Raw genomic sequence first — 144,179 nt, forward strand, 5'->3', positions numbered from 1 at the left:
CACAAAGCAGACATGTTAATGCAGGAAGTTCATGAAGGCTCTTTCGGTACTCATGCCGGCGGACATGCAATGGCTAAGAAATTGTTGAGAGCAGGTTATTACTGGATGACCATGGAATCGGATTGTTTTAAATATGCTCGGAAGTGCCATAAATGCTAGATTTATGCTGATAAGGTGCATGTGCCGCCAAATCCTCTGAATGTGATGTCTTCTCCGTGGCCATTTGCTATGTGGGGCATTGATATGATTGGAAATATTGAGCCGACTGCTTCCAATGGGCATCGCTTCATCCTTGTTGCCATCAATTATTTCACCAAGTGGGTCGAAGCAGCGTCGTTTGCGAATGTCACCAGACATGTGGTTGCCCGATTCATTAAGAAAGAAATCATTTGTCGTTATGGGATTCCCGAAAGAATCCTTATTGATAATGGTTCTAATCTCAATAACAAAATGATGAAGGAGTTGTGCCAGAACTTCAACATTCAGCATCATAATTCTTCCCCCTATTGTCCTAAGATGAACGGTGCTGTTGAGGCAGCAAATAAAAACATAAAGAAGATCGTGCAGAAGATGGTCGTTACATACAGAGATTGGCATGAGATGCTACCCTTTGCCTTGCATGGATACCGTACTTCAATACGTACGTCGACCGGGGAAACCCCTTACTCCCTTGTGTATGGTATGGAAGCAGTCCTACCTGTTGAAGTGGAGATTCCTTCTCTAAGAGTCCTGTTGGATGTCAAGTTAGATGAAGCTGAATGGATTCGAACAAGGTTCAATGAGTTGAGTCTTATCAAAGAGAAGCGATTGGCAGCCATTTGTCATGGGCAGTTGTATCAGAGTCAGATGAAGAGAGCCTTTGATCAGAAAGTGCGTCCTCGGTGCTTCCAAGTCGGAGATTTGGTGTTGAAAAGGATCCTTCCTCCTCAGACAGATCACAGGGGCAAGTGGACTCCTAACTATGAGGGACTGTATATTGTCACCAAGATTTTTGATGGTGGGGCCTTAATGCTTGCAACTATGGATGGTGAAGACTTCACTTCCCCTGTGAACTCAGACGCAGTTAAAAATTACTTCGCATAAAATAGACCCGCTGGACAATAAAAAGAATAGTCCAGGCAAAAATGGGCATCCCGACGAACCAAGAAAAGAAAAAAGGTTCGGGCAAAAATTAGGGATTAAAATTGAAAAGATTGTACACCTGCATCCTCTTGATGAATTGTTTATGGATTCATGTTGTATGATAGAAGATCTTTACAATGATGTGCTTGATTTGCAATTCTGGACATGTTGAAATTTTCTGGAAATTCGAGGATGAAGATCTTCAAGATCTTCATCATGTTCATAGTCACCTGCACATTACCTGCGAATTTTGCTAGGACCTTCATACGTTTGTTGCGAATTTACCTGCGTGTTCATCGTGTTTCCTGCGGATTATGCATGCATGTGATGTTAGGGTTTAAATGAAACGACCGCGTTTCACATACGCGCGCTTCAGTTCGAAAATCGCCTGGCTTCGATTCCGACTTGTGACATTATTTCAAAAATGCTTCATGATTATTTGTTTTCCCTCCATTCATTTCCATATGCATGCTTCATCATTTTTTTATTTTTTCTCCATCTTCCAAAATTCATAAATAATTGAAAATTGATCCAAAAAATATGAGGATTTTTGCATCATGTCACATTTTCTGCCTAAACTTTTATGAACATTTTTCCATAAATTGTGCATGGGTGGAAAATAAATTTGTGCTAGGGTTTGTGAACATGTATGCATTTTGTACATTGCCTTGCCATATCTTTTGTGAAATGCTGAGTTTTTATCCAATGAATCTGAAAATTTGCATGATAAAACTAGACAAGTTGCTTGACATTTTGGTGTTGATTTGGTATTTTTACCATTTGCAATTTTTGTTTTATAATCATGTGAATGTAGGTGTGACAATTTGTGTCACACCTTTGTTTGTTCATTTTATGTGATGTGATTACCGTATCAAATGATCTCCAATTGTCCTGATTTTTTGTGTGATACATATTATGAATGTTGTGAATGAACATGAATTTTCTTGGAATTATTTGATTGATTTCTGATTTAATTGAGATTTTTCATTCTGGTTGGTCACATTTGAGCTTTAAAATAGTCTTGAACTTCAATTGATCATGAAATGGATTTGGTATATGATATTGATGTGAGACCTTTTGGATTGTTTTAAGATATTGATCATGTTTGAGCTTTGATTTTAGGTTGAACATCCAAGTTATATGGTTCATGATGCTCCATCATTTGAGCATTTAATGTTTGCCTTTGGATACTAACATTGTGTGTTTTGTAGGGTTGTTAACTCATTTGAGCTTGACTTGTGGCTTATGCCTTTGCTTATTGGGTTTGACTGTTGATGTTAACTGTTGGTTGTTTGTCTGTATAGTTGTACTGATTTGTTTGATGTTTCCACAGGTACATAAGTTGCTTAAGTTCATTTTGAACTTGCTTTTGCTTGGTTGCTTAACCACTTAGGTATAACCTCTAATCTTCATGTAGTCTGGAAGACCTGTCCTGTTATGTGGGCAGGCACCTGTCTGAAGTCCTCCTTAAGAGGCAATGCTTGTGATTGTTTACTCTTTGTGCCAAGCAAGAAAAGTCCTCTTATGAGGCAATTGGTAGATAAAAGAGATGTGTAGTCCATCTCCTACTATTCAGTGTGTCATCCCTTTGCTCACATAACATGTTGATGCATTGTGGATACTAACCCAAAATCTTATACAGTCATATCATTTATGGAGAAGAGTTCCAACTTTCTGAACTCCCACACATTCTATTATTCAAAGCTCTCCCTGACCAGGGATAAGATCTATGAGGCACACCCCTCATCTCCATTTCATATGCTTCACCCTAACTCACAATGTTAGGGTTAAGAGCACAACATACCCCATTCCAGTTGACTTTAAAGTCTAACCTTGCTTGAGCCTAATTGCTTGTATATAGTGTGTGCTAATTGACTTGTTTGTCTGCTTACTTGACTCATCTGTGCATATCTGCTTGAGTGTGCCTTAGTGCATTTATCATCATCGCTTGTATATCATTTCATAAACTTTGCTTTGTAGCATTTTTGCTTTGTCCATGGAGGAGACAAGCATAAGTCCATTACTTGGCAGTTGTTCCTATGATATGGTGGGAGATTAGTATAAGTCCATTGATTGGCATATGGTATCTTTGTTTTCTTTTAGGAGATTGGTGTAAATCCATTGATTGGTATCCAGTATCCATGTTTGTTTGTGAGATTGGTGTAAGTCCATTGATCGGCATCCAGTATCCAGTTGCTTTGTTGTTTATTTGTTATTGCTCATTGCCTATTCCAAAGGAATCCCTTGGATCATCTACATATGATCTCAAGAGGTGAACATCTAAGAAGTTTTACACTCCCTCACCCTCCCACCTTTTGTTTCTTTAAACCTCCATTTGCATGCTAATCCAAAACCTGAAAAATATTGTGCAAACATCGTCATTTCTTTTCAAATTAGAAACCTAGGCTTTAAGCCTTTGACTTTTTTTTCAAACTCCATTTCATAATACTTCTTTTGAATTGAATTCTAATCATACTTTGACCATCTTTTGTGAATAAATCCTAATTGGTTAATCCAACTCATTCAATTGTTTTGTGGCTTTGTCCATTCTTGATAAGTTTTCATACATTAGCCATAGGTTTGATTTATCCTAGTTGGTTGATGTTAATCTCACCTTTTGTCCTTAGTGATTGAATTGTAAGACTTCCTTGCTTATTATAGGGTTAACCCCTCACTAGCAAGTTGAAGCTTTTCTCACATGGTGGACTTGTTGTTTGTATAAGGTTGAGTTTTCTCCCGTGGATAACGAAAGACCTTAGGGCTTTTGTTTTAAAATGAACCCACTCATATTTTGGAAATCTTTTAGCCGAACTACGGCATTTGATCCTTACCTTTCATGGAAGGTACGTAGGCAACGTGTTCATCCGTTCAAACACAAAAATAATAACTTATACATTCTTTTCCCATCCCTTCCATCCATGTTTGCACAATAAATATTTCATAAACAAATAACATTTCATTCAACAAGTGTGAAAAGGGCTCCCTAGGAGTACCTAGGACGTTTTGGGTGCCTAACACCTTCCCATTGCGTAATTTACCCCTTACCCCGATCTCTGATCTTTTCATTAGTTTTCTATGTGTAAAACTTCTTAGGCTTTTGTTCGCTTTTTAGCCATTCCTTTGGATAAATAAAAGTGCGGTGGCGACTCGATTCTTTGTATACTTTGCTTTTGATTTAATCAATAAATCATAAAGCGACGAATACACCGCTACAGAAAAGTGGCGACTCCACTAGGGAATGATATCCTTGGTGGTATTGCCTACTTTTCACCCTTGTTGTGTGATATTGTTATTTGTTATATGACATATTTTTGTACAATTTGGGATGACTGTATTGATTGTAATGTTTGAATTGCTTGATATACAATTGCTGTTTGCTTTGGTGATCTCTGTGAGATGAGTTCTATACCCGAACTCGAGTGCACCTTAGGATAGGAGAATGGCATAGTCTTGTCGGCTTGTGTGGAGTATTCCTTAACAAGTTGACTTGCGAGTCCATTCACTTGGTGGAGGTCATGTTGGATTAATAATGTCACACAAGTTATTTGTGGTTAGGCATTATTCTTTCAATCATGTGCCTTAGAAGCCAAGGACCTTAGTTTACCAAGCCCATCTTGGCCTATTTTTAGGACGTAGTGCGGAGGTCGTTCAGATGTAAGATCTGATGCGATTGTTACGCGATACTACACTCATAAGAGTCTCTCTTGAGAATATTTTTGGAATACGAGTATTCGTTCCTCCGATAATATTCGAAAGATGGGATGATGACTATGGGAACCTCTGGTAGAACATGTTCGGCAAGTTTAAACCCTAGTACACTCCCTTTGGGTGGTTCTTAACCGAGACTCCATGCTCGTGACTCTCAACAAACTCGTGATTCATGGTTGAGTTGTTCAGACATCCCTAATATCAATGGAACTTGGGTGTTGATAAGGTGTAAACCATAATCCACCAAAATGGATGGTTGATATTAAGGATGATTAAGCCGGTTCATGTATCGTTAATATCAATGGAGCTTGGGTGTTAATAAGGTGAAAACCATAATCCACCAAAATGGATGATTGATATTAAGGATACTATGAGCTTTCCCATGACCTTTGTCTGGTGTGCTTTGCTTGATCCTTGAGTGTGATTGTTGCATTCATGCATTCATGCATTCATCTGCATTCATGTCATCAGAAAAATCAGAAAATTTTCAAGGAACTTAAAGGGTTTATTTGCAAAATTTTCAGACATGGAAAGACCAAAAAGGAATACAAAGAAGTACAGCTTTAGACAGCCCGATGTGAAAGAGTTAAGGAATCTGACATCCTATGTATTAGATCCCTTGGGTTTCAAAGCTCGTTGTGGGAAACTTCTGCCTCTGTTGACTACTCAGGTTGACGAAGGGTTGATGAGTACTTTGGCTCAGTTCTATGATCCTCTGTATCACTGCTTCTCTTTCCCGGACTTTCAGTTGTTGCCTACGCTTGAGGAGTATGCTCATCTTATTGGGATCCCGATTCTGGATCAGGTGTCGTTCAGTGGCTTAGAGAGTATTCCGACTTCTCGAGAGATCACAGACTTGTTGCACATAGATGAATCTTTGATTAAAGCTAATATGACTACCAAAGGTGGAATTCAGGGTCTTCCTTCTTATTTCCTCATCGCTCAAGCTACTGTTTATGGGAAGGCCATGAGTGAGGATGCCTTTGAGGCTTTATTTGTGCTGCTCATCTATGGGTTGGTTTTGTTCCCCAACATCGACAAATTTGTGATGCCTATGTCTCTTTGCATCTGAGGAATGCAAAGGGTGGAGGAGTTATTGTGTGGTGTTTGCCTCTGTTGTATAAGTGGTTTATTTCTCACTTACCGCAGACGGTCGCTTTCAAGGAGAACAAGGGATGTCTACGGTGGTCTCAGAGACTCATGTCTCTCACTAATGATGATATCTCTTGGTATGATCGCGTGTATGATACTGTTCAGATCATTGATTATTGTGGTGAATTCCCTAATGTGCCTCTTCTTGGTACATGTGGTGGGATCAGCTACAATCCTATCTTAGCACGTCGTCAGCTTGGGTTCCCCCTAAAGGATAAACCTCATAACATTTTGTTAGAAGGTGTATTCTTTCAGGAGGGTAAAGATCCCCAAGGCCTGAAAGCTAGGATGGTTCGCGCTTGGCGCAAGGTTCACAAGAAGGTTAGAAATGAGTTGGGTCCGAAGAATTGCATTGCTTTGGAGCCTTATACTTCTTGGGTCAGACAGAAAGCTTCTGAGTACCTCATGCCATACGATTATCCGAGACCTACACCGTTGGATGTGGTTGGGCCTTCAACCCTCCCTAACCAAGGCGTAGAGGAGTTGAGAGACGAAGACATTTCACGTGCCTGGATCCGTGAAAGAGAAGAGTTGCTTCAGCAAATCAAGGAGAAAGACGCTCTGATTGAGGTTCTCGAGCATCAGGTGATCGATGATCCGAATGATACCTGGACTTCTCTGCTACCTCAGTCTTCCAAGTTCTGGAAGAGGAAGTATGATCGACTTGCGAAGGAGAAAGCGGATATGGAAGCAGCCTATGAGAGAGAGATCAAGAAGCTTTGTGCATCTCGTCTTCCAGCATCTCGAGCTTCTAGGGATCCATAGGATGTTTATTTTCTTTTTCCCTTGTAATAATAAAAAATGTTGTACTTCTTTGTCTCGAATATATATTTGATGAGATATTTTCCATATGCTATTAATTGCTTAAATTTCAAAATTTGCAAATAGAACCCTAAAAGTTCCTTGAAATAAAAACAAAACATATGCACGAGCATTGCATGCATCATTTTGCATGAGCAGGTGTCGTTCTTGGTCTTCTTGTCTGTGGCCTAACTTTGTGCTCTTCATTTATTTTGAAGACAAGCTGACTCACCGGTACTATACCAGAGCCAATTATGCTAGAGTGATGGATCAACTTGAACAAGAGAACAGAGAACTGAAGGAAGAGGTTGCCAGATTGGGTGCTCTGATGGAGCAATTGTTGGCTGCTCAACATCAACCTTATCCACCTCCTGCAACTCATCTCCAGAGGACCGTTATATCAGAGGTTGCTTCTTCAACCGTGCCAGCTGCTAGTGCCCATTTTGTGCCGAATGCCATGCCAACCGGGTTTCCGTGGGGTATGCCTACGGGTTTCATGCCTGATATTCCAGCTCCAACTTTTGCTTCCATGCCGGCATCTAGCCCGGTCCTTGCTGCTCCTCCTGTCGTGCATACCATTCCTAGGGTAGACGACACCATTTATCATTCTGAGCCGTCTGAGGGCCCAGATGTCAATGAAAAGATGGATGCGATGAATGACCAATTCCTTGAGCTGCATAAGGAATTGAAGACCCTCCGAGGGAAAGATCTGTTTGGCAAGTCTGCTGCTGAACTTTGCCTGATTCCCGGTGTGAAGATTCCGGTCAAGTTCAAAGTCCCTGACTTTGAAAAATATAAGGGGAACACCTGCCCTCTCGCTCACCTGGTCATGTATGCCAGGAAAATGTCTACGCAAACTGATAATGATCAACTTCTAATTCATTACTTCCAGGATAGTTTTTCCGGTGCGGCTCTTCGTTGGTATATGAGCCTTGATAGTGCAAACATACGATCCTTCAACGATCTTGGCGAAGCCTTCGTCAAGCAGTACAAATATAATGTTGATATGGCGCCTGACCGTGATCAACTCAGGGCCATGTCTCAGAAGGATAAAGAGACATTTAAGGAATACGCCCAGAGGTGGCGAGAGTTAGCAGCTCAGATTACTCCTCCGCTGGAAGAGAAAGAAATGACTAAGATCTTTTTAAATACTCTTGGTTCATTTTATTATGAGCGGATGGTTGCGAGTGCTCCCTCTGATTTCACCGAGATGGTGAACATGGGGATGCGTCTGGAGGAAGGTGTCCGTGAAGGACGATTGGCTAAAGATGAGAGCTCTTCTAAACGGTATGGGGCGTTTAAGAAGAAAGATGGGGAAGCACATGTTGTGCAATCCCATGCTAAACCAAGAAGACCCTCTGTTAAGAGGAAGCCTGTGTGTCACGCCAGCAACCAGCACCAGGTGGCTCATATAGCACCTGTTTTCAGAGATAATTCTCAGCAGTATCAGCAACATCATCAGCATCAGCAACAACCTCAGTACGAACAGCAGCATCGTCCACAGCAACAGGCTTACCAGCCTCGTGGTAGCACCAGTAATCAGGCCAATCTGAATTATGATAGGAAGAAGATCAGTTTCGATCCTATTCCTATGTCATATGCTGAGTTATATCCTTCCTTGTTGGAGAGGAAACTGGTTACACCCAGAGAGCCTCCGACTGTGCCTGCTAACCCGCAGTGGTGGTACAAGCCCGATCAACACTGTGTTTATCATTCCGGTGCTCCGGGTCACAACATTGAGAACTGCTATCCGTTGAAAACTAAGGTGCAAGACCTTATGCGATGCGGCATCCTGAGCTTTGAGGACTCAGGCCCGAATGTTACGAAGAACCCATTGCCCGAGCATGGGAAATCAGTGAACATGGTCCAGGGGTGCCCTGGGAAGTATAAAGTCAAATATGTGAGTCATATTCGACAGTCATTGGTCGAGTTGCATCATTTGCTGTGTTAGTACAATCATATGGAGCACGACCATGACAGGTGCCGCATCTGTTCTGTTAATAGATTGGGTTGTCGCCAAGTGCGAAGAGAGCTTCAGGAGCTGTTGGATGAGGGTACCATTGAGATTCTACAGAATCGAAATGTTGATGAAGATGAACCAGAGGTGAATGTGATTTCTCCTGTGTTCAAACTTCCTGAGCCTGTTGTCATCCGTTATGATGGTAGCAAGCCGAAGGTTTCTCCTTCTCTAATTATCAAGCCTGCAGGCCTTGTGCCTTATGCTTCGGATAGAGCTATTCCCTTCCGGTATAATCCCGTTGCTATGGAAGATGGGAAAGAAGTGTCGTTGCCTTCAACTTCCGTTGTTAATATTGCTGACGTGAGCGGGTTGACCCGTAGTGGTCGTGTGTTTTCTGCACCCCCGAAGCCTCATGTTGTTTCTGATTTTGCTGAGCGTCCGGTTGGGACTGCTGTGAATGTTCAGAACCCGACACTTGCTGTTGCCAAACCCTCCTCTGTACAAAAGACTCATGTTTCTTCTGTTGGCCCGAGTGGCATTGTGAATGGGGAATGTGATGAGATGCTGAGGCTCATCAAAAAGAGTGAGTACAATGTTGTGGACCAGCTTCTACAAACGCCGTCCATGATCTCCGTACTATCTTTGCTTCTGAATTCAGAACCCCATAGGGAGGCTCTGCAGAAAGTTTTGGACCTGGCTTATGTTGATCATGATGTCACAATTGAACAGTTTGACAGTATAGTTGCAAACATTACTGCTTGCAACACTTTGAGTTTCTGTGACGCTGATCTCCCGGAGGAGGGAAGAGACCATAACATGGCTTTACATATTTCTATGAACTGCAAGACTGATGCCATGTCCAACGTGTTGGTGGACACTGGGTCATCTTTGAATGTATTGCCAAAGACTACTCTTTCGAGACTGTCATATCAGGGGCCTCCCATGAGGCAGAGTGGTGTTGTTGTGAAGGCTTTTGATGGGTCACGTAAGACTGTGATTGGGGAAGTTGATCTCCCAATCAAGATTGGACCGAGTGATTTCCAAGTTACCTTCCAGGTTATGGATATCCACCCATCTTATAGTTGTCTCCTTGGTAGACCATGGATTCACGAAGCTGGTGCCGTGACATCCACCCTACACCAGAAGCTGAAATTTGTCAAGAACAAGAAACTGGTTGTGGTAGGGGGAGAAAAGGCTCTCCTGGTTAGCCACTTGTCTTCTTTCTCATATATTGATGCTGAGGATGAAGTTGGAACGCCTTTCCAAGCTTTGTCTATTGCTGAGCCGATTGAGAGGAGGTCTCCTTCATTTGCTTCCTACCGTGATGCGAAACTGGCCATTGAATGTGGTGCAGTTGCTGGTTTAGGGAAGATGATTGAGCTTGAAGACAATAAATCCCGGGCTGGCATTGGCTATTATTCTGGGGCATTCAACGAGCAAGGTTTGTTCAAGAGTGGAGGTTTCATCCATGCTGATCAAGCTGAAGAAGTTGCCGCTATCTTGGAAGAGGATGAAGGGGATTTGAGTAACTTCATCATACCTGGTGGTGTCTGCCATAATTGGGTCGCTGTAGATGTTCCTACAATCATTCATAGATCAGAGTAATGGTTCACTTTGTTCAAAACCCTTCTCCCATGCCAAAAGGAGAAGTGATGACATTGTTGGCAGAATTTATACAATGATATTTCATTCAATTAATGCATTGTTAAACATTTGTTTTTCCATTTGTTTTCACTTTTTTGCTTTTGCATGAAATCAGTGATCACAAAAAACCATAAAAACAAGAATAAAAGCAATCCTTTTCATCTGCATAATGGTTTGCTTGTTTAAATTCTGAAGCTTTTATTAACCAAAATCATTATGCAGGTTGTTTCTAAAACCCATTGAACATAATGATCCAATGCCATCTCCCAATTTTGAATTCCCTGTATTCGGGGCAGAGGAAGATGATGTTGAAGGTATTCCTGATGAGATTACCCGTCTCCTTGAGCACGAGAAGAAGATCATTCAGCCGCATCTCGAAGATCTGGAAACATCCAACTTGGGGTCTGAAGATTGTGTTCGTATGGTGAAGATTGGGGCACTTCTTGAGGAGTCTGTCAAGAAGGGGTTGATCAGTTTGCTACGAGAATATTCCGATATCTTTGCTTGGTCGTATGAAGACATGCCGGGTCTAGATACAGATATTGTGCAACATTTCCTGCCTTTGAAGCCTGAGTGCGTGCCTGTGAAGCAGAAGCTCAGAAGAACTCATCCAGATATGGCAGTGAAGATCAAGGAGGAAGTTCAGAAGCAAATTGATGCGGGGTTTCTGGTGACTTCTACATATCCTCAATGGGTGGCCAATATTGTGCCTGTGCCTAAGAAAGATGGAAAAGTCCGTATGTGTGTTGATTACAGAGATTTGAATAAGGCTAGTCCTAAAGATGATTTCCCTCTACCACACATTGATATGTTGGTAGACAATACAGCTAAATTCAAAGTCTTTTTCTTTATGGACGGATTTTCCGGTTATAATCAAATCAAGATGGCACCCGAAGATATGGAGAAGACAACATTCATCACACCTTGGGGGAAATTCTGTTATCGAGTGATGCCCTTCGGTTTGAAGAACGCCGGAGCCACGTATCAACGTGCTATGACTACCTTGTTTCATGATATGATACACAAGGAGATAGAGGTCTATGTTGATGATATGATTGCTAAGTCCCGAACGGAAGTTGAACATGTTGAGCATTTGTTGAAGCTTTTTCAGCGTCTGAGGAAGTTTAGACTTCGCCTGAATCCGAACAAATGTACATTTGGAGTCCGTTCTGGCAAGTTGTTGGGTTTTGTTGTCAGCGAGAGAGGTATTGAGGTTGATCCCGCAAAGGTCAAAGCAATACAAGAGATGCCTGCACCCAAAACTGAGAAGCAAGTCCGAGGTTTTCTTGGCCGCTTGAACTATATTTCCAGATTTATATCCCACATGACTGCCACATGTGCGCCGATATTCAAGCTCCTCCGGAAAGATCAATCTCATGATTGGACCGAGGATTGCCAGAAAGCTTTCGACAGTATCAAAGAATATCTGTCTGAACCTCCTATCTTGTCTCCACCTGTAGAAGGAAGACCTCTGATTATGTATTTGACTGTTCTTGAAGACTCGATGGGTTGTGTACTCGGTCAACAAGATGAATCAGGGAAGAAAGAATCTGCTATCTACTACCTCAGTAAGAAGTTTACTGATTGTGAGTCTCGATACTCCATGCTTGAGAAGACATGCTGTGCTTTGGCTTGGGCTGCTAAGCGTTTGCGCCAGTACATGATAAATCATACAACTTGGTTGATATCTAGAATGGATCCAATCAAATATATCTTCGAGAAGCCTGTTTTAACCGGGAGGATCGCCCGTTGGCAGATGTTGTTATCTGAGTATGATATCGAGTATCGAGCTCAGAAAGCTATCAAAGATAGTATTTTGGCTGACCATTTGGCACATCAGCCGATTGAAGATCATCAGTCTGTTCAGTACGACTTCCCAGATGAGGAGATTCTGTCTTTGAAAATGAAAGATTGTGATGAGCCTACACTTGATGAAGGTCCGGAACCTGGTTCCAGATGGACGATGGTGTTTGATGGCGCTGTAAATCAGTACGGAAATGGAATTAGGGCAGTAATCATCACTCCTCATGGCACGTATATTCCGTTTACAGCAAGGCTAACTTTCAAATGCACGAATAATATGGCTGAGTATGAGGCCTGTATTATGGGATTGGAAGAATGTATTGATTTGAGAATCAAACATCTTGATGTGTATGGTGATTCTGCCCTAGTTGTCAATCAGATCAAGGGTGAATGGGAGACGAATCAGCCAGGTCTCATTCCATATAGAGATTATGCGAGGAGGATTTCAACGTTCTTTACAGAAGTTGACTTTCATCATATTCCTCGAGAGGATAATCGGATGGCAGATGCTCTTGCTACGCTTGCTTCAATGATTGTGGTCAAGTATTGGAATGACGTTCCCAATATTGCTGTGATGCGCTTGGATAGACCAGCTCACGTATTTGCAGTTGAAGAAGTGAATGATGACAAGCCTTGGTATTTTGATATTAAGAATTTCCTCCAGAACCAGGTCTACCCGCCTGGGGCATCTGTGAAAGATAGGAAAACCTTGAGAAGGTTGTCAGGCAGTTTCTACCTCAGTGGTGAAGTGTTGTATAAAAGAAATTTTGACATGGTTTTGCTCAGATGCGTGGATAGACACGAAGCAAACCTGTTGATGACTGAGGTCCATGAGGGTTCATTTGGTACTCATTCCAATGGACATGCCATGGCAAGAAAGATGTTGAGAGCAGGCTACTATTGGCTGACAATGGAGTCTGACTGCTGCAAATATGTGAAGAAATGCCACAAGTGTCAGATTTACGCGGATAAGATTCATATTCCTCCGACACTTCTGAATGTGATTTCATCACCATGGCCTTTCTCTATGTGGGGAATTGACATGATTGAACCGAAAGCGTCCAATGGGCACAGGTTTATTCTCGTAGCAATTGACTACTTCATCAAGTGGGTTGAAGCCGCCTCGTATGCAAATGTGACTAGGCAGGTGGTTGTGAAGTTTATCAAGAATCAGCTAATTTGCCGTTATGGTGTGCCAGATAAGATCATTACTGATAATGGATCTAATCTGAATAATAAGATGATGAATGAGTTGTGCACTGAATTCAAGATTGCACACCATAATTCCTCTCCTTACAGACCCAAGATGAATGGGGTTGTTGAAGCTGCTAATAAGAATATCAAGAAGATTATCCAGAAGATGACAGTTACGTACAAGGATTGGCACGAGATGCTGCCATTCGCTTTGCATGGTTATCGTACATCTGTCCGCACCTCAACAGGGGCAACCCCTTTTTCTCTTGTTTACGGTATGGAGGTTGTTCTCCCAGTAGAGGTGGAAATCCCATCAATGAGAGTCTTGATGGAAGCCAAGTTGACTGATGCTGAATGGATTCAGAGTCGTTATGACCAGCTGAATTTGATTGAAGAGAAGCGTTTGACTGCCATGTGTCATGGTCAGTTATATCAGCAGAGAATGAAGAAAGCATTCGATAAGAAGGTCAAGCCGCGTGTGTTCCGAGAAGGTGACCTCGTGCTCAAGAAAGTTTTGTCTTTCGCGCCCGATTCCAGGGGCAAGTGGACTCCAAACTACGAGGGTCCATATGTTGTTAAGAGAGCCTTTTCAGGCGGAGCTTTGATGCTTACAACAATGGATGGGGAGGATTTCACTCGTCCTGTGAATTCAGATGCAGTCAAGAAATACTTTGCCTAAAAAAAAAGTATGCAAAAGAAAAACAGAATTGCTCGCTAAGTTGAAAACCCGAAAGGGCGGCTTAGGCAAAAATGAGCGTCTCGGTGGAGAACCCGAAAGGGTGATCCAGACAAAAGTTAGAGACATGAAAAAAAAAAGAATATTTGTATCCCGCTAGATTGAGTACCTCACCCTGGGGAAATCTAGGCAAAAATTAGGGATTTGGCAAGTAACTGCATCCTGACAAGACTTTCTGTTCTACAGCTGTCTTTTTGTTAGAGACTCTCGATTCGTCGTCAACTGAAGCTTCGGATACATCGAGATTCAAATTGGTAGAGAAAGGGTCATTATGTTCAATGTAGCCCTCTTCCAATATATATCACTGATTTCAAATTTGTACAGATCTATGGAGTCTTGCCATTTGTAGGCTACCATTCCATCAAATAAATTTGAGCTTTTTATCCAATTATTTGCACTCTTATTTGTTTCAACTCAACAAATGTTTTGCATGTTTTAATTGATAAAATGTCATTGTTTTAAACAAATAAATTTTTTCAAACTATTGTTTTAAACAAAGTGAACATTCACAATGATGAAAGGATACTTAAGAATTTCTCAGTGCTCTCTCAAGGGTGGCATGATTTCCAACAGGGTAAGACATTTGTTCATATTCCTGGCATGGTTGTATCCTCTTTCTCCAGATTGTTATTGGGGTTGTTCCCCAAGAAGAGCCTCTGTTGAGATCTTGTTCCCCAAGCAGGATGCTTGGTGAAGACTTCGTTTTCTTCTCCAACAGTTTTCTCCCCAGCATGGTTGCTTTTCTTTGGAAGATTCGGTAGTAGGTGGTTTGTGACCCCGGTACCCCATCACTCTTCCCAGTGCAGTTGCCAGCGGAGTTGTTGCTTCTCTCCTCAGCACTGTCACTAGGGTTGTTGATATGATATACTGCATTTGATGCTATGTCTCCAGCAGGGTGCTTGTTGAGGTTTTACTTCTTATCCCTTCAGCAGAGCAGTGTTTATTGTCCTCCTCGGCAGTTGTGGGTTTATTCTTGGAAGGTTCAGCATTTGGTGGTTGATCCCCAGCTCTCTTCCTCATCCTCAGTGGATTTCCCAGTTAAGCCGCCGGTAGATTTTTGATACGGTGGATTTTATCTGAGAAGTTTCCTGCAGAAGTTTGGGCTTTCCCTGCAGAATCCCTCAACAGAGTTGGTATCCCTAACAGAGCCAGAGTCCCTGCCAGAGTTGGTATTCTCAACAGAGTTGCTTTTGTGGCAGTTTCTGCTTGTTGAAATCTTTGTTTCCCTAGTAGGGTTGGTTGGCGATCTATCATCCTCAGATGTGGTTGATTTCCTGATGCTTTTGATCCCTAGTAGAGTGGCTTGTTGCAGAAACTATTTGTGTGATCTATTTTTCCCTCGGTGGGTGTATTCCCCAATGGAATGGCTGACAGTATTTCCCAGTAGAGTTGTTCTTGCAATCAGATTCTACATGGATGATCTGTTCTCCCTTTGTGGGTTGTTCCCCAGCGGAGTTATTTGGGAGTCGCTTTCGGGGCAGTTCTCGCCTGTGCAGTGAACTCTTGTTTTCCAGTTGATACTGAGAATCTCCCTGCAGATATCTCGGGATTTCTCCTTTTTCCCAACAGATTTGTCTTTGTGGCTGTTTATGCCTGTTGTGACTTTCTGTTCCCCAGTTGGGTTGATTGATGATCCATCACTCAGAGATTTTGTGATTTCCTTTGTTATCTCTGACCTCTTTTTCCTCCCCGCAGATCTTTGCTTTTCAGCATGTAGATCTCCAGCAGATTGGCTTTCCAGTTGTTTTTCTTCTGGAGGTGTAGTACCGGGTGTTTGATTCTTGGGCCTGTTTGTGTTAGATATGTCTGTTTTGTCAGCATTCATCAAACATAAATCACGCATATTCATGCATAATCATAAACATTCAGATATTCATGTTGCATTTTTTGCCATATATCTCTTGTTTGTTGTCTCCTGCTATGGGTGATATAGATCTCCACAATAGATCTCCCCCAAGCAGATGTCGGGTGTTTAAATCTCTCCATATAGAGTCAGCCCCATAAGCAGAAAGTGTCTGTCGTTCCTTCTGCAGTTCCCCACTGAGATATATCCTCGTGGATGACGGTTTCTTCCGCTTCCTCCCAACACATATATTGGGATGGATCTTCCTATTTGAGTTATATCCTCATTAGGACGAGTCTTGATTCAGTCTATCTTTTCGGTTCGACCCCGAATTGGCTAATTTGTCAACTGTTTCTCGTGCTTCCCTGGGGAATAAATGAATGAATTGCCCAGTAACCGGCAATAATTCTTTTTCTCCCCAGCGGAGTTTGGGCCTCTACCCTCATACTGGTAGTTGTAAGTCCTATGTTCCCTCTTCTTGGCGGAATTTGTGGTTATATACCTTTTATTCCTCAGCAAGAGTCGTTGGTTTTCTACCCAGTATTCGGTAGTTGTAAATCCTATGTTGTTGTGGTTTTATTCCCAATGGAGTCTGTGCTTTTTGTGGATAGTTGCCGGATGCTAGCAACCCTATCCCCAGCCAGAGTTTTGGTCTTCTACCCCGTGTTCGGTAGTTGTAAACCCTAATTTCTCCCCTTTCCAGAGTTAACCTTGTTGTTCATCCTAACCGATGATGGTTACTCTTTGTGGTTATCTTCATCCAGTATTCGATGTTGATATTCCTCCCTTGCTTCTGGATAATTGCCTTTTGCTAGCAATTGTATCCCCAGCAAATCTTCTTCTGGATAATTGTCGTTTGCCTGCAATTTTATCCCCGTTGAAGTCGCCAGCAAGTCCTTGTGGATAATTGTTGTTTATGCAATTCATCCCCGGTGAGTCTTCTTTCATTTACCCGTTTGCTTGCTAATGATTGTTGCTCTCTTTGATTGGTCATCATTATATACCTAGTTTTGGGTATCCCGATGCCTTTCTTTTCGGTCGATTTATCCTTTATTAACCCAGTAACCGGTTGTAGATAATCTTCCATGCGAGTATGTTATCCACGTTCTGACGGTAATGGGTATTATATCTCATGCGCTCTTTGGGTTTGTGTCCCCATTTGAGTAAGATTCGTTTTCCTGTTGCGGATTCGAATGTCCATCCTGTAAGTCGATATGCTTTTTCAAGCCCTCCTTTCGGATGATGAGTGTTTTGGCATATATACCAATTCACGCTTTGGTCGGTCACCTATTATATACCCAGTAACCGGTATCCCTGGTGTTCCTTCCTTTCTGCTCCCTATTATGACTTTGATCCCCTGTGGAGTCAGATTTTCCTGAGTTGATGTACCTTTTCAGGTCTTTCTCAGATGTTTGGTTGATTGATATCTCTCACCCTTATACCGGTCTTAGATATTCATTCTTCCTAAGCCTGTTACCCTTATATCGGTAACACCTCATTCTTTTTCTTTTTTCCCCAGGAGAGTCTCTTTGTTAGACCTTCTCCAGTGGGTCCTTGTGATGATTTTTACCCTTTTGTTGTATTGGCGTTTTCCCCAATATATGCAGTTTTTCCCCGGCAAGGAGATTCTTTGTGAGTCTTTTCCCCAATCCGAGTCCGGATTTTTATCCGAAGTATCCTTGTGGATAGTTTGAGTCAGCTTGTGTCTTTCCAATGGATGTGTCTTCCTTTGGAATTCTCTGTTTGTCCCCGGTGTGAGTCCTTCACTCCCCGGTGAGGTCTCCAGTCCAGTCGTGTTTTGTTCACGCCGTGTCTAGTTCTTGTTTCCCATAATCCAGAGTCGTGTCCTGCTCACGCTTTCTTTTTCCTTTTTCTATCCCCATGAGAGTCATGTTAGAGTCTCTGGTCCTGGTGAGTATATTACTCCGATGGATTATCTTTTCTTCTTTGTGGATCATTATTCCCCATAGAGTTTGTTTGTTTTGCATGCATACATCTGCATCATGAGGTCTTTTAGGGACCAAAATTTGTCTCATTACTGTTATTTAAGCCCATTCTACCGCGTCGAGATGAAGATTTCTAAACTTCACTTCTCCGGCTAGAATGACCTTAAATAGGGGCATCTGTAAGACCCCAATTTTGTCCCTAAGATCCCTCATGGCATCATATCATACCATATCATTGCCTCAAGGATCATTGTGCACCTTGCTTCCTTTCCTGTGGGTTGGTTATCTTTTGAGAGTGATTCTTGATCACCAAGCATGTTTTGCATTTGTATATCATTGTTTTTCATTTGTTTACTAACCAAAAAGTACAAAAAAATATGTCATCTAACCTTTGCCTTGCATATGAAATAACATTAGGTCAAAACAGTCAAAGGCAATCATTGAGCAATAGGTGGTGGCCATTCTTGAGAATTTGGACCCCATAATCATTCACAAGAGCTTACATGAGCTATGATATCATTTTGAATCAAAATCCCAAGTGGTAGAGGCTTGAATTTCTTCTGAACATAGCCAGATCATCTGAAGACCTAGAAAAGTCAACTGCCAAGTCAATAGTGGATTTGGAGGTGGGAAGTGATTAGAAATACTTCATTCATGTTCAAACAAGTCTCATTTGACATTTCAAACATCAACATTGAAGAAAATAAAGTCAGGTCAAAACTTTCCAAAATTAGAAAGTGACCTATAATTCAAACTTGCCAAAAAAGGAAAGGTTTTAACCTAACTTCAACTTCAAATTACATCATCAAGAAAGCTTCAAATGAAATTTTGTTGAACATGAAAGTTGTAGATCATTCTCTCCCATTTTTAAAAAGTCCAAGATCATCCAATTCTCATGTGTGGTTAAGGAGATATGATCAAATCATGGCAAAGTGTACTTGAAGATTCAAATGTGCATAACTTCTCAACCAAAGCTCCAATTCAAGTGGCTCTTTTTTGTACATTCTTCTCTTGACTTCTACTTTCCAAATCATGCATTGCATTACATCAATTATCATCACAAAATCATGTGCAAATTCACTTAATTTTTGGAGGGAAAATTAAAGTTTAAAATTGGCTAATTATTTGAACATTCTATCATTGCCAATAGCTCCAAAACAGGATTTTAAGTGAATTTGGATTGGATTTTCGTGCACTATTCACCATGCATTTCATGCATGAGGTGAATTTGCTAATTTGCACTTACACCATCATTTTGCTAATCCACTTTGCCAATTGCTTAAACATGATTAAGGGATGATTAATACAACATATATATAATAAATCCTAACTGCTTTTGCAAAAAAACATCACAATTTTCAGATCTAGATCTAGAATACCAAAAATTTTCTCTCAAAATTTTCTTCCGATTTCTTCATTGCCAATCCATTCTTCTTGCTTAATCCTTGTGTTTGAGTTATTCTTGAGCAGGATTACACATAGAACCAAAGGAAATCATGCAGCATTGAAGCATATTGAAGCTTGGAAGCAACAATGGCAAATCAAAAATTCTGTTGAATCGTGTGTAACTGAGCTGCAATTCCTCTTCCAATCATCCATACAAGAGTTCTAGAGGAGATTTTGAGCACTGCAAGGCTTGAACAACACCAAATCCAGTTCTGCTTCTACAAGAGGTTACAAATCGCATCTCATAATTTTGATTTTCATTGCCATATTATGATAGATCTTGTGATGCTGAGTAGTTTAGGCTTTGAATCGTGTGATTCCATGCTGTTTTGAGTGAGATATGGATGTTTGAAGTTTTGATGATGAAACTTATTCTCTTCGATTCATGCACGTGTGATGTTCTCTTGATGAATTGTTTATGGATTCATGTTGTATGATAGAAGATCTTTACAATGATGTGCTTGATTTGCAATTCTGGACATGTTAAAATTTTCTGGAAATTCGAGGATGAAGAGCTTCAAGATCTTCATCATGTTCATAGTCACCTGCACATTACCTGCGAATTTTGCTAGGACCTTCATACGTTTGCTGCGAATTTACCTTCGTGTTCATCGTGTTTCCTGCGGATTATGCATGCATGTGATGTTAGGGTTTAAATGAAACGACCGCGTTTTATATGCGCGCGCTTCAGTTTGAAAATCGCCTGGCTTCGATTCCGGCTTGTGACATTATTTCAAAAATGCTTCATGATTATTTGTTTTCCCTCCATTCATTTCCATATGCATGCTTCATCATTTTTTTTATTTTTTCTCCATCTTCCAAAATTCATAAATAATTGAAAATTGATCCAAAAAATATGGGGATTTTTGCATCATGTCACATTTTCTGTCTAGAATTTTATGAACATTTTTCCATAAATTGTGCATGGCTGGAAAATAAATTTGTGCTAGGGTTTGTGAACATGTATGCATTTTGTACATTGCCTTGCCATATCTTTTGTGAAATGCTGAGTTTTTATCCAATGGATCTGAAAATTTGCATGATAAAACTAGATATGTTGCTTGACATTTTGGTGTTGATTTGGTATTTTTACCATTTGCAGTTTCTGTTTTATGATCATGTGAATGTAGGTGTGACAATTTGTGTCACACCTTTGTTTGTTCATCTTATGTGATGTGATTACCCTATCAAATTATCTCCAATTGTCCTGATTTTTTATGTGATACATATTATGAATGTTGTGAATGAACATGAATTTTCTTGGAATTATCTGACAGATTTCTGATTTAATTGAGATTTTTCATTCTGGTTGGTCACATTTGAGCTTTAAAATAGTCTTGAACTTCAATTGATCATGAAATGGATTTGGTATATGATATTGATGTGAGACCTTTTGGATTGATTTAAGATGTGTTTGATGTTGATTCATGTTAATTTTCAGCTTCTGTTTTAAATTTTTTCTCCATCTTTGACCTAGTGGTTTGCCTCTCATGTTTGAGCTTTGATTTTAGGTTGAACATCCAAGTTATATGGTTCATGATGCTCCATCATTTGAGCATTTAATGTTTTCCTTTGGATACTAACATTGTATGTTTTGTAGGGTTGTTAACTCATTTGAGCTTGACTTGTGGCTTATGCCTTTGCTTATTGGGTTTGACTGTTGATGTTAACTGTTGGTTGTTTGTCTGTATAGTTGTACTGATTTGTTTGATGTTTCCACAGGTACATAAGTTGCTTAAGTTCATTTTGAACTTGCTTTTGCTTGGTTGCTTAACCACTTAGGTATAACCTCTAATCTTCATGTAGTCTGGAAGACCTGTCCTGTTATGTGGGCAGGCACCTGTCTGAAGTCCTCCTTAAGAGGCAATGCTTGTGATTGTTTACTCTTTGTGCCAAGCAGGAAAAGTCCTCTTATGAGGCAATTGGTAGATAAAAGAGATGTGTAGTCCATCTCCTACTATTCAGTGTGTCATCCCTTTGCTCACATAACATGTTGATGCATTGTGGATACTAACCCAAAATCTTATAGAGTCATATCATTTGTGGAGAAGAGTTCCAACTTTCTGAACTCCCACACATTCTATTATTCAAAGCTCTCCCTGACCAGGGATAAGAGCTATGAGGCACACCCCTCATCTCCATTTCATATGCTTCACCCTAACTCTCAATGTTAGGGTTAAGAGTACAACATACCCCATTCCAGTTGACTTTAAAGTCTAACCTTGCTTGAGCCTAATTGCTTGTATATAGTGTGTGCTAATTGACTTGTTTGTCTGCTTACTTGACTCATCTGTGCATATCTGCTTGAGTGTGCCTTAGTGCATTTATCATCATCACTTGTATATCATTTCATAAACTTTGCTTTGTAGCATTTTTACTTTGTCCATGGAGGAGACAAGCATAAGTCCATTACTTGGCAGTTGTTCCTATGATATGGTGGGAGATTAGTATAAGTCCATTGATTGGCATCTGGTATCTTTGTTTTGTTTTAGGAGATTGGTGTAAATCCATTGATTGGTATCCAGTATCCATGTTTGTTTGTGAGATTGGTGTAAGTCCATTGATCGGCATCCGGTATCCAGTTGCTTTGTTGTTTATTTGTTATTGCTCATTGCCTATTCCAAAGGAATCACTTGGATCATCTACATATGATCTCAAGAGGTGAACATCTAAGAAGTTTTACACTCCCTCACCCTCCCACCTTTTGTTTCTTTAAACCTCCATTTGCATGCTATTCCAAAACCTGAAAAATATTGTGCAAACATTGTCATTTCTTTTCAAATTAGAAACCTAGGCTTTAAGCCTTTGACTTTTTTTTCAAACTCCATTTCATAATACTTCTTTTGAATTGAATTCTAATCATACTTTGACCATCTTTTGTGAATAAATCCTAATTGTTTAATCCAACTCATTCAATTGTTTTGTGGCTTTGTCCATTCTTGATAAGTTTTCATACATTACCCATAGGTTTGATTTATCCTAGTTGGTTGATGTTAATCTCACCTTTTGTCCTTAGTGATTGAATTGTAAGACTTCCTTGCTTATTATAGGGTTAACCCCTCACTAGCAAGTTGAAGCTTTTCTCACATGGTGGACTTGTTGTTTGTATAAGGTTGAGTTTTCTCCCGTGGATAACGAAAGACCTTAGGGCTTTTGTTTTAAAATGAACCCACTCATATTTTGGAAATCTTTTAGCCGAACTACGGCGCTTTGATCCTTACCTTTCATGGAAGGTACGTAGGCAACGGGTTCATCCGTTCAAACACAAAAATAATAACTTGTACATTCTTTTCCCATCCCTTCCATCCATGTTTGCACAATAAATATTTCATAAACAAATAACATTTCATTCAACAAGTGTGAAAAGGGCTCCCTAGGAGTACCTAGGACGTTTTGGGTGCCTAACACCTTCCCATTGCGTAATTTACCCCTTACCCCGATCTCTGATCTTTTCATTAGTTTTCTATGTGTAAAACGTCTTAGGCTTTTGTTCGCTTTTTAGCCATTCCTTTGGATAAATAAAAGTGCGGTGGCGACTCGATTCTTTGTATAATTTGCTTTTGATTTAATCAATAAATCATAAAGCGACGAATACACTGCTACAGCAACTTAGGCAAAAATGGGTATCCCGATAGATTGAAAACCCGAAAGGGCGATCCAGGCGAAAGTTAGGGATTAAGCGAATGACTGCGTTCTGAGTAGTTCTGAATCGCATCTCATGTCGATAACTGGAAACTTTCGAAAGATAGGAAACATTCCAATCACCCTTTTCAGAAAGTCGATCATCTGGAGGATCTTGAAGACGAGCGAGTCATAGCAGAATTGGAACCCGATAAAAGTCCATTTCACATTGCCATTAGATTAATTTCTGTTTTTTATCTTTTGTGCGATTACCTCTTTCCAGGGATTGCTTCCTGATGTAAATGCTTATTCAGAGGCCATTCAATCAATGAAATCATGTTATTCAGAGTATCTCTGTGTTCATTTTCATATTACTGTTTTGTTTGCAAAATGACGTCCGAATTTTTGATAAAACATTGCAACATGAAACATAAGAGCTTTACAGGTACATGCTCAATAAACATTTAAAATTGATGTAAATTCAGAACAGCAGATGATCACGGATGTTTCTCTTCAACAGGTGGTATTTGGTACCTTATCCCTGCAGAGCTGGTCCAAGCATGGATTCTTCCATCCCCAGCAGGTCCTCACTACTGTACTTCCCCAAGTTTTTGTTTCAGATTATACACTCCCCAGTAGAGTCTACAGTATCCAGACTGTGTATCCCCAGCGGAGTTGACAGTGCCAGACTGTATCTTCCCAGCAGAAGCAGCTGCTCCTCAGAATTCGATGCCAGATCGATGGTCTCGATGCTAGATTCATGGTCTTTTTCCTTGAAGCAGAATCTCGGTACCGTATCGGTGTTTGCCTCCCCTGCTGAGTCGTCTCTCTCGCAGGTTATGGTTGCCAGAACCACTGTCGCTTTCCTCAGCAGCAGGCTTTCAATGCCATTCTCTCCCCAGTCAGAGTCTAGGTATCTTGTTATTGCTAGAACACCGCGTGGCCGGTCATTTCCCCACAGAGTTCATTGTGCTGTGTATCTCCAACAACATTGCATGGGTCTGGAATATTGTAATCGTTCCCCAACATATTCCTTGCCTCGGCATGGCATTATCCTTAGCATTTTACATCCCTGCATGTAGAATCATATCGCATTGCATCCTCCCAAATCGCGTAGCATTTCCATTTTCATGGAGCATTATGCCATCGAAAAATTCAAACATACGCATGTGAATCATAAAACATACTTGGTGTCCCACGTGACAAGCCAGAAGGTTGTTTCCAGTACTCAGACTGAAGGTTGTTCATGACTTGTTATCCTTAGCATAGGTCGTTGGCCCACGTGCCGCCTCAATTATCATTTTCCCTATTTCTGCTGATACTGACAGGCATGAAAGTTCCCGGTATTCAGACTGAAGTGACATTCAGGCCAATTTCCGGTATTCAGACCGAAGTGGCATTCAGGCCAATTTTCCGATGTTCAGATCGAAGAAGTTTCCGACGTTCAGGTCGATGCAACTTGTGGCATTCATGCCAGTTTTCCGGTATTCAGACCGAAGTGGCATTCAGGCCAATTTTCCCGGTATTCAGACCGAAGTGGCATTCAGGCCAGTTTACCGATGTTCAGATCGAAGAAGTTTCCGACGTTTAGGTCGATGCAACTTGTGGCATTCAGGCCAGTTTCCGGTATTCAGACCGAAGTGGCATTCAGGCCAATTTCCCGGTGGTCATACCGATGTTAATAATCTCATATCTTTTGATGCTCAGATCGAAGTCATTTCCAGTATTCAGACTGATGAGCGGCGTTCAGGCCATGGTCATTCCTATGTTACGATTTATTTTGGTATTCAGACTAACATTCTTTTTCGGTGTTCAAACCAACTCTCACCGTACCAGACGAATTCTTTGTTGACGCTCAGATCAAGATTCATGTGTTACCATTTATTTTGGTATTCAGGCTAACATTCATTCTTTTCGGTGTTCAAACCGACTCTCACCGTACCAGACAGATTCTTTTCCAAGACTACTTCTTTGCCGATTCTGACAGGCATTGTTACTTCATGTTGCACATCAGTGTAAATTTCCGGGTTTTTTATTGTGTTCAATCTCTTGATACCTCGAAAGTGCGAAAGCCGCTGCTATCTTCCTTTCGGGTCTCCAGTTGATTGAATAGGGACATCTGTAATACCCCAAAATTTACCCTTCATTTTTCATGGAAGCATGGGATTGTGTCTTACATTTCATTAACATCATACTAGGTCATAGTCATTGCATACTGCATCAGTGACTTGGGAAATCAGGGTTTTGATTGATCACTCCTTACTAGAAGGAGCCCACACAAAGCAAGTTTGAGAATTGGACTTCATTTTCCAAATATGCAAGCCTCAAGGGTCTCAAGGTGGTCCAGGTATCTCATGGTGGTCTGTAGTTCATCAGTGGAAGAGTTAGAGCTCTCAGAGTGTGCATATGCATTTAATCAAAAATCAGGGTTTCATGGCTATCTGCAACAGGAAATGTTTGATGGGAAGAAAAGGGGGATCATTCATGTCATGATTAGAGAGGCATCTTTGCCTAAGAAGATCCACAATTATCACAGAAAGATCCATTGGCAATCAGTGCAATCAGTTCCTAGTCATTTTTGCCCTAAAACTAGGGTTTGGTATAAAACCGATTTATTTCTGATTCTTTGAGTGAAACTCATTTCCATGGCCCTCCACATGTCCACAAGGATCTACATGCAAAAAATCAGCTCTTTATTTGAGCTAGAGGTGCCTCAATTGATCAATGGAATCGGGAATCAGACAGTTTGGGAAAAGTCAACTGTGGGGTCAGAAAAGTCAACTCCTGACATTTTGAAGGTGGAATCTCAAAATTCATGCCTAAGGGAGCCTACATGTGAAATTTGATCAAGGTTGGATCATGGATTCATCATTTAATCAGGAGTTGGAAAAGTTACCAAATTTGGAAATAGTTGACTTTCCATTTAAGGCAAGTTTTCAAGGTTTTTGCACCCACTTTAAGCTTATATTCCATCAAGATGCAAGCTCCAGTGGAAACTTTCTCCAACATGAAAGTTGTTCCTCTTGTTCCAAGCTTTCTAAAGATATGAAGTGTGTTTCATTTGGATTAAAATTGAGAAAGTTATGCTTGGTTAAAGTGAGACATTATTTTAGGACACTTAGAAAATTTTCTAAGTCCCAAATTTGCAAAATTTGTCAAGACTTATGGGCCAGATTTCTTGCACTTAAAGGCATATTTTGAAACCACTTTCTTCATGAAAGTTGTACCTTGATATGTCCTCTTTCACACCTTTTTGGAACCACCCCATTTGGATCTTTGGTTTGGAAGATACACTCATCTAAAGTTGGTATCATAGGCTGAATTTTTTGACAGCATTTAGGCCAAACTGGCCCAACCATTTTGCAGCCATGAGACCTGAACTTTATGACCATTTTTCACCTCTTTCCACTCATCATTTCAAGTTATGTTCAACATGAAAAATGTTAAGTTCCATATCCTCTTTCTAATGTTTACATTGCCTTGCCATTTGGACATGTATTCATCAAGATATAAAGTCTTAAAGTCACCCTGTTGTGCCAGTTTTTATGCTGCACTAAAAATCAAGTCTAACCAAAAACGACCCACACACCACTCTTTACCTCATTTGGCCATTTTCTTTTGTTTAACTCACTTAAGTTTTGCTACAATTAGAGTTTACTCATACACCTCACTTTTACACATTTTTTGTTCATTATGCACATAATCAAAAACAAATCTTCCAAGCCCATTAGCCATCATTAAATCCAACATATATAAACATCATAAAACCCTAATCTGAGATGGAGGCTACCACTATTTTCAAGCAAGAAAGGCAAGAGGAAAAGACCAAGCTTCATTCCATTCCATTTCACAAGCATTGAAGCACCATTGAAGAGCATCTCATTTCCTTCCATTACTCCACTATCAAGAAGCAGTGGACTGTCTTCCACTAGGTAAGTTTGCTACTCTCTTCCATGGCCTTGCTTATTTCATGAATATTATACTTGTCACACTTATTCATGTCATTACCATGCTTACTTATCCATTATGCCATGCTTCTTTTTCTTCAAGCTTTTTTATGTTAATGTTATGCACTACTTGTCCATAAAACCCTCACCATGAGTCTTGGTTTTGAATTGGAATTCATGCTATTATTTTTTTTTCATTCATATCCATGTTCATATGCTTGCCTTGTTGTTCATTTTTCTTCATGCTAGATTCATTATTTTGCATAAAATAAAATACCATGATGTTCCTCTCATTTTATACTTGAGTTTTGTTTTTTACACCATGCCATTTGATGCACTAAGTTGAGAGCAATGTTGTTTGGAAGATGGAAGGTTTGGCTTGTGTTTTTGTGAATTTAACATGCTGCATATGTTGTTGGTACATTGCATGAAGCAAAGCCATGCGCGACCTGCCATAGCCGTCTGATCGTGTGCATGTGAAGTGATCCTGAGCGTCCGTCCATTAGTTTGTCTTCTAGTGACTAAAGACTCAGCTTGCCCAATTGATGTACATGTCACATGCATTTTTTTAAATGAATATTTACTCTTTTTTTTTGGGCTGTCACGCGTTACTGTTCCTATGGACCGTGGGCCTATGCACTGGCTATTCGCCCCCCCCCCCACACACACACAAAGCCCATCATTATTTCATTTCCATATCTTTCATTCATTTTTTTTATTATTATTCTGTTTTGTTTTAATTATTTAAAAATATTTCATTTGTTCATAAAAATACCAAAAATATTTTTTACTTTCCTTATTGTCTTATTTAATTTATTTTAATTTTTGTTTTCGTTTTTATTTAATGCTAATATTTTATTTCAACTATTTGTTTCAAATAGGCCATTTTAACACACTTTTTTTCATTTATTTTATTTTCATAACTTAAAATTATTTTTAGATTCTGATTTTTGGGATGAGGGTTGACCAATGTCTCATGGTCAACCTGACCTTTTATTGGAATTTTATTTCCCATTTTCATTTTATTTTGGATTTATTTTTGACCTAGTTTGCTTGGTTGACTTTTCATTTGACTTCTGTTTTATTTCAATTAATTTATACACCAATTTTCATTATTTTTGAAATCTTTTTGGGGGATGATGATGTCCTGACCCCACCTAACTTAATTTAATTTTTCATAATTTTTGTGATTAATTTACTATTTATTTGACATTTTTTAGGTTGACTTGACTTTTCGGTTGACTTTTGTATGATTGATGTTTGACATAGAGATCTTTTGATCCTCCCTTGTTAATATCATAGGCCATGTATTAGAGGCCATTCATCTTGATTTTATTTGATCCTTGCATCATTTCCCGATTAAATTATTCATTGATCCTTTGTGTGCATAGTTGTACTTGTCTGATTCATCTGATATTTTTTATACTTGTTTCTTCCATACATGCTTCCATTGTTTGATTGTTTAACATGTTTATACTTGTCATACATTGTCTAATGCTCATTATTTCATTCTTTGATTATTTGATTTGATCATATGCTTGTTTATATATCTTATCTGTCTAATTAATAACTGCTGCATACTTGTATGGTGTATGAGGCATTTATTCTTATTTATTTGATTTCCATGAACAATCCCCATTCATAACAAATGTATCCCCCTCCCATGAAGTGTATAATGTTTATTCTTTCATTATTTATTCATCTTTTAATACAAAGAATTAAAATGAGCATCCGATAACCATTTCAAAATAAGATCAAAACCTCGATCCAACGTCGAGTAATCATTTTTCAAAACTTAACAGAATCAGCACGTATTCATCCACCCTTTTGTAAGTCGATTGCTTTATGCATCGCCATCAACCTTGTAAGTCAATTACTTTATGCATCGCATCAACCTTGTAAGTCGATTGCTTCATGCATCGCCACCTACCCTTATCCCTAGCACCTCTCCTTGCTCCATTCGTCGATTCTTGTTCCATTAAGGAAGCACCCATTAGGTAGAACCCTTTGTACGATAACATAGGTAGGATTCCCATACCCTTTTGTATGATAACATAGGTAGGATTCCCATATTCTTTTGTATGATAACATAGGTAGAAGTCCCTTATTCTTTGCATGCTAACATTAGGTAGATGTTCCCATTTGTAAATCCTAATACATAGGTCCACATTGCATGAAAACTTTAGGGCAGAGCTTCCCTATCTTTAGACCTTTCCGAGCGTCTCCGATCTTGTGACATGTAGTCCGTTCTATTTCAAAGAGGTAATTGCCTAAGACTCGATTCAGCGAGCTGCGACACCTGCTGCTAGGATGTGAACACATTGCCCGCTCTCCTTTGACATAACTAGTGTCCTCATTTGTAAGTCCATGTTCAGATGGCAATCCCTATGTAGCCGAACTATGACAACTCTGATTCTCATGTTCAGATGAGATACGTAGACACGAGATGCGACGTCTTGCCGAGTTTGACTAATGACTAACAACTAATCCTTGTTTTCTTTCGCCCTTGTTGCGATCCTTTCTCTCGCCCTCGTTGCGATCGAGACTTTCCTTTTCTCTTACCCTAGTTGCAATCGAGACCCTTGTTCCCGTAGTTAGCTGAACTACATTTTTCTTTGATTCTCATTCCATATGAGATATGTAGGCATAAGACACGATGTCTTAGCGAGCACGCTTACCCTTTCACCCATAGGTAGCCGAGCTACGAAGACTTTGATTCTCATTCCAGATGAGATACGTATGCAGTGGATGCGACATCCGTGCGAGTCATTTTCTTTTGACCCTTTTCTTTTAGTAAATAATACATTAGATATTACATACACCCTTTAGACAAGAACAACAAGAGTGGATCCCGTAGAGTACTACGGACGCGTAGGGGTGCTAATACCTTCCCTTCGCATAATCGACTCCCGAACCCGAGATTTGGTTGCGAGACCTTGTCTTTCCCTTTCTCCAGGTTTACTTCGAGTGTTTCCTTTCCCTCCTTTAGGATAAATAACGCACGATGGCGACTCTTCTGTCATTTCTTTTTCGCCGGTTGTTTTTTCGCATACTATATATTTTTTAGGCTGCGACACCATTTTCAGAAGAAAGCAAAAAGTAAAAAAAAACAAAACATCATAGATGTGGATGAATATAATTATATTTTATTTATGATCAAATTAAAAATGCCTAAATAATGTTCTCTTCTCCCTTAGGCATAGGAGAAGGATTTTCTAAAACAAATAAAAAAAGCAATTACTTAGATTGATGCATAATAACAAGAATGTCATCAACAGTCCAATTGTTACAAGCTTTTCCCTGCGTCACAAAATTGGTGTAGTCTTCCTCTTCGTCATCCTCTAGCACAATAGCTAAGTGGTGTTCATTGCCTTGAATGAACCCTCCGCTATGGAAGCTGAGTTGCACATCATCATATCTGACAGCTGAAAAACCTTGCTGGAAGCCCAAACCGGTTCTGTTCTTGCTATCGGAGACCTCTACCACCTGTCCCCACTGCTAAACATTTCCATCTTCAACAATCTTCCTTGCATCTTTAAATGAGGACATCGGTGCCCCTAACTCTCTTTTCAACAACAATAGATAAGGCTTGGAACAAAGTTCCAACCTCATACTCAGCTTCAATATAAGAGAAAGATGGCAGGTGGCTGAGTAACAATGCCTTCTCCCCGCCAACAATGACTAACTTCCCATTCTTGACAAACATGAGCTTCTGATGCAACATGGAGGTAACAACTCTAGCCTCGTGGATCCATGGCCTTCCAAACAGACAGTTGTAGACCGGGTGGATATCCATTACTTGAAAAGTAATCTGGAAGTCACTCAGACCTATCTTCACCGGAAGGTCCACTTCACCAATCACTGTTTTGCGCGAACCGTCGAAAGCTTTGACAATCAAGCCACTATATCTCATAGGCGCTCCTTGATATGACAGTTTTGACAATGTTGACTTTGGCAACACATTCAACGAATATCCGGTGTCAACTAGCACATTTGACAAAGCGTCATCTATGCAGTTCATGGAGATATGCAAACCCAAGTTATGATTCCTACCCTCTTCAGGGAGTTCTTCATCATAGAAACTGAGATTATTGCAGGAAGTGATGTTAGCCACAATAAATCGAACTGATCGACCATAACATCATGTTCCAAAAAAGCTTGCTCTAGAACTCTTTGCAGTGCTTCTCTGTGCGCTTTTGAGTTCATCAACAAAGATAGTACTGAAATCTTTGAGGGGGTTTGGAGCAGTTGCTCCACCATATTGATCTCACTCTTCTTTATCAGGCTGAGTACCTCATCATCGTCATTAGGCTTCAAGCCGCTGGATTCACCAGACTAACACCTTGGAGCACTAATTGATTCTACAACAGGTATATCCACCTTCTTACTGACAGTCAAATCTTCTACATTCTTTGGGAACACCAGCCCAAACACACGACCACTGCGGGTCACCTTAGTAAATATCAACAATGCTTACAACAGAACTGGTCATAGGTAATGGAACCTCTTGACATTCTTTCACCATAGTCGCATTATTATGATAAGGAACAACTTTATCAGATGCATACGGGACTGGACCCGCCAACCGTATAACCAACGGCGATACCGATCTCTTGCTAACACTATTACTGCTGCTACTATCATACTAAATAACCACTCTCTCAAGAGTTTTTGAAACTGGTACTATTACATTGACATCGTCATCTATGTGACGGGATTGAATAATCTGGATCAAGCCTTCATCCATCAACCTTTGGATGTCTCTCTTCATAACCATACAACCTCTAGGATTGACACTGCAGATAGCACAACCATCATGGTCATGCCCACAATCACTAACCAAGCAAATGACCTTGTGCATCATCACCAAGGATCTTCTTATGAAGCGTACATCGAATACTTTGAACTCCCCTGGACAATCGTCCACCATATTAACGGATGAGTTTCCATGGGCAGGCAGTGAGTTAACTTTAACATTCGGCGCTCCATCCTCAAAGGACACCATTCCACTCTTAACCAGCTTCTGAACTTCATACTTGAGATGGTAGCAATTCTCTATGTCATGTCCGGTGCTCCTTGATGGAAAGCACAACGGAATTCCGGTTTATACCACCATGAAAGTGGTTTGGGAATTTACGGAGGATTTCTTGGTTGTAATAGGTTCTTGAGAACCAAAGAGGGATATAATTTTGCATATGTCATCGGAATTGGGTCAAAAGAGACCTTCTTCCTCTCAAAATTTTGTTGTTGATGATTGTTGGTATTATTGTTGTTGTAGGTGTTTGTTCGTTGATGTGGTTGTTGTTGTTGACGTTTTTGTTGCTGAACTGGTGCTGATTGATTTGCAGAAAACACAGTAATAGCTGAAGATACTTGATGACGATGTTGACGGGGTGGCTGATTTCTTCTTATCTGAGGCCTCCTTTGCCTTCCACTAGATACCGCATTAGCTTCACTGTCCTTCTTCTTGCTAAAACTGTTGCTATACCTCTTGCTAGATGACACCTCCTCTCTAGATAACCGTCCCTCTCAGACACCTTCTTTGAGCCCCATCCCCATGTCTACCATTTCGATAAAGTCACTAGGGGCACTGAAAATCATCCTCTCATAATAAAATGAGCTTAGGGTCTTGAGGAAGACCTTGGTCATCTTCTTTTCCTCTAAAGGAGGGGTAATATAGGTAACAAGTTCTCTCCACCTCTGCGCATACTCCTTGAGTATCTCTTTGTCTTTTTTAGACAATGATCTCAACTGATCTCTATTGGGAGCCATATCAACATTGTATTTATACTACTTTACAAATGCTTCGCCCAAATCGTTGAACGTGCGGATGCTCGTACTATCCAACCCCATGTACCACCTCAGAGCGACACCGATCAGACTGTCTTGAAAATAATGGATCAATAGTTGATCATTATTTGTTTGAGTAGACATATTTCTAGCATACATCACCATATGACTGAGTGGACATGTATTCCCTTGTATTTTTCAAAGTCAGGCACTTTGAATTTCATTGGAATCTTCACATTTGGAACCAAACACAATTCCGCAGCACTATTCCCGAATAGGTCCTTACCCCTCAAAGTTTTCAACTCCTTACGCAACTCAAGAAATTGATCCTTCATCTCATCCATCTTTTCATACACATCAAGGCCCTCAGACGACTCAGAATGATAGGTGATGTCTTCTACACGAGGTAAGGTATGCACAACAGGCGGCGACACAGACATGGTCAAGCTAGATGCCGACATAAAAGCAAATGTAGGTGCAAAACCTTCGGGCACAAAGTTTGGCGGCATTCCTCACGGGAATCCGACATGCATGTTGGGTGCAAAGTGAGCAGCAGTTGCAGGAATGGTAGAGGTAGCCACCTCGGAAATAACAGTCCTCTGAGGAAGAGGATTTGAAGGCGTTGGAGAAGATTGGCTCTGAGAAGCTAATACTGACTCCATCATGGAAGTCAGGCGGGATCTCCTCTTTCAAGGCTCTATTCTCTTGCTCAAGATGTTCCATGATTATGGAGTGATTGGCGCGATTATTGTATCGATGAGTCAGCTTGGCTGAAGCACATAAGAAGTACCAATGAGACATCTGGCGAAAGAGAAACCTGCTTATGCAAATGATGCATTAAATGCAATGCTTGATTGTTTTTATTTTTAAGGAGCTTACTATATTATTTGCAAATAATATATATATATATTATATATATATATTATATATATATATATATATATATATATATATATATATATATATATATATACACACACACAATAATAATTTCAACAATTTGATATGACCATAAAAATATCTTTTATTTATATAATGGAAGGATTACACTGAGTACATCTTTAGAAACCAAATGAAAAATACAAGAGAAAAGGAGACTAGTCATCCTAAGGATCCCTAACAACAACGTCAAAAGATATGACTGAAGGCGCGTACTTCTTTCGAATGCGTCAGATCTTGGTCTCAAAAGAAGCCTTCATCTGAGTCTTCTCGAGGACAAGTTGATCAACAATCTTCTTCCAAGCAACTGAAGGCTGAGGCATACTAGAGGAAGATGAAACCTCTGGTTCTCCCTGTTTCTTTGTCACTCGATCTTCAAGTAGCTCAATGAGTGCATATTTGTCCTTAGACTCAAGCTGCAACTCCTCATGCTTTTGGCTCAAAGCATGGAAACACTCTTCCTATATATCCTTCTCTTGTTTCATCTTGGCGAGTGCGTCTTCCAACTTCTCTACATCTTGGTTAGGGAGAGTTAATGGCTCAGCCACAACCATAGACATAGGTCTCTCACAAGCATAAGACATCTTCAACTCCAAAGCTCTCTTCTTCACCCAAAGAGTGTCAGCTTCCAAAGCTACATAATTGCAGGGACCAAGCTCGAATCTTCCTTTCCTATGCACATTATGTCAGGCATGCACAATCTTCTTCTTCAAATGTTGGGGATCTTTACCCTCTTGATAGAAAATACCTTCTAACAGTGTTATTAGGTTTGTCTCTCTAGGGGAACCCAAGTTGACGACGAGCCAAAGCAGGGTTATAGTTAATTCCTCCTTGTGTACCAATGAGAGGCACATTAGAGAATTCACCACAATAGTCAATAATCTCCAAACTGCTAAAGGAAGGATCATACCAAACTATATCATCATTAGTGAGAGACATAAGTTTCTGAGACCACCGTAGACATTGTTTGTTCTCCATAAAAGTATGTGTCTGAGGCAAGTGCGAAATAAACCACTTGTACAGAAGAGGAATGCAACAGACAATCGTTCCACCACCTTTAGAATTCCTTAGATGCAAAGAGAAGTACATATCCCCTAATTGAGTAGGCATAGGATTCCCAATCAAAAAAATTCTAATGGCGTTAACATCAACAAAACCGTCAATGTTAGGGAACAAAGCTAATCCATAGATGAGCAACACAAATATAGCTTCAAAAGCATCCACACTACCGGCTTGAGCAAAGGCAGTAGCTTCCTTGATGAGGAAATCAGATGGAAACCATAACAATCCTCCTTTCTTCACCCAATGAGCCTCTATCTCAGACTTATTTAAGTGAAGAGCTTCAGCAATAAGATGAGATATGGGAATCTCTTCGATTCCACTAAACGACACTTTGCTAGAAACAGGTATTCCCAAAATATGGCCATACTCCTCCAACATAGGCACAAGCTGATAATCCGGAAAAGTGAAGCAATGGTATAAAAGGTCATAGAACTGCACCTATACACTCAAGAGTCCTTCAACCACATCAACAGACAAGATAGACAGAAGCTTCCCATGATGTTGTTTGAAGTCCAAGGGATATAATACAAAAGATGCTAACTTCCTTAACTCTTTCAAATCGGGAAATCTTAAACTGTACTTCTTAGTGTTCCTTCGTCCGCAATCCAGGGTCTGAAAATATTTGCAAATAACACCTCAGTTCCTTGAAAATTCATTTCTGGTGTGATGAATGGTTATGATGCACATAAATGCATGAATGCAACAATCACAAATAAGGGATCACACACAAAACAAACAAACAAAGGTCAAGGGATGAATCAAGTCATTGTCAAGATCAATCAACATTTTGGTGGATTATGATTTACACCTTATCAACGCCCTAGTTCTATTCATATTGACAAGACTTGATTAGATCAACCAAGAATCAAGGGTTGGTTGTGAGTCACGTGCCTGGAGTCTTGGTAAGAACCATCCCAAAGGAGTGAACTAAGGATAAAAACCTATAGATCATGTTCTAAAAAGTTCCCAGAGTCTTAATTCCATCTATCGGATATTACAGAATAGGATGACTGACTCATTAACCCATAATATTCTCAAGAGAAACTCGTCTAAGTGTAGTATCGTGTAACAACTGTTATCAAGTTTACACCTGAACAGTCTCCGCACTACGTCCTAAATACGCCAAGAGGGGTTAAATGTTCTACGGTTCTCAGCTTCTCGGACCCCAAATTAGAGATAGTAATGCCTAACCACAAATACTTGTGTGACATTCCCAAATCCAAAAGGGTCTCTACTGAGTAGATGGGTCTCAAGCCAACTTGTTAAGGACTACTCCACACAAGTCTAACATGACTATACCATCCTCCTATCTTAATTGCACTCAAGTTCGGGTTAGAACTTGTCTCACCACTCAAAGATCACCAAGCACAACAAGCAGATTATATCATACAAACAAATACACATACATCAAATATACAGTTATATACACACAAAAAAGTAGGCTAAAACCACTGGAGACTACTCCCCAACAGAGTCGCCACTTAATTTATGTAGCGGTAAATTCATTATCATCAAGCTATGGATAAGCTAGACATCAAATAAACAAGAGTCGCCACCGCTCTTTTATTGTTTCCAAGGGAAAAGAGAAAAGTACGAACAAAACCCAAAAATAAGAAGTTTTCAAATCAAAACTAATAAAATGCCATAGATTACAACTAAGGGGGTTGGTTACACAGAGGGAAGGTGTTAGCACCCAAAGTGTCCTAGGGAGCCCTTTCTTGTGTGCATATTTGTTTTTGTATAAAATGATGTTTGCAAACAAATAGAATGGGGGGATGGGAAAAGAATTCATTAATTATATTTTTGTTTTTGACAAGACCTTCGGACTTGTGCCTACGTACCAGCATAAAAATGAGGGATCAAAACCTTGTAGTTCGTGGTATAAATTTCAAAGTGGATGCATTGTTTTTAACAAAAATTTAAGTTTGAAAGGCACAAAAGCCTAAAAAAATTGTTTGAACCAGTTAATTCTTTTTGGCTTTTGAAATTTTAAGTCAAGTATAGTTAAGTTTATTTACAAGTTTGATTAAGAAAATGAGTTTGAAAATGCAATGGCATAAGGCCAAAGTTCTTAGTTTGCAATAGTGGTCAAAGTTTAAAAATCAACAAACACAAGCAAAGAAGATTTTTGAATGGAGGGAGAGATTTTGAAATTAAAGAAGTGGGGAGGAGATGAAGAGACTAATCCTAAGCACAAAATTAAAAGTGAAGAGTTGAAAAGATCTGACCAATGGACTGCAATCCAATAGACAAGAATGTCATATAGAAACCCAAATTCCCTTGGACTTTTAGAAACAAGCAACAAATAATGCATAAAATATCAAATTGAAGAGCAAGGCATCAAATAAAGATAGCCACATCCAAGCTTAGTAACTCCATGATCTTTCTCAAATTTGCCCATGTAGTAGATGAATTCCATAATGCATAAACCACAAGTTCAAAATAACAGCTTCACAATGATCATGTTGCAGATGAACTCAAATGGATCTTCAATGATGTATCAAATGAAGTTTCAAATTGCAAGCACTTGGTTTCATGAAAGTTGGCATTGGCCAAGTCTTTTGCAAAGGGATATTGCCTAAATTCTAAGTCCAATTGTCTCAGATCAAACCAACAGTCCACACAAGATACTTTTTTAGGGTTTTTGTTCTTATTATGTACATTAATGGTCAAAGACCACACAAACAAATACAAATACACAAACAAAATATATCATAAAAATATGGTCCAAATGGACAAATTGAAAATGACATTAACATAAACAATTAGAATGGTATGAATAATGGCAAGTGAATAAAGTTAAAATAAATAAATTACATTGAAAGTAAATTACTTGAAATTAAATGTTAGTTGTTAATGAGTTAGAAGTTAGTATTGCTTTTGCTTTTGCTCTTTTGTTTAAGTCATTCTTTGGAGAACAATCGACCCACTTATCACAACCATGGATCTTTGAACCAAGACATCTTCCAAAGGAAGGAAAAAGGCCAAGTTTCCACACAATACCATGAAAGAGGGGAGACTTACAATCTCACTAACTAGAATGTTATGCCTTTTTATGTCAATATTTAGCGCTATGTTAAGCAATCATAATTAGACTTATGTAGAAGTCACAACTATTTGAGGTCGGGCAATAGAATTTTGGTGTTAATGCATGTTGGAGACATAGTATGATGAACTATGCTCATGAAACATACCACACACAAGAAGAATATGCAAATTGGAGTGGACCTAATCTCATCCATACTTATGTTGATTTTTCAATCAACTAGCCTTAGGATATAGAGATATTATAGGTCCATGACATGAATGCATAAAGAAGGGGAATGAGATGAAGAGGGAGGGGGAATGGATCAAACTCAAATTGGACAAAGGAAAACTTTTACCAAGTTAAGATCTTAACCTAACAAAGTTAAATCAACCTTGACCAAGGCCCAACAACACAAGTTAAACTCACAAAGTCAATTAAAAGGACTCTACACAATTAATTTTGCATTTAAATAATTAAAAATAATACATTAAATTAAATATGGTTGGTCAATTTCCTAAAACCTCATCAAAACACCAAAGAAATAGCCATGAGATTTATCATAGGTCAAACAAGGTCAAAGGACCTTGGAGAAAATTTTTCAGAATTTTTGGAAACTTAAAAATATTTTTAAACAATTAAAAATAATAAAAAAATCAATTAAATCATGAAAAATATTAATAATGATCCAAAAAATAATTTTAATTCAGAAAATGAAAGAGGGTTTTATTTAATTTTTTTTGGTGAAACTCTCATATTTTTTGGATCAATATTAAAATTAATATGAATTAATGAAAATCAAAGGAATAAAAATAAAAATCAGATAATCAAAAAAACGTGGACCACTTGATCTCCCTCATTAATTGAGGTGGCATATTAAGTGGTGAGGAGCACGCGTTCCATGATGCGCTTGAGTCAGCTTATCACACGCTGGGTAATCACAATCTACGCTCCTGATTAAAACATTTTGAACTCATCTAATGGCTCTAAACACTTCTAGCGCATCGCCGGAGCCGAAGGCCAGTCATCTTCTCCGATGACCCTGGTCGGACTGGTTCAATCATCACCACATCATAAATGAAAAAAGAGGACATGATCTTAAAGAAAAAATGGCGTAGATCACGAATATCACCTCAATTTTAACTAACTCCAAATATATAAAGAGATACGTGGAGTTGAATTTTGAGGTGTGTCAATTGAGTTGCTTCGATTTGACCTTAAAGCAACTCAATCTTCTTTCCTACATTGGTAGGACTTCATACAACCAAGGGTCCAAGAGAATTGATGAGAATTGAGAGAGAATCGAAGAGAAGAAAAATCTGGAAAAATACCTTCAATGCTGCGTAGAACTGGATCTCTCTTGCATCGATCCGTGCTTGATCTTGCTTGTGGAAGTGGCTTAAGAGTAATGCAAAGCTTTGGATCCTCGAGTTTTTGAATCTCCAAATAGTGAGATTCAAACTCAAATTTCAGTTGAAATTTCTCAGGTTTTCCTTTGAATCGAGAGGGTTTGGAAGGTTGGGGGCAAAGATGGCGCGCAAGGACCTTTGAACTGAGGCATTGAACATCTATTTATAGCAATGAGAAGTGTTATTTGCACACTTGAAAAATTCTCCAAAATTGGCAATGCAATGCACATGCTTGCATGGGCGTGTGCAGGCCCATGAAGCAATCCAATTAGGTCCACAATCAACTGAAATGAGGTCTGCATGAAGCTTGGATGGCAAGGAAAATTTGTTTGAACATTTGAATTATGAATCTTACCAACTGATACAAGCCTGTTTAAGCTATGCGCAGACCCATCAAACTTTGTCCAAAATGAATGAATTAGGACTCTTTAGAAAGCTTAGATCAAGAGGAACAACTCTTATGTTGAAAAGTTTTCCATTTTGAACTTCTGTCATGGTGAATTTTGAGGTGGAAGTTTGGAAATTTCAACATGTCAAAATATTTTCTAAGTGTCAAGCCACATGTTCAATTATTCCACCTTGCATAACTTTTTATGTGCGCTCCAAATGAGAAACTGTAACACCTCAAAATTTGCCCTCCTCTTCTTGGGACTAGTTTAGAATTTTGCATTTCATTTTTAGGACATTAGTCATTGCATATTGCATATCATGCGAAAACATGCAAGTCATCCTCCTAAGTCTTTCTCAGAAGATAGAGAGGTCAAGAGATTCAAGCCTGAGGGTCTCATGGATTGATCACTAGCCATCTGAGGGTTTGTGCTTCAACTAGGGTTTCTTGGTTCCTCAAGGAGGTTGAGTATTATCTTGATTGCAAGGGTACATCATCATCATAATGGTTATGTCCTTATCAAAGGTTTCAGAATCCATGCTCAGATTCCTTGGGATTGGGGTTTTGACCTCTGGTCAACCCTAATCAGTTGCATTCTACCAGTCAGGGTTTCTCAAGGAGATGGGGTTTATTTCTTGGATGGAGATCATATGGTCATTATCTTGGGCTTACAAGAGCTAGGGTTTCATTTTGGAGCCATTTCATCAAGTGGTTGAGGCTCAAGCTGATCAGAGCATGTTCAAATCATCTGTCAACCAGGAAAGTCAACTGAGGGCTAGGAGGTGGAGAAATGAGTTTCAACATCTCATAAATCAAAAGTTTCCAAAAATGGAAAGTGACCTGTAATTTCAAGTTTCCAAAAATGGCAAGTTTTTGGACCAACTTCAACTCAACTTTCCAACATCAAAGAAGCTTCAAATGAATTTTTGTCCAACATGAAAGTTGAAGATCTTTCTCTCCCATTTCCAAAAAGTCCAAGATCATGAATTTCTAATGAATGGTTAAGGAGTTATGATCAAATCATGGCAAAGTGTACATGGAACTTCAAATGGCCATATCTTTTGAACCAAGACTCCAAAGTTGGTGGTTCTTTTTGCATTGTTCTTCTCATGTCATGAAGTTTCCAAAACATCCATCACATTGCATGAAATGTTATCACATGAGCGTTTGCATATCCAATTCAATTTTGGAGGGAAAATTGGAAATTTAAAAATGGTGCATTGTATGGACTTTCAACCATTGCCATTGTGTTTAAAATGTAATTTTGAGTGAATTTGGGCCTTGGTATGCACTGTTCACGTGTGCATCTCATGCATGAGGTGAAAGTGCAAATTTGTGCATGCACCTTGTAATCTCTTAATCCCAATTAGTTTTGGCTTAAGTGTGATTTCAGATTCATTAACAAGGCATATAAAAGGTTAATCACAACTGAATTGGAGGGAACACACATTTTCAAATCTAGATCTTGAATATTGATCAAAATTTTCTCTCACAAAGATTTTCAAAATTCCTCACATAAACCTCATTTCTCTTTGTCAATTCATGATCATGGAGTGGTTTTGAGTGAGATTGAACGTGCATTCTGAAGAATTCGTGCCAGATTGAACCATACTTGAAGCTTGAAGGTGTTAATGGAGTTTTCAAATTAAGCTAGATCCATACGTGTTTGAGCTTCAATTTCTTCATCAATCATCTCCACAAGCATCCTGGAATTGATTTGGACCATTTGGAGCCTTGAAACGTGCAAAACAAGAACCTGCTCTTCAAGAAGGTGAAAATTCGATCTCAATTATTCTCCAATTCATGTACATATTTGTGTAGATCTGTGTTTGCTGAGCATTCTGAGCTAAAATTCGTGAAATATGGTGCACTATAACATGAGATATGCTCACTTGAAGTTTGGTTCATCAATTTTATTTTGCACGATTTGAACTTGTTATGATGTTTTAGAATGAATTGTTGCTGGATCTATGTTCACCATGGAAAGACCTTCATAATGATGTTCTTGTTTTTGAGTTCTGGACAATTTCTGGAAAAACGTATGAATGTTCTTCACTGTTCATCTTCTTCACCATGAAGAAGATGAAGATTCATAGTTAACGTCGGTTTTTTGGACAATAGCGTCGGTTTGAACCGTCCAAATCTGGGCGAGCTTAGGGTTTGTGTGAAACGGTGTCGTTTGGAACCTGGCGCACACTCAATTCAAATATTTACTTGGTCCGATTCCCAGCCATTGCAAAATATTCAAATTGTTCATTCTTTTTGGCCTTTCCCTCCATTTCCATGTATGCTTCACATGTTTGAATTTCATTTGGTATGCCAACTTAGAAAAATCATACCTAATTGGAAAATGATCCAAATCACTCCCAATTTTTTGAAAAATGATCCTTGGAATGTCTAGTTTTTTATGATCATGAATTTGGAAGTTGTGAATGGCTGGAATTTAATTTGCTCTAGGTTGATTGCTCATAGGTGCATTTGTGACATTGCCTTACTCTTTCTATCATGAAATGCTTGATTTTAATCCAATGGACTTGAAATTTTACATGCTGATTCTAGACACATTGATGGATGTTTTAGGCTTGGTTTGGTATTTTTTTCATGTACCAATTCTGTTTTATGCTTGTGTTTGCATGGTGTGACAATTTGTGTCACACCTTTGGATGATCAACTTATGCAATTTGATTTCCATTCCAAATGACTTCTAATGCTTCTGATTTTTTGTGTGATGATCATGTTAGATGTGTTGAATGTTCATGATTTTTTCCAAAATTATTTGAATCATTTCTGTTTTGATTGGGATTTTTCATTCATAATGATCAAATGTGTGCCTTGAATTGGTCATTGACTTCTCTTGCCTATTACATGAAATTGCTTATTGATTTTGGTTTGGTCCTTTTTAGGACTTGTTCTTGATTGATTAAATATGACTCATGTTGAGTGTGAGCTTCTGTTTTGGATTTTTTATCCACTTTTGACCCTAGGCTTTGACCTAGTGGTTTGTTACTTACATTTGAGTTGTGAATTTCAGGTTCAAGTATACATCTCCATGGTTGATGTTGCTCCTTCATTTGAGCTTGGTCATTTGTTATTGTTGGCTAACATTTGCTTGTTTTGTAGGCCTTGATGATGGTTCACTTGTGTTTATGGCTCATGTGTTGCATATTGGGTTGTCTGTTTGATATTGACTGTTATTGACTATTGTCTGAATTCTGTACTGATTGGTTTAGATGTTTCCACAGGTACCTAAGTTGCTTTAAGTTCATTTGAACTTTGCTTTGCTTGCTTGTGGTTGGCATACCACTGGGGTATAATTCCTTGATCTTCATGTAGTCTGGAAGACCTGTCATGTTATGTTGGCAGGCACCTGTCTGAAGCCCTCCTTAAGAGGCAATGTTTGTGGTTGTTTAATTTTGTGCCAAGCAGGTTAAGTCCTCTTAAGAGGCAATTGGCAGATAAAAGGGATGTGCAATCCATCCCCTGCTATTCAGTTGTGTCATTCATCCTGCTCACACCATATGTTGATGCACTTTGAATAAAACCCCAAAATCTTGTCCATAAAGTCAGTCATTTGTGTAGAAGAGTTCCTGCATTATGAACTCCCACACTTTCTATTTGATTCAAGCTCTCCCAGGCCAGGGATAAGAGCTATGAGGCATAACCCTCATCTCCATTTCATCTGCTTCACCCTAACTCTCAATGTTAGGGTTAAGAGCTAAAAAACACCCCATTCCAGTTGGCTTGTTTCTACAGCCTAGCCTTGTATAAGCCATTTGTTTGCATATAGTGTGTGTGCTTGCTCTTTTGTGAATGCTTGTTTGCTGTTTATTTGCTGTTTCAACTTGCTGCCTGTGCGAGTTAGGATCTGTTAGATACCTCAACCTAGGACCATTGTGGATTGCATGATAACTATTAGGCTCGAGTCAGTCTCCCTTTTAGTTTGTCATTTCCCAGTCTCTGGTTAGGAGAAAGTTTCTCCCCTGTTAAGGGGAACTACGTCGCCCTGATCCTCATACCAGATGAGATACGTAGGCAGGAGATCATGCGAGATCTCTCCAGGCACTTTTTTCTCTTTTTTTGTGTGTGTTTGCTTGACAGCTTTCAGGTCCGAGTTCCCGACTCCCTTTTAGCTTGTTTCTTTTCAACCTTCTTTCTTTTTGTGTGTGTTTGCTTGACAGCTAGCAGGCTCGAGTACCAGACTCCCTGTTAGCTTGTTTGTCCAACCTTTTTTGTTGCTTTTGACGACTCAGCGTCCGGTTAACCTCTTGTTTGCTTGGAGTCTGACGTAAGTCCAGCGATTGGCAGTTGGTTTCCTGTGTTTGTTGTGTGCTTGGAGTCTGACGTAAGTCCAGCGATTGGCAGTTGGTTTCCCTGTGTTTGTTGTGTGCTTGGAGTCTGACGTAAGTCCAGCGATTGGCAGTCGGTTTCCTGTGTTTGTTTGTGTGGAGTCTGATGTAAGTCCAGCGATTGGCGGTCGGTTTCCTGTTTGGGTTTGTTGCTTGGAGTCGGACGTAAGACCAACCATTGGCAGTCTGTTTCCATTTGCGCATTTGCTTTGACGTTTCAGCGTCTGTGCGTGTGTTTTGTTTCGGCGTGCGTTAGCCGAACTACGGTAGCTCTGATTCTCATTCCAGATGAGATACGTAGGCATAGGATGCGATATCCTAGCGAGCCCGTTCCCCATTTCCACGAACTACGTTGACTCTGATGTTTGTTTTTGACAAACTACGTAGGCCCAGGATGCGACATCCTGCCGAGTCCGCTTCCGTCTTCTTCCATCTGTGTTCTATTCCAGTGTGTGTGCATTCTTTGAGCAGTTATTTAGCAACCTTATTCTATTATTTTGAGCGTGGATCCCGTTGAGTACGACGGACGTGAGGGGTGCTAATACCTTCCCCTTGCGTAACCGACTCCCGATCCTTGTAATCTCCGGTCGTAAGACCATTTCCTTTCCAGGTTTACTTCGAGCGTTTCCTTTCCCTCCTTTGGGATAAATAACGCACGGTGGCGGCTCTGTTTGTTTGCTTTTTCCCGCCGGTTGTTTTTCGCGGATGCGACAGCTGGCGACTCTGCTGGGGATCTAGAAGTTGACCTCTTGGTGGTCCATCTTCCCTAAGCGAGTCTCTCCTAGCGCTCTCTAGGATAGTTTAGGTTGCTTGTGCTGCTTTATTTATTGCATTTATGATTATTGTATTGTGTATATATTTGCATATATGTTTGCATGCATCATATTATCATTGTGCTGACTCTGTATAGGTTGATTCCTCTGTTTTGGGGTGGGTGTTCTGAGTGGGGCTAAAACCCAGGCCCGAGTATACACCTAGGATGAGTGTGGTCTCACGTTTCCTCACATGTTGGATCAACATGTTATTGCGACGTGACATACCACAAGCCGGACGAGGTTCTTCTGAGTGAGCTCTTCCTTTGTGGGGTATTTCACTTTGGTTGGGTTATCTCTTTAGGGCTGTTGACTTCGGTGACCGATCTTTCCTGGATCTTTGGTTTAGACGATCTTATGAGAGTTGCAGCGGCACACCCGAAAGGGCAAACCCGTTGAGTATCTTGTCCGATTGTCGAGACCATTATCCGCCTTAGGATGACCTGATTAGAATTCATCTGTGAGGGGAGGGTTTGATTCTTACAGATGCAGGTTCTGATGGTGACTACTGGTTCAGTTGTTGATCTGGGTCCTATTTATGAGTGGGATTTATGGATATTTATTTCTGAGACGCCGGAGTTCTGTCCATGGTATATATCAGTGGGGATCCGTTTATTTCAGGATTCCCTGGGCTGGTTCAGAGGATCTGGTGGTTATCTGTTCAGAGGACTTTCTGGTGATGATGGGGATATATCCTCAGGTTCCGTTTATTTCGGAACCCCGGGTTGGCTTTACGGTTATTCGTTTCCTCAGATGGTTATGATCAATTCAGAAACCGAGACTCAGTATAGTTGATGATCAGATGACTTGGAGGATGGCACAGTGCATTGCATTCATACATCAACATCATTCCCATTTTGCATTCATCTGCATCTAACCCATGTCTATCCATACTCAGGGTACATTCTCGATTGAGATTCTGGTTGAGAGACATCCTGATGTCAGAATGTTATGGTCGAAATTTTTATCCGTCTCGATGAAGCCAGAATCGAAAGACCGAATGTTCCTAGTACGGATAAACATTGCATGGGTGAGTCATATTAACCTTTTTTCTGTTTTGTAGGTGTCAGTATCTAACCAAGTGCACATAGCTCTCCCGCTCAGATATCCTGCCAGACTTAACAAACCCAGACTGATGGATCCACCCAACGCCGACATTCTCGAATTGAAAGAGATGATGAGGGAGTTGTTCAATGTTGTGCGAGGGCTCGCCTTGGGGCAGAAAGCAGTTGCTGAGAGGTTGGAGAGAATTGAAAACTGGATGATAAAGGAGAAAATACAGGGAAATGCTCCGTCATCTGGAGTAAAGAAGCCCTTTGGAAATGGTCAGCGCCAGAACGAGGGTGACACAAGTGTTGTGTATGCCCAAAAGGGACACGGTAAGGGTCATTACTACCAGCATACTGCTGCGGTAATGATTCCTATTGGTAATCAATCGGTACAACAGAAACGTCAGCCACCTCAACAGAGAGCACGGAGAGCTGGGTGCCAAGTGAGAGGAAAGGGGATTGATCGTCAATTTGATAGGCCACCCATGACGTATGCTCTTCTGTTGAAGAAGTTGAAGGATCTCGGGATGGTACAGTTGAGGACGTTAGCTCCGTTGAGACCAGATCAGAGGCCTCCTAACTTTGATAAGAACGCCAAGTGTGAATTCCATTCTGGTGCATCCGGGCATAACATTGAGGGTTGCAGAGCTTTTAAGCATGTCGTTCAAGACTTGGTGGATTCCAAAGCCATCAATTTTACACTATCACTGAATGTTAATGCCAATCCCATGCCGGAGCATGGTTAGGTGATGGTGGGTGTAATCGCTGAAGATTCAAATCGCGTCTGTGCGGTGGGTGAAGAGAATGACAGTGACTGTGAACTTGACTCGTAGATAAAACTGTGCGTACCAGGGATGGAAGTCCAGAACTGGAAGGCCTAAAAGATCATCACTGTCACTTTACGTGAAGAGTAATATTTCCTGTTTTTCAATTCTGTTTGCATGAAAGCCATACGTTTTGCCCGAAACGTAATGGTCCATTGTAAGGGCCACCTCATATGTTTCATTTTGCAACATTTTGCATCATTAATAAATGGATGTTTTTGTATTAAAAGCGGTGTTCCCTGTTTTTCATTTATTTTTGCACTTTAAAAACAAAAATAAAAATGGCAATGTTTGTTTTCATTTGTCTTCCTTTTGATTTGTCTCGTTCCGACTTCAAAAAATAATCCTCCGGATCTAATTGATAACAATTCGGTTACACCTCTGTATGACTTCGACAATCCGATCTATCATGCCGAAGAAGAAGGCGAAGAAGATTGTGATCTGCTGGAATTAGCCAGGTTGTTGAAACAAGAGGAGAAGGTGATTCAACCGCGTGAGGAGCGAGCGGAGATTGTTAATCCAGGCACCGAGGAGGTCAAAAAGTGCAAGTTGGGGCCGCTTCAGAGGCAAATGTCAAGAGCAGAATGGTAGCACTTTTGAAAGAGTGCGTTGATATCCTCGCCTGGTCTTATCAAAATATGCCAGGGTGGAATACCGATGTTGTGGTGCACAAGCTACCATTGAGAGAAGACTGTCCTCCAGCGAAGCGGAAGCCGGTGCTGAAAATGGATGAGAAGGCGAGAATGGGTGTGGACTACCGAGATTTAAACAGAGATAGTTCGAAGGGGAATTCCCAGTACTTCACATCGATGTATTGGTTGATAGTACAACTCATTTCAGTGTTTTCCTTCATTGATGGTCTTTTTGGCTATAATCAAGTTGAAATGTCGCCAGATGACATGGAGAAAATAGTGTTCATCACACCGTGGGGCACCTTCTTGTTGCTATAGGTGATGCCATTCAGTCTCAAGAATGCCGGTGCTACCTACCAGAGGGCCATGGTGACTTTGTTTCATGATATGATTCATCGTAGAATCGAATGCTATGTTGATGACATGATAGCAAAGTCCCAAACTGAAGAGGGGCATCTGGCAGATCTGGCTAAGTTGTTTGACCAGTTGAGATAATTCAAACGGAGGTTGAATTCAGATAAGTGCACTTTCAGGGTGCGGTCCGGTAAGTTGCTGGGGCTTATTGTAAGTGAAAGAGGGATCGAGGTTGATCCTGCTAAAAAATGAATGATAAAAAAAAGTAATTCAAGAAATGCCTGAACGAGAACAGAAGAGGTTCGTGGTTTCTTAGATAGATTGAACTGCATCTCACGGTTCACATCTCATCTAACAGCCACGTGGGAACTCACTCAAGCTATTGAAAAAAAAAAGATCAAACGGTCAGATGAAATAATGATTGCCAAGGGGCATTGAGAAATAAAAGAATAAGTTGCAGGAGCCTCCGATTCTGTTGCCTTCCTGTGGAGGGAGACCATAAACCCATACTTGACAGTCCTCGAGGAGTCTATGAGGTGTGTACTGGGGCAGCATGACGAGTCTGGTCGAAAAGAGCATGCAATTTACCTTAGCAAAAAGTTTACCGACTGTGAAACAATATATTCACTGCTCGAGAAAACTTGCAGTACTTTGGCATATGCTGCTCGCCGACTGAGACAGTGTATGCTGGTTCATACCACTTTGTGGATTTTCAAGACGGATCTGATCAAGTACATGTTTGAAAAGCCAGCATTGATCGGACGGGTTGCGAGAGGGCAAGTGATTTTGATTGAATATGATATTCAGTATACCTCTCAGAAGGCAATAAATGGGAGTGTATTGTCTGATCACCTCGTCCAGCAACCCATTGAGGATTATCAACCGATGAAGTTTGAATTCCCTGATGAGGACATCGAGGTTCTCAAATCGAATGATTATGAGGAACCGATCCCGGAGGAGGGTGTAACACCCCAAAGTTTGCCCTCCTCGTTCATGCATTCATTTAGCATTTCATATTGCATTTCATCATGTCAATCAGAATTAGATCCAAGAAACTTTAAAAAAAAAAAAACGAAAAAACGAAAAAAAAAACGAAACAAAAATAATAATAATAATAATTTTTTACAAAAAATAAATAAATAAATAAATAAATAAATAAAATAATAAAAAAATAAAAATAAAATATAATAGAAAAAACTTGGACTTGGACCTCTCTCATTTGAGCCCATAAAGCCATGAAAATCAGGTTATAAAAGAGGGAGATCAGACAGAAGAAGGAAGGGAAGCAAAATACTCTGAGGTTTCCTTGAAAGAAAACCCTTGACAAAACCTGGAGAGAAACCTGACAACGAACTCAGAGCAACCCCCAGACAGCTCTGAAAAATTCAATCTGACTCACACACTTTTATCTCACGCAAACCCTAACATTGCCTTGGAAACCCAGCCGTGCCATTTGATTTCAACCGGTCTCTCCCATCAGGTTTGCCTCATTCCATGATTTTATGCTCTTAATTTGGATCATCTGAATGTATGAGGTATGATGGATGAATTTCATTATGTTTTTGCCCACGGGTTTAATTATGCATGAATGGGTGAAACCTATGCCTTGAATGTTTAATCACATGATTTCTGAAATGTATGCCACAGGGCTTGAGGTTTCTGAAACCATACTGTTATCCATGAAAAAAATGCTTATCGTGTTTCACTAACCCTTTTGTTGAGTTTTTGTGAGGGATCATAGACTCTTGCAGAGATGGTTTGCGTGGTTTTCCCACTTTATTTGTGGGATACCCCCTGGAGGTTCATTCCGATTACCTGTACTAACTCACCTTTCTTTGATGGCATTAGCTTGGGAGATCCCTGGGTTTCTTACTCCTTTAATTGTTGTTACTTCAGATCTTTATCCATGTGGTACTTTTACCCCTTTTCCGCATTTTATCGTTTTCTTAGCTGGAAGACCTCGATAGGAGGCATTTGTTTTCTTTTGTTTATTTACTTCTGAGCCCCTTGTTGGCTCATTTACTTTATACATGTTTGTTTCGTATGTGTTTGTATCCCTGCAGGTAGCGCGGTTCCTTCGTCAAGGACTGCCTTCTTGCCCTTGAGCATCCCAAACCCTAAAACCCAAAGTAACACGTTAACTCCTTCTACTACAGGCGAGTAAGTCTCCAAAGGTCGAGCATCCGGTAGATTGCGTAGTGACGTCGTTCGTCCAAAACCCAATCCATAACCCCATAGTTAGCCGAACTACGTTTTGCTCTGATTCTCAGGCCAGATGAGATACGTAGGCATAAGACGCGATGTCTTAGCGAGCACAATTACCCTTAACCCTTAACCCCTAGGATGCGACATCCGCGCGAGTCATTTTCATTTAACCCCCCTTTTTTAGTAAATAACACATTAGATAAACCCACACCCTTTAGACAAGAACTACAAAAGTGGATCCCGTAGAGTACTACGGATGCGTAGGGGTGCTAATACCTTCCCTTCGCATAACCGACTCCCGAACCCAAGATTTGGTTGCAAGACCCCGTCTTGTCCTTTCCTTTTTCAGGTTTACTTCGAGCATTTCCTTTCCCTCCTTTGGGATGAATAACGCACGGTGGCGACTCTTTTGTCATTTTCTTTCGCCGGTTGTTTTTTCGCACACTGTATTTTTCAGGTTGCGACAGCTGGCGACTCTTCTGGGGATTGAAAGAAGTTGACCTCTTGCTGGTCCATCTTCCCTAAGCGAGTCCCTCCTAGCTTGTGTGATTTCTTGTTTATTGGGTGTTCATGCTTTTGTACATTTATTTGCTTACCTGCTTGCATGCATCTGTTGTATCTGTTGGATCTGTTTGTTTGTTTGTTGGGATGGGGTGTTCTATGAGAGATAAGCCCATTACCCAGGCTTGAGTGTACACACAGGTTTTAGAATGGATAATCATGAGGCTTGCGTGGCGTGTTGCTACGTTAAGTCGTTCGTGAAGAACCACACCCAGACGAGGTTTCTTTTGGATATATTATGTCTTACGGGTGTTCCGTAACGGCAGGATGTTCGTCTAGAAATCGTCGACTCTGGTGACCATTTCCCGAGAACTCAGTCGAGGCCTCTCCTCCGAGACGTGATTATGTTAGCTCTGGTGGGCGCATTCTCGCTGCTCAATCCGAGGATCCCGAGACTGGGAACTTGCTATTAGGATGTCCTGTTGAGGGGAGTCAATGGAGGTATTTTGTCCCGTAATAATACCAAACCTTCAGTGGTAAACGTATTATTCGCGACTGAAGGGCTGAAGCTGACGAACTTCTGTTCTTAGAACCTACCAGTGAGGGGCGAGCTAAACTCAGGAAACCTTAACCTCCAACCAACCCGGTTTTCTGGAGCAGAGTTTTGGTCTTGTATTATATTCCTCAGTGAAGTTCTCTTCAGGCAGTGCAACCTGACAGATGTTCAAGCGGATCCATCAATTCTGATTGACATGCCTTTGCATTGCATAACATCATCTGCATATTTGCATCCAACATCTCATGCTTATTCATTTGCAGGGTATTCCCTTTCAAAACGGGGGTGCCTTAAAACTGAACAAGCAGTGCATCGCATACCATGCATATTAACCCTTGTCTGTTTTACAGGTGTCACCGCAGTGTCTAATGTTTGTTCCCTGTATCAGGCATTTATTGGTCCCAAGCGAGTCCACAGGTACCCGACAAAGGAAAATCGTCCATAGCTAGCGATGGACCAAGTACAGAAAGAGCTGGCTGATATGCGTGAAAGGATGGATCAGTTCATGACATTGATGACTGGTATGGCAGAAGGCCAGGAAAAGCTGAGGGAATTGGTTGAGCAACCGAGACTCGATCCGGAGGTGGAGATACCAAATGCTGAGGGAAACCATGGTAACCCTGGGAACACTAGTAACCCTGTGAACACTGGTAACGCGGGTAACGCAAATGCTGATGGAAACCCGGGTAATGTTGGCAACACAGGGAATGTTGGAAATGGTATTGGCGGAAGGTACAATGTGAATCAAGGAATTCGGATTAACGGGTGCCCCGTTACTGAAGATTATCAGTATGATCAATTTTCTTTGCACGACGAGGCCCTCGAGACCACTCGCCGTATGGATGAGCTTGCTGAGAAGCTCAAATCTTTGGAGTCTCAAAATTCCTTAGGCTTTGATGTCACAAATCTTGGTCTGGTTCAGGGAGTAAGGATTCCTCGCAAGTTCAAACCCCCTACTTTTAAGAAATACAACGGGGCTTCTTGCCCACGCACTCATCTCCAATCTTATCTGGGAAGGTTGGGAGCTCACACGGAAGATGAAAAGCTGTGGATGTACTATTTTGAAGACAGTCTAACTGGAGCTTCTCGTGAATGGTATTCTCATTTGTCTCGTACTACCATCAAGAGCTGGAAAGACTTGGCAGAGGCTTTTGTCAAGCAATATCAATACAACTTGGACATGGCTCCAAATCGGACCTTGTTGCAAGGTATGTCTCAGACTGCCAAGGAAACCTTTAGAGAGTATGCTCAGCGTTGGAGACAGATTGTTGCGTCCGTCCAACCCCCTATGTCTGAAAGGGAGATGGCGGACATGTTCATGAACACTCTTCAAGGCAATTATATTGAGAGATTGGCTGCTTGCCCGTCAATCAGCTTTGCAGAGATAGTAATTGCTGGAGAAAGAATCGAGAGTCTGTTGAAGATGGGTCAAATTCAAGACAACAGTGCTTCCAGCTCATCAGTTCCCAAGAAACCGTTTGCTGGTAACGGTCAGCGAAGAAGAGAAGGCGAGGCAAGCGTTGTGTATGCCGGCAGAGGCAGGGGTAGAGGACGCCCTAATTATTATCAAGATCAAGTGGCCGCAGTCACTATTCCAACACCTGTTCCTCAACCGCAATATCATCCGCAACAACAACCCAGGTACAACAATCAACAACAAGGAGGTAATCCGGGTCAGCAGAGACACTATCAACAACGTCCAACGCAGACGGACCGGGTCATCGAGCCAATCCCAATGCCTTATTCAGTATTACTTCCCAAGCTGATTGACATGAATCTGGTTACGTTGAGAACTCTGGCCCCACCAATCGATCCCAATAATTTGCCTAGAGGTTATGATGTCAACGCCAGATGTGCTTTTCACTCCAACGCACCTGGCCATAATACAGATAATTGCAAGGCTCTCTAGTTAAAGGTACAAGATTTGAGAGATGCCCAGGCTATCAATTTTGCTCTGGTGCCTAATGTTACCCAGAACCCGATGTCGGCTCATGGCGGGCAGAGGATTAATGCTGTTGATAGTGGGGAAACTTTGAATTTGGTTTCTGATGTGACTAAGGTGAAGACTTCGCTATCGGTGGTTAAAGACCGACTTCTGAAAGGACAGATTTTCCCGGGCTGTAGGGAAGAATGCAGAAATTGTCAAGCTGCCGAAAACGGATGTGACAGTTTGAGAAGGGGTATTCAGCAACTGATAGATGAAGGTTGTCTTCAGTTCGATCAGGCCCGTCCAGTGAAGAATGATGTATCGACGGTGACGTTTTATTTCACTCCTGAAGAAATATATGTTCCCGAGAGACTCTCTCCGACAATAATGTATTTCCCAGAAAGTACAGAACCAGCAGCGGTGAACATCGAAAGTTCAGCACCAATTGCAATTTACTCTGACAGCCCTCAACCGACTTTGGTTGGTCCGATCACCATCACAATACCAGGACCCGTTCCGTATGAGAAAGACAGTGCTACCCCGTGGCACTATGGGGCTGATATCTACTGCCAGGGGCAGAAAGTTAACGAAGAAGACATTGACATTGGTAGATCCGCTGTAGACAATGTTGGAGGGGTTGGTTGCTTCACTCGCAGTGGACGCCTATTTGCACCATCAACATTACGCGCGAATACTGAAGCCGAGGCAGCTGCCAAGGCTAAAGGGAAACAGATGGCCGCCGAAGAGGTTACTACTGAGGAAGATCCTCCTAAGACCGCATTCGAGAAAGAAGTGGATGAGTTTATGGGGATTATCAAGAAAAGTGACTACAAGGTAGTCGACCAGCTAAATCAGACACCCTCAAAGATCTCCATTCTGTCACTATTGATGTGCTCTGAGGCGCACAGAGCAGCCTTGTTGAAAGTACTGAATATGGCCTATGTTCCACCGGAGATAACTGTTAACCAGCTGGAGTCGGTAGTTTCTAATGTAAACGCTAGCCGGGGGCTAGGTTTCACCGATAATGACCTGACATCTGAGGGCAGGAATCACAACAAAGCCTTGCATATCACAATGGAGTGCAAAGGCGTGATGCTTTCCCATGTTTTGGTTGATACAGGCTCTTCTCTGAATGTTCTTCCAAAGAAAGCCTTAACGAAGTTGGATTGCGATGACACCATCCTGAGGCCAAGTAACTTAGTTGTGAGGGCTTTTGATGGCTCTAAGAGAGCTGTCTTTGGCGAAGTTGAGTTGCCAGTTAAGATTGGACCGCAGGTGTTCAAGAGCACCTTTTATGTGATGGATATCCAGCCTGCCTACAGTTGTCTGCTAGGTCGGCCTTGGATTCATGTTGTCGGTGCTGTTACTTCTACCCTCCACCAGAAGCTCAAATATGAACTAGAAGGTCAGGTCGTCACTGTCTGTGGTGAAGAGGATATTTTTGTTAGCCACCTGTCTACATTTAAGTATGTAGAGATGGACGGCGAGATGCACGAGATGCTGTGTCAGGGCTTCGAAGCCATAAACATCAATGAGGTCGCGCCCGAAGCTGTCTTTTCACCTGAGTTTGAGAAGGTCGGGACTTCTATCTCTTCATACAAGCAAGTTGTCGAAGTGGTTAAAGCTGGTAATGCCCAAGGCTGGGGCAAATTTGTGGAGCCAGTCATTAAAGAAGACAAGTTTGGATTGGGGTATGCTCCGGGATCTCAGAAGAATGAAACTGGTACTCTCTCCAGCGGGGGTTTGGTTTCTCGCCACATCGTCAATGTTGCAGATGAAGACAAGGCTGACAGCGACTGTGACTTAGATAGCTGGATTCGCCCGTGTGTCCTGGGAGAAAAGCTCGACAATTGGTCGTCTGAAAAAATTGTCTGGGTGTCTCTACTGAAAGAGTGATTTTTATTGTCTTCCTTTATTACATGCATAATAAAGTCTTACACTTTGCCCAAGGTGTAACGGCTCATTTGTAGGGCCATCCATTTAGTTACATTTCGCAATTATTTTTATCATCAATAAAGGACGGCTTTTGCAAACAATTTTGTGTTCTCTTTCTTTCAGTTTTTTTTACTTTTACAAAAAAAAATGGCAATGTTTCTTTTTTCGTTTTTTCTTTCTTTCCAAAAAGAAAAATCTCACATTCTAAGGTAAAGCATGATCCTCCATCATGCAGAGCGGACCACCCGGATCTCACTACTAACGACACTGCTATGGCCAAGTATGACTTCGACAATCCTATCTATTAAGCCGAAGAAGGGGTTGAGGAAGATTGTGAATTGCCTGAAGGGTTAGCCAGATTGTTGAAACAAGAGGACCGAGCTATTACACCTTATCAGGAGGTGATCGAGACCGTCAACATCGGTACCGCAGACGACAAGAATGAGATCAAGATCGGGGCAAGTCTACAGGCCGAGAGGAAAGACCGTTGATCATGTACTTGACTGTGTTAGAAAGGTCAATGGGTTGTGTGCTCGGTCAGCATGATGAGTCAGGTCGAAAAGAGCATACAATATACTACCTTAGTAAAAGTTTACCGACTGTGAACAAAGATACTCATTGCTCGAGAAAACTTTCCGCGCTTTGGCATGGGATGCTCGCCGACTAAGACAGTATATGTTGACTCACACGACTCTATTGATATCAAAAATGGATCTAGTCAAGTATATTTTTGAAAAGCCAGCACTTACCGGAAAGGTTACTAGGTAACAAATGTTACTGACAGAGTATGACATCCAATACACTTCACAAAAAGCCATCAAGGGAAGTGTCTTGTCAGACTATCTTGCAGAGCAACCGATTGATGATTACCAACCTATGAGGTTTGACTTTCCTGATGAGGACATCATGTTTCTCAAATCGAAAGTTTGAGAGGAACCACTCTCGGAGGAGGGGCCTGACCCTGAATCCAAATGGGTTATGATGTTTGATGGGGCGGTCCACGTCAATGGTCGCGGAGTTGGTGTAGTGTTGATCACACCGGAAGGGGGTTCATATGCCATTTGGTGCCAGAATAACTTTTCCCTGCACCAACAATGAAGCCGAATACGAAGCTTGTATCCTAAGACTTGAGGAAGCTGTCAATATACAGATTAAAACCCTGGATGTATACGGGGATTCAGCTTTGGTCATCAATCAAACCAACGGGAAATGGTATACACCTCAGCCTCATCTGGCTCCTTACAGAGACTACACGAGAAGATTGTTGACTTTCTTTTGAAGAAAACCAATTTGCTGATGCTTTGCTTACCTTGTCTTCGATGATTAAGATGCTATGCTGGAACTACGTACCCAGAATTGACGTATCTCGGTCAGAGACGAATGAAGAAAGCATTTGGTCAGAAAGTGCGCCCTCGGGGGTATCAAGTCGTTGAATTGGTACTCAAAAGATTTCTTCCTCCCAACACAGATCACAGGGGCAAATGGACACCGAACTATGAGGGTCCGTACGTGGTTAAAAGGATTTTCTATGGCGGAGATTTGATGCTAAGAACCATGGATGGCGAAGGATTCCCGTCCCTTATTAACTCATACGCAGTTAAAAAAAAATACTTCGCATAAAATAGACCCGCTGGATGATAAAAAGAATAGTCCAGGCAAAAAAAGGGCATCCCGACGAACCAAAAAAAAAAGAATAAAGAGGTTCGGGCAAAAATTAGGGATATAACAAAAGAGTACACCCGGTGAGTCGAAAACCCAAAAGGGCGGCTCAGGCAAAAATGGGTATCCCGGTGGATTGAAATCCCGAAAAGGGGGCGATCCAGGCAAAAGTTAGGGAATAAGCGAATGACTGTGATCTGAGTTCATCAGTGTTATATCATCGTTTCATTCAATCCGACAATCTTCGAAGGTTAAAGATCGACTAATCATCCACTTCAGAAAGCAAGATGAGCAGAGCGTCTTGAGGACATACGAGCCATAGCAGAGTCGAAACTCGGTGGGACCCCGTATCCCCATTGCCATTAGGATAGTTCTCTTTTTCTAGCAATCACCTCTTTTCAGGGATCAGCTTCCTGATACCCTCGCCTATTCCTGGCACAAATTTTCTCCCCAGTAAGAGTCGAATAATTCAGTTAAAGAGCCTCTTTATTTTTCATTTATCAGTTTGTTTGCAAAAATGTCTGAATCCTCATCCCCAAGCGGTTGACAAAGTCTCTCCTCAACAGAGCATGTTCCCCAAGTCATGAATCCTCATTCCCAAGCGGTTGACAAAGTCTCTCCTCAACAGAGCATGTTCCCCAACGGAGTTGACAGTGTCAGACTGTATCTTCCTAGCAACAGCAGAGTGGTTGCATAACCAACAGATGAGAGGGTGGTGTTCCTAGTGTTCATCTCATTCCCCAACAGATTATTTTTAATAGATTTGTTAATCCCCAGCTTGAGGGCGATTAGCAAGTTCATATCCCTAGCAAAGGTCGTTTCCTACGACATTTCCCCAGGAAGTGTTTTCCCCACAGACTCTCCTCACAGAGCCTCTCCAAATAAAGTTTCCATAGTTGATACTCCCCCCGCAAGGTCAACTTTTCAAAAAAGGCCGATTTATTTTTGGTGGCTCATTGGTCCCGGCAGACGGATCATCCCCACAGAGCATTCAAGGATTGATACAGCGATTTGTTCCCTACCGGAGTTTGCTTCCCCAAGCAGATTTCTTTTTACACCATGCATAACATTTGTATTTGCATGCATATCATATCAAGCATACACATAAGCTGATAAACAGGTTCTTCCAAGCATACTGAAAAATTACTTTACAACCAAGGTCATGAGATCCAGCCAGAGGATCAAGCGTGAGTGATCCATCCTGAGGGTCGTTTTGAAGATTCAGCCTGAGAATCGTTTTCCAGTGATCCAGCCTGAGGGTCATTTCGAAGATTCAGCCTGAGAATCGTTTTCCAGTGATCCGGCCTGAGGTTCATTTTGAAGATTCAGCCTGAGAATCGTGTTCCAGTGATCCAGCCTGAGGGTCATTTTGAAGATTCAGCCTGAGAATCGTTTTCCAGTGATCCGGCCTGAGGTTCATTTTGAAGATTCAGCCTGAGAACCGTGTTCCAGTGATCCAGCCTGAGGGTCATTTCGAAGATTCAGCCTGAGAATCGTGTTCCAGTGATCCAGCCTGAGGGTCATTTTGAAGATTCAGCCTGAGAATCGTATTCCAATAAGCCAGCCTAAGGCTCAATTTGAAGATTCCCCAGTGAAATCGCCTACAAGCTTTATTTCCCCAGCAAGCCCAAGTCTAATTGAGGAGTCGTTACAACATGTTCTAGCCCGAAGAATATGTACGAAGCCCAAAAGTGGAATATTCTCGAAGCTGCATATCTAATATGAAGGTTGGGTGTAGATTTCAAAAAAGGGTCAACCAGCGCATGCCTCAGATGCGGGATCCTAATGATGGGAATTTATCATCAAAACAATCCAGATCTAGCCAGAAGATCGAAGTAGATTCAGCCAGAGAATCGAAACAAAGAAGATCTAGCTAGAAGGTCGAAAATCGCAACAATTCAGATCTAGCCAGAAGATCGAAGTAGATTCAGCCAAAGAATCAAAGGAAATAGATTCAGCCAGAGAATCGAAACGAAGGAGATCTAGCCAGAAGATCGAAGAAGATCTAGCCAGAAGATCAAAATCGTATCCAGCCCGAGGATCAAAATTAATATCCAACCAGAGGACTAAATTGAGTATAGGTTCAGCTAGAGGATCGAAACTCCAGATTAAGCCAGAAGACTGATTCAGATCCAGCCAGAGGATCAGAAGAAAAATAAACAGCGCGGTGTATTTCCGCGTTTTTGTGGTGTTCTCGGAGCACAAATTTTCGGTCTGTCTTTGGTATTCAATCACAGCTCACCCCATTTGTCTGATAAGTTGTTCGCTTTCATCCTACTCGGGTTAGCTGATGATTGAATAGGGGCAAGTGTAACACCCCAAAGTTTGCCCTCCTCGTTCATGCATTCATTTAGGATTTCATATTGCATTTCATCGTGTCAATCAGAATTAGATCCAAGAAACTTAAAAAAAAAAAAAAACGAAAAAAATAAATAATAATAATAATAATATTTTTTTACAAAAAATAAATAAATAAATAAAAATAATAATAACAAAAATAAATAAAATATAATAGAAAAAACATGGACTTGGACCTCTCTCATTTTAGCCCACAAAGCCATGAAAATCAGGTTATAAAAGAGGGAGATCAGATAGAAGAAGGAAGGGAAGCAAAATACTCTGAGGTTTCCTTGAAACAAAACCCTTGACAAAACCTGGAGAGAAACCTGACAGAGAACTCAGAGCAACCCCCAGGCAGCTCTGAAAAATTCAATCTGACTCACACACTTTCATCTCACGCAAACCCTAACATTGCCTTGCAAACCCAGCCGTGCCATTTGATTTCAACCGGTCTCTCCCATCAGGTTTGCCTCATTCCCATGATTTTATGCTCTTAATTTGGATCATCTGAATGTATGAGGTATGATGGATGAATTTCATTATGTTTTTGCCCACGGGTTTAATTATGCATGAATGGGTGAAACCTATGCCTTGAATGTTTAATCACATGATTTCTGAAATGTATGCCACAGGGTTTGAGGTTTCTGAAACCATACTGTTATCCATGAAAAAAATGCTTATCGTGTTTCACTAACCCTTTTGTTGAGTTTTTGTGAGGGCTCATAGACTCTTGCAGAGATGGTTTGCGTGGTTTTTCCACTTTATTTGTGGGATACCCCCTGGAGGTTCATTCCGATTACCTGTACTGACTCACCTTTCTTTGATGGCATTAGCTTGGGAGATCACTGGGTTTCTTACTCCTTTAATTTCTGTTACTTCGGATCTTTATCCGTGTGGTACTTTTACCTCTTTTCCGCATTTTATCGTTTTCTTAGCTGGAAGACCTCGATAGGAGGCATTTGTTTTCTTTTGTTTATTTACTTCTGAGCCCCTTGTTGGCTCATTTACTTTATACATGTTTGTTTCGTATGTGTTCGTATCCCTGCAGGTAGCGCGGTTCCTTCGTCAAGGACTTCCTTTTTGCCCTTGAGCATCCCAAACCCTAAAACCCAAAGCAACACGTTAACTCCTTCTACTACAGGCGAGTAAGTCTCCAAAGGTCGAGCATCCGGTAGATTGCGTAGTGACGTCGTTCGTCCAAAACCCAATCCATAACCCCATAGTTAGCCGAACTACGTTTTGCTCTAATTCTCATGCCAGATGAGATACGTAGGCATAAGACGCGATGTCTTAGCGAGCACAATTACCCTTAACCCCTAGGTAGCCGAGCTACGAAGACTCTGATTCTCATATTCAGATGAGATACGTATGCAGTGGATGCGACATCCGCGCGAGTCATTTTCATTTAACCCCCCTTTTTTAGTAAATAACACATTAGATAAACCCACACCCTTTAGACAAGAACTACAAAAGTGGAACCCGTAGAGTACTACGGATGCGTAGGGGTGCTAATACCTTCCCTTCGCATAACCGACTCCCGAACCCAAGATTTGGTTGCAAGACCCCGTCTTGTCCTTTCCTTTTTCAGGTTTACTTCGAGCGTTTCCTTTCCCTCCTTTGGGATGAATAACGCACGGTGGCGACTCTTCTGTCATTTTCTTTCGCCGATTGTTTTTTCGCACACTGTATTTTTCAGGTTGCGACAGAGGGGCCTGACCCTGAATCCGAACGGATTTTGATGTCTGATGGGGCTGTTAATGTGAATGGTAGCAGGGTTGGTGTTGCTTTGGTTACGCCAAAGAGGATCCCACATTCCTTGTGTTGTCCGGATAACATTTGAATGCACCAACCATGTGGCTGAGTGCAAAGCTTGTATCCTAGGTATCGAATCTCGGTGCGTACGTCTACTGGGGCAACGCCTGTCTCACTCATGTATGGGATAGAAGTGGTATTACCTATTGAGGTCCAGGTCCCATCGTGGAAAGTCCTGATGGATGAAAGTCGGAAGAGGTTGAATGGATAAGGACTCGGTATGAAGAGTTGAGCCTGATTGAGGAAAAGAGGCTGGCGGCCATTTGCCATGGGCAGTTATACCAGCAACGAGTGAAACGTGTTGTGACCGAAAGGTGCGACCTCGTGTGTATCACGTGGGTGATATGGTGCTGAAAAGGATCCTTCCTCCTCAGAACGATCTTAGGGGCAAATGGACACCCAATTATGATTGTCCATTCGTGGTTAAGAAGGTTTTCTCTGGCGGAGCCTTGTTGTTGACAACCATGGATGGCGAGGATTTCCCATCCCCTGTGAATGCGGACGCAGTTAAAAAATACTTCGTATAGAGAGACCCGCTGGACGAAAAGAATAAAATAGTCCAGGAAAAAATGGGCATCCCGGCGAACCAAGAAAAAATGATGAAAAGGTTCGGGCAAAAATTAGGGATAAAAAGAAAAAACTGTACACCCGGCAAGTCGAAAACCCCACAAGGGCGGCTTGGGCAAAAAAGGGTATCCCGGTGGACTGAAAACCCGAAAGGCAGGTCCAGGCAAAAGAGGGATTGAAACGAACAACTGCGTCTGGCATGATCGTTTGTACTTTGGATATGACATGGATAATCCCCGGTAGGGAGCAGTCGGAAGCGTCTTGTTCAGAAGGCAGAAAGTGCGGAGAGTCTTGAGGACATATGGGGTGTAACCGAGTTGGAACTCGATGAGATCACGGTTTCACATTGCCATTAGGATAGATTTTTCCTTTTGTGCGCAATTACCTCTTTTCAGGAATTGCTTCCTGTGTATTGCTCAGTTTCGAGCCACACCTTTTTCAATCAATAAAATGCATATTCAGTCAAATAATTTTGTTTTTGTTTTCGTAACCGCTTTGATTGCAAAAACATCCGTTTATTTTGATAAAGAATCTTTGCATTTTGAGACATGGAGATCCCTTCCAATGCATGTTTATCAGATTGAAAGCTTGAAATCTTATTCGGAAGTTTGAGTGATCTAGGTGTTGAAATTTTGGCACGCCTGGGGCACGTTTTTATCTAACGATCTCTGTTGCAGGTGCTGTTAGATATTTTCACTCACTTGAAGGTTTTGACGTGAAGCTTTGTGACAAAAGATCCCCGTGGAGTCCGATCAGGGACAAGGAGTTGAGAATGGTGAAAGGACGGCGGGAAACGTGCGACGATCCTGGAAGATTAATCAAGAAGACTCTTCAAAGTCAGAAAAACTTGGAAAGTTGATACAAATTTGAGGGGTTCGATCTCCGTAGAGTACGGGGAAGTCGAGAATACAAAGTGATGAATCAGAAAAGTCCAGGCGAGTCTGGGAGCTCTCAAAAGTGGAAAGCTGACACTGGAGTTAGATGGTGAATACCAGGGTTCGACGAGTCAACGGGTGTTCTGTACCAGACTTTCCTTATTTCCCCAAGCAGAGTTGGGATTGTTACCTCCCCAGCAGATTCAAGGTCGGTGTCTTCCCTAGCAGGGTCGGGATGGTTATCTCCTCAGCAGGTTTGAGATCGGTGTTTCCTCAGCAGCCAGGCTTGAAGGTTGTTATTTCCCCAGTGGAGGTGTCTATTGGTAGTTGTTTCCCCTAGCATGGCGGAGCTTGTTAGTTCCCCAGCAAGTCGAGGATTGTTGTTTTCCCCGCAGAGTGTGTTGGTGGTTTCTTCCCCAGCGAAGTCCCCAAGCGGATCGGGTTCAGTGGAGGTCATCCCGGGTGAGGGTGGTCCTTTCCCCAGCAGCAGTGCTATTCCCCAGCAGGGTGGAGATCGGAGTGTTATTGAGTTCCTCAGCAGAGTGCCTCGAGCTCCCCAAAAGAGTCCCTTGAGGAGGATACTTTTTATGCATTCATCATTTAGATAGGCATGGAATATTGCATACCTAATTGCGTAGTATTTCCATGATTATGGAGCATTACGCTGAAAAAAAAATAATGCATCATCATTGCAAGCATAAGCTAGTCTCAAGTCGTGGTTACCATTTGAGAAGTGGTTTCGCTGGTTGGAAGATCAACATCAGCATTGCAAGCATCAGTTATCCCAAGCCCTGGTTACCGTCCGAGAATGGGTTTTGCCGGTCGGTGAAGATGATACTCCGAGGAGTTCAGCATCGTGACGTTGGGTCAACGGTATTCCTTCCAGTAGTGCGATACTGGAGGAGATTTCTGTCGTACGAGATGGAAGTTGGAGGATGTTACTCTGAGGAGTTCAGCGTCTTGATGTTGGAGCAACAATGTTCCCCAGTAGTGCGATATTGGAGGAAAATTTTCCGTCGGGCGGAGATGGAAATGAAGATCAGAGAACGTTACGTGATCAGCGCGAGAGTCGAGGTTCAAATGCGGTGATCAGGGATCATCTGTGCAAATCAAAGTGTCGGGGTTCAAGAAAAAGCAAAAAAAATATAATAATGATAATCCCCAGCTGAGCCAAGTTATTCGTTCACAATGGATTGAGTAGGAATGGCATGTCCATGACTTATTCTCCCTAGCATGGGTCGTTGGCCCGCGGGTCGCCTCATTTATTAGTTTCCCGGTATTCAGACCGAAGTGACATTCAGGCCAATTTCCTGGTATTCAGACCGATGTGGCGCTCAGGCCAGTTTCCCGGTATTCAGACCGAAGTGGCATTCAGGCCAATTTCCCGGTATTCAGACCGATGTGGCGCTCAGGCCAGTTTCCCGGTATTCAGCCGAAGTGGCATTCAGGCCAATTTCCCGGTATTCAGACCGATGTGGCGCTCAGGCTAATTTTCGGGTATTCAGACCGATATGGCATTCAGGCCAATTTCCGATGTTCAGATCGAAGAAGTTTCCGATTTTCAGATCGAAGAAGTTTCCGACGATCAGGTCGAAGTACTTATGGCATTCAGGTCGGTTTCCGATTTTCAGATCGAAGAAGTTTCCGACGTTCAGGTCGAAGTACTTGTGGCACTCAGGCCAGTTTTCTGATTTTCAGATCGAAGAAGTTTCCGAAGATCAGGTCGAAGTACTTATGGCATTCAGGCCGGTTTCCGATTTTCAGATCGAAGAAGTTTCCGACGTTCAGGTGGAAGTACTTGTGGCACTCAGGCCAGTTTTTCGATTTTCAGATCGAAGAAGTTTCCGACGATCACGTCGAAGTACTTGTGGCACTCAGGCCAGTTTTCCGATTTTCAGATCGAAGAAGTTTCCGACGATCAGGTCGAAGTACTTGTGGCACTCAGGCCAGTTTTCCGATTTTCAGATCGAAGAAGTTCCCGACGATCAGGTCGAAGTACTTGTGGCACTCAGGCCAGTTTTCTGATTTTTAGATCAAAGAAGTTTCTGACGATCAGGTCGAAGTACTTGTGGCACTCAGGCCAGTTTTCCGATGTTCAGATCGAAGTGGTCTTCAGACCAGTTTTCCGGTGATCAGACCGACGTTAATACTCTCATATTCCGAGGTTCAGTATTCAGACTGATGTGCGGTGTTCAGGCCATGGGTGTTCCTGTGTTACCATTTATTTTGGTATCCAGGTCAACATTCTTTTCTGTATTCAGGCCGACTGTTTCCGTACCAGACGGATTTTTCTTTCGAGATCACTTCTTTGCCGATTCTGACAGGCATTGTTAATTATATCCCATCAGAGCGCAAATTGTTCGTTTGTTCTTGGTATTCAATCACTCTTCACCCTGATCATCTGAAAGCCGAGGCTATCCATATCAACAGGTTCACAGTGGATTGAATAGGGGCAGCTGTAACACTTAAAAATTTGCCCTCCTATTCTTGGGACTAGTTTAGCATTTTGCATTTCATTTTTAGGACATTAGTCATTGCATATTGCATATCATGTGAAAACAAGCAAGTCATCCACCTAAGTCTTTCTCAGAAGATAGAGTGGTCAAGAGATTCAAGCCAGAGGGTCTCATGGATTGATCACTAGCCATCTGAGGGTTTGTGCTTCAACTAGGGTTTCTTGGTTCCTCAAGGAGGTTGAGTATTATCTTGATTGCAAGGGTACATCATCATCATAATGGTTATGTCCTTATCAAAGGTTTCAGAATCCATGCTCAGATTCCTTGGGATTGGGGTTTTGACCTCTGGTCAACCCTAATCAGTTGCATTCTACCAGTCAGGGTTTCTCAAGGAGATGGGGTTTATTTCATGGATGGAGATCATATGGTCATTATCTTGGGCTTACAAGAGCTAGGGTTTCATTTTGGAGCCATTTCATCAAGTGGTTAAGGCTCAAGCTGATCAGAGCATGTTCAAATCATCTGTCAACCAGGAAAGTCAACTGAGGGCTAGGAGGTGGAGAAATGAGTTTCAACATCTCATAGATCAAAAGTTTCCAAAAATGGAAAGTGACCTGTAATTTCAAGTTTCCAAAAATGGCAAGTTTTTGGACCAACTTCAACTCAACTTTCCAACATCAAAGAAGCTTCAAATGAATTTTTGTCCAACATGAAAGTTGAAGATCTTTCTCTCCCATTTCCAAAAAGTCCAAGATCATGAATTTCTAATGAATGGTTAAGGAGTTATGATCAAATCATGTCAAAGTGTACATGAAACTTCAAATGGCCATATCATTTGAACCAAGACTCCAAAGTTGGTGGTTCTTTTTGCATTGTTCTTCTCATGTCATGAAGTTTCCAAAACATCCATCACATTGCATGAAATGTTATCACATGAGCGTTTGCATATCCAAGTCAATTTTGGAGGGAAAATTGGAAATTTAAAAATGGTGCATTGTATGGACTTTCAACCATTGCCATTGTGTTTAAAATGTAATTTTGAGTGAATTTGGGCCTTGGTATGCACTGTTCACGTGTGCATCTCATGCATGAGGTGAAAGTGCAAATTTGTGCGTGCACCTTGTAATCTCTTAATCCCAATTAGTTTTGGCTTAAGTGTGATTTCAGATTCATTAACAAGGCATATAAAAGGTTAATCACAACTGAATTGGAGGGAACACACATTTTCAGATCTAGATCTTGAATATTGATCAAAATTTTCTCTCACAAAGATTTTCAAAATTCCTCACATAAACCTCATTTCTCTTTGTGAATTCATGATCATGGAGTGGTTTTGAGTGAGATTGAACGTGCATTCTGAAGAATTCGTGCCAGATTCAACCATACTTGAAGCTTGAAGGTGTTAATGGAGTTTTCAAATTAAGCTAGATCCACACGTGTTTGAGCTTCAATTTCTTCATCAATCATCTCCACAAGCATCCTGGAATTGATCTGGACCATTTGGAGCCTTGGAACGTGCAAAACAAGAACCTGCTCTTCAAGAAGGTGAAAATTTGATCTCAATTATTCTCCAATTCATGTACATATTTGTGTAGATTTGTGTTTGCTGAACATTCTGAGCTAAAATTCGTGAAAAATGGTGCACTATAACATGAGATATGCTCACTTGAAGTTTGGTTCATCAATTTTATTTTGCACGATTTGAACTTGTTATGATGTTTTAGAATGAATTGTTGCTGGATCTATGTTCACCATGGAAAGACCTTCATAATGATGTTCTTGTTTTTGAGTTCTGGACAATTTCTGGAAAAATGTATGAATGTTCTTCACTGTTCATCTTCTTCATCATGAAGAAGATGAAGATTCATAGATAACGTCTATTTTCTGGACAATAGCGTCGGTTTGAACCGTCCAAATCTGGGCGAGCTTAGGGTTTGTGTGAAACGGTGTCGTTTGGCACCTGGCGCGCGCTCCATTCAAATATTTACTTGGTTCGATTCCCAGCCATTGCAAAATATTCAAATTGTTCATTCTTTTTGGCCTTTCCCTCCATTTCCATGTATGCTTCACATGTTTGAATTTCATTTGGTATGCCAACTTAGAAAAATCATAACTAATTGGAAAATGATCCAAATCACTCCCAATTTTTCGCAAAATGATCCTTGGAATGTCTAGTTTTTTATGATCATGAATTTGGAAGTTGTTCATGGCTGGAATTTTATTTGCTCTAGGTTGATTGCTCATAGGTGCATTTGTGACATTGCCTTACTCTTTCTATCATGAAATGCTTGATTTTAATCCAATGGACTTGATATTTTACTTGCTGATTCTAGACACATTGATGGATGTTTTAGGCTTGGTTTGGTATTTTTCTGATGTACCAATTCTGTTTTATGCTTGTGTTTGCATGGTGTGACAATTTGTGTCACACCTTTGGATGATCAACTTATGCAATTTGATTTCCATGCCAAATGACTTCTAATGCTTATGATTTTTTGTGTGATGATCATGTTAGATGTGTTGAATGTTCATGATTTTTTCCAGAATCATTTGAATCATTTCTGTTTTGATTGGGAATTTTCATTCATAATGATCAAATGTGTGCCTTGAATTGGTCATTGACTTCTCTTGCCTATTACATGAAATTGCTTATTGATTTTGGTTTGGTCCTTTTTAGGACTTGTTCTTGATTGATTATATATGATTCATGTTGAGTGTGAGCTTCTGTTTTGGATTTTTGATCCACCTTTGACCCTAGGCTTTGACCTAGTGGTTTGTTACTTACCTTTGAGTTGTGAATTTCAGGTTCAAGTATACATCTCCATGGTTGATGTTGCTCCTTCATTTGAGCTTGATCATTTGTTATTGTTGGCTAACATTTCCTTGTTTTGTAGGCCTTGATGATGGTTCACTTGTGTTTATGGCTCGTGTGTTGCATATTGGGTTGTCTGTTTGATATTGACTGTTATTGACTATTGTCTGAATTTTGTACTGATTGGTTTAGATGTTTCCACAGGTACCTAAGTTGCTTTAAGTTTATTTGAACTTTGCTTTGCTTGCTTGTGGTTGGCATACCACTAAGGTATAATTCCTTGATCTTCATGTAGTCTGGAAGACCTGTCATGTTATGTTGGCAGGCACCTGTCTGAAGCCCTCCTTAAGAGGCAATGTTTGTGGTTGTTTAATTTTGTGCCAAGCAGGTTAAGTCCTCTTAAGAGGCAATTGGCAGATAAAAGGGATGTGCAATCCATCCCCTGCTATTCAGTTGTGTCATTCATCCTACTCACACCATGTGTTGATGCACTTTGAATAAAAACCCAAAACCTTGTCCATAGAGTCAGTCATTTGTGGAGAAGAGTTCCTACATTCTGAACTCCCACACTTTCTATTTGATTCAAGCTCTCTCAGGCAAGGGATAAGAGCTATGAGGCATAACCCTCATCTCCATTTCATCTGCTTCACCCTAACACTCAATGTTAGGGTTAAGAGCTAAAAAACACCCCATTCCAGTTGGCTTGTTTCTACAGCCTAGCCTTGTATGAGCCATTTGTTTGCATATAGTGTGTGTGCTTTCTCTTTTGTGAATGCTTGTTTGCTGTTTATTTGCTGTTTCAACTTGCTGCCTGTGCGAGTTAGGATTTGTTAGATACCTCAACCTAGGACCATTGTGGATTGCATGATAACTATTAGGCTCGAGTCAGTCTCCCTTTTAGTTTGTCATTTCCCAGTCTCTGGTTAGGAGAAAGTTTCTCCCCTGTTAAGGGGAACTACGTCGCCCTGATCCTCATACCAGATGAGGTACGTAGGCAGGAGATCGTGCGAGATCTCTCCGGGCACTTTTTTCTCTTTTCTTTGTGTGTGTTTGCTTGACAGCTTTCAGGTCCGAGTTCCCGACTCCCTTTTAGCTTGTTTCTTTTCAACCCTTTTTCTTTTTGTGTGTGTTTGCTTGACAGCTAATAGGCTCGAGTACCAGACTCCCTGTTAGCTTATTTGTCCAACCTTTTTTGTTGCTTTTGACGACTCAGCGTCCGGTTAACCTCTTGTTTGCTTGGAGTCTGACGTAAGTCCAGCGATTGGCAGTTGGTTTCCTGTGTTTGTTGTGTGCTTGGAGTCTGACGTAAGTCCAGCGATTGGCAGTTGGTTTCTTGTGTTTGTTGTGTGCTTGGAGTCTGACGTAAGTCCAGTGATTGGCAGTCGGTTTCCTGTGTTTGTTTGTGTGGAGTCTGACGTAAGTCCAGCGATTGGCGGTCGGTTTCCTGTTTGGGTTTGTTGCTTGGAGTCGGACGTAAGACCAGCCATTGGCAGTCTGTTTCCATTTGCGTATTTGCTTTGACGTTTTAGTGTTTGTGCGTGTGTTTTGTTTCGGCGTGCGTTTAGCCGAACTACGGTAGCTCTGATTCTCATTCCAGATGAGATACGTAGGCATAGGATGCGATATCCTAGCGAGCCCGTTCCCCATTTCCCCGAACTACGTTGACTCTGATGTTTGTTTCTGACAAACTACGTAGGCCCAGGATGCGACATCCTGCCGAGTCCGTTTCCGTCTTCTTCCATCTGTGTTCTATTCCAGTGTGTGTGCATTCTTTGAGCAGTTATTTAGAAACCTTATTCTATTCTTTTGAGTGTGGATCCCGTCGAGTACGACGGACGTGAGGGGTGATAATACCTTCCCCTTGCGTAACCGACTCCCGATCCTTGTAATCTCCGGTCGTAAGACCATTTCCTTTCCAGGTTTACTTCGAGCGTTTCCTTTCCCTCCTTTGGGATAAATAACGCACGGTGGCGGCTTTGTTTGTTTTCTTTTTCCCGCCAGTTGTTTTTCGCGAATGCGACAGAAACGTGTCTTCATAAAAGTTATATCTATTTCAAAATTATTCAAAATGGTCGCAAATTTTACATCATTTGGATTTAGGATGAGTGAGTTATGCATTTTTGAAGTTGAGGAAAATCACTTGTTCGATGGCATTGGTCCAAAATGACCTGTAATTTATCCTTATATCACATGCTCATAAAGGTTGATTTAGCTCTCACTCCAAACATCAAAGTTGAAGTAGACATATTGAATTGGATTTTGCAACTTGGAAATCTTTCATCTCATAACAATTGAGCAAGTTATGGCCTTGGGAAGTTGACTTTCAAATTAGGGTTTAGACAAAATGACCCATGATGTTTCAACATAGAAGATGACTTTCCAAGAAAAATTAGATCTATACCATAACATGAAATTTGTTTGAAATGTTATTTAGAGTAACTTTTATCTTGGAATCATTTTCTTATGATGAAAATTGTAGGAGATAGGGTCTAGGGAGACCCAGTTTTGATCAGATGAATCCATCTGGTCAACCACCATCAACCAACTTGCTAAATTGCAAATCTCTTGACTTTTTAGGCTCATAGTAGATCATATATGCATAATATGATGAATTTTAAAGTGTCCCTTGAGAAATTTGATCAATTGATGAAGAAGCTTGTTGAAGAAGTTACTCAAGATACCCAGATGAACTAGGGTTCCAAGGCAAACCAACTCCAAACTCTTGAAGAATGCTTGACCAAAATAACATGTGGAGATCATTGGGAGTCATATATTATGCTTAGAGACATTGTGGATCCTTCCTTGGTTATGCTCTTAGCAATGGGGGTCTTAAACCCTAGATGTGAACTTGATAGATCAATGGTGAGCATGCCCTACCTACAAAAGAGATAGGCAAATGCAAAGGCATATTTTTTGGTATTTTGGTTAGTAAAATGATAATATACAAGTATGATACAATCACATGGTGCTTGGTGATCTCTCCCAAAACAAACCCAATGAATGAGGGGTAATGAGGATGCCAAGGTATGATCCCAATGCATATGATGAGATTGCATGAGGGATATTAGAGTCAAAATTAGGGTCTTATATAGAGCATTGGACAATAACAGGAACATCAACAACAATCCAATTGTTGCAAGCCTTTCCATGCGTCACAAAATTGGCGCAATATTCATCTTCATCACCCTCAATCACGACAGCTGAGTTTTGTTCATTACCATGGATGAACCCTCCGCTACGGAAACTCGGTTGCATATCTTCAGCTTTGACATAAGACAACCCACGCTGGAATAGGCTCGGTTCTTGTTGTCGGTGACCTCTACCATACGCCCCCACTGATTTGTACTACCATCTTCAACAATTTTCTGCGCATCTTTGAAAGAGGACATGGGTGCCCTAACTTTCTTCACTTCAGCAATAAATAGAGCTTGGAATGGAGTTCTAACCTCCTCCTCAGCTTCCACATATGAAAAGGATGACAGATGACTCACCAAAAGCGTTATCTCTTCACCCACTATGACAAGCTTGCCATTCTTCATAAATTTCAGTTTTTGGTGCAGAGTGGACGTTACAGCTCCAGCCTCATGGATCCATGGCCTTCCCAACATGCAGCTATAGGTCGGGTGGATGTCCACTAGTTGAAAAGTAATCTGAAAATCTCTCAGACCTATCTTCACTAGAAGGTCCACTTCTCCTATAATAGTCTTGTGAGAACCATCAAAAGCTTTGACGATTACACCACTATACCTCATCGGGGTGCCTTGATGGGATAATCTGGATATAGTTTATTTGGGGAGTACATTTAAAGAAGAATTGGTATCAACCAACACATTTGACAATGTACCCTCCTTGTAGTTCATCGATATATCTAGTGTCAGATTGTGATTTCTGCCTTCCTCAGGAAGTTCTTCATCCCAAAAACTCAAGTTGTTGCAGGAAGTGATGTTAGCCACAACATGGTCAAATTGATCCATAGTCACATCATGCTCAACGTAGGCTTTCTCCAACACCCTTTGCAATGCTTCTTTGTGCGCTTCAGAATTCATGAGTAGAGACAATACTGAAATCTTCGATGGAGTATGGAGTAGCTGCTCCACCATATTAAATTCACTTTTCTTAATTAATCTCAGTACCTCATCATCATCATTAGGCTTCAGTTTGCTGGATTCACCAGACTGACACATTGGAGCACTAATCGGATTCACCACAGGCACCTCAACTTTCTTACCAACATCTTCTACATCTTTCGAGAAAACGGGACCAAAGACACGACTGCTACGGGTAACCTTCGTAACATCAACAATGTTCACAACAGAATTGGTCGTAGGCAACGGAACCTCTTGACTGTTCTCCACCATTGTTGCATTATATTGGTACGGAACAACTTTATTAGAAGCATACGGGACGGGGCCCGCTAACTATATTACTAACGGAGATACCGGTCTATTGACGTTGTTACTGTTGTTGCTATCAAACTGAATCACTACCCGCTCAGGGTTCTTAAACACTGGCACTATAACATTCACATCATCTATATCCCTTGACTGTTGAATATGGATTACATTCTCATCCATCAACTTCTGGATATCTCTCACGACGATTGTACACCCACAGGGGTTTATACTGCAAATCACACAACTATCATGGTCGTGCTCACAATCATTGATGGTACACAAAGTCTTATGTATCTCCACCAAGGACCGACGAATACGTCGTACATCAATCACTCGGAAACTTCATGGACAACCATCTACCATATTAACAGAGGAGTTACCATGAGCGGGCAACGAATTGACTTTCACATTTAGTGCGCGGTCCTCAAAGGACACCATCCCACTCTTCACTAACTTCTGGACCTCATACTTCAATGGGTAACAATTTTCGATATCATGGCGTGGAGCTCCTTGATGAAAGGCACAATGGAGTTCGGGCTTATAACACCATGGAAGTGGTTCTGGAATTTGAGGAGGATTTCCTGGCTGAAGTAGGTTCTTGAGAACCAAAGATGGATAGAGCTCGGCGTACGTCATAGGAATAGGGTCAAAAGAGACATTCTTCCTCTCGAAATTCTGAAGTTGTTGTTGATTATTGATGTTGTTGTTGAAGTTGTTATTTCTTGGTCATCTCCTTCTCTTCCAACGGAGGATTAATCTGAGCAGCAAGCTCTCTCCACCTCTGGGCATACTCTTTGAATGTCTCATTGTCCTTTTGAGACATAAATCTTAGTTGGTCTCTATCTGGAGCGATGTCCACATTATACTTGTACTACTTCTCAAAATCTTCACCCAAATTATTAAACGTGCAAAGACTTGCACTATCTAACCCCATGTACCACCTCAAAGTGGCACCAGTCAATCTGTCTTGGAAGTAGTGAATTAATAACTCACCATTATCAGTTTGCATTGACATTTTACTGGCATACATGACGAGATGGTTAAGTGGACAAGTATTTCCCTTATACTTTTCAAAGTCAGGGACTTTAAACTTCATCGGGATCTTCGCATTCAACACTAAGCAAAGTTCAGCATCACTCTTACTGAACAAGTCTTTTCCTCTTAACGTCTTGAATTCCTTTCGTAGATCAATGAAATGATCCTTCTTCTCATCCATCTTATCATAAACATTAGGGCCCTCAGACGGCTCAGAATATTAGATGGTGTCCTCAACACGAGGCAGAGTGTGAACAACTGAAGCCGAAACATACATGACCAGGCTAGATGCCGGCATGGAAGCAAAAGTAGGCGCAAACCCATCAGGCATGAAATTTGGTGGCATTCCCCACGGGAATCCGGCAAGCATAGACAAACCGGGTTGAGTAGCAGGCACAGTTGAGTTAGCAACCTCTGAGATGACAGTCCTCCTCCGAGGAGGAGTTGCAGGCGTTAGGGAAGACTGATTCTAAGCAGCTAGAACAGACTCCATCTTAGTTGTTAAACGAGAAATCTCATTCTTCAGTTCTCGGTTCTCTTGCTCCAAATGTTCCATGATTCTCGGTTGATTGGTGCGAGTGTTGTATCGGTGAATCAACTTGGCTTAAGCACATAAGAATAATCGATAATACATCTGGCAGAAGAAACCTGTTTATGCAAATGATGCATGAAACACAATATTTTGTTTGTTTTTATTTTCAAGGGACATACTATTTTATTTGAAAATATATAATAATAACAATTGTAACAATCTGATTAACCATAAAAATCTCTTTTATTCATATAATTTGGAAGGATTACACTGAGTACAATTTCAGAAACCAAAATAAAAATACAAGAGAAAAGGAAACTAATCATCCTAAGGATCCCTAACAACAGTGTTAGATGATCCGACTGCAAGTGCGTACTTCCTTCAGATGCGTAGAATCTCGGACTCGAAGGATAGCTTCATCTGAGCCTTCGCAAGGACAAGTTGGTCAACAATCTTCTTCCAAGCATCAAAAGGATGAGGCATACTAGAGGAAGATGGACCCTCTGGCTCTCTCTGTCTCTTCATTGCTCGATCTTCAAGAAGTTCAATAAGCGCATCTTTTTCCTTTGACTCAAGCTGCAACTCCTCATGCTTTTAGCTCAAAGCATGGAACCGCTCTTCCCACATATCCTTCTCTTGCTTCATCTTGGCGATTGCGTCTTCCAACTCCTCTACATATTGGTTAGGGAGAGTTAATGGCTCAACCATAACTATAGACATAGGTATTTCACAGGCATATCGAATCTTCAACTCTAAAGCTCTCTTCTTCATCCAAAGCTACACAGTTGCACAGACGAAGCTCGGATCTCCCTTTCCTATGCATATTATGCCAAGCATGTAACATCTTCTGCTTCAAGTGTTGGGGATCTTTACCCTCTTGATAGAAAATACCTTCTAACTGAGTGTTATTAGGTTTGTCTCTCAAGGGGATCCCAAGTTGACGACGAGCCAAAGAAGGGTTGTAGTTGATTCCTCCTTGTGTACCAATGGGAGGCACATTAGAGAATTCACCACAACTATCAATAATGTCCAAGCTACTCAATGAAGAATCATTCCAAACAATATCATCACTAGTGAGAGACATAAGTCTCTGAGACCACTGTACGCATAATTTGTTTTCCACAAAAGCAAGCGTCTGAGGCAAGTGCGAAATAAACCACTTGTACAGAAGAGGAACACATCACACAATAGTTCCACCACCTTTAGAATTCCTTAGATGCAAAGATAAGTACATATCACCCAACAAAGCACGAACCGAATTTACAATCAAGAAGATTCTAATGGCGTTAACATCAACAAAATCGTCAATGTTAGGGAACAAAGCTAGACCATAGATGAGCAATACAAATATAGCTTCGAAATCATCCACACTATCTGCTTGAGCAAAGATAATAGCTTTCCCAATAAGGAACTCAGAAGTCAACCCAAACATTCCTCCTTTCTTCACCCAATGAGCCTCAATCTCAGACTTTTTTAGATGAAGAGCTTCAGCTATAATATGAGATCTGGGAATCTCTTCCAATCCACTAAAGGGAAACTTGTCAGAAACAGGTATTCCCAAGATATTGGCATACTCCTCTAACATAGGCATAAGCTGATAATCAGGAAAAGTGAAGCAACAGTAGAGAGGCTCATAAAACTGAACCAACACACTCAAGAGTCCTTCAATTGCATCAGCAGATAACACAGACAAAAGCTTCCCATGACGTTATTTGGAATCTGTAAGAGCCCAATTTTGTCCCTAAGATCCCTCATGGCATCATAACATTGCATTTGCAAAGCCTCAAGGATCATAAGCATCTTGGTTCCCTTTACCTTTGGGTAGGATCTCTTGTGAGTAGTTTGAGATCACCAAGCATGCTTGAATTGTATATTATTGCTGTTCTTATTTTGTTTACTAACCAAAAGCACAAAAATATGTCACTAACATTTCTTGTTTGTAGCTTGAGCAATCACAAGGTCAAGAGCTTCAAAGAGATCCTTTGTGCAGAGATATGGCCAAGTGAGGATGATAACAAGCATGGTAATGGTTCCCAAAGCTCTCCTCCATCAAATATGCCTCCCTAGCATCTCAATTCGTCATTTTGATCAAAGCAAGTAAAAGGGTTTGAGGTTTGATCCCCAAAGAAACCCTAGTCGATCTATGTATTACAATGCCTTGCTCCTAAAGCAACATCAACCCATGATCAAATGAAATCAAGGTAAGTTCTTTAATTCATCATTTCATGCATATTTGAACTTATTTGAGTGTCCTCAATCATCAATTCATCAAGATATGAGTTGTGGACTTGATAAGTTGATCAGTCAAATCATCTGACTATTTTGAAATGCACTGAGACCTAACTTTTTATGTGTTGGTCAAATGGAGATGGTCCCAAAATCAAAAATGTTCTTAAGGACAATATGAACAACTTTCAGGTTCATCAAAAATTGATTTGAAGCTTGGAAGGTCATCTCCCATTCCAAGACATTATAGGTCATTTTGACTGAAACCCTAATTTTGGGTCAACTTCCCAAGGACATAACTCATTCATTTTTTATGATTTTGAGATGGAAAAAAATGCATTGGAAAGCTTAATATGTCTACTTCAAATGTTATGTTGAACAAAATTTCAAAATCTCAAAGGAAATACATGTGATAATGCAAAACATTATAGGTCACTTTGGACCAAATGAATTGAAAGGCAAAAAAGTCCAACTTCAAGTGCCCATAACGTTTTCATAAAAAATCCAAATGATGCAAAATTTAAGTCCATTTTGATTGTCTTGAAGATATCTACGACTTTGATGTTGGAGGTTTTTTCAATTGGGGCTTGCATAATCAAAAAAGAAGGGCTTGAACATTGGCTAAATTTAGAAGCTTTGCCTTTACATGTTTTGCACCTTGCACTTTAAACTCAAATTTCACCAATTTCCACACTTCAAATTGATTTTTTCCCAACATAACAATTGTTCCTTACATCAAAACCTTTCCAACCATTACTCACATGCTCATGTTTGGATTTGGCAAATGGCATTTCCGAAGAGGAGAAGTGTTAGGCATGATTATGCATAACATGTTGGAACTCATTATACAAGCTTGTGCATTGCCAATTCCACGACCATTTCAGCTTGAATTTGGGCCTTTTGAATGATCCAATTCCATGCACACGGCTTTGATCACACTTGCCTTGCCTTTCCATTTATAAATAAGAGCCTCACTCCATTCAAATTTGATCCATGAATCAACCTGAAATGCTGCTGAACTGAAAACCGAGCCACACCTAAAGGAACTATTCCAATTTTCTTCAATTTCTCAGATCTGAAATTCAACTAAATCAGGTTGAATTTCTAGATCTAAAGTTCCTAGACCTCTCTCTCACACTCCATTGATCTTCTGTTTGGCCAAAGGAAGCAAGGAAGGAAGCTCAAATCTCCAGAATTCAAGGTTGTTCTTCAACTGGTTTTCTCTTCGAAACTCACCATTTATTGATCTATTTGCTTGGATATTGTGTTGGCTGAAGTCCTCTTCATAGAGGCAATTGTTTTGAGTACTTAATTGTTGAAATCCATGAAGTTCACTTGAACACCACAGAATTTCCATCTCTGATTTCTCTCAATATAGAGATCTAGAGTGGAATTGAGTGGTACAGGGATGATGTACATCATCCCAGCTTTCCAATGATGTATGGATCGTGTATTTTGGTTAAGCTTTTGAAACCTGCAAATGTCACCGAAATATTCATGCTCACCAGAGAAGAAGGTGGTTCTGGTGACCGTCGCTTTGCCAGATGCATTGTGGACCGTTGGATGCTTTCTCCAATTTATATCACAACCGTTTGATCTTATGACTTTTAATAATGCCATGTGTGATGCTGTTGACTCAAGTACACCATGCGCGCGCGTCTCCCTGCCTTCAGATGTGCCACATCAATTAATGAATCCAGATCTGACGCCTCTGGATTTTTGGCATTTTCTATTTTCTGATTTATTTTCTTTTATTTCCATTGTTTTCAAAAATTCATATCTTCTTCATTTTAATTCCAAAAAATATGGGACCAATTGCATTCTTCTCCAAATAATTTATAGTTTCTAATTTTGATTTTTAATATTTTTTATTTTGTCATTTGATATTTTTTGTGAATTTTCTCTTTTCTGGTTATTTTTAATTCATTTTAAATAGTTTTTGATATTCAAAAAATACAAAAATATTTTCCTAACCTATTTGAATGATGATGAATCTATGAAAAATATTCTCATCAATTTTTAATTGATTTGAGATTTATTTGAGATTTTAGTTCAATTAGGTTATTTTTATTCATTTTTAATTGATTAAAAATAGTTTATGACTTTTAAAAATGCTGAATTTTTTTGTCAAACTTTGTTTGACCTTGTTGAACTTGGGATAAATCATTTGGACCTTTCAAGGTTGATTTGAAGTGATTTTGAAGTTTTACCTTTCTTTTATTTTTAATTCTAGTTTATTTTAATATTAAAAATGTCAAAAATATTTTGCTTATTGTTTGACCTCCAGTCTTCATCTCATTTCTGATTTCTCATTGTTTGACTTTGACTTTCAATGTCATTTGGTCAATACACATGGATTGATACATTTTTTATTTCACCTTATGCATTTTAATCTTTCCATTTCATAATCCATTATTCATCTTCTTCTTCTTCTTCTTTCTTTTTGATCAATGAGTTGAAGGTTGATAAGCTAACATTGATTAGGGAGGCTTAATCTTCCTTGATTCAAATCTAATTCATCTTGATCAATTGATCAAATGAATGGATTTGCATTAAGGATAGGTTGTTTCCTAAACCATGCAAAGGACTTAAACCAATACAAGATCAATTCTCTTTTTCTTTTTGGCATGGCAAGTTGTTGGAACTTGGTTCACTAATCAAGACTTCTAACTTGTGTTGTTGCCTACATTATTATTGACCGGCCTCAGATAGTTGTGACTTCTACATAAGTCCAATTACGACTGCTTAACATAACGCTAAATTTGCCTTATGGCACACAAACTACTAACACTAACCATTAACCATTAACATTTACTTTTTGCTCTTTACTTTTATGCAATTTACTATTCTTGCACATATTATCCATTTTCTTTTTCCTTTGCTCACTTGAGCACATGTTTATGTTAATGCAATTTGCCTTTTGCTCACTTGAGCATATAATTGTGTATATATCATTGTGCTTGTGTTTTGTTTTGATTGTTGTGGACCAAATGCAAAGAAATGGACAAATGGACTTAGTTTCTAGGACATTCCCTATGCAAAAATTGGAGTAAAAGGACCTTAATGTTGAAGATGACCATGAAGGACACAACCTCTAAACTCACTCTTGTCCATTCTTGATTTGCTTCATAAAACTCTTTGATGTGTGTGTTCTTGTGCTAGGGATTACACCTTGATTCAAATTTGGGGAACCATTGCCATGAGCTTCTAAGAGAAAGAATTACAAGATGCCTTGAAGAGCCTTCCAAGAGTTCATTTGATTGATGATTGCTTGGGTTTATGTTTATGTGATTGCTTATTCCAAAGGATGGGAGCTACTTGGATCATCCATATGATCTCAAGAGAGGATTTCCATTGTGGTTTTGTTCTTATCCCTCATTTTTGCATTGCTTAGGACTTTAGCCCTTCTTCTTCTTCTCTCCACTCTAACCCAAGCCAAAACTTTTTGTGCAAACATTTAACACTTGTTTTCAACATTAGAAACCTAAGCCAAGCTTTTGATTTTCAAACTTTCTTTTCATAATACTTATTTTGAATTGAATCTTTAAGTCAACTTTGACCATTTTGTACATACTTTTCATTGGTAAATATAACCCATTCAAATGCTCTTGTGGTTTCAATGGCCACTTTCTAAACTTTTTCATAACCTTTAGCTATTAGGTTTGAATTATCCGTGAGGTAGATGTAATACTCACCTATATCCTTAGTGATGGACAATGAGTCTTCCATGCTTATTATAGGGTTAACCCCTCACTATCATGTTGAAGCTATCCTCACATGGTGGATTTGTGGTTTTAGGTTGAGTTTTATCCCTTTGATAACCAAAGACCTTAAGGCTTTTGGACCAATCAATTCACCAACTCATTTTGAGATTTTTACCCCGAACTACGAGGTTTTGATCCTAATCTTTTTAAGATGGTACGTAGGCAATGAGTTTATCCATCCAAACACAAAATGTAAATAACTTGTATATTCTTTTCTCATCTCTTTAATCATGTTTGCACAAACAAATTTTTTCACAAAAATAACAACCTTACAACAAGTATGAAAAGGGCTCCCTAGGAGTACCTAGGATGTTTTGGGTACCTAACACCTTCCCATTGCATAACCAACCCCCTTACCCAGATCTCTGACTCTCTTTTACTAGTTTTTGTTAAAACTTTTAGGTTTTTGTTCGCTTTCTAACCATTCCTTTGGATAAATAGAAGTGCGGTGGCAACTCGACTTGTATGATTTACCTTGGATTTAGTCGATATCTCTAATGGTAACGAATACCCCGCTACAGAAAAGTGGCGACTCTGCTGGGGAGGTCAAACTATCCTAGTGGGTTTAGCCTACTTTTCACATTTGTTGTATTGTATTGTACTGTTTTGTGACATATTTTTGTGCAATTTGGGATTACTGTATTGTATGTAATGATTGAATTGCTTGAATATTAATTCCTTGTATGCTTAATGATCTTTGTGAGATGAGTTCTATACCCGAACTCGAGTGCACTTAGGATAAGAGAATGGAATAGTCTTGTTGACTTGTGTGGAGTTATTCCTTAGCAAGTTGACTTGCAAGTCCATTCACTTGGTGGAGGTCATGTTGGGATCAATAATGTCACGCAAGTAGTTGTGGTTAGACATTACTCTTTCCAATATAGACCTTAGAAGCCAAGGACCTTAGTTTACCAAGCCCATCTTGGCCTATTTCTTAGGATGTAGTGCGAAAGTTGTTCAAATGTAAGGTTTGATACGATTGTTACGCGATACTACGCTCATAAGAGTCTCTCTTGAGAATATTTTTGGAATACGAGTAGTCGTTTCTCCGATAATATCCGAAAGATGGGATGATGACTATGGGAACCTCTTGTAGAACATGTTTGGTAGGTTTAAACCCTAGTACACTCCCTTTGGGTGGTTCTTAACCGAGACTCCATGCTCGTGACTCGCAACAAACCTTTGATTCGTGGTTGATCCGTTCATGTATCCTTAATATCAATGGAACTTGGGTGTTGATAAGGTGTAAACCATAATCCACCAAAATGGATGATTGATATTAAGGATAACATGATCCATCCCATGACCTTTGTTTGATGTGCTTTGCTTGATCCTTGAGTGTGATTGTTGCATTCATGCATCCATATCATCAATAATGAAGAAAATTTTCAAGGAACTTAAGAGGTCTATTTGCAAATTTTCAGACATGGAAAGGCAAAGAAGGAATACAAAGAAGTACAGTTTCATACAGCCAAATTTGAAAAAGTTAAGGAATCTGACATCTTATGTACTAGATCCTTTGGGTTTCAAGACTCGTTTTGGGAAGCTTCTTTCTCTTATGACTACTCAGGTGGACGAAGGATTGATGAGTGTATTGCTGCAATTTTATGATCCTTTGTACCGTTGCCTCACGTTTCCGGATTTCCAGCTTTTGCCTACACTTGAGGAGTATGCCTACCTTGTGGGTATACCGATTCTAGACCAGCTGCCGTTCAGTGGCTTGGAGAATGTTCCCACTTCTCAAGAGATAGCTGACATGTTGCATATAGATGAATCTCTGGTTGGTGCTCATATGACTACCAAAGGTGGAATTCAAGGTCTCCCTTCTGAGTTCCTCATTTCTCAAGCCATTATGTATGGGAAGGCCATGAGTGAGGATGCCTTTGAAGCCATATTTGTACTTCTCAGCTATGGGTTAGTATTGTTCCCCAACATCGACAAGTTTGTAGATCTGAATGCTATTAGGATCTTCTCTACTCTTAATCCCGTTCTGACTCTGTTGGGTGTCACTTATTTTTCTTTGCATATGAGGAATGCAAAGGGTGGTGGTGCCATTGTGTGCTGTTTGCCTCTGTTGTATAAGTGGTTTATTTCTCACTTACCGCAGACGGTCGCCTTCAAGGAGAACAAAGGATGTCTACGGTGGTCCACGAGACTTATGTCTCTCACTAATGATGATATCTCTTGGTACAACCGTGTGTATGATGGTGTGTAGATTATCGACTCTTATGGTGAATTCTCCAATGTTCCTCTTCTTGGTACATGTGGTGGGATTAACTACAACCCTGTTTTGGCACGTCGTCAGCTTGGGTTCCCCCTAAAGGATAAACCTAATAGCATTCTGTTAGAGGGTGTGTTCTTTCAAGAGTGTAAAGATCCCCAAAACTTGAAGGGCAGAATGGTCCGCGCTTGGCGCAAGATTCATAGGAAAGGAATGAAAGAGTTGGGTCCTAAGAATTGTGTTGCTATGGAGCCTTACACTGCTTGGGTTAGGAAGATAGCGTATGTGTATCTCATGCCTTACGAGTATCCAAGACCTACACCTTTGGTTATGGCTGGGCCTTCAACCCTCCCTGACCAAGGAGTAGAGGAGTTGAGAGACGAAGACCGATCACGTGCTTGGATCCGTGAAAGAGAGGAGTTGCTTCAGCAGATCAAGGAGAAGGATGCTTTGATAGAGTTCCTCGAACATCAGGTTATTGATGATCCTGATGATGCATGGACCTCTCTACTTCCTCAGTCTTCCAAGTTTTGGAAAAGGAAGTACGATCGACTAGCCAAGGAGAAGGTAGATATGGAGGCAGCCTACGAGAGGGAGGTGAAGAGGCTTCGTGCATCTTATCTTCATGTGCCCATAGCTTTGGATGATTGCTTCTAGGGATCCATAAGATGTTTATTTCCCTTTTCTCTTGTATTATATTTGGTTACCAAAACTGTACTTCCTTAGTGTAAAAATGTTTCCAGATATTATTTAATGAGATATTTCCATATGTGATAAATGTTTAATACTTCCAAACTTTGCAAATAGAACCATAAAGTTCCTTTGAAATAAAAAAACAAATCATGTGCACAAGCATTGCATGCATCATGTGCATAAGCAGGTTTTGTTCCCGGCTTCTTGTCCTGTGGTCTAACTCTGTGTTCTTCATTTATTTTGAAGACAAGCTGACTCACCGGTACTACACCAGAGCCAACATTTCAAGACTGATGGATCATTTAGAACAAGAGAACCGCGAGCTGAAAGAGGAAGTGGCCAGATTAAGTGCCTTGATGGAGTCATTCATGGCTGCCCAGAGCCAGTCTTCTCCGACACCTTCAACTCCTCCCCAGAGGACAGTCATATCTGAGATTGTCTCCTCGACTGTGCCCGCAGCCAGTGCACACTTTGCTCCAACGGCCATGCCAGCCGGATTCCCATAGGGGATGCCTCCCAATTTCATGCCCGAGGGTCCTGCTCCCACCTTTGCTTCTATGCCGGCATCTAGCCCGGTCCGTGCTGTTCCTCCTCCTATCGTGCATACTCTGCCCAGAGTAGACGACACCATCTATCATTCTGAGTCGTTTGAGGGCCCAGATGTCTATGAGAAGATGGACGCTATGAACGATCAATTTCTTGAGCTTCGCAAGGAATTGAAAACTCTCAGAGGAAAGGATCTTTTCGGCAAGTCTGTTGCCAAACTCTGCTTGGTTCCTAATGTGAAGATCCCTGTGAAATTCAAGGTCCCTGACTTTGAAAAATACAAGGGAAATACTTGCCCTCTCAGCCACCTGGTCATGTATGCAAGGAAAATGTCGACTCAGACCGACAATGACCAACTGCTCATCCACTAATTTCAGGACAGTTTGTCTGGTGCTGCTCTGCGTTGGTACATGGGTTTAGACAGTGGAAACGTCCGATCCTCCAATGATTTTGGCGAGGCCTTCGTCAAGCAATACAAGTACAATGTGCATATGGCTCCCGATAGGGACCAATTGAGGGCCATGTCCCAGAAGGACAAAGAAACATTCAACGAATATGCCCAGAGGTGGCGAGAGGTAGCAGCACAGATCGTGCCCCCACTAGAAGAGAAAGAGATGACTAAGATCTTTTTGAAGACCTTGAGTTCTTTTTATTATGAGCGGATGATTGCTAGCACTCCTTCTGACTTCACCGAGATGGTGAATATGGGGATGCGTCTAGAAGAAGGGGTTAGGGAAGGGCGTCTGACTAGAGAAGAAGGCTCTTCTGCCAAACGTTATGGGGCGTTTACGAAAAAGAAAGATGGAGAGGCACATGTTATGACCTCCCATATGAAACCAAGAAGACCCTCTGTGAGGAGGAAGACCGTGCGTCCCGCCGGTAACCAGCACCAGGTGGCTCATATAGCACCTGTCTTCAGAGATAATCAGTAGTACCAGCAACATAACAATAATCAGCAACAACCACATCCGCAATATCAACAACAACAGCACCGTCCGCAACAGCAGGCCTACCAGCCTCAAAACAATAATCAAACCAGCACAAGTTACGAGAGGAAAAGGGTCACCTTCGATCCTATTCCGATGACATATGCAGAGTTATATCCCTCTTTGATAGAGAGGAAGTTGATTACTCCGCAAGACCCACCGGCTATGCCTACTAACCCCCAGTGGTGGTATAAGCTCGAATTACACTGTGTTTACCATTCTGGTGCTCCCGGCCACGACGTGGAGAATTGCTACCCTTTGAAGACCAAAGTTCAAGACCTTGTGAGGTGCGGCATTCTGTGTTTCCAGGATGTAAGTCCTAACGTGAAGAAGAACCCATTGCCCGAGCATGGGAAGTCTGTCAACATGGTCCAGGGCTGCCCTGGAAAGTACAAAGTCAAATACGTCAGTCATATCCGACAATCCCTGGTCGAGATGCATCGTATTCTATGTGATTATAGTCATTATGAGCATGACCATGATAGATGCCAAATTTGTTCTGTTAATCAAAGAGGTTGTCGCCAGGTGCACAAAGATGTTCAAGAAATGCTGGATGAATGAGTTATTGGGATCCTTCAAAACAAAATTGTTGATGAAGATACTGATGAAGTCAACGTGATTTCTCCAGTATTCTGGATCCCCGAGCCTGTTATCATCAAGTATGATGGTAGCAAGCAGAAGGTTTCTCCCGCATTAACCATTAAGCCGGCTGGACCAGTACCATACTCTTCTGAGAAGGCAGTCCCCTATCGCTAGAACGCTGTGGCAGTGGAAAATGGGAAAGAGGTGTCCTTTCCATCTTCATCTGTTGTTAACATTGTTGATGTTAGTGGTTTGACCCACATCGGTCGTGTATTTTCAGCTCCGCCAAAACCTCAGGCTGATGCTCGAGGAAGTGTTGATGCTGACTTTGTTGAGCGCCCGATTGGGAATGTTGTGAGCACTCCGAATCCGGCACTTGTTGTTAAGCCCTCCTCCATATTGAGAACTCCTACTTCTACTGGCCCGAGTGGCAACACAAAAGAAGACTGTGATGAGATGCTGAGGCTCATCAAGAGAAGCGAGTTCAACGTTGTAGACCGGCTTCTACAAATGCCATCCAAAATATCTGTGTTATCATTGCTTTTGAATACAGAACCACACCGAGAGGCTCTGCAGAAGGTTTTGGATGTGGCGTATGTGGATCACGATGTCACGATAGAACAATTCGATAGCATTATTGCAAACATTACTGCTTGTAACTACTTGAGTTTTTGTGACTCTGATCTCCCCGAGGAGGGAAGAGACCACAACTTAGCGTTACACATATCTATGGGTTGCAAAGACGATGTCATGTCCAATGTGATGGTGGACACTGGGTCATCATTGAATGTATTGCCAAAAACCACTCTTACGAAGCTGTCATATCAAGGGCCTCCCATGAGGCAGAGTGGAGTAGTTGTGAAGGCTTTCGATGGATCTCGCAAAACTGTGATTGGTGAGGTTGATCTCCCAGTTAAAATCGGACCAAGTGATTTCCAAATTACCTTCCAGGTTATGGACATTCACCCATCGTATAGCTATCTCCTAGGTAGACCATGGATTCACGAGGCAGGCGCCGTGACATCCACCGTACACCAGAAATTGAAATTTGTGAAGAATAAGAAGCTGGTGGTGGTAGGGGAGAAAAGGCTCTCCTGGTTAGCCATTTGTCTTCCTTCTCATGTATAGATGTTGAGGATGAAGTTGGAACTCCTTTCCAATCTTTATTTATTTCTGAACCTATTGAGAAGAGAACTCCTTCATTTGCTTCCTACAAAGATGCAAAGTTGGCCATTAAGCGTGGTGCAACTGCTGGATTAGGGAAAATGATTGAGCTAGAAGACAACAAGTCCTGGGCTGGCATAGGTTATTCATCTGGGGTTCCTAATATGCAAGGATTGTTCAAGAGTGGAGGTTTCATCCATACTGGTCGAGACGAGGAGGCTGCTGCCCTCTTGGAAGAGGACGAAGAGGATTCTGGCAACTTCATCATCCCTGGGGGAATCTGCAATAATTGGGTTGCTGTGGATATTCCAACAGTTATCCATAAGTCAAAGTAATTTTCATTGTGTTTAAAAACCCTCCTCCCATGCCAAAAGGAGGAGTGATGACATTGTTGGCACATAAATACAATGATATTTTCATTCAATAGATTCATGTTAAATGTTTGTTTTTCCAATTATTTTCCCTTTTCGTTTTTTTGCATGAAATTGGTGATCACATAAAACCTCAAAAATAAGAATAAAATCAATCTTTTCATCTGCATAATGATTTGCCTTGTTGGAATTCTAAAGCTTTTCATATCCAAAATCATTATGCAGGTTGATCAAACCCATTGAACATAATGACCCAGCACCATCTCCCAACTTTGAATTCCCTGTATTTGAGGCGGAAGAAGATGATGTTGAAGAGATTCCTGACGAGATTACCCGTCTACTTGAGCATGAAGAGAAAATTATTCAGCCGCATCTTGAGAATCTAGAAACAGTCAACTTGGGGTCTGAAGATTGTGTGCGAGAAGTGAAGATTGGGGCACTCCTGGAAGAGTCTGTTAAGAAAGGGTTGATTGAATTGCTACGAGAATATGTTGATGTCTTTGCCTGGTCATATGAAGACATGCCCGATCTAGATACAAATATTGTGCAACATTTTCTACCTTTGAAACTTGAGTGCGTGCCTGTGAAGCAGAAGCTCAGAAGAACTCATCCTGATATGGCAGTAAAGATCAAAAAGGAAGTTCAGAAGCAAATTGATGCGGGGTTTCTGGTGACTTCTACATATCCTCAATGGGTGGCCAATATTGTGCCCGTGCCTAAGAAAGACGGAAAAGTCTGGATGTGTGTGGACTATAGAGACTTGAATAAAGCTAGTCCGAAAGATGATTTTCCTCTACCACATATTGATATGTTGGTAGACAATACAACTAAATTCAATGTCTTTTCATTTATGGACGAATTTTTCGGATATAATCAGATCAAGATGGCACCCGAGGATATGGAGAAGAAAACCTTCATCACACCTTGGGGAACATTCTGTTATCGAGTGATGCCCTTCGGTTTGAAGAACGCCGGAGCCACGTATCAACGAGCTATGACCACCTTGTTCCATGATATGATGCACAAGGAGATCGAGGTATATGTTGACGATATGATCGCTAAGTCCAGAACGGAAGTTGAACATGTAGAGCACTTGTTGAAGCTTTTTCAGCGTTTGAGAAAGTATAAGCTCCGTCTGAATCCCAACAAGTGTACATTTGGAGTCCGTTCCGGCAAGTTATTGGGCTTTATCGTCAGTGAAAGAGGTATTGAGGTTGATCCTGCAAAGGTCAAAGCAATATAAGAGATGCCTGCGCCCAAAACTGAGAAGCAAGTCCGAGGTTTTCTTGGCCGCTTGAATTATATTTCCAGATTCATATTCCACATGACTGCCACATGTGCGCCGATATTCAAGCTCCTCCGGAAAGATCAGTCCCATGATTGGACCGAGGATTTCCAGAAAGCTTTTGACAGTATTAAAGAGTATCTGTCTAAGCCTCTGATCCTGTCTCCGCCCGTGGAAGGAAGACCATTGATTATGTATCTGACTGTTCTTGAAGACTCAATGGGCTGTGTCCTTGGTCAGCAAGACGAATCACGAAAGAAAGAATATGCTATTTACTACTTAAGCAAGAAGTTCACCGATTGTGAGTCTCGATACTCCATGCTTGAGAAGACATGTTGTGCTTTGGCTTGGGCCGCTAAGCGCTTACGCCAGTATATGTTGAACCATACGACTTGGTTGATATCCATAATGGATCCAATCAAGTATATCTTCGAGAAGCCTGCTTTAACAGGGAGGATTGCCCGTTGGCAGATGTTGTTATCTGAGTATGATATTGAGTATCGAGCTCAGAAGGTTATTAAAGGTAGTATCTTGGCTGATCACTTGGCACATCAGCCGATTGAGGATTATCAGTCAGTTCAGTATGACGTCCCGGATGAGGAGATTCTATATTTGAAGATGAAAGATTGCAATGAGCCTACGCTCGATGAAGGGCCAAAGCCTGGTTCCAGATGGAGTATGGTGTTTGATGGTGCTGTAAATCAATATGGAAATGGTATTGGGGCAGTGATTATTACTCCTCAGGGCACACATATTCCTTTCACAGCAAGGCTAACTTTCAAATGCACAAATAATATGGCTGAGTATGAGGCTTGTATTATGGGATTGGAGGAGTGCATTGATCTTAGGATCAAGCATCTTGATGTTTACGGTGATTCGGCCCTCGTTGTTAATCAGATTAAGGGTGAATGGGAGACGAATCAGCCTGGCCTCATTCCATATAGGGATTATGCGAGGAGGATTTCAACGTTCTTTACTGAGGTTGACTTCCATCATATTCCTCGAGATGAGAATCAAATGGCAGACGCTCTTGCTACACTTGCTTCAATGATTGTGGTTAGACTTTGGAATAAAGTTCCCAATATCACTGTGATGCGCTTGGACTGACCAGCTCATGTGTTTGTGGTTGAAGAAATGAAGGATGATAAGCCATGGTATCATGATATCAAGTGTTTCCTTCAAGATCAGTCTTACCCGCCTGGGGCATCTGTGAAGGATAGGAAGACTTTGAGAAGATTATCAGGAAGTTTCTACCTCAATGGTGATGTGCTTTATAAGAGAAATTTTGACATGGTTCTGCTCAGATGCGTGGATAGACACGAAGCAGACCTGTTGATGACTGAGGTCCATGAGGGTTCATTTGGTACTCATTCCAATGGACATGCCATGGCTAGAAAGATATTGAGAGCAGGCTCTATTGGCTGACAATGGAGTCTGACTGCTGGAAATATGTGAAGAAATGCCATAAGTGTCAGATTTATGCGGATAAGATTCATATTCCTCCGACATTTTTGAATGTGATTTCATCACCATGGCCTTTCTCCATGTGGGGAATTGACATGATTGGCATGATAGAGCCAAAAGCGTCCAATGGACATATATTTATTCTCGTAGCAATTGATTACTTCACCAAGTGGGTTGAAGCGACATCATATGCAAATGTGACTAAGCAGGTAGTCGTGAAGTTTATCAAGAATCAACTCATATGCCGATATGGTTATAATGGATCTAACTTGAACAACAAAATGATGAAAGAGCTGTGTAGTGAGTTCAAGATCGTGCATCACAACTCTTCTCCCTATAGACCCAAGATGAACGGGGTTGTTGAAGCTGCTAATAAGAATATCAAGAAGATTATCCAAAAGATGGTTGTCACGTACAAAGATTGGCATGAGATGCTGCCCTTTGCTTTACACGGATATCGTACATCTGTCCGCACTTCAACAGGGGCAACCCCTTTCTCTCTTGTTTATGGCATGAAGGATGTACTCCCAGTAGAGGTGGAGATCCCATCAATGAGAGTCTTGATGGAAGCCAAGTTGACTGATGCTGAATGGGTTCAGAGTCGTTATGACCAGCTGAATTTGATAGAAGAAAAGAGATTGACTGCCATGTGCCATGGTCAATTATATCAGCAAAGGATGAAGAAAGCTTTTGATAAGAAGGTCAAGCCTCGTGTGTTCCAAAAAGGTGACCTTGTGCTCAAGAAAGTCTTGTCTTTCGCGCCCGATTCCAGGGGCAAGTGGACTCCAAACTATGAAGGTCCATATGTTGTTAAAAGAGCCTTTTCAGGCGGTGCTTTGATACTTACAACTATGGATGGGGAGGATTTCACTCGTCCTGTGAATTCAGATGCAGTCAAGAAATACTTCGCCTAAAATAAAAACAGAATAGCTCGCTAAGTTGAAACCCGAAAGGGCGGCTTAGGCAAAAATGAGCGTCTCGGTGGATTGAAAACCCGAAAGGGCGGTCCAGGCAAAAGTTAGAGACATAAAAATAAATAAAAAATAAAAAATAAAAAATAAATATATGTATCCCGATAGATTGAGTACCTCATCCTGGGGAAATCTAGGCAAAAATTAGGGATTTGGCAAGTAACTGCATCCTAACAAAGCTTTGTTCTACAACTGTCACCCGTCAGAGATTCTTGCTCATTCGTCATCAACTAAAGCTACAAATACATCGGATTCAGAATTGGTGGAGAAATGATCATTATGTTTAATGTAGCCCTTTTCCAATATATATCACCAATTTCAAATTTGTAAAGATCTATGGAGTCTTGCCATTTTGCAGACTATTATTCCATCAAATAAATTTGAGCCTTTTATCCAATTATTTGCACTCTTATTTGTTTCTATTCAACAAATGTTTTGCATGTTTTAATTGAGAAAATATCATTGTCAAATTTTTCATAATTTGTTTTTAAACAAAGCGAACATTCACAAGGATGAAAGGATACTTAGGAGATCTTTAGTGCTCTCCCGAGGATGGTATGATCCCAAACAGGGTAAGACATTTGTTCATATTCCTGGCATGCTTGTATCTTCTTCCTCCGGGGCCTTTTGTGGGTTTTTTCTACTGAGCGGAGTGTTTGGTGAGATATTCACCACTCTTCCCTTCCGTAGAATAGCGACCTTTCCTCCTCAACAGATGTGATCTCTTTGGTAAGTACGGTATTTTGCGGTTGTTCCCCAGATTTCCTTCACCTCCTCAGATTGGTTCCCCAGTAGAGTTGCTTATGCGGCAAATTTTATCTGTGCAAAAACTCCTTTCCCCAGCTGGAATGACTGATGTTCATCCCCCTGCAGAGATCTTTGCTTCCTGGTATCACTTGCCCTCATCAGATTGGATACTCTCCGGTGAACCTGGCTTTCTCTCTTGAGATGTAGTACCAGATGTTTGTGTACTTATTCTTTGGAGCTGTTTGTGTTAGAAATGTCTGTTTGTCAGCATTCATCATACATAAATCATGCATGTGTGCATATAGTTTTCAAACATGAAGATATTGATGATCGTATTTTTTGCCATATATCTTTGTTTGTTATCCCCTGCTAGTTGGTAATACATTTCCCAAGCAGATGTCGGTGCCTAATCCCTCAATATAGAGTCAGCCCCTTAATCAGAAAGTGTTTATCTTTCCTTCCATATTCCCCACCGAATTATATCCTCGTGGATGATGGTTGTTTCTGTTTCATCCCAACACAAACATTGGGATGGGATTCCCTATTGAGTTATATCCTCACTGGGAAGAGTCTTGATTCAGTTTGCCTTTTTAGTTTGATCCTAGATTGGCCTTTTGTGACTGTTTCCTACACTTCCCTGTGGTATGAATAATTTCTCAGTAATTAGTAATCATTCATCTTATCCCCGACGGAGTCTGTGGTTTTCTACCCTTATACCGGTAGTTGTAAACCCTATTTCATCCCCTTGCAGAGTTAACCTTTCGTTCATCCTAATCGATGACAGTTACTTCTCCGTGGTTTTCTATCCAGTATCCAGTAGATGTAATCCCAGCCTTGACGGTTATCTTCATCCAATATTCGGTGTTGATATTCCCTCATTCTTTTGGATAATTGCTCTGATTAGGCAGTTTATCCCCTAGAAAGTCATCTTTCATATACCGGTTGCCGGTAATGTTTGCTGCTCCCCTTGAATGGTCATCATTATATACCTAGTTTCGGTATCCCGATACCTTTCCTTGTCGGTCGATTTATCCTTTATTAACCCAGTAACCGGTTGTGGATAATCTTCCATGCAAGTATATTATCTACGTTCTGACGGTAATAGATAATATATCTCATGCACTCTTTGGTCGAAGCCTTTTGTTCTTCCCCAGTTGAGTAAGATTTGTATCCCTTTTTGGAATCGAATGTCAATCCCATAATCGAGTTTGCTTTTTGCCCTCTTTTTGGATGATGAGTATCTTGGGAATATTCCCCAATTCACGTTTTGGTTGGTCACCTATTATATGCCTAGTAACCGGCATCCCTGGTGTTCCTTCCTTCTGCTCCCTATTATGACTTTTTGTCCCCTGTGGAGTCAGAATCCCTGAGTTGAAATATGTCGTTTAGGTATTCCTCAGACGTTTTGGATGTTTGATATCTCTTACCCTTATACCGGTCTTAGATATTCATTCTCTCGGAGCATGTTTTTCCCTCACCCCGATGCCGGTGGGATCACATGATCCCTTTTTGAGCTTATTACCCAGTAACCAGTAATACCTCATTTGTTATTTCCTCAGCTGAGTCCTTAGTGGACATCCCCACCTAAGTCCGGATTTTTATCCGAGGTATCCGTTACGGATAACTTTGTTGTATTGGCATATTCCCCAATACGTGCATATTCGAGTCACCTCGAGTATTTCCATTGATTTATTTCATGGATTCTCTCCGTGTCTCTCAGCAAGTTTCAAGTCGTGACCTGCTCACGCGTTTTCAGCCCTTTACTCCCCGTTAGAATCTCTACCCCATAGAATGAATTATTCATAGGGGTTATCAATTTCCTCCTGATCTTTGCATTTGTGGACACATATCCCCACAGAGTTTTACCGTTTGCATATATACATTCACATCATGAGGCCTCTTAGGGACCAAAATTCGTCTCTTTGTTATTATTTAAGCCCATTCTACCGCGTCGAGGCGAAGATTTTAACCTTCACTTCTCCGGCTAGAATGACCTTAAATAGGGGCATCTGTAAGACCCCAATTTTGTCTCTAAGATCCCTCATGGCATCATAACATTGCATTTGCAAAGCCTCAAGGATCATAAGCATCTTGGTTCCCTTTACCTTTGGGTAGGATCTCTTGTGAGTAGTTTGAGATCACGAAGCATGCTTGAATTGTATATTATTGTTGTTCTTATTTTTTTTACTAACCAAACGAACAAAAATATGTCACTAACATTTCTTGTTTGTAGCTTGAGCAATCACAAGGTCAAGAGCTTCAAGGAGATCCTTTGTGCAGAGATATGGCCAAGTGAGGATGATAACAAGCATGGTAATGGTTCCCAAAGCTCTCCTCCATCAAATATGCCTCCCTAGCATCTCAATTCGTGATTTTGATCAAAGCAAGTCAAAGGGTTTGAGGTTTGATCCCCAAAGAAACCCTAATCCATCTGTGTATTACAATGCCTTGCTCCTGAAGCAACATCAGCCCATGATCAAATGCAATCAAGGGAAGTTCTTTAATTCATCATTTCATGCATATTTGAACTTATTTGAGTGTCCTCAATCATCAATTCATCAAAATATGAGTTGTGGACGTGAGAAGTTGATCAGTCAAATCATCTGACTATTTTGAAATGCACTGAGACCTAACTTTTTATGTGTTGGTCAAATGGAGATGGTCCCAAAATCAAAAATGTTCTTAAGGACAATATGAACAACTTTCATGTTCATAAGAAATTTATTTTAAACTTGGAAGGTTATCTCCCATTCCAAGACATTATAGGTCATTTTGACTGAAACCCTAATTTTGGGTCAACTTCCCAAGTACATAACTCATTAATTTTTTTTATGATTTTGAGATGGAATAAAATTCATTGGAAAGCTTAAGATGTCTACTTCAAATGTTATGTTGAACAAAATTTCAAAATCTCAAAGGAAATACATGTGATAATGCAAAACATTATAGGTCACTTTGGACCAAATGCATTGAAAGGCAAAAAAGTCCAACTTCAAGTGCCTATAACTCTTTCATCAAAAATCCAAATGATGCAAAATTTAAGTCCATTTTGATTGTCTTGAAGAGATCTCCAACTTTGATGTTGAAGGTTGTTTCATTTGGGGCTTGCATCATCAGAACAGAAGGGCTTGAACATTGGCCAAATTTAGAAGCTTTGCCTTTACATGTTTTGCACCTTGCACTTTAAACTCAATTTTCACGAATTTCCACACTTGAAATGGATTTTTTCCCAACATAACAATTGTTCCTTACATAAAAACCTTTCCAACCATTACTCACATGCTCATGTTTGGATTTGGCAAATGGAATTTTCAAAGAGGAGAAGTTTTAGGCATTATTATGCATAACATGTTGGAACTCATTATACAAGCTTGTGCATTGCCAATTCCACAACCATTTCAGCTCAATTATGATTCAGAATGCATTTGGCATTGAATTTGGGCCTTTTGAATGATCATGCAAGCCCATGCAATGAATATCCAATTCCATGCACACGGCTTTGATCACACTTGCCTTGCCTTTCCATCTATAAATAAGAGCCTCACTCCATTCAAATTTGATCCATGAATCAACCTGAAATGCTGCTGAACTGAAAATCGAGCCACACCTAAAGGAACTATTCCAATTTTCTTCAATTTCTCAGATCTGAAATTCAACTAAATCAGGTTGAATTTCTAGATCTAAAGTTCCTAGACCTTGTTAGGGACCAATTGGTACTACTTTTCATATCATTTTATTGGTTCCTTTTACCAAGTTTTGATGTAATTACACACTTTTATTCTCACTATTTTGTATAAATGCAACTAGGTTTAATTTATTTTGTTTTGAATAGTTATTTCACATATTTGTTAGTTTTGTAGAATTTTTGGATGAGAAAGCTTTGGATTGCAGCATCATAATATGGAAGATTTTGGATGAAGCTTGCAAAGCAAGGAAACTGAGGCAGCTTCAGTTCGCCCCGCGAACAAAGTTCGCCCCGCGAACAAAGTTCGCCCCGCGAACTGAATGACAGTGTCAGTTCGCGCCGCGAACATAGTTCGCCCCGCGAACCCTGCGAATCCAGCAAGTTAATTTTGGGTCAAAAGTGTTGTTTTGAAGGCCAGCTGGTTTTACCATTTTGGTGTCTGCCTTGGGATAGCTTTTTTGCTTTGGATGGAAATGATCAATTAAGGAAATGTCAACTCTTTTAGGAGAGAAAAACACATTATTCACATGGATGCATTATCATTCACACATTGAGATATTTTGTAAGGGAGAAAACAAAGTTTTCTCTTCTTTAACATTCTGCTTTGTAACAATGGTGATGAGGAGCTAAACTCCCTTTTGTCAAGATTGGAGGTAGTAGCTATTCTCATATGTTTATGTATGCCATTTGATTTATATATATGATAAAGATTGTTGATGTATTGAATACTGTTTTTGCCCTAAGTTGAAAACCAGATTTGAGTAGTTGTCGAGAGAGATTATTTGAGTCTTGACATAAAACAGATTTTCAAGTAGTGAATAAGTTGTAGAGATAGATTTATTCATTACTCTTCTTTGGTATTAAACATTAAAGATTGCTATATTGATAGTTAGGTGGAGAGATCGTCTAAGGATCAATATAGTGATTATCACGATATCATTTAGACATAAATGACTTGGAGAGGATACTTGAATATCATCAATAATCTTGAATCTATTTATTTATCATAAGGAATCATAAACATTTGAAATAGTGAACTCCAATCTTGCCAAGCTTTTATATTTGACTAAAATCAGTTCATAGTTTTTGTTAACATTCACTCACAAAATATTTTTCCAAACAAAACAACCCTGTTACTTTCTAAACTTATAACACTTGAATTATAGAACGGCGGTAATATTACCCAATCTCTGTGGATACGATATAAAAATATTTGCCGAAGATAAACTTTTCAACAAATTGGCGCCGTTGCCGGGGATTGGTGTCGATATTACAAGCATTGCAATAATTCTTTGTTTTTAAGTTGTGTTACATTTATTACTATACCTCTTTTGTTTCACTTGGTTTGTTAGTTTTGTAGATTCTAGTGTATGCGAGGAAAAGTAACCGAGGAGCAACTTCAATTCGATCCTGAAATTGAAAGAACACTTCGGAAGCTCAATAGCAAAACACGAAGAAGAAGGAAACTAGCCGAAGAGAGGAACCGGAGAGAAGAAGCATCTACTTCCGCACTTGTTCCAATTGAAGAAGTGGTTGTAGAGGCTTGTGACGGAAACATGGCGGATGACAATCGTACCGAGATGTCCGCCAATAGTCCAAGAAGAAATGCTCAATTTGCCCGTGGAGGAAGAAATACGGAGATGAAGACCGGAATCCTCCAACTTCTCTATGCAAATCCATTCACCGGAATGGATCATGAAGATCCGTATACCCATCTCATCAAATTCTATGAGATTGCGGGTTCTACGGAAATAGACGAAGCGGGTGAAGAAACATTATTCAAGAGGATGTTCCCACACTCCTTAGTGGGAAAGGCAAAAGAGTGGTACCTTGATCAAGAATCAAGAGTGATGACGGATTGGAATTTGTTAGAAGAAAAGTTCTTAGAAAGATATTTCCCTCAATCCCGATTAATGGAAGCCAAAACGGCTATTGCAGTATTCACTCAAGGAAGCAACGAGTCTTTAAATGAGGCTTGGGAAAGATTCAAGTCAATGTTGAGAAAATGCAAGGGTCATGGTTTTAATGAGCTCACTCAAGTCCATATTTTTCTAAATGGGCTCCAATCAACTCACATAACACTTTTGGATGCTACCGCGGGTGGCTCTCTTATGTCAAAGAATGCGGAAGAAGCTAAAGTCATTATTGATCGGATGGCACTCAATGATCGCCAAAGTCAACATGACCGTAGCCCTTCACAACGTAAACCGGGAGTTCTTGAGTTAAATACCAATGACGCCATTCTTGCTCAAAACAAGCTACTCTCTCAACAAGTGGAGTTGCTTACTCAACAAATGGCCAAGCTTCCACAGCAAATGAAGGAAGTTCAAGCTTCTCAAATTAGACATCAAGTAGCATGTTGCGAATTATGTCAAGGGGATCACCCTACTGGTTTTTGTCCTCCACTAGAAGAAGTGAGCTATGTGAACAATCAAAATCAAGGCTATCAAAGGAACAATCAAGGTTACCAACCATCAAGGTTCAACAACCAGAATTTTCAGCAGCAAAGTCCTTATCAACACCCAAATTCTCAAGGACAGCAGTCGCAAGGAGGAAGTTCCAAGCTAGAGGATACTCTTCAACAATTCATGCAAGCTTCCATGGCAAATCAGAAGAGTAACGAAGCAGCAATTAAAAATTTGGAAACTCAAGTAGGCCAACTTGCAAAGCAACTGTCGGAACAAAACGCAGGATCTTCTTTCTCCGCTAACACTCAACCCAATCCAAAGGAGCATTGTAAAGCAATTTTTACTAGAAGCGGTAGAGAGTTGACAAGTAAAAAAGGTGAGGAAATTACAGTTGAGAATGATATGGATGCTGTGCTGGAAAAGGAGGATGTGGCTTGTGGGAAGGAGAAAGTGGCAGAAACTGTTCAGTTCGCGCCGCGATCGCCCTTCGCGCCGCGAAGACAGCAGAACCAACAATTGATGGAGGAACAGCTGTGTGAAGCGGAAATGAATAAGGAAATCGAACCAAGGAAGAAGAAAAAAGGAGACAAAGGAGTGAATGTCATTCCAGTTCAACATCTACCATATCCGCACGCACCGTCAAAGAAGGATAATGCTAGACACTATGCACGGTTCATGGACATCTTCAAACAACTCCAAATCAACATTCCATTTGCTGATGCATTAGAACAAATGCCACAGTATGCTAAGTTCATGAAGGACATTCTTACAAAGAAAAGGAGACACGTGGAAGACGAAACCATATTGCTTGATGCACGGTGTAGCGCTATCATCCAAAAGACTCTCCCAAGGAAGGAGTCTGATCCGGGCCGGGTTGTCCTACCGGTAACCATTGGAAGCACATACGTTGGAAATGGTTTGATTGACTTGGGCTCTAGTATATATTTAATCCCCCTCTCCATTGTGAAAAGATTTGGAAATGTGGAGATCAAATCGACAAGGATGACTCTGCAACTAGCCGACAAGTCCACCACCTCACCATACGGAATTGCTAAAGACATGTTAGTGAAAGTGGACAAATTCTTATTTCCGGTAGACTTCGTAATAGTAGAGATGGATGAGGACCGTGATGTGCCCCTAATTCTTGGAAGACCTTTTATGAAAACATCCCGGATGATGATTGACGTAGATGATGGACTGATGAAGGTGAGAGTGCAAGACGAAGAGGTGACCTTTAATATTTTTGAAGCTATGAAGCATCCAAATGACAAGCATGATTCTCTCCGAAATGATGCAATTGAAGAGAAATTCCATGATGGAAAGGGTCGTCACAAGGAGTTTCATGTCGAACAAATGGTATTGCTTTTCAAATCAAGGTTGAAGTTATTCCCTGGTAAGTTGAAGTCAAAATGGTCAGGACCGTTCATTGTCAAAGAAGTGCGCAATTATGGATCCATTGTGATCGAGGATCCAAAGTCACAAGAAAGTTGGACTGTTAATGGTAAAAGACTCAAAGTCTACCATAGTGGCGACGTAAATCGTGATGTGGGTGTCGTGTCTCTATTTAAACCGGGCTAATCAGTGGACCGTCGAGCTCTAAACGACGTTAAACAAAGCGCTTGTTGGGAGGCAACCCAACGTTGTAAGTCTACATTTTCATTTTTTTTCCTGCTGTGTGAGTTTCTGCTGTGTTAAATTTTGAAAAAATTGGGTTCTGTTTTTTACCGTTCGCCTCGCGAACACAGTTCGCCCCGCGAACTGAATTCATAGCTTCAGTTCGCGTTGTAACACCCCGATAAAAATAAGATAATTATTTAATTTAAGTTAATATTATATTTATTAATTTAATTAAATAATTTGGAATATTATTGGATTATTATTATTATTGAAATAATAATTATTGGAAAATATATAAGTTGGAAATAAGGGAAAAAAGTCTCATTTGGGAAAAAGAAAGTTTTCACGTGAAACAGAGAAGCGATTGAGAAAGAGGAAAAAGGGCAAAGAGGCAGAGCAAGAGGAAGAAGATTGGAGAAGAGAAAAGCTTGGAGCTTAGAGATTGCCGGATTAACTCAGGTAAGGGGGTTTATCGTCGTTTAATGGGTGTTATGGTTTAGCATGTAATGGGTAGTGATAAACCGTTGAATTGACCCTAATTGGGATTAGGAATGCTGAAAATTGTGATGAATAAGTTGTGTTAAATCTGAAATTGAATCGGTAATTGGATGGGTAGTGTTTTCCCGAACGTATAGCTTTTTACGGAATTGGAATCGGAGGTCCGGAAGTCCTCCAACGGTGGAAATTGCGGAGAATTCTGCATTCTGCTTTGTGTTAGCGCAGGAACAACTTTCTGTCTTGCGTTAACCGGTTAACCCAGGGTGTTAACCGGTTAACACTGTTATAAATTGTGAAAAATTGCTGTTTTGTCTGCGTTAACCGGTTAACCCAGGGTGTTAACCGGTTAACACTGTTGTGACTTGTGTAATGTGGCTGTTCTGTCTGCGTTAACCGGTTAACCCAGGGCGTTAACCGGTTAACACTGTTGCGTTTTGCCAGAAAGTGTGTTCTGTGTTGCGTTAACCGGTTAACCCAGGGCGTTAACCGGTTAACACTGTTGAAAAGTGGAAAAATTGTTATTTAAAATGTTGTGTACCTATTTGATGGTTGCCTATATCGGTGTGTGATATAGTAGGGATTATTTCCCGCTGTTTTGAGCAGTATAGGTATTAGTAGAGTGTGCTAATACTGTGATTGAACTATTTGACATGATATGATGTTTTGATACATGTGTTGATGATGTATGATGGTATGCATAATATTGTGAATGTATATGTTATGCATGTGTTGTGAATGGACTGTTTTATGGCTTAGAGTGTGAGCATATGTCCATTGTGGATTTTTGTTGTGATGTTGCATTGCTAGGTGATTAGCATGCATATTGTGGCCTTTATGGTGGTAGCTAATTCCCATAGTGAGGAATTAGTGATGTTAGTCATTTTGGACTGTTGTTGATGTTTGCATGCTAGGTGAATTAGCGTGCATAGCATGGCCCTTGGGGTGGTAGCTAATTCCCATAGTGAGGAATTAGTGATGTGAGTCACTAGGTCTCAAATGAGTGGGACTAGTGAGCTTGGTAGCCGTACCGGGATTGGTCGGTGAAGTTGAACTATATGTTCACGAATAGTCGGTACCGCATGCATGGAGTCTCATTGCATAATTTATGTATGGCGTATAATATGAATGGATGTATTCCAATGTTATACGTGTGTTGTGTTGCTATTGAGTATGAATATGAGTTGTATTTGGTGTTGAGTATGATGTTTGAATTGATGTGCCGTTACTGAATGTGTGATGTGATTAGGGTGATTAATGTGTTAAATTACTTAACATGACATGATATTTTATAATGCTTATTATATCGATTGAGGAACTCACCCTTACAACTATTTTTCAGGTAACGAGCAATGAGTTGAGTAGAAGCTAATGCTTGGAGTCTAGTGTAGTCTCCTTAGTGGGTCATGCTCTGATAGATGTAACATCGGGATGGGATGTCTTAAACGTTTTATTGTTGGTTGTGAACCATTTTACGTGTAATGTGCTACATGTTTTTGAATGATCGATTTGATCTCTATCCGCTGCGTATTATGCAACTGTTTTAATTGATAAATAAATGAGCATGACAAGCTACCTTGATGAATGGTGTGAAGTGTTTGTGTGACACCCTTAAATGCATAATTACTCTGATTAATATATGTTGTTATTTTAATTAAATATTTGGGGTATTTTAGAAGGGTGTTACACGCGCCGCGAACAGTGAATGGCAGAACTAATTTTTTTTTAAATTTCCTTCAGTTCGCCCCGCGAACTGAAAAAAAAAAAAAAAACTTTTGTTTTATGTCATTTTCGTTTCATTCCTATTTTCACAAACTTAGGAGATTCTTTCAACAATCTCGTTGCTCCACTTCCAAACCTCTAAATTTCAAAACTTCTCCTCTCCATTCCCTTCCTAGGAGGATTTTGTTGATTATGATAAGTGGCCTGAGGGCAGGCCAAAATTTTGGGGGGGGGGGGGGGGGGTGCAGGAGGTGGTGTAACCCATGGCGATGAGTTGAAGGAAGATTGAGGAGTTTGTTGAACTTTAGAGTTTGGCTTGATAATTGCATGAATACTTTTTGAGATTTAAGTGTGTTACAATCAAATTGGTTTGCCAACATTTTTGTTTAATTGTTCTTACTCTTAAGTCAAGCTTAAAGCAACCGAGAAATGATCGCAAAGAAAGAAGCATAGGACACCTCGAGTGGTGATGATAAGAAGTAGTGTCGGTATTTCAAGGTACACTTTATCGCTTTCTAGACTTAACATGAGTAGTTTGATGGTTTGTGCAAATTTCATATCATAAACTCATTGAAATGTATGTCATCTTTGAATCAAAATAGGACTTAACCATTTGTGAGGAAGCTTTCCATTATACACTAAAAAGCGGGAAACCGAGCATTATTTTAACTCATTCTTATCATGCTAAATCATGCATCAATCCATTTTTGTGTAAAAATTTTGAAAATGATAGAGGCATTGTTTGTGAGAAAAACCACTTGACCAAAAAGTTTGAATCAACTAACCTTGTGAGGAATAATCCTTAGTTAAACCCCTTTGAGCTTATTTTAGGATTCATTTGATTGATCATTGTAAAATCAATTGAAAATTGTGGAATAAATGAATCCTAATTTCTTTCGTATCAGTTGAAACCTCAAACCGAGTTGTTTGCAAAATTTTGCCTTTTGCTTATGTCTAAGTAGAGAGCATTATTGAATAAATTTGGTTTTGGAATCTAAAGTTGGGGAGAGTAAAATGAGAAGTGATTAGAAACTTGGAAAAGTGAGTTTCTTATAAAAGGGTGAAAATTTGAAAAGAAACAAGAAAAAGAAAATACCCTTGAAACCATAGAGCATAGAAAAAAGATTAGAAAAAGAAAAGCAAAGAAAATGCTCATGGTTGTGTGGAGTTGAAAAGAAAAAAGAAAAAGAAAAAGATAGGGACCAAGGAAAAGGAAATTGTGTAGAGTTGAATGGTTGGGAATGCTCCCTTAGAATAGGCAACTTTGTAAAGTCTCTTAATAATATCCTTTCTTGTAACCTAAGCCACATTACAACCTTTGAAAGACCTCTTGATTCTCAATTTTTCACATGATTTGGTACTTGTTGTGATAACCGCATGATTTGAGTTGTTGTTGATTTAATTGCTTGGATGAGTGAAAGTAACCCTTCATGTTATTCATCATCAATATGATGTGTGTGTAAGTTTGATTCAATTTTGACATATATGGCTTTGAATTCCTTGGAATGATTTTTGCACTCAACCATTTCCCTTATTCATGTTTTGTCTAGAATTGAGATAGGTGAATTGAGAAAATGCCAAACGCTTTTGAACCATTTGAATGTCCTTGGTAAATCCTTGTTTCAATCTTTTGTGTCATTGCTTTGGTTGTAAGGGTGGAAACTTTTGTTTAGGGACAAACAAAATGCTAAGTTGGGGAGAGTTGTTAGGGACCAATTGGTACTACTTTTTATATCATTTTATTGGTTCCTTTTACCAAGTTTTGATGTAATTACACACTTTTATTCTCACTATTTTGTATAAATGCAACTAGGTTTAATTTATTTTGTTTTGAATAGTTATTTCACATATTTGTTAGTTTTGTAGAATTTTTGGATGAGAAAGCTTTGGATTGCAGCATCATAATATGGAAGATTTTGGATGAAGCTTGCAAAGCAAGGAAACTGAGGCAGCTTCAGTTCGCCCCGCGAACAAAGTTCGCCCCGCGAACTGAATGACAGTGTCAGTTCGCGCCGCGAACATTGTTCGCCCCGCGAACCCTGCGAATCCAGCAAGTTAATTTTGGGTCAAAAGTGTTGTTTTGAAGGCCAGCTGGTTTTACCATTTTGGTGTCTGCCTTGGGATAGCTTTTCTGCTTTGGATGGAAATGATCAATTAAGGAAATTTCAACTCTTTTAGGAGAGAAAAACACATTATTCACATGGATGCATTATCATTCACACATTGAGATATTTTGTAAGGGAGAAAACAGAGTTTTCTCTTCTTTAACATTCTGCTTTGTAACAATGGTGATGAGGAGCTAAACTCCCTTTTGTCAAGATTGGAGGTAGTAGCTATTCTCATATGTTTATGTATGCCATTTGATTTATATATATGATAAAGATTGTTGATGTATTGAATACTGTTTTTGCCCTAAGTTGAAAACCAGATTTGAGTAGTTGTCGAGAGAGATTATTTGAGTCTTGACATAAAACAGATTTTCAAGTAGTGAATAAGTTGCAGAGATAGATTTATTCATTACTCTTCTTTGGTATTAAACATTAAAGATTGCTATATTGATAGTTAGGTGGAGAGATCGTCTAAGGATCAATATAGTGATTATCACGATATCATTTAGACATAAATGACTTGGAGAGGATACTTGAACATCATCAATAATCTTGAATCTATTTATTTATCATAAGGAATCATAAACATTTGAAATAGTGAACACCAATCTTGCCAAGCTTTTATATTTGACTAAAATCAGTTCATAGTTTTTGTTAACATTCACTCACAAAATATTTTTCCAAACAAAACAACCCTGTTACTTTCTAAACTTATAACATTTGAATTATAGAACGGCGGTAATATTACCCAATCTCTGTGGATACGATATAAAAATATTTGCCGAAGATATACTATTCAACAGACCTCTCTCTCACACTCCATTGATCTTCTGTTTGGCCAAAGGAAGCAAGGAAGCAAGCTCAAATCTCCAGAATTCAAGGTTGTTCTTCAACTGGTTTTCTCTTCGAAACTCACCATTTATTGATCTATTTGCTTGGATATTGTGTTGGTTGAAGTCCTCTTCATAGAGGCAATTGTTTTGAGTACTTAATTATTGAAATCCATGAAGTTCACTTGAACACCACAAAATTTCCATCTCTGATTTCTCTCAATATAGAGATCTAGAGTGGAATTGAGTGGTACAGGGATGATGTACATCATCCCAGCTTTCCAATGATGTATGGATCGTGTATTTTGGTTAAGCTTTTGAAACCTGCAAATGTCACCGGAATCTTCATGCTCACCGGAGAAGAAGGTGGCTCTGGTGACCGTCTCTTTGCCAGATGCATTGTGGACCGTTGGATGCTTTCTCCAGTTTATATCACAACCGTTTGATCTTATGACTTTTAATAATGCCATATGTGATGCTGTTGACTCAAGTAAACCATGCGCGCGCGTCTCCCTGCCTTCAGATGTGCCACGTCAATTAATGAATCCAGATCTGACACCTCTGGATTTTTGGCATTTTCTATTTTCTAATTTATTTTCTTTTATTTCCATTATTTTCAAAAATTGATATCTTCTTCATTTTAATTCCAAAAAATATGGGACCAATTACATTCTTCACCAAATAATTTCTAGTTTCTAATTTTGATTTTTAATATTTTTTATTTTTTCATTTGTTATTTTTTGTGAATTTTCTCTTTTCTGGTTATTTTTAATTCATTTTAAATAGTTTTTGATATTCAAAAAATACAAAAATATTTTCCTAACCTATTTGAATGATGATGAATCTATGAAAAATATTCTCATCAATTTTTCAATTGATTTGAGATTATTTGAGATTTTAGTTCAATTAGGTTATTTTTATTCATTTTTAATTGATTAAAAATAGTTTATGACTTTTAAAAATGCTGAATTTTTTTGTCAAACTTTATTTGACCTTATTGAACTTGGGTTAAATCACTTGGACCTTTCAATGTTGATTTGAAGTGATTTTGAAGTTTGACCTTTCTTTTATTTTTAATTCATGTTTATTTTAATATTAAAAATGCCAAAAATATTTTGCTTATTGTTTGACCTCCAATCTTCATCTCATTTCTGATTTCTCATTGTTTGACTTTGACTTTCAATGTTATTTGGTCAATACACATGGATTGGTACATTTTTTATTTCACCTTATGCATTTTAATCTTTCCATTTCATAATCCATTATTCATCTTCTTCTTCTTCTTCTTTCTTTTTGATCAATGAGTTGAAGGTTGATAAGTTAGCATTAATTAGGGAGGCTTAATCTTCCTTGATTCAAATCTAATTCATGTTGATCAATTGATCAAATGAATGACTTTGCATTAAGGATAGGTTGTTTCCTAAACCATGCAAAGGACTTAAACCAATACAAGATCAATTCTCTTTTCATCGTCTCTGCCGTGAGTTGGCCGGATAAGACGACTGCATTTACTATTCCGGCCGTCTGGTGCGTGCGCTAGGGTTCCACTGTTACAGCGCCTTGAATGTTCTTGTCCTCGGTTCGAATCCGTGCCAGGCTTCTTTCATTTTTCACTTTTGATTTCCACTAATCCAAACGATGCGTTTTGATGCTGGTACCCTTGCAACCTTCACGTACCGGGTTCGAGTCCTGCGCATGGCATTTGTGTTATTCGTTTTTGAGCGCTCTTGTAACTGTAGTGACCTCTGTTCGATCCTTGGCCTTGCACATTTTCCATTTTATTTCCAGCGCTTCTTGTGACCTCATGAACCTGAGTTCAACTCCTGGCCTTTGCACTTTTAATTCCAATTCACATTTCTTTTTTTTTATATGATTCACATTATTTCATTTTGTTCATTAATTTCAAAAAATCACTAAAAATAGAAAACTAATCCAAATTAATTCAATCCTTTTTCCACATGTTTGCTTGAATGTCTTTTATTTTGTGATGTTAATTTCCTGATTTGTGCATTTCTGGATTTTAAATGTGCTTGGTTGTTTGAACATGGTACCAATATGACATGTTATGCTAATTGATTTGTGAAATGCTCATTGTTAGTCCAATTGCCTTGATATTTAACATGCTTGATCCTAACATGTTACATGATTTTTTGGCTTTTGTTTGGAATTTTTACCATTTACCATCATTGTTTTGGGCACATGGATATATGTTGTAACATTTGGTGTCACATTTTGTACCTTGCTTTTATGCATTTTCATTCATATACCATTTGTTTGTTTCTGGACCTAATTTTTGGTATGATACTTGTCCATAACATGTTGTATGCACATAAAAAATTTCATGATCATTGGATTCATTTCTATTTTAATATGGATTTTCTATGTTTGATGTCCAAGTTTGATCACATTGCTTGCCTTTGCCTTATCTTGATTAATTGATGGCCTTGCCTTTTGATTTGGCTTTGATCCTTTTGAGGCTTTCTTCTTATTTGATTTATTGTGCTTCATATGAAATATTGACTTCTGTTTTGGTCATTTGACCTACCTTTGACCCTAGTCTTTGTACTAGTGGTTTGTACTCACCAATTGTGTTTGTGTTTCAGGTATTTAGCACTAATGATTGGTGTGGCCTCATTACTCGAGATGCCATTTGCTTTGATCACTAACTCTTGTTGTGTTGTAGGCATATTGATGTGATGAACTCACTTGAGTGCTTGCATTTGTAACTTGCATTGTGTACATATTGGAAATGTCCCACTGTTGTTGACTGTTTGATTTGTCTGAATACAATATTGACTGTTTGGCTTTTGTACAGGTACATTAGTCGCTTTTAGCTCTTGCTTGAGCTTTGATTTGGAGTGTGGTTGATACACCACTGAGGTTGTTTAGCCTTCTCACTCCATGTAGTCTGGAAGCCCTGTCACTTTTTTGGCAGGCATTTGGCTAAAGTCCTCCTTAAGAGGCAATGTTTGTGGTTATTTACATTTGTGCTAAAGACCTCCAAGTGAGGCATGCTACTTGTTAAGTCCTCCTAAGTGAAGAGGCAATTGACAGATAGAAGGGATTAGCAATCAATCCCCTGTTATTCGTTGAGTCGTTCATTATGCTCGCACTACGTGCTGATGCTCTTGAATAATAACCCAAGATCTTTGTATATAGAGTCAGTCAAGTGGAATAGGGTCCCTCTTTCTGGATCCCCACGTCTTCTTTGATTCAAGCTCACCCGGGCCAGGGTTAAGAGCATGAGGTCTAATCCTCATTTCCATTTCATCAGCTTCACCCTAACCCTCAATGTTAGTGGTTAAGAGCTTCAGAACACCCCTACAGTTTTGGCTTGTTTGTCGAGGTTGATATGACCCCTCTTGACTAAAGCCTAGCCTTGTATGAGCCGCTTGTTTGCATATTGAGTGTGATACTTGTTCACATGTGATTGATGCTTATTTGCTGTTCGTTTTGACTTGCTTCCTGTGCGAGTTAGGTTCTGATTAGAGACCTCACCTAGGGATCGTTTGCATGACAACTTTTAGGTTCGAGTCGTAGTCTCCCTATTAGTTTGTTATCTCCCTAGTCTCTGGTTAGGAGAGAGTTTCTCCCCTGTTAAGGGGAACTACGTCGCCCTGATTCTCATACCAGATGAGATAAGTAGGCAGGAGATTGAGCGAGATCTCTCTGGGCGCCCTTTTTCTTTTTTCACCCTTTTGTTTTGTGGGTGTGCACCCTTTTCTGTTTTGTTTCTTGTTTGTTTGAGGAGTTAGATGTAAGACCATTGATTGGCTATCTGTTTCCTGTTCTGTTTTGTGGAGTTAGATGTAAGACCGTTGATTGGAATTCCATTTCCAGTTTTTGTTGTTCTCTTATGAGACTTGCTTATTGTATCCCCATAGAATTGCTAGACTTTGTATAGTCTCTCGTTTGCATGTCAACTAAGGTAGCACGATTCCTTCGTCTAGGACTTCCTTTCTTGCATGAGCATTCCTAAAATACAATAAAACTTTATCTTCCCTTAAGGACACGTTAACTCCTTCTAATACAGGTGAGTAAGTCTCTAAAGGTCGAGCATCCGGTAGATTGCATAGTGACGTCGGTCATCTAAAAAACACAAAACAAACAGAAATAGTTTAGCCGAACTACGACAACTCTGATTCTCATGTTCAGATGAGATACGTAGGCACGAGATGCGATGTCTTGCCGAGTTTGACTGACGACTAACATTTAATCCTTGCTGGTTTTCGCCCTCGTTGCGATTGAGACCTTCCTTTTCTCTTGCCCTAGTTGCAATCGAGACCCTTCTTCTTTTCGTGTGTGTTTGTTAGGAGTTGGATGTAAGTCCATTTATTGGCATTCTATTTCCTGTTTGTGTTTGTTTGTTAGGAGTTGGATGTAAGTCCATGTTTGGCATTCTGTTTCCGTGTTTGTGTTGTTTGTTTGGAGTCTGATGTAAGTCCAGGTTTGGCATTCTGTTTCCTTGTTTGTGTTGTTTGTTTGGAGTCGGATGTAAGTCCAGCTATTGGCATCCCGTTTCCTTGTTTGTGTTTGTTTGAGGAGTTAGATATAAGTCCATCTATTGGAATTCCGTTTCCAGTTGAGTATTTCTTTTGGCGTCCCAGCGTCTCCTTTCAGTGTTTTGCTTCGGCGTGCGTTAGCCTAGCTACGAGTGCTCTGATTCTTCCTCTGGTTGGAGAAGATACGTATGCATAGGATGCGATGTCCTAACGAGCATGTTTCCCATTTCCCCGAACTACATCGACTCTATTGTTTGTTTTTGACAAACTACGTAGGCCCAGGATGCGACATCCTGCCGAGTCCCCTTCCTCCGTGTTCCTTCACCTTGTTTATTATTCTAGTGTGTGCAGTTCTTTGAGCAGTTTATCAGCAACCTTTTTCTGTTCTTTTGAGCGTGGATCCCGTCGAGTACGACGGACGTGAGGGGTGCTAATACCTTCCCCTTGCGTAACCGACTCCCGTACCTTGCAATCTCTGGTCGTAAGACCATTCCTTTCCCTTTTTCAGGTTTACTTCGAGCGTTTCCTTTCCCTCCTTTGGGATAAATAATGCACGGTGGCGGCTCTGTGTCTTTTCCCGCCGGTTGTTTTTCGCGATGCGATAGCTGGCGACTCTGATGGGGATTCAAGAAGTTGACCTCTTGCTAGTCCATCTTCCCTAAGCGAGTCAATCCTACCGCTCTTTAGGATAGTTTTGGTTGCTTTTACTGCTCTATTTATTGCATTTATGATTATTATACTGTGATTGTATATATTTGCATATATGTTTGCATGCATCATATTATCATTGTGCTGAATTTTGGACAGGTTGGCTCTTCTGATTTGGGGTGGGTGTTCTGAGTGGGGCTAAAATCCAGGCCCGAGTATACACCTAGGATTAGCGTGGTCTCATGTTTCCTCACATGTTGTGATGACATGATGGGGAGACGTGACATACCACAGCCGTACGAGGTTCTTTGGAGAAAGCCTTTCCGGGTGGAGTTATTCCACTTTGGTTGGGTTATCTATTTTGAGCCGTTGACTTCGGTGACCGTTCTTTCCTGGATCTTTGGTTTAGATGATCTTATGAGAGCTGCAACGGCACACCCGAAAGGGCAAACCCGTTGAGTATCTTTCCCGATTGTCGAGACCATTATCCGCCTTAGGATGACCTTATTAGAATTCACCTGTGAGGGGAGGGTTTGATTCCTATAGTACAGGTTCTGTCAGTGATTCTTTGATGGTGACAAATGGTTCAGTTCTTGACCTGGGTCCTATTTATGAGTGGGATTTATGGAGATTTATTTCTGACATGCCGGAGTGCTGTCCGTGGTATTTATCAACGGGTTCCGTTTATTTCGGAACCCCGAGTTGGATTTGAGGGTACTTGTCCAGAGGATCTTGTTGTTATCCATTCAGTGGTTTTCCAGTGATGATGGTGATATATCCTCCGTTCCGTTTATTTCAGAACCTCGAGTTGGATTTGTGGGTACTTGGTCCCTCAGATGTTTGTTATTCGTCCTAAGACCGGATTACAGTACAGTTGGTGATCAGATGACTTGGAGGATGGCACCGTGGCTTGCATTCATGCATCTGCATCATTCCCATTTCGCATTCATCCGCATCTAACCCATGTTTATCCATACTCAGGGTACATTCTCGATTGAGATTCTGGTTGAGAGACATCCTGATGTCAGAATGTTATTGCCAAATTATTATTCGTCTCGATGAAGCCAGAATCAAAAGACAGAGTGTTCCTCATACGGATAGACATTGCATGCGTGAGTCATAATAACCTGTCTTCTATTTGGCAGGTGTCAGTTTCTAACCTGTTTGATTGACCTAGGAATCATTGCTCGCACACACCGAGTCATTCCTCTGCACATAGCTCGTCCGCTCAGATATCCTGCCAGACTCAACAAACCCAGACCAATGGATCCACCCAACGCTGACATTCTCGAGCTGAAAGAGAAGATGAGTGCGTTGATCAACACCATGCAAGGGTTCGCCCTGGGGGCAGCAAGCGATCACCGAAAAGGTGGATAAGGCCGAGGCTTTAGCCAGGGCAAAAGGAAAACAGGCAGTGAAAGAGGATAGTTTTGGGATTGGTTATCAGTCGGGCCAAGGCTCGTCTGGACAAAACAGAGGACGTCGTCAACCGTTCACATTCGCCACTGCTGGAATGTTAGATCCAGGTCACGTCTGTGCGGTGGGTGAAGAAATTGACAGTGACTGCGAGCTGGCTTCGTGGATAAAACCGTGTGTACCAGAGATGGAAATCCAGAACTGGAAGGCCGAAAAGATCACCACTGTCACTCTGTGTGAAGAGTAATGTTTCTGTTTTTCAATTCTATTTGCATGAAAGCCATACGTTTTGCCAGAAACGTAATGGTCCATCGTAAGGGCCACCTCATGTGTTTCATTTTGCAACGTTTTGCATCATTAATAAATGGATGTTTTTTTGTATTAAAAGCGGTGTTCCCTGTTTTTTCATTTATTTTTACAGTTTAAAAATTATAAAAAAATGGCAATGTTTGTTTTCATTTTTCTTCCTTTTGATTGGTCTCGTCCCGACTCCAAAGCAATGCATGAATCAATATTCATGTAGATACGATCATTCTCCGGATCTCATTGATAACAATTCGGTTACACCTTTGTATGACTTCGACAATCCGATCTATCATGCCGAAGAAAGAAGGCGAAGAAGATTGTGAACTGCCGGAAGAATTAGCCAGGTTGTTGAAACAAGAGGTGAAGGTGATTCAACCGTATGAGGAGCAAGTCGAGGTTGTGAATCTGGGCACCGAGGAGGTCAGAAAGGGGCTGCATTGGAGGTAAAGGTCAAGAGCAGAATGGTAGCATTGTTGAAAGAATATGTTGACATCTTCGCCTGGTCTTATCAAGATATGCCAGGGTTGGATACCAATATTGTTGTGCACAAGTTACCATTGAGAGAAGACTGTCCTCCAGTGAAGCAGAAGTTGCGTAGAACTCAACCCGAGATGGCCATGAAAATCAAAGAGGAAGTACATAAGCAGTTGGATGCTGGCTTCCTAGTTGTCACCAACTATCCGCCTTGGGTCGCGAACATTGTGCCGGTTCCTAAGAAGGATGGAAAGGTGAGGATGTGTGTGGACTACCGGGATTTGAACAGAGCTAGCCCGAAAGATGATTTCCCATTACCTCACATCGATGTGTTGGTAGATAATACAGCTCAATTCTCGGTGTTTTCCTTCATGGGTGGCTTTTCTAGCTATAATGAAATCAAAATGTCGCCAAATGATATGGAGAAAACAACGTCCCTCACACCGTGGGGCACTCTTTGCTATAGGGTGATGCCATTTGGTCTCAAGAATGTCGGTGCCACGTATCAAAGGGCTATGGTGACTTTGTTTCATGATATGATTCATCATGAAATCGAATGCTATGTTGATGACATGATAGCAAAGTCCCAAACAGAAGAGGGGCATCTGGTAGATCTGGCCAAGTTGTTTGACTGATTGAGACAATTCAGACTGAGGTTGAATCCGAATAAGTGCACTTTTGGAGTGTGGTCCGGTAAGTTGCTGGGGTTTATTGTGAGCGAAAGAGGAATCGAGGTTGATCCTGCTAAAGTAAAAGAAATACAAGAAATGCCTGAACCAAGAACAGAAAAGGAGGTTCGTGGTTTCTTAGGTAGACTGAACTACATTTCACGGTTCATAGCTCATCTAACAGCCACGTGTGAACCCATATTCAAGCTGTTAAGAAAAGATCAAACGGTCAGGTGGAATGACGATTTCCAGGCGGTATTTAAAAAAAGAATATTTCCAGGAGCCTCCGATTCTGATGCCTCTTGTGGAGGGACGACCGTTAATTCTGTACTTGACAGTCCTCGAGGGGTCTATGAGGTGTGTACTGGGGCAGCATGACGAGTCTGGTCGAAAAGAGCATGCAATTTACCACCTTAGCAAAGAGTTTACCGACTGTGAAACAAGATATTCATTGCTCGAGAAAACTTGTTGTGCTTTGGCATGGGCTGCTCGCCGACTGAGACAGTATATGCTGGTTCATGCCACTTTGTGGATTTCCAAGATGGATCTGATCAAGTATATATTTGAGAAGCCAGCATTGACCGGACGGGTTGCGAGATGGCAAATGATTTTCAATGAATGCGATATTCAGTATACCTCTCAGAAAGCAATAAAGGGGAGTGTATTGTCTAATTACCTCGCCCGACAACCCATTGAGGATTATCAACCGATGAAGTTTGAGTTCCCTGATGAGGACATCATGTTTCTCAAATCGAAAGATTGTGAGGAACCAATCCCGGAGGAAGGGTCTGACCCTGAATCTGAATGGATTCTGATGTTTGATGGGGCCGTTGATGTGAATGAGTTGGTGCTGTTTTGGTTACGCTGAAGGGATCCTCACATTCCTTTTGTTGCCCGGCTAACATTTGAATGCACCAACAATGTGGCAAATACGAAGCTTGTATCCCGGGTATCGAAACTCAATGTGTACATCTACTAGGGCAACGCCTTTTTCACTTGTGTATGGGATGGAAGTTGTGCTACCAGTTGAGGTCCAGATCCCGTCATTGAGAGTCCTGATGGATGTGAAATTGAAAGAGGTTGAATGGGTAAGGACTCGGTACGAAGAGTTGAGCCTGATTGAGGAAAAGAGGCTGGCGACCATTTGTCATGGGCAGTTGTACCAGCAGCGAATGAAGCGGGCTTTTAACCGAAAGGTGCGACCTCGTGGGTATCATGTGGGAGACGTGGTGTTGAAAAGGATCCTTCCTCCTCAGAACGATCGTTGGGGCAAGTGGACACCCAATTATGAAGGTCCATTCGTGGTCAAGAAGGTTTTCTCTGGCGGAGCCTTGTTGTTGATGACCATGGATGGCGAGGATTTTCCATCCCCTGTGAATGCGGACGCAGTTAAAAAAATACTTCGTATAAGAGACCCGCTGGACGAAAAGAATAAAATAGTCCAGGCAAAAAAGGGCATCCCGGCGAACCAAAAAGAAAATGATGAAAAAGGTTCGGGCAAAAATTAGGGATAAAAAGGAAAAAACTGTACACCCGGCAAGCCGAAAACCCCACAAGGGCGGCTTGGGCAAAAAGGGTATCCCGGTGGACTGAAAACCCGAAAGGGCGGTCCAGGCAAAAGAGGGATTGAAACGAAAAACTGCGTCTAGCATGATCCTTTGTACTTTGGTTAAGACACCTGGATAATCCCCAGAAGGGATCGATCGGAAGCGTCTTGTTCAGAAGGCAGAAAGCACGGAGAGTCTTGAGGACATATGGGGTGTAACCAAGTTGGAACTCGATGAGATCACGGGTTCACATTGCCATTAGGATAGATTTTCCTTTTGTGCGTAATTACCTCTTTTCAGGGATTGCTTCCTCTGTTTTGCTCAGTCACGAGCCACCTTTTTCAATAAATAAAATGCATATTCAGTCAAATAATTTTGTTTTTGTTTTCATTACCGCTTTGATTGCAAAAACATCTGTTTATTTTGATAAGAATCTTTGCATTTTGAGACATAGGGGTCCCTTCCGATGCATGTTTATAAGGTTGAAAACGTGAAATCGTATTCAGAAGTCTGAGTGACCTAAGTGTTGAAATTTTGGCACGCCTGGGGCACGTTTTATCTAACGATCTCTTTTGCAGGTGTTGTTGGTTATTTTCACTCACGTGCAGATTGTGATGTGAAGCTTTTTGACAAAAGATCCCCGTGGAGTCCAATCAGGGACGAGGAATATAAGAACGGTGAAAAGACGGCGAAAGGATTGCGACGATCCTGGAGTTTTAATCAAGAAGACTCTTCAAAGTCTGAGGACTGGAGAGTTGGCCCGAACCTGAGGAGATCGATTGTCTCGGAGTAGAGAGAAGTCGAGAATACAAGGTGATGAATCAGAAGAGACCGGATGAGTGTGGGAGCTCTCAAAAGTGGAAAGTTGACACTGTGATTAGATGGTGAATGCCAGTGTTCGACAAGTCGACTGGTGGTCCATGTCAAAATTTCTTACCTCCCCATCGGTTTGAGATTGTTATCTCCCCAGCGGGTTCGAGATCGGTGTTTCCTCAGCAGCCAGGACTGAAGTTTGCTGTTTCCCCTAGCAGGTTTGAGATTGTTATCTCCCCTGCGGATTCGAGATCGGTGTCGCCTCAGCAGCCAGGCCTGAAGTTTGTTGTTTCCCCTAGCAGGGTTGAGAGTGTTATTTCCCCAGCAAGTCTGAAGGTTGTTGTTTCCCCAACGGAGGTGTGCGTTGGTAGTTTTTCCCCAGTGAAATCCCCAAGCAGATCGGGTTCGGTGGAGGTCTTCCCCAGTGAGGATTATCTTTTCCCCAACAGCAGTGCTATTCCCCAACATGATCGAGGGTTGGTGTTTTCCAAGCAGGTGACTCCACAGTTGAGTTGGTTTCTCTACCGTTCCGAGAATGTCAGATCAGTAAGTATCCGCAACAGAATTGTTGTGTCTCCCCACAGAGTTGGAAGATCGAATCAGAATCGTGTGCTTAGCAAAGTGATCATTTGCTTTCCCAGCAGGAGTTTTCCTCCCTTTGCATCTTGCATATAGTAATCATCATTTGCATTCGCATTTTCAAATCGCGTAGCATTTCCATTCAGTGTGGAGCATTACACCATAGAAAACTCAAACATATGCATACATGTGTTAAACCGGATTGGATCACATCCCCAACTGAGGCGGATCATTTTTCAACATTAGTAAATGACACATTTGCAGCAGTTGCTCTTGGCAGCATGCAGAATCGATAAACCCCAGAGAGAGTTATTTCCTCACCCGTCCGTGAAAGGAAAGCTTGATTTTCTCCCCAGTTTAGTCCCCGACAAGTGTCTGTCTTGTTTTGACATATGTAGATGTCATCCTTGCGATACCGGTAAGTGTCGTGTTGATCACCCGTGTGTGCCCTTTTTTTGGTGTCGGTAAACATCATCTTTCGATGTCGATAAACATCGAGTTTCTTCCCATTCATCGGTAGATGTCTGGTCATGGTTCCTTTCTTCCCATTCATCGGTAGATGTCTGGTCGTGGTTTCTTTCTTCCCATTCATCGGTAGATGTCTGGTCGTGGTTTCTTTCTTCCCATTCATCGGTAGATGTCTGGTCGTGGTTTCTCTCTTCCCATTCATCGGTAGATGTCTGGCGTGGTTTCTTTCTTCCCATTCATCGGTAGATGCCTGGTCGTGGTTTCTTTCTTCCCATTCATCGGTAGATGTCTGGTCTTGGTTTCTTTCTTCCCATTCATCTGTAGATGTCTGGTCGTGGTTTCTTTCTTCCCATTCATCGGTAGATGTCTGGTCGTGGTTTCTTTCTTCCCATTCATCGGTAGATGTCTGGTCGTGGTTTCTTTCTTCCCATTCATCGGTAGATGTCTGATCGTGGTTTCTTTCTTCCCATTCATCGGTATATGTCTGGTCGTGGTTTCTTTCTTCCCATTCATCGGTAGATGTCTGGTCGTGGTTTCTTTCTTCCCATTCATCGGTAGATGTCTGGTCGTGGTTTCTTTCTTCCCATTCATCGGTAGATGTCTGGTCGTGGTTTCTTTCTTCCCATTCATCGGTAGATGTCTGGTCATGGTTTCTTTCTTCCCATTCATCGGTAGATGTCTGGTCGTGGTTTCTTTCTTCCCATTCATCGGTAGATGTCTGGTCGTGGTTTCTTTCTTCCCATTCATCGGTAGATGTCTGGTCGTGGTTTCTTTCTTCCCATTCATCGGTAGATGTCTGGTCGTGGTATCTTTCTTCCCATTCATTGGTAGATGTCTGGTCGTGGTTTCCTTCTTCCCATTCATCGGTAGATGTCTGGTCGTGGTTTCCTTCTTCCCATTCATCGGTAGATGTCTGGTCATGGTTTCTTTCTTCCCAGTCATTGGTAGATGTCTGGTCGTGGTTCCTTTCTTCCCAGTCATCGGTAGATGTCTGGTCGTGGTTCCTTTCTTCCCAATCATCGGTAGATGTCTGGTCGTGGTTTCTTTCTTCCCAGTCATCGGTAGATGTCTGGTCGTGGTTTCTTTCTTCCCAGTCATCGGTAAATGTCTGGTCGTGGTTTCTTTCTTCCGAGTCATCGGTAAATGTCTGGTCGTGGTTTCTTTCTTCCCAATCATAGGTAGATGTCTGGTCGTTGTTTCTTTCTTCCCATTCATCGGTAGATGTCTGGTCGTGGTTTCTTTCTTCCCATTCATCGGTAGATGTCTGGTCGTGGTTCCTTTCTTCCCAGTCATCGGTAGATGTCTGGTCATGGTTCCTATCTTCCTAGTCATCGGTAGATGTCTGGTCGTGGTTTCTTTCTTCCCAGTCATCGGTAGATGTCTGGTCGTGGTTTCTTTCTTCCTAGTCATCGGTAGATGTCTGGTCGTGGTTTCTTTCTTCCCATTCATTGGTAGATGTCTGGTCGTGGTTTCTTTCTTCCCATTCATCGGTAGATGTCTGGTCGTGGTTTCTTTCTTCCCATTCATCGGTAGATGTCTGGTCGTGGTTTCTTTCTTCCCATTCATCGGTAGATGTCTGGTCGTGGTATCTTTCTTCCCATTCATTGGTAGATGTCTGGTCGTGGTTTCCTTCTTCCCATTCATCGGTAGATGTCTGGTCGTGGTTTCCTTCTTCCCATTCATCGGTAGATGTCTGGTCATGGTTTCTTTCTTCCCAGTCATTGGTAGATGTCTGGTCGTGGTTCCTTTCTTCCCAGTCATCGGTAGATGTCTGGTCGTGGTTCCTTTCTTCCCAATCATCGGTAGATGTCTGGTCGTGGTTTCTTTCTTCCCAGTCATCGGTAGATGTCTGGTCGTGGTTTCTTTCTTCCCATTCATCGGTAGATGTCTGGTCGTGGTTTCTTTCTTCCCATTCATCGGTAGATGTCTGGTCGTGGTTTCTTTCTTCCCATTCATCGGTAGATGTCTGGTCGTGGTTTCTTTCTTCCCATTCATCGGTAGATGTCTGGTCGTGGTGTCTTTCTTCCCATTCATCGGTAGATGTCTGGTCGTGGTTTTTTTCTTCCCATTGATCGGTAGATGTCTGGTCGTGGTTTCTTTCTTCCCATTCATCGGTAGATGTCTGGTTGTGGTTTCTTTCTTCCCATTCATCGGTAGATGTTTGGTCGTGGTTTCTTTCTTCCCATTCATCGGTAGATGTCTGGTCGTGGTTTCCTTCTTCCCATTCATCGGTAGATGTCTGGTCGTTGTTTCTTTCTTCCCATTCGTCGATAGATGTCTGGTCGTGGTTTCTTTCTTCCCAGTCATCGGTAGATGTCTGGTCGTGGTTCCTTTCTTCCCAATCATCGGTAGATGTCTTGTCGTGGTTCCTTTCTTCCCAGTCATCGGTAGATGTCTGGTCATGGTTTCTTTCTTCCCAGTCATCGGTATATGTCTGGTCGTGGTTTCTTTCTTCCCAGTCATCGGTAAATGTCTGGTCGTGGTTTCTTTCTTCCCAATCATAGGTAGATGTCTGGTCGTGGTTTCTTTCTTCCCGTTCATCGGTAGATGTCTGGTCGTGGTTTCTTTCTTCCCGTTCATCGGTAGATGTCTGGTCGTGGGTCCTTTCTTTGATAAATATCAATTTCTCAGTAGAGTCGTCAGTAAACGTCTGGTCTTGTTCCAGTCGTAAACATCTTTTTCCTCCCCAGTAAAGCCGCCATCGGTAAATGGCCCCGCTTTGTTAGCTTTATCCCCTGCGGAGTGCAAATTTCACGGTTCTTTTGGTATTCAATCCCTGTTTACCTTGAAAGTCTGATAGCCGCTGCTTTCATCCGTTCAGGTTCCCAGTTGATTGAATAGGGGCAGCTGTAGCACCTCAAATTTTCCCTCCCTATTCATGCATTCATTTCATTTTTTAGGTCATTTATCATTCCATATTGCATTGCATCATGGTAGTAAGATTGGCATTAAGAGATTCATCAGTGCAAAAGAGCAAGTTTTTCTTGAGATGAAGGCCACATGATTATTCTAAATAGCTTATATGAGCTAAGGTTCATTTTGAAGAAACTTTACCAAGTGGTAGAGGCCCAAAGTCATCAGTGCATTTCCAGGTCATCTGAGGGCCATAAAAGTCAACCGTGCAGTCAACTGAGGGCTTTGAGTTGGGGAAGTGAGTGGAAGCATCTCATTCATGTTCATACAAGGCCTATTCATCATGTCAAACATCTATCTTGAAGATTTTGAAGTCAAATCAAAAGTTTCCCAAAATGGAAAGTGACCTGTAATTCAAAGTTTCCAAAAATGGCAAGTTTTTTGTCCACATTCAACATGACTTTCCAACATCAAATAAGCTTCAAATGAATTTTTGGTCAACATGAAAGTTGAAGATATTTCTCTCCCATTTCCAAAAAGTCCAAGATCATGAGCATCTGATGAATGGTTGAGAAGTCATGAGCAAAGGATCACAATGTGTACATAGAACTTCAAAGTGCCATAACTTTTGATCCAAAACTCCAAATTGAGTCACTCTTTTTGCAAAATGCTTGTCTTGACCAATATTTTTCAAATCATCCATTGCCTTGCATGAAAGAGGATCACATGAACACTTGTTCATTCAAGTGCATTTTGGAGGGAAAATGCATAATTTGAAATCGGTTGATCACATGAGCCAAATACCAATCCTATCATGTTCATGAGCTGATTTTAAGTGGAATTGAACCCTAATATGGCACTGTTCACGTGCATTTTAGCCATGCAAGGGTGCACTTACCAATTTTGCCATGCACCTCATATCTTCCTAATTTTCAATTAACCAATGCTTAATCTCCATTTCAGCATGATTAGTGGGAAGTATAAAAGCCTAATTGTAACAGAATTTGGAGAGATGAACCATTCTAGATCTGAAATTTTTTTCTTTCCCTCCATTTTTTCTCTCAATTTGATTTCAAAATTTCTTCACACAAGGCATCAATTTCTTTGCATATTCTTGTTAATCATGGAGTTCTGAGTAAGGATCATCAATTGTTTTGAAGAATTGAGCAAAGATTCGTGTACATCTAAAGCTTGAACATGAAGATGGAATTTGAATTTTGAGCTAGATCTAAGAGGTTTCCACTACCAATTCGTGCACAAAGCTTCATAACAAGATTGAGGAGGTTGATCTGGAGCTGGAGGAAGCTTGAATCCACAAAATCAACTCACTGCACTTCAAGAAGGTTGGAATTCGAATCTCATTATTCTTCATTTTCTTGCCATGATCTTGTAGAGTTTTTAATGCTGATGATTCTGATATCAATAGATTTTAAAATGGATGAGAATTGAGTGAGATATGCTGAGTTGAAGTTTTGGTTGCAATTATGTTTTCATTCGATCCATGCGTTTCAGTGAGAATTAGATCAAATGCTTGTGATATTCATGCTCCTGGTAATGAGACGATTCGAACCATGTATAGCATGCTTAATTCTGGAAAAAGATTTCATCATCTCTGCCGTGAGTTGGCCGGAGAAGACGACTGCAATTACTATTCCGGCCGTCTGGTGCGTGCGCTAGGGTTCCACTGTTACAGCGCCTTGAATGTTCTTGTCCTCGGTTCGAATCCGTGCCAGGCTTCTTTCATTTTTCACTTTTGATTTCCACTAATCCAAATGATGCGTTTTGATGCTGGTACCCTTGCAACCTTCACGTACCGGGTTCGAGTCCCGTGCATGGCATTTGTGTTATTCATTTTTGAGCGCTCTTGTAACTGTAGTGACCTCTGTTCGATCCTTGGCCTTGCATATTTTCCATTTTATTTCCAGCGCTTCTTGTGACCTCATGAACCTGAGTTCAACTCCTGGCCTTTGCACTTTTAATTCCAATTCACATTTTTTTATATGATTCACATTATTTCATTTTGTTCATTAATTTCAAAAAATCACTAAAAATAGAAAACTAATCCAAATTAATTCAATCTTTTTTCCACATGTTTGCTTGAATGTCTTTTATTTTGTGATGTTAATTTCCTGATTTGTGAATTTCTGGATTTTAAATGTGCTTGGTTGTTTGAACATGGTACCAATATGACATGTTATGCTAATTGATTTGTGAAATGCTCATTGTTTGTCCAATTGCCTTGAAATTTAACATGCTTGATCCTAACATGTTACATGATTTTTTGGCTTTTATTTGGCATATTTACCATTTACCATCACTGTTTTGGACACATGGATATATGTTGTAACATTTGGTGTCACATTTTGTACCTTGCTTTTATGCATTTTCATTCATATACCATTTGTTTGTTTCTGGACCTAATTTTTGGTATGATACTTGTCCATAACATGTTGTATGCACATAAAAAAATTCATGATCATTCGATTCATTTCTGTTTTAATATGGATTTTCTATGTTTGATGTCCAAGTTTGATCATATTGCTTGCCTTTGCCTTATCTTGATTAATTGATGGCCTTGCCTTATGATTTGGATTTGATCCTTTTGAGGCTTTCTTCTTATTTGATTGATTGTGCTTCATATGAAATATTGACTTCTGTTTTGGTCATTTAACCTACCTTTGACCCTAGTCTTTGTACTAGTGGTTTGTACTCACCAATTGTGTTTGTGTTTCAGGTATTTAGTACTAATGATTGGTGTGGCCTCATTACTCGAGATGCCATTTGCTTTGATCACTAACTCTTGTTGTGTTGTAGACCATTGATGTGATGAACTCACTTGAGTGCTTGCATTTGTGACTTGCATTGTGTACATATTGGAAATGTCCCACTGTTGTTGACGGTTTGATTTGTCTGAATACAATATTGACTGTTTGGCTTTTGTAAAGGTACATTAGTCGCTTTTAGCTCTTGCTTGAGCTTTGATTTGGAGTGTGGTTGATACACCACTGAGGTTGTTTAGCCTTCTCACTCCATGTAGTCTGGAAGCCTTGTCGCTTTTTTGGCAGGCATTTGGCTAAAGTCCTCCTTAAGAGGCAATGTTTGTGGTTATTTACATTTGTGCTAAAGACCTCCAAGTGAGGCATGCTACTTGTTAAGTCCTCCTAAGTGAAGAGGCAATTGACAGATAGAAGGGATTAGCAATCAATCCCCTGTTATTCGTTGAGTCGTTCATTATGCTCGCACTACGTGCTGATGCTCTTGAACAATAACCCAAGATCTTTGTATATAGAGTCAGTCAAGTGGAATAGGGTCCCTCTTTCTGGATCCCCACGTCTTCTTTGATTCAAGCTCACCCGGGCCAGGGTTAAGAGCATGAGGTCTAATCCTCATTTCCATTTCATCAGCTTCACCCTAACCCTCAATGTTAGTGGTTAAGAGCTTCAGAACACCCCTTTAGTTTTGGCTTGTTTGTCGAGGTTGATATGACCCCTCTTGACTAAAGCCCAGCCTTGTATGAGCCGCTTGTTTGCATATAGAGTGTGATACTTGTTCACATGTGATTGATGTTTATTTGCTGTTCGTTTTGACTTGCTTCCTGTGCGAGTTAGGTTCTGATTAGAGACCTCACCTAGGGATCGTTTGCATGACAACTTTTAGGTTCGAGTCGTAGTCTCCCTATTAGTTTGTTATCTCCCTAGTCTCTGGTTAGGAGAGAGTTTCTCCCCTGTTAAGGGGAACTACGTCGCCCTGATTCTCATACCAGATGAGATACGTAGGCAGGAGATTGAGCGAGATCTCTCTGGGCGCCCTTTTTCTTTTTTCACCCTTTTGTTTTGTGGGTGTGCACCCTTTTCTGTTTTGTTTCCTGTTTGTTTGAGGAGTTAGATGTAAGACCATTGATTGGCTATCTGTTTCCTGTTCTGTTTTGTGGAGTTAGATGTAAGACCATTGATTGGAATTCCATTTCCAGTTTTTGTTGTTCTCTTATGAGACTTGCTTATTGTATCCCCATAGGATTGCTAGACTTTGTATAGTCTCTCGTTTGCATGTCAACTAAGGTAGCACGGTTCCTTCGTCTAGGACTTCCTTTCTTGCATGAGCATTCCTAAAACACAAACAAACTTTATCTTCCCTTAAGGACACGTTAACTTCTTCTACTACAGGTGAGTAAGTCTTCAAAGGTCGAGCATCCGGTAGATTGCGTAGTGACGTCGGTCATCTAAAAAACACAAAACAAACAGAAATAGTTTAGCCGATCTACGGAAACTCTGATTCTCATGTTCAGATGAGATACGTAGGCACGAGATGCGATGTCTTGCCGACTGACGACTAACATTTAATCCTTGCTGGTTTTCTCCCTCGTTGCGATTGAGACCTTCCTTTTCTCTTGCCCTAGTTGCAATCGAGACCCTTCTTCTTTTCGTGTGTGTTTGTTAGGAGTTGGATGTAAGTCCATTTATTGGCATTCTATTTCCTGTTTGTGTTTGTTTGTTAGGAGTTGGATGTAAGTCCATGTTTGGCATTCTGTTTCCGTGTTTGTGTTGTTTGTTTGGAGTCGGATGTAAGTCCAGGTTTGGCATTCTGTTTCCTTGTTTGTGTAGTTTGTTTGGAGTCGGATGTAAGCCCAGCTATTGGCATCCCGTTTCCTTGTTTGTGATTGTTTGAGGAGTTAGATATAAGTCCATCTATTGGCATTCCGTTTCCAGTTGAGTATTTCTTTTGGCGTCCCAGCGTCTCCTTTCAGCGTTTTGCTTCGGCGTGCGTTAGCCGAGCTACGAGTGCTCTGATTCTTCCTCTGGTTGGAGAAGATACGTATGCATAGGATGCGATGTCCTAACGAGCATGTTTCCCATTTCCCCGAACTACGTCGACTCTGATGTTTGTTTTTGATAAACTACGTAGGCCCAGGATGCGACATCCTGCCGAGTCCCCTTCCTCCGTGTTCCTTCACCTTGTTTATTATTCCAGTGTGTGCAGTTCTTTGAGTAGTTTATCAGCAACCTTTTTCTGTTCTTTTGAGCGTGGATCCCGTCGAGTACGACGGACGTGAGGGGTGCTAATACCTTCCCCTTGCGTAACCGACTCCCGTACCTTGCAATCTCTGGTCATAAGACCATTCCTTTCCCTTTTTCAGGTTTAATTCGAGCGTTTCCTTTCCCTCCTTTGGGATAAATAACGCACGGTGGCGGCTCTGTGTCTTTTCCCGCCGGTTGTTTTTCGCGATGCGACACATGGCAAGTTGTTGGAACTTGGTTCACTAATCAAGACTTCTAACTTGTGTTGTTTCCTACATTATTATTGACCGGCCTCAGATAGTTGTGACTTCTACATAAGTCCAATTACGATTGCTTAACATAGCGCTAAATTTGCCTTATGGCACACTAACTACTAACACTAACCATTAACCATTAACATTTACTTTTTGCTCTTTACTTTTATGAAATTTACTATTCTTGCACATATTATCCAGTTGCTTTTTCCTTTGCTCACTTGAGCACATGTTTATGTTAATGCAATTTGTCTTTTGCTCACTTGAGCACATAATTATGTATATATCATTGTGTTTGTGTTTTGTTTTGATTGTTGTGGACCAAATGCAAAGAAATGGACAAATGGACTTAGTTTCTAGGACATTCCCTATGCAAAAATTGGAGTAAAAGGACCTTAATATTGAAGATGACCATGAAGGACACAACCTCTAAACTCACTCTTGTCCATTCTCTATTTGCTTCATAAAACTCTTTGATGTGTGTGTTCTTGTTCTAGGGATTCCACCTTGATTCAAATTTGGGGAACCATTGCCATGAGCTTCTAAGAGAAAGAATTACAAGATGCCTTGAAGAGCCTTCCAAGAGTTCATTTGATTGATGATTGCTTGGGTTTATGTTTATGTGATTGCCTATTCCAAAGGATGGGAGCTACTTGGATCATCCATATGATCTCAAGAGAAGAACTCCATTGTGGTTTTGTTCTTATCCCTCATTTTTGCATTGCTTAGGACTTTAGCCCTTCTTCTTCTTCTCTCCACTCTAACCCAAGCCAAAACTTTTTGTACAAACATTTAACACTTGTTTTCAACATTAGAAACCTAAGCCTTATGCTTTTGATTTTCAAACTTTCTTTTCATAATACTTATTTTGAATTGAATCTTTAAGTCAACTTTGACCATTTTGTACATACTTTTCATTGGTAAATATAACCCATTCAAATGCTCTTGTGGTTTCAATGGCCACTTTCTAAACTTTTTCATAACCTTTAGCTATTAGGTTTGAATTATCCGTGAGGTAGATGTAATACTCACCTATGTCCTTAGTGATGGACAATGAGTCTTCCATGCTTATTATAGGGTTAACCCCTCACTAGCATGTTAAAGCTATCCTCATATGGTGGATTTGTGGTTTTAGGTTGAGTTTTATCCCTTTGATAACAAAAGACCTTAAGGCTTTTGGACCAATCAATTCACCAACTCATTTTGAGATTTTTACCCCGAACTACGAGGTTTTGATCCTAATCTTTTTAAGATGGTACGTAGGCAATGGGTTTATCCATCCAAACACAAAATGTAAATAACTTGTATATTCTCTTCTCATCTCTTCAATCATGTTTGCACAAACAATTTTTTTCACAAAAATAACAACCTTACAACAAGTATGAAAAGGGCTCCCTAGGAGTACCTAGGATGTTTTGGGTGCCTAACACCTTCCCATTGCATAACCAACCCCCTTACCCAGATCTCTGACTCTCTTTTACTAGTTTTTGTTAAAACTTTTAGGTTTTTGTTCGCTTTCTAACCATTCCTTTGGATAAATAGAAGTGCGGTGGCGACTCGACTTGTATGATTTACCTTGGATTTAGTCGATATCTCTAATGGTAATGAATACCCCGCTACAAAATCCAAGGGATCTAATACAAAAAATGATAGCTTCCTTAGCTCTTTCTAATTGAGACATCTGAAATTGTACTTCTTAGTGTTCCTTCGTCCATAATCCATGGTCTGAAAATATTTTCAAATAAAACCTCAATTCCTTGAAGTTATTTTTTGTGTGATGAATGTCATGATGTGCATGAATGCATGAATGCATGAATGCAACAATCACAAATAAGGGATCACACACAAGGCAAACCAAGGTCAAGGGATGAATCAAGTCATTGTCAAGATCAATCATCCAATTTGGTGGATTATAGTTTTAACCTTATCAGCATCCAAGTTTCATTGATATTGACAAGACTTGATTGGATCAACCAAGAATCAAGGGTTTGTTGTGAGTCACGAGCATGAAGTCAGGTTAAGAACCATCCCAAACGAGTGTACTAAGGATAAAAACCTGTGGATCATGTTCTAAAAAGTCTCAGAGTCTTAATTCCATCTATCAGATATTACAGGTTAGGATGACTGACTCATCAACCCATAATATTCTCAAGAGAAACTCGTCTGAGTGTAGTATCGTGTAACAACTGTTATCAAGTGTACACCTGAACAGTCTCTGCACTACGTCCTAAGATAGGCCAAGTTGGGTTAAATGTTCTACGGTCCTCAGCTTCTCGGACCCAAAATTAGAGAAAGTAGTGCCTAACCACAAATAACTTGTGTGACATCAATAACTCCAAAAGTTTCTCCATTGAGTAGATGGGTCTCAAGCCAACATGTTAAGGACTACCCCACACAAGTCGAACATGACTATACCATCCTCCTATCTTAATCGCACTCAAGTTCGGGTTAGAAATTATCTCACCACTCAGAGATCACCAAGCACAACAAGAAGATTATATCACACAAACAAATATACAAACATCAAATACACAAATATATACACATAAAATAGTACGCTAAACCCACTAAAGAGTACTCCCCAGCAGAGTCGTCAGTTAGTTTCTGTAGCGCTAAATTCATAACCATTAAGCTATGGATAAACTTAACGTCAATAAAACCAGAGTCGCCACCGCGCTTTTATTATTTCCAATGGAAAAGGGAAAGTATGAACAAAAACCAAAGATAAGAAGTTTTCAAATCAAAACTAATAAAATGCCAGAGATTACAGGTAAGGGGGTTGGTTACACAGAGGGAAAGTGTTAGCACCCAAAGTGTCCTAGGTATTACTAGGGAGCCCTTTTGTATGTGTGTATGTGTTTTTGGTATAAAAGATGTTTGAAACAAATAGAGTGTGGGGATGAGGAAAGAATTCATTGATTATATTTTTGTGTTTGACAAGACCTTTGGACTTGTGCCTACGTACCAACATAAAAATGAGGGATCAAAACCTCGTAGTTTTTGGTAACAATTTCAAAATGAGTTGATTGCTTTTTAACAAAAACTTAAATATTAAAGAGGCACAAAGGGCCTAAAAGATTTGAATGAGTGTTAGTTCTTTTTGTCTTTTTTTGAAATTTTAAGTCAAGTATGGTTAAATTCATTTACAAGTTTGATTTAAGAAAAGAGTTTAAAAATGCAATGGCCTAAGGCCAAAGTTTCTAATTTGCAATAAAGTCTATGTTTAGAAATCACAAGCAAAGAAGATTTTGAAAGGGGGGAGAGATTTGAAATTTAAGAACATGGGAGGAGATGAAGAGACTAATCCTAAGCTTAAAATTTAAAAGTTAAGAGGTGAAAAGATCTGACCAGTGGGATGCAATCCAATAGACAAAAGTGTCATATAGAAACCCACTTTTCCTTTGGACTTTGGAATCAAGCAATATCAATAAGCAAATATCAAAATGAAGAGCCAGACATCAAATGAAGATAGCCACATCCAAGCTATCCAAATCATAGTTTTCTTCTTAATCTTCCCATGTATCAGATGAACTACTCCTTGATAGGCTCAGAATAAGGCATTAGACACAGATTCAAAATAACATTTACATCAAGATCATGTAGCATATGAACTTAAGTGGATCCCAATACTTGTACCAGATGAAAACTCAAATCACAATAACTTGGTTTCAGAAATCTTGGCATTGGCCAAGTCCTTTTGCCTAGGGAATGTTGCCTAATTCTAAGTCCAAAGCTCATATCAAATCCAACAGTCCACACAAATACCTTTTAAGGTTTTTTGTTGTTTATTAGGTATTTTAAGGTCTTAAGACCACAAACACAAACAAGGTACACAAACAAATATATACAATCACAATATATGGCTCAAGTGAGCAAAGTGAAAATGGCATAAACATAAATAAGTTAAATGATATGTAAATGGAAAATGAAATGGTAAATGACTTGAATTTAAATGACATAAAGCAAATGGCTTGAAATTAAAAGCAATAATAATAAAAGATAGTCAAATGTTAGTTGATTAGAAGTTAGTGGAGTTTTTGCTTTTCAATTGACTAAGTCATTCTTTGGAGAACACTCAACCCTCTATTCACAATCCTGGATTCTTATAATCTGACTTACTAGAATGATATAGTCAAATGCCAAGTTTCCATACAATACCACGAAAAGGGGGAGACTTATAATCTGACTTACTAGAATGTTATGCCTTGGGTCATAATTTAGCGCTATGTTAAGTAATCGTAATTGGACTTATGTAGAAGTCACAACTATCTGAGGTCGAGCAATAACTTTATTGGTGTTAATGCATTTTAGAGATATGGTATAATGAACCATACTCCTAAAACATACCCCACTAAAAAAGAAAATGATCAAAGGATGGACCTAATCTCATCCATACTTGTATTGGTTCATCTAACACAAATTTATTGATGAACCAATTAGCCTTAGGATTGAGACTTCATTGGTCAATGAAAAGGGATGGGATAGAATGGGATTGAAGATGAAGAGGGAGGGGAGATGAGACAAACACAAATTGGTCATGGGAGGAATTTTATCAAATTAAAATCATTCATTCATTTTGGGAGGTGAAATGTACATTTCATCAATCCCCATAAATCCAATGATTTTAATCTAACAAAAGTCAAATCAACCTTGACCAAGGCCCAAACACATAGTCAAACTTCACAAGTCAATAAAAATGGCTCAACATAATTTATTCACAATTAATCAATTAAAAATCAAATTAAAATGCATTTAAATTAAATTATGTTTGTCAAAAACCTAAAACCTCTTCAAAACACCAAATAAATGGCCAAGAGATTTATCCTAGGTCAATCAAGTTCAAAGGACCTTAGACAAAAAAATTCATAATTTTTGAAAAGTCAGAAGTATTTTTAAACAATTAAAAATATGCACAAAAACAATTAAATCATGAAAAATATCAAAATTAATCAAAAAAACAATTTTAATTCAGAAAATGAAAGAGGAAAATATTTTAAATTTTTTGGTGAAAGTCCCATATTTTTTGGATTAATAGTGAAATTAATATGAATTAATTAAAACTAAGTAATTAAATGAAATAATCAGAAATTCAAAAAAATGAGAGCCATCTGATTTCCCCCATTAATTGAGGTGGCAGATTAGATGGTGATAAGCGCGCGTTCTACATGTTCCCTGATCAACCGAACCACACACATGGTAATCAAAAGCAACACACGAGGTTAAAAGTTTTGAACTGGATCCCATGGTTGAAATGCATGACAACACATCACCGGAGCCAGAGCTCCCATCTTCTTCTCCGATGGACCTCACCAAACTGGTCCACCATCAACCATCACCAAAATGAAAAAGAAAGACATGGATTTAAAGAAAAAATGCTCAGGAGCTCGAATCTGGCCTCAATTTTGTCCAATTACAAGTATATAGAAAGATACAGGGATTTGAATTTTGAGGATCATGAACTGAGTTGCTTCGATTTGACCTCAAAGTAACTCAATCTTCTTGCCTACATTGATAGTTCTTCAGACAACCAAAAATCACAAAGAATGGTGAAGAATTGAGAGAGAATCGAAGAGAAGAAGTTTATGAAAAATCACCTTCGAGTTGATCTAATTCCACTTGATCTTGATCTGGATTTGATTGCTTTCTCCTCCTCTTGTTTGCAGAAACCAAATGAGATGAAAAGGGAAGTGAATTTCTGGAGTTTGAACTTCCAAACAGAATATGAAGTTGAAGCTCAATTTCAAAAGAAACCTTCAGAAATTTTAGGGCGGTGGGGGTTTGAATTGGTCTAGCAAAGCTTGAGCAAGGTGTTGATGATGAATATGAAGCCTTAAGCTTGTTTAAATAGGGAATGTACTTTATATTTGCACCACTTTAAATTTGGGAAATTTTGGAAACTCCTTTGCATGGGTCCATGGGCAATAATTTTGGCCTTAGGGATGATGCAATCCACCCCCAATTCGTGTTCAAAGTATGTTGAATGCGTCATGTGTAAGCATGCAAAAGAATTTGATCACTTGAAAACCAATCTTGCCAAAAGACTCTCCATAATGAAGTCATGTGCAATTCCCTCAATTTTGATCCAAATAATATGATCTTGGATGTTTTGGAAAGGTGCGATCAAGGGGAACAAATTTCATGTTGAACACGTTTTCATTTTAAGCTTGGATCATGATGAATTTTGAGGTGGAAGTTTGGGAAATCAAACATGTTTGAAAATTTTCTAAGTCCCAAGTCAAATGTTCACTTCTTCCACCTTGAATAACTTTTTCTATGGACTTCAAATGAGAAACGTTACTTCATAAAAGTTATATAACTTTAAAATATCTTCAATTTGGTCATAAATTTGACCTCATTTGGATTTTTCATGAAGGAGTTATGCATTTTAGAAGTTGAGGAAAATCACTTGTTCAATAGTATTGGTCCAAAATGACCTATATTGTTTCCTCTTGGCACATGCATTTCAAGTTGAATTTGCACTTCCTCTAAACATCAAAGTTGAAGTAGGCATCTTTAATTTGATCATCCAATTTGAATGGATTTCATCTCATAACAATTGAGCAAGTTATGGTCTTGGGAAGTTGACCTCCAAACTAGGGTTCAAACAAAATGACCTATAATCTTTCACCATAAACAATGACTTTCAATGCAAAACTAGCTCTTGACGTCAACATGAATGTTGTTTGGAATGTCATTTAGAGTAACCGTTCTCTTTTAATCATTTTCATATGACACAAATTGTAGGAGATAGGGTCTAGGGAACCCCAGTTTTGACTAGTTGACTTCCTCTGGTCAACCACCATGAACCAACTTGCTAGCCTGACATTTTATTGACTTTTGGGACTCATGGAGGATCATACATGCATGCGATGATGTAAGGTGAAGTATACCTTGAAATATTTCATCAATTACTGAAGAAACTTGTTGAAGAAGTCACACAAGATACCCAGATGAATTAGGGTTGACCAGAATAACATGTGAAGAACATGGGGATCCATATATGAAGCTTAGAGCCAATGTAAACCAATTTTTGATTGAGCTCCTTGCATTGAGGGTATTAAACCCTAGATATGAGCTTGATATGGCATATGTGAGCATACACACTACCTACAAAAGCAACAAACTATACATTGACATATTTTTGGTATTTTGGTTAGTAAACAAAGAAAAATAAAGTATGATACAATCAAATATGCTTGGTGATCACTCCCAATGCAAACCCAATGGATGAGGGGTAAGGAGGATGCCAAGGTGTGATCCCAATGCCAATGCATATGATGAGATAACATGAGGGATCTTAGGGTTAAAATTGGGCTCTTACATAGAGGAGTTAGAAGAGCACTTGCCATGATGAAGCAAGAAAGGGACCTTTGGGAAGAGAGGTTCCATGCTTTGATCCGCAAGCATGTGGAGTTGCAACTTGAATCGAAAGACAAGGATGCACTCATCGAGATTCTTGAAGAACGTGTAGTGAAGAGAGAGAGAGAGAGAGAGAGAGAGTCGAATGATTTATTTTTCTCTAGTACTCCTCAGCCTTCCGATGCTTGGAAGAAGATCGTTGATCAGCTCGTCATTGAGAAAACTCAGATTAAGACAACTTTTGAGTCAGAGATCACGCGCATCTGAAGGAAGTATACGCCCTTGGCTAGTTCCATTGAGTCAATTGCTAGGGATCCTTAGGATGATACTTTCCTTTTCTCTTGTATTTGTATTTTTGGTTTCTGAAATTGTACTCATGTAATCCTTCCAAATTTTATGAATAAAAAATTATTTTTATGGTCAAAATTGTTATTGATTATTTTTATTGATTGAAATGTTTACAAGTAAGTCTTTATATGTTCCTTGAAAATAATAAAATAGAAACATTGCATTTCATGCATCATTTGCATAGCAGGTTTCTTGCATTCCAACCTTCGGCCAGCGTCTCATTGTTCTTCCTCTTTATATCAGACAAGCTGACTCATCGATATGATACTCGAGCTAATCGTCAAAGAAGAATGGATCATCTGGAACAAGAGAACCGAGAGCTCAAGGAAGAATTTGTCAGACTCACTACTTTGATGGAGTCTGTCATTGCTGCTCTGAATCAACCATCTCGAACTCCTGCAACTCCTTCTCAAAGGACTGCCACTTCTGAGATTGTCTCAACGTCAGTGCATGTGATTCCTACCAACCAGTCTGCACCAGCTATGCCTGTCGGGTTCCCATGGGGAATGTATCCAAACTTTATGCCTGAAGGTTATGAATTGAAGGACCAACTTCAAGGTCTAAGAAAGGAATTGAAGACCTTGAGGGGTAAAGATCTGTTTGGTAAGAGTGTTGTTGAGTTGTGCTTAGTAACCAATGTGAAAATCTCTATCAAATTCAAGGTCCCCGAATTTGAGAAGTATAAGGTAAATACTTGTCCTTTGATCCATATTGTAATGTACACCCGTAAGATGTCTACTCAGAAAGATAATGATCAACTGCTCATCCACTAATTTCAAGACAATTTGACGGGTGTAGCGCTTCGGCGGTATACGGGTTTAGACAATGCTAGTATTCGTACTTTCAACGAATTGGGTGAGGCCTTCGTCAAGAAATAGAAGTACAATGTTGATATGGCTCCTGATCGTGATCAATTTAGGTCCATGTCTCAGAAGGATAAGGAGACGTGGAAGGAATACGCACAAAGGTGGAGGGAGCTCGCTCAAATTAGCCCTCCATTGTAGGAGAAGGAAATGACGAAGATTTTTCAGAAAACTCTGAGTTCATTTTATTATGAACGTATGATTGCCAATGCTCCCAATGATTTCACTGAAATGGTGAACATGGGGAGGCAGTTAGAAGAGGGTGTCCGAGAGGGCCGTTTGTCTAAAGAAGAGGCGTTTACGAGCAAGAAGTATGGAGGAAGTTTCTCCAAGAAGAAGGAAAGGGAAACCAATGCAGTATCTGCGGGGAGACAAAGGAGGCCTCATGTGAGGAAGAATTCCAGATCTCGCCAGCATCATCAAGTATCATCAGTTATTCCAGTATTTACCAATAACTCAGCAATTAAATCAGCACTAGTTCAATAATAACAACATCAACAACAACAACAACATACACACGACAATCACAACTAAAACAACAACCAACATAATTTTGAGAGGAAGAAGGTCACTTTTGATCCCATTTCGATGACTTATGTAGAAATGTATCCTTCTTTGGTTATCAAGAATTTGATTCAGCCAAGGAATCATCCACATACACTCGAACCTCTGCCATGGTGGTACAAGCCCGATCTGCACTATGCTTTTCATCAGGGGGCTCCCGACCATGATATAAAGAATTGCTACCCATTGAAGTATGAGGTCAAGAAGTTGATCAAGAATGGTATGGTTTCCTTTGAGGACCGCGTGCCAAATGTCAAAGTTAATCCTTTGCCTGCTCATGGAAATTCTTCTATGAATATGGTAGATGGTTATCCTGGTAATTTTAGGTTTTTTGATGTTCTTCATATTCGACAATCTTTGGTGGAGATACATAGGAATTTATGTTTGATCAGTGATTCTGAACATGACAATAATGGTGGTGTTATCTGCAGTGTCAACCGTCAAGGATGTGTGATTGTCAAGAACGACATTCAGAAGTTGGTGGATGAAGGTGTGATCCAAAGTCAACAATCTAGAGATATGGGTAATGATGTGAACGTAATTGTACCAGTATTCAAGACTCCAAAGCAATTAGTGATCCAGTTTGACAGCAGCAGAAGTGATAATAGATCAGTATCATCGTTGGTAATACGGTTAGTGGACCTAGTCCCGTATGCATCTGATAAATTTGTACCTTATAAGTATAATGCTACTATGATTGAGAATGGGCAAGAGGTTCCTCTTCCCGCAACAAATTTAGTAGTGAGCATTGCAAATGTTATGAAAGTCATAGTGGTCGTGTATTTGGTCCAGTATCTCCGAAGGTTGTGGAGGATGTTATGGATAGTAAAAAAGAGGGTGTTCCTGTGGTTAATCCTGTTAACGCTTCAACTTGTCAGTCTGGTGAATCCAGCGGGTTGAAAGTTAAGGATGATGATGATGAGGTTCTCCGATGAATCAAGAAGAGTGAGTTCAATGTTATGGAGCAGCTGCTCCAAACTCCATCAAAGATCTTTGTCTTATCTTTGCTGATGAACTCCGAGGCACACCGAGAGGCATTTCAGAAGGTGCTTGAGCAAGAATATGTTGAGCAAGATGTCACGGTGGATCAGTTTGATCATATCGTTGCCAATATTACTTCATGCAACAATTTGAGCTTCTGTGATGACGAGCTTCCCGAGGAAGGTAAAAATCACAACTTTGCACTTCATATATCCATGAGTTGTAAATAAGATGCTTTATCAAATGTTTTGGTAGACACTGGTTTGTCTTTGAATATGCTACCCAAATCTACTTTGGCAAGGTTGTCTTATCAGGGCGCACCTATGAGGTACAACGGTGTGGTGGTGAAAGAATTTGACGGTTCTCGTAAAACTGTCATCGGAGATGTGGACCATCCAGACAAGATTGGCCCGAGGTGGTGGTGAAAGTAATGGACATCACCCGACCTATAGTTGTTTACTAGGAAGGTCGTGGATTCACAAGGCTGGTGTTGTCAAATCGACTTTGCATCAGAAGCTCAAATTTGTTAAAAATGGCAAGCTGGTTGTTGTAGGAGGAGAGAAAGCGTTGTTGGTAAGCCATTTATCTTCCTTCACTTATGTTGAAGTTGAAGAAGAAGTTGGAACTTCGTTCCATGCTTTGTCTATAGCTAATGAAGTTCAGAAGACTGGGGCATCCATGTCTTCTCTGAAGGATGCAAGAGAAGTTGTTCAAGCTTGTAGCACTGACAAGTGGTGTCGCGTAGCGGTAAATTCATGACCATTAAACTATGGATAAACTTAACGTCAATAAAATCAGAGTCGCCACCAAACTTTTATTATTTCCAAAGGAAAAGGAAAAAGTACGAACAAAACCCAAAGATAAGAAGTTTTCAAATCAAAACTAATAAAATGTCAGAGATTACAGGTAAGGAGGTTGGTTACGCAGAGGGAAGGTGTTAGCACCCAAAGTATCATAGGTACTCCTAGGGAGCCCTTTATTATGTGTGTATGTGTTTTTGTATAAAATGATGTTTACAATAAATAGAGTGTGGGGATGAGAAAAGAATTCATTAATTATATTTTTCTGTTTGACAAGACCTTCGGACTTGTGCCTACGTACCAACATAAAAATGAGGGATCAAAACCTCGTAGTTTCTGGTAATAATTTCAAAGTGAGTGAATTGTTTTTAATAAAAATTTAAATTTAAGAGAGGCACAAAAGGCTTAAAAAAGTTTGGATGAGGGTTAGTTCTTTTTGTCTTTTGAAATTTTAAGTCAACATGATTAGATTTATTTACAAGTTTGATTTAAGTAAAGAGTTTAAAAATGCAATGACATAAGGCCAAAGTTTCTAATTTGAAAAAGAGTCTAAGTTTAGAAATCACAAGCAAAGAAGATTTTGAAAAGGGGGAGAGATTTGAAATTTAAGGGAATTGGAGGATATGAAGACACTAATCCTAAGAAAAAAATTTAAAAGTTAAGAGTTGAAAAGATATGACGAATGGGATGCAATCCAATAGACAAGAATGTCATATAGAAACCCATTTTTCCTTTGGACTTTAAATCAAGCAATATCAATAAACAAGTAGCAAGATGAAGAGCAATGCATCAAATAAATATAGCCACATCCAAGCAAGCAACTTCACGGTCTTCTTCTTGATCTTCCCATGTATCAGATGAACTACTCCTTGATAGGCTCAGAATAAGGCATTAGACATAGGTTCAAAATAACATTTCCGTCAAGACCATGTAGCAGATGAATTCATGTGGATCCTAATCCTTGCATCAGATGGAAGTTCAAATCATAATAACTTCGTCTCAGAAAAGTTGGCATCAGGGTTTTTGTTTCTTATTAAGTAATTTAAGGTCCTAAGACCACAAACACAAACAAGATATACAAACAAATATATACAACCATAATATATGGCTCAAGTGAGCAAAGTGAAGAAAATGACATAAACATAAACAAGTTAAATGATGTGTAAATGAAAAATGAAATGGTAAATGGCTTGAATTTAAACTGTATAAAGTAAATGACTTGAAAGTAAAGCAAGAATAATAAGAGTTAGTCAAATGTTAGTTGATTAGATGTTAGTGGTGTTTTGCATTTCAAATGATTAAGTCATTCTTTGGAGAACACTCAACCCTCTATTTACAAGCATGGATCCTTGAACCAAGACATCTTCCAAAGGAAGGAAAAAGGCCACGTTTCCTCATAATACCATGAAAGGGGGGAGACATACAATTTCAATTACTATAATGCTATGCTTTGGGGTCACAACTTAGCGCTATGTTAAGCAATCGTAATTGGACTTATGTAGAAGTTACAACTATTTGAGGCTGGGCAATAAATTTTTTGGTGTTAATGCATGTTAGAGATATAGTATAATGAACCATACTCCTAAAACATACCACACACAAAAATAAAATGATCAAAGGATGGATCTAATGTCATCCATACTTGTATTGGTTCATCTAACATAAAGTTATTGATGAACCAATTAGCCTTAGGATATTGAGACTTCATTGGTCAATGAAAAGGGATGGGATAGAATGGGATTGGAGATGGAGAGGGAGGGGAGATGAGATCAACACAAATTGGTCATGGGAGGAATTTTATCAAATTAAAATCATTCATTCATTTTGGAAGATGAAATGTACATTTCATCGATCCCCTAAATCCAATGATTTTAATCAAACAAAAGTCAAATCAAACTTGACCAAGGCCCAAACACATATTCAAACTTCACAAGTCAATAAAAATGGCTCAACATAATTTCTACACTATTAATCAATTAAAAATCAAATTAAAATGCATTTAAATTAAATTAGGTTTGATCAAAAACCTAAAACATCTTCAAAACACCAAATAAATGGCCAAGAGATTTATCCTAAGTCAAATAAGGTCAAAGGATCTTAGACAAAAAATTTCATAATTTTTGAAAAGTCAGAAGTATTTTTAAACAATTAAAAATATGCACAAAAACAATTAAATCATGAAAAATATCAAAATTAATCCAAAAAATAATTTTAATTCAGAAAATGAAAGAGGAAAATATTTGAATGTTTTTGGTGAAAGTTCCATATTTTTTGGATTAAAAATGAAATAAATATTAATTAATTAAAAATAAGGGATTAAATGAAATAATAAAAAAATAAAAAATAAAGAGAGCCATCTGATCTCCCTCATTAATTGAGGTGGCATATCAGATGGTTAGAAACTCGTGTTCCACCAAAGCTTCAGTCAACTATCCCAGACGCGTGGCAATCAATTTGGATGGATGAGATTAAAAGCTGTGGACTAGATCAGATGGTTGGAACCTTGCCAACACACCGCCGGAGCCCTAGCTCCGGTCATCTTCTCCGGTGAGGACCATCAGACTGGTCCAAGCTCAACTCAAAGGAAAATGAAAAGTGAATACACTAATTTGAAGGAAAAATGCTCAGGAGCACGAATCTGGCCTCAATTTTGTCCAATTCCATGTATATAAAAAGATACAGGGATTTGAATTTTGAGGATCATGAATTGAGTTGCTCCAATTTGACCTCAAAGTAACTCAATCTTCTTGCCTACATTGATAAGACTTCAGACAAACAAAAATCAACAAGAATGGTGAAGAATTGAGGGAGAATCAAAGAGATGAAAATTCTAAAAAATCACCTTCAATGGAGCTTCAGATTGGCACGATCTTGCTTTCAATTATGCCTGGCCTTGCTTCAGATGCTTGATGGAAGTGAATGGGATCAAAGAAAAGGATGGACTCTTGGAGTTTCAATCTCAAAATAGATGGAGCATTGAAACTCGACTTTTCAAAGAAAATCCTCAAGTTTATCCTTTAACGGTGAGGGATTGAGGTTGCAGGTTCAAAGCTTGGGCATGAGGTCCTCAATTATGAGCAATGAGGATCTTATTTATAGGCCATGAGATTGATTTCGTCACACTTATAAATTTGGCAAAATTTGAAAATTCTCTATGCATGGTTGCATGGGCGTGTGCTAGGCCCATGAAATGATGTGATCTAATCCATAATTGAGTGTGCATCATGCTGAAATCATGTTTGAAGGCCATGCAAATGTGTAAGAAAAGTGGAAGTTAAAATTATCCAAATGGTCCTTTAACTTACACCCATGCATAAGTCTCTCATACTTTGGCCAAATGAGGTAGTCTTGGACTTTTTGGAAAGGTGAGATCAATGGGAAAAACTTTAATTTTGAACACTTTTTCATTTGAAGCTTGGATCATGATGAATTTTGAGGTGGAAGTTTGGGAAATCAAACAAATTTGAAAATTTTCTAAGTCCCAAGTGAAATGTTCACTTCTTCCACCTTGAATAACTCTTTCTTTGGACTTCAAATGAGAAACATTTCTTCATCAAAGTTGTATCACTTTCAAAGCTCTTACATTTGGTCACAAATTTGACCTCATTTGTATTTGGCATGAATGAGTTATGCATTTTAGAAGTTGAGGAAAATCACTTGTTCATTGGTATTGGCCCAAAATGACCTATAATGTTTCCTCTTGGCACATGCATTTTCAAGTTGAAGTTTCACTTCCTCCAAAACTCAAAGTTGAAGTAGACATCTTTAACTTGATCATGAAATTTTAATGGCTTTCATATCATAAGAATTTAGCAAGTTATGGTCTTGGGAAGTTGACCTCCAAACTAGGGTTCAAACATAATGACCTATAATATTTCATCATAAAAAATGACTTTCCATGAAAGTTGTTTGGAATGTAATTTTGAGTAACGTTTCTTCTGAAATCATTTCATATGACAAAAGTTGTAGGAGATAGGGTCTAGGGAAACCAAGTTTTGACCAGTTGACTTTCTCTAATCAACCACCATGAACCATCTTGCTAGCTTGACATTCCTTTGACTTTTGGGACTCATGGATGATCATATATTCCTAAGATGATGTAATATGAAGTATCCCTTGAAATATTTGATCAATTATTGAAGGAACTTGTTGAAGAAGTCACACAAGATACCCAGATGAATTAGGGTTTCCAAGGAAAACAAACTCCAAACTCTTGATGATTTCTTGATCAAAATAACATGTGAAGATAATGGGGATCCATATATGATGCCTAGAATCAAAGTGAACCATTTATTGATTGTTCTCCTTGCATTGGGGGTCTTAAACCCTAGATATGAGCTTGATAGAGCATAGGTGAGCATACATACTACCTATAAAAGCAACAAACTATACACTGGCATATTTTTTTGGTGTTTTGGTTAGTAGACAAAGAAAAATGAAGTATGATACAATCAAATGTGCTTGGTGATCTCTCCCACTGAAAACCCAATGAATGAAGGGGTAAGGAGGATGCCAAAGTGTGGTCCCAATGCCAATTCATATGATGAAATAACTTGAGGGATCTTAGGGTCAAAATTGGGGTCTTATAGCTGCCCCTGTTTAAGGACGTTCTAGTTGAGGAGATGAAGGTTAAAATCTTCGTATTGACTCAGTAGAATGGGCTTAAATAACAATAATAGAAACCAATTTTGGTCCCTAAGATACCTCATGATGCATATGATATGAAATGTTAAAACAATCTCTGTGGGGAAAATGTTGCCACAAAGGAAAAAAATCTGGAGAGATTGAAAGTGCACAGGAGCATAATGCATTCCATAAGGAAAACTCACTGGGGAGAAAGAGACTCTGGGGATAAAGAGTTGTGTGTAGGCCAGATTACGACTTAAAACTGCTGGGGATACAAGAGGAATTCCATGAAAATAAATCAATGGAAAGACTCAGCCAGGGATGCAGGGGAAATGGGTAAATCAGGACAAAACTGAAATACTCGATCCAAACAGGGGACGGCGATTTCACTGAGGAAATAAACATTGAAACTTAACTGGGGGAGAAATGAACTTCAACCCAGGAGTGACAGAAATATATCATCCATTACTGGTTACTGGGTAAGGAGATAACATAATCTGACAGAGAGGACATCCGTTACCGGTTAGGGTAAACATATCAAGGATGACTCGCTGAAGGCGACATGAGATGTATTCATTACTAGTTACTAGGAAAGAACAAACTGCTGAGGAAAAGCTAAACAGGACTTACAACTACCGGTTACAGAGCAGAAGACCAAAAAGAGAATATCTGCCACTATTTAAGGTGAACTTATCAAGGATAAACTCAAAGGGAAGAATATCCATCATCGGTTAGGATGATGATATCAAGGATAGACTGTCGGGGAAAAGCAGAAATTACATATATCAGTTACTAGATAGAATACCAAAAAGAGAATATTCGTCACTGGTTAGGATGAACATATCAAGGATAGACTCAGAGGGGAGAAATAGGAATTATGTCTATCAAATATTGGGTAGAATACCAAAAAGAGAATATATGTCATCGGTTAGGATGAACATATCAAGGATAGACTCAGAAGGGAGAAATAGGAATTATATATATCCAATATTGGATAGAATGCCAAAAAGAGAGTATTTGTCATCGGTTAGGATGAAGATATCAAGGATAGACTCTACAAGGGAACGTAGGATTTACAACTACCGGTTACTATGCAAAAAACCGCAAAGAGGAGGAAACCCGTCATCGGTTAGGATGAACATATCAAGGATTAAGCCTTTGGGGAATGAAATAGGGATTACAACTACCTTTTTACTGGGTAGAAAACCACAAAGAGAATATCCATCATCAGTTAGGATGAACATATCACGGATAAACTCAAGAGGAAGAATATCCGTCATCGGTTAAGATGAACATATCAAGGATAGACTACCTGGTGAAACTCAAAACGAATCCGCTGGGAAAAACAAGAGAAAATAGATTACTGTTATCGGGTATTGGGTAAGAGTAAGGTACTCGCAAACTGAAAAGGGTATTACCAGTTACTGGGTAATAGAGTCTCAGGGGACCAAAAGCTTTTATCTAAGTAAGATCTAGAAAGAAACAGTCAACCAAAGACTCGACCCGGTGAGGATATAACTCAAGGGGAGTGGTTCCATCCAGATAATCGACTGGGGAGGAAGCTAAAATAATAATCATCCATGAGGAAATAACTCTGTGGGGAATGAGAAAGGTTAAGTTCTTTCTTCTTAAGGGGCTGACACTCTACAATTGAAGGAGGACAGACACATCCAAATCTTCGTGGGGGAAAGGATACCACCATAGCAGAGGATCATAAATAATGAATCACAAAGTGCAATAATAATGCAATAATGAAATCTACGAATGTATATGTATATGTATATGATTATGCTGACAAAGAAATCCCAAAGATACAAATGTCATTGATCTGAATCATCGTTACAACACTCGGCTAATCTCGACAGGATGGAGGCATCAAATGGAGAAAAGAGTTGGGGATAGATATAAACCATCTATTTCAAAGGTTCAACCCTAGTTGAGGAAATGGGGTAGGTCCGTTGAGGATTTGAACCATCAAGTCTACGGGTTATTTTAGGTCAACACCATATCAAATGGGAGACAACCTCGCAGGGGATACTACCAAAACTGCTCAATAATCAGTGCTGACGAGGAATCAGGAGTGAAATCCGCTAGCGAACTTAGCGGAACTGAAATCTTGCGTTGGGACTCTTCGAACTGCTGAGAATACATGCCTGAAATCAGCTGGGGAGTCGATTTCAAACTCAGCTGGGGAAACAAGCTTGTTGAACCGACGGCTTGGGGAAGACCAACAATGCTTCGCATTTTGGGACCCACATGTTTTTCAGAGTGTTGATGACATTCCTTGCTTTTATCGATTGATTAAAAGTAATTGCTTTTATTATTTTAAGAAAAATGATTTTGATTTTAAATTCAATTTCAAAAAATTATCATCATAAAATTTAGTTCAATTTAGCTGAAAGATAAATAAGAGTAGAAACAATTCGATAAAAAGCTCAACTTTACTTAATAGAATGGTAGCCTGTAAATGACAAGACTCCATGGATCTTTACAAAAGTTGAAAAATGGTAATTTACATGGAAAAGATCTACATTGAATACAATGATCATTAATCCTTCTATCAACTTCCATCTCCACTGTGCTCCTGGCTTCGGTTGAGAGTGACGAATCATAACCAAATGACGTGCTCAAGAATATCTTCAAGATTGAAGATCAGTCGAATGCAGTTACTTGCCATAACCCCTAAGTTTTGGATAAATTGCCCCAATGTGGGGTAATCAATTTGTTGGAATAAATTTTCTATTTTATGTCTCTAACTTTTGCCTGGATCGCCCTTTCGGGTTTTCAATCCATCGAGACGCTCATTTTTACCTAAGCAGCCCTTTCGGGTTATCAACTTAGCGAGCTATTCTTTTCTCTTTTTAGGCGAAGTATTTCTCGACTGCATCGGCATTCACAGGAAGAGTGAACTCTTCACCATCCATAGTTGTAAGAATCAAAGCATCGCCTGAAAAGGCTCTCTTAATAACCTATTGGCCTTCATAATTAGAAGTCCATTTGCCCCTAGAATCTGGTTTAAAAGATAAAATTTTCTTGAGCACAAGGTCACCTTCTCAGAACACACGAGGTCTGACCTTCTTATCAAAAGATTTATTCATTCTCTGCTGGTATAATTGACCATGACACGTGGCAGCCAACCTCTTCTCTTCAATCAAATTCAGCTGGTCATATATGGTCTGACACCATTCAGCTTTTGTCAACTTGGCTTCCATCAAGGCACGCAATGATGGGATCTCAACCTCCACTAGGAGCACAACTTCCATGCCATAAAAAAGTGAGAAAGGGGTTGCCCCTGTTGAAGTACGGATGGATGTATGGTACCCATGCAAAGCAAATGGGAGCATCTCATGCCAATCTTTGTACGTCACCACCATTTTTTGAATGATCGTCTTGATGTTCTTGTTCGCAGCTTCAACAACCTCATTCATCTTAGGTATGTAAGGAGAAGAATTATGATGTGCAAGCTTGAAGTCTTTGCAAAGAGCTTCCACCATATTATTATTCAAGTTAGATCCATTATTAGTAAGGATCTTACCTAGCACACCATAACGACATATAAACTGATTCTTGATAAACCTCACAACAACTTGCTTGGTTACATTTACAGAACCATATCGGAGTTTCTCTTATAAAGCGTATCACCATTCAGGTAGAAATTACCAACTAATCTCCTCAAAGTTTTCTTATCTTTCAACGATGCCCCAGAAGGGTAAATCTGACTTTGGAAGAAACATTTGATATCAAAATACCACGGCTTTTCATCTTTAGCTTCTTCGACAGCAAACACATGAGCTGGCCTATCAAGACGTATCACAGTCAAATTGGGAACTTCATTCCAAAATTTTACCACAATCATTGAAGCCAACGTTGCAAGAGCATGTGCCATCCGGTTCTCATCTCGAGGGATATGATGAAACTCAACTTTTGTAAAGAAAGTTGAAATCCTCCTCGCATAATCTCTATATGGTATCAAAATGGATTGATTAGTCTCCCATTCACCTTTCATCTGATTCACAACCAAAGTTGAATCTCCTTAGATGTCCAGATATTTGATTCTAAGATCAATGACCTCTTCAAGCCCCTTAATGCAAGCTTCATACTCATCCATATTATTTATACACTTGAAAGTCAATCTAGCTGTACACGTAAAATGAGTGCCTTGAGGAGTAATAATCACTACTGGAATTCCATAACAATACTGATTAACAACTCCATCAAATACCATACCCCAACGGGAACCAGGTTCTGGCCCTTCTTCAAGCAATGGTTCATCACAATCTTTCATTTTCAGGTACAATATCTCTTCGTCGGGAAAATCAAACTGCATTGACTGATAATCTTCAATTGGTTGGTGAGCCAAATGGTCAGCCAAGACATTACATTTAATTAATTTTTGAGATCGGTATTCAATATCGTACTCGGATAACAACATCTACCAACGGGCAATCCTCCCGGTTAGAGCAGGCTTCTCAAAAATGTACTTGATTAGATTCATTTTGGATATCAACCAAGTAGTATGATTTAACATATACTGGCGCAGACGCTTAGCAACCCAAGCCAATGCGCAACACGTCTTTTCAAGCATAGAATACTGAATGTCACAATCAGTGAATTTCTTACTAAGGTAGTAAATAACATATTCTTGCTTTCCAATTTTGTCTTTCTGACCCAGAATACAACCCATGCTTTCTTTAAGCACAGTCAAATACATGATCAATGGTCTTCCTTCAACAGGCGGTGACAGAATCGGAGGCTTAAGAAAATACTCTTTGATACTGTCGAAAGCTTTATTGAAATCTTCGGTCCAATCCTAATACTGATCTTTTCGAAGAAGTTTGAATCTAGGCGCACACGTAACAGTCATATGCGATATGAATCTTGAGATATAATTCAAACGGACGAGAAAACCTCTGACTTGCTTCTCAGTTTTAGGCGCAAGCATCTCTTGTATTGCTTTGACCTTGGCAGGATCAACTTCAATATCCTTCTCACTGACAATAAAGCCCAACAACTAACTAGAACGAACATCAAATGTACATTTATTGGGATTCAAGCGGAGTTTGTACTTCCTCAAACGCTAGAATATCTTCAACAAATACTCAACATGCTCTTCTTCATCACTGGATTTAGCAATCATATCATCAACATAGTCTTCAATATCTTTATGCATCATATCATGAAAAAGAGTGGTCATAGCTCTCTGGTACGTTGCACCAAAATTCTTTAAACCGAAAGGCATCACTCTATAACAGAATGTTCCCCAGGGTGTAATGAATGTGGTCTTCTCCATATCTTCGGGTGCCATCTTGATTTGATTATAACCGTAAAATCCATCCATAAAAGAAAAGACTTTGAATTTAGTTGTATTGTCTACCAACATATCAATGTGTTCCAGAGGAAAATCATCTTTCAGACTAGCTTTGTTCCAATCTCTATAATCGACACACATGCAGACTTTTCCATCCTTCTTCGGAACAGGCACAATATTGGCCACCCATTATGGATACTCAAAGGTAACAAGGAAACCTGCATCAATTTGCTTCTGCACTTCTTCTTTGATCTTTACTGCCATATCAAGATGAGACCTCCTCAACTTCTGCTTGACTGGCAGGCATTCTGGCTTCAACGATAATCTATGCTCCACAATCTCAGAATCCAAACCAGGCATGTCTTGATAGGACCAAGCAAACACATTATAATACTCTCGGTGAAGATCAATCAATCCCTTTTTAACCTCTGGACACAGTTGAGACCCAATTTTGACTTCCGTTACATCATCTTCGGAACCCAAGTTGACTATCTCAATTTGCTCTTCGAATGGATGAATGGCTTTTTCCTCGTGCTCAAGTAGACAAGATAATTCATTATATACTTCTTCATTAATCTCTTCCTCAACCTCAAACACAGGGGAATCAAAGTTTGAAGAGGGAGTAGGATCATTATATTCAATGGGTTTAGGAACTAACCTGCATAATGATTTGATATTTTGATTTTAGAGAAGTGAATTGTGACCAAATATTATGCAAATGGACAATTATTTATTTATTTATG

The sequence above is a fragment of the Lathyrus oleraceus genome, chromosome 2 (assembly GCF_024323335.1).
Source record: "Lathyrus oleraceus cultivar Zhongwan6 chromosome 2, CAAS_Psat_ZW6_1.0, whole genome shotgun sequence".
NCBI classification, from domain to species: domain Eukaryota; kingdom Viridiplantae; phylum Streptophyta; class Magnoliopsida; order Fabales; family Fabaceae; genus Lathyrus; species Lathyrus oleraceus.